This window comes from Musca autumnalis, unplaced genomic scaffold (assembly GCF_047663935.1).
Source record: "Musca autumnalis isolate F117 unplaced genomic scaffold, ASM4766393v1 scaffold_2, whole genome shotgun sequence".
Taxonomy (NCBI): Eukaryota; Metazoa; Arthropoda; class Insecta; order Diptera; family Muscidae; genus Musca; species Musca autumnalis.
In genome coordinates, this window is record NW_027411755.1 from 116,985,495 (window position 1) to 117,129,673 (window position 144,179).

General features: G+C 35.0%; 2 protein-coding genes across 4 annotated transcripts; both read right to left on the bottom strand.

Annotated features, from left to right (window-relative positions):
- Positions 1-29,819: 29,819 nt before the first annotated feature.
- On the bottom strand, positions 29,820-99,588 carry LOC141393047 (insulin gene enhancer protein isl-1-like). Of its 3 annotated transcripts, XM_073965991.1 has the most exons (9): positions 99,134-99,162; positions 98,751-98,884; positions 45,685-45,874; positions 44,599-44,729; positions 44,052-44,231; positions 32,981-33,101; positions 31,283-31,445; positions 30,948-31,163; positions 30,315-30,762 (listed from the first exon to the last, which is right to left on the bottom strand). In XM_073965991.1, exons 2-9 carry the CDS (start codon positions 98,842-98,844, stop codon positions 30,562-30,564), a joined length of 1,296 nt encoding a protein of 431 aa, XP_073822092.1. In that variant the 5' UTR covers positions 98,845-98,884; positions 99,134-99,162; the 3' UTR covers positions 30,315-30,561. The 3 variants fall into 3 exon arrangements, with proteins under 3 accessions (XP_073822093.1, XP_073822092.1, XP_073822091.1); XM_073965992.1 differs by having other exon boundaries at positions 29,820-30,762; positions 45,690-45,874; positions 98,751-99,588; XM_073965990.1 differs by having other exon boundaries at positions 98,751-99,586.
- A 16,189-nt stretch (positions 99,589-115,777) lies between these two features.
- On the bottom strand, positions 115,778-119,107 carry LOC141392369 (uncharacterized). The gene has a single exon (XM_073965318.1). The coding sequence runs from the start codon at positions 119,105-119,107 to the stop codon at positions 115,778-115,780; it is 3,330 nt and encodes a 1,109-aa protein (XP_073821419.1).
- Positions 119,108-144,179: the final 25,072 nt, after the last annotated feature.

The following is a 144,179-nucleotide window of genomic DNA, read 5'->3' on the forward strand; positions in this document are numbered from 1 at the left end:
ATTATTTATTTTATTAAATCAACAACTCAGTAAGATATTTCAAAAAACGTTGGCCTTAATTATTCAATGAATTGAATAACTGCATTTTTAAAATCACAAAAATATTCCATTCTCAAATATTTACTCTACTACTTACACTTAAACAAGCATAGCGTCACCAATCTAGCTCTTTCTCTCAAAGTACTTTCCAGTGTTATTCTCAGAACCTACGAACCAACCAACATCCTCTTACTATTTATAAATCTCAATCAGTGGTTCAGAATCATTTTCCCCTGGTCAAAATTCTTTAACTTTATGAATTTTCGATTGTTTGAGTGGAGTATTATGAATTTTCGACAGATAACACGGTGCTCTTGTACCAACTTTAAATGGAAGGTCCTTATACCTGGGAAGTTTTTGCGGACTCTAAAACTACAATGTTCATAGATGAGAAAAATTAAAAAACCAAAAAAACCCGCCGGAGCGCTTTTTATATAAATCAAGATTCAAGTTAACATTTTTTAGGTTATCACAATTTTGCTTGGAAACCGCGAATCCTATCGAAATAAAGAAAATGTCGTAGGTGGTCTGTACTATCAAATTCAGTAGTCATTTCTTGCCACTTTTTGCTCCTTTTTTAGAAAAGTCTTTTTTGTATATTTTTGTATAGAATAGATAGAAATAGAAATTGATCGGTCTAGCTACATTTTCAATCGTTTTTCTTTAAAATTCATATTTAGAGGTTTGGGAGTGCAGAAAACAAGTCAGTATTGTTTTTTTTTTTTCAAAATATATCCAACTTTTGTCATAGACCCCATATAACGTTTTGATTGCTAAAGTCTGGATTATTCCCCCATTGGCTTAACTTCATCATTTCTTTCTTTGCAGAGAGTAATGTTTACAAAACGCACTGACAGCTTGCAAAATTTACTGATAGCTACCAATAGCATGATTTCATCCCGGCGAAGGGAATTATCAAGTAGCTTTTCAGTTTTTGAAATGATGATTTTTATTTTTAGTGAAAACCTGAACTCTTTAAGCATTGAGTATTCTCATGTTAATGAGAATGATGCTCACATTTCGGCTTTCCCAAAAAAAAAAAGCTGACAGCACGATTCAACTAAGAAATCGTCGATTTCTGTTAAGTTGAAATAAGATCAGCACAGTTACCTGTGAGTATGTTGTTGGAATTTTATTTAAAAAATTCACTTTTGCGCGTGCCTTCGCTGTTTTTTTGTTTTGTTTTTAGTTGAATATTCAATCATATGATTGCTTAAGTCTGGAGTATTCCCCCATTGGCTTAATTTCATCATTACTTTCTTTGCAGAGAGTAATGATTTTTTTTTTTTTTGAAAAGTTAGCCATAATCTAACTTAGGTTTTTATGCAAAGAAAATTTGACCGCACCTACTTTTACGCCCACTTTTTTCAATTTAAATATTTTCTTCAAAAACTACTGAACTGATTTTCCTGAAATTGTCAGGGAATATACAGAAATGGTCCCCGGTGAAAATAGGCCACATATTTAGTTGAATTTCGGAAGGGGCGTGGTACTTCCCCTATTCCATATTTCTTTAAAAATTCTATATCTTTATAAATAAAAATCAAATATCGTTCGTTCGTAATTGCATCAGTTGAGAACGGCTGGACCGATTTGTATAATTCTTTTTTTTTAATGTTCATCATAACCCAACTTAGGGTTTTAGAAAGAAAAAGAAAAACTATATATTTACAAATTTCCTTAAATTGTGAGGTTCAACGGCCCATCAGCCATGGACAACTAAAAACATATAAGTCTCAATCAGGGTTTCGGAGTCGGAGTCTACGAGTCGGAGTCGAGCAATTTTGCTGGAGTCGGAGTCGGAGTCTGAGTCGGAAAAAATAACTCGACTCCGACTCCGGGCAAAATTTTTTCCACGTTATAGAAACATACGATTAAATTTGGAACAAGAACATTTTTTTAATCATTATTTATTTTAAAAGAAAATTATAAGAAAACATATATGCAAACGGTATTTTATACTAATTTAAAGGACAATTCACAGGATATTTACTATCCTGTGAAGTGTAGTCTATTCATCCCTATTTTGTTGATCCAAATGATTCTTTACATTTTTGCAAACAAAAGTAAAGTTCTATGACAATAAAATTAAGATTGGACCTTTAACCTCTTTCGTCAGAAGTCTTACTGGTCTTCTCACAAAGGTCTATTGGTATTCTCATCCTGTTTTTATGAAAAATCATCCTTGTCCTCTATTAAAGACATTGTGGTCTCTATGTATTTCGGTAAATTTCGCATAATCTATTAACTATATATGAAATTCGGATTAAATTCGTTGTTTTTCAACGACAGATTCATCCCGCCATAACTCAGAAGTCTGACAAACGGCGAATCTTTCTTCTAGGATTCTTTATGTACTCAATGAGGGCATTAGATGTATACATTCAAATAACCGGATCTGTCCGCCAGGAACAGACATAGTTCATGTGTATCCGATTTTTCTATAAATAAATAGCATATACGAAATTCAATGAAATACATAACCATAGAGTTTTTATCAGAAAGGATCGGGTAAAAGTGATAAAAGACAATGGAAACATGACAATATCGATTTCTTGTCTTAGTGGACCGACCGTACATAAAATTTTCCTGGCAACATTTTTGTAGAATATTTTCATGCTAATTTTTTCGTGTGCTAACTTTTCAGTTCCAGAAAACATATGTCTGCCTACGTAATGGGTTGTTTACACAATATATCTCAAATATTTCAATAAAATTATCCACTCCACACCAAAGTTCAAAATGTAAGCGCTGAATTTTAGTATAAATAGCATAGAATATGTGATCAAATTTTTAAGTCGATCGGAACAATATTGCATTGGTATAAGCGTTGGATGGGAACAATTTATTTTATTTTGTATGCAGCGAATAAACTCTGTTTTTCTCGAAATCGGCCACCAAAATATATGACAATTGGCTTATCGGTTTTCGAGGTAGAGTTGGTAGGCACCGTAAAATGCTTTAATAAAAACAGGGTTTTATAGACGGTCTCAAAACTTCGTAATATTTTGCGCTTTCAGATGAAGAAAAAAATCACGCAAAAAGTTTTCTCGGAAAAAAATCATGAAAAATGGCTTTTATTGAGCTTTACAACTGGGGGCCTCCTTTTAACGCTAAGCGCACTAAAATGTTTGGTTACATCCAGTTTGAATTGCTTATAATTTTTATTGCATGTAGTCCTTCTGATTTGTATTGCCCCTTCATTTTCACATATTTTGAAAGCTTACAGATTTTCTCATGCGGAAGAATTCCGTCCAGAATATACTCGTGCAAAAAAGGAAAACCCGCAAAAACTTTCGAGTCGTCGGCTTTCCTTTTGCAGATGCATTATTGATCATTAAGCTCGATAATTAAAAAATAATGCTTAAAAATCATCTTCGCCTAAAAAGGCAAAATTTTCAAAAAAAAAAACTTTCTAAATTTCCTATTTTCAATGTAAGATTCGGCAGAAACAATATTCATATGTTCGAATGTATTCGAACGAATGCCCTTTCTAATGAATATGTAAGGAAAAACTAACACGTTAGCCTATATAGGCCAAAATATAGGAAAAAGTTAAAAATTTGTGCACATTTTATTAATTTTTAGTGGTATAGGAATTCACTCTCGGAGTCGACCCGGAGTCGGAGTCGGAGCCGGAGTCGTGAAAAAAACTCGTCTGGAGTCGGAGTCGGAGTCGAGCCAAAAATACCTCGACTCCGAAACCCTGGTCTCAATAAGCGGAATTATAATTATAATTAGATCGCTTTAGGATAAAGATAGCGGACATGGACGATAATAAATCCTAAACAGCATCAATGGGGGAAAAATCCGACAAAGTCCGTAAGAGAAAGGAAAGGTTGCAGACAAAATCTGCTGATAAATTTATAATTCTGAATGAATAAATTGGCTTGACAATGGACCCATACCTATTTCTGAATTGTAAAGCATAAAGTCCATACAAATTGTCACGAAAAACTCAATACGACCAGCTACGCGGACCCAGGTCTGATAGTGTATAAATATATTTTCATTATACTTTTTTTATTCGACAGATAACACAATCAGCTTTCCGGTGAAAAATGGTCAAACAAGGTCAAGCAGTTGCGGAGGAATCAAGGTCAAAGTTAAACTTTTAAGTCTTTTTCTATTTTTCATCAAATATGAGTGACTTCAATAATAACAAGTAAAAAAGTATAAGTCGGCTTTGCCGACAGAGATATACCCTCAGCCTGTGTATATTGAAACAATTTTTCCCAAAATACGTATGTATTTAGGGGGTTTTAAAAATTTTGGGCGTTTGAACCGATTAAAGATCAAAAGTTTTGCGGAGGAGATACTAAAAGGAATGAATCGACATTGACCGTTATGGAAGTGGATCTCCAGCCACAACATATGGTGCCATTGGGGGTTTTTACACCCTTCGGGGTGTTTGCTCAAGAAGTATGGACTTGCCCCTAAAAAAGACTTTTACCATCGTAATTGAGGCAGCGAATGCAAGTTGTTTCAACAAAAATCAAGGTGATTCGATATCAGGTCTTAAAGTGAACTTATCCGAAATTTTGTGTGGAGGTACCGGATGAAGTGGACAAAAAAAGTCTATATTTGAGCCTGATCTATATCTGGTAGATATATTAGGATGTGTAAAGTATAGACCAATTCGGCCACTCCCTTCAAAAGTTACTGTACGAACAATTTTTCCGAACATTTTTTAACTTTTGTGGGGGAGGTAGCTGAAGGAGTGGACCAATATGGCTTATCTTCAAACTTAAACTATGTTGGACAAAATATTACTAAGGACAAACTTTGGACCAAATCGGCAGATCCGTTCGAAAGTTGTCTTGCGCTCCAACCACCTCGCACGGCGTCATAGGGTTTTTTTTTTGCAAAAATCAGGCTATTTTCTCGGGAAGTATGGACTTGCCCCTGATGAAACTTGTACCGTCGTATGGAGGGCAGTGAATACAAGTTGCTAAAACAAAAATCAAAGCGTTTCGAGAGATGGCCCTAAACTGAACTTTTCCGAAATTTTGTGTAGGAGGTAACCGAAGGAGTGGACCAATTGAGACCATATTGAAACCTTATGTAAGTCTGGTACACGTTTAACGATGGGCAAAGTATGAACCAAATCGGTTACTCCCTTCAAAAGTTATCGTGTGCACAAATTTTCCGAACATTTTCGAACTTTTGCGGAGGAGGTACCGGAAGGAGTGGACCGATATAGCCCATCTTCGAACTTAAACTAGGCTTGGGTAAAATATTACGAAAGCCAAAATTTGAACCGAATTGGTTTATCCGTTCGAGAGTTATCGTGCGCTCCAGCCAGCCAGCCAGACAGACGGACGGACATTGCTCAATCGACTCCAAATTGTCTGAAACACATTTCGTCCAAACAAACTTGGGGTCTAAAACCATTATTTCATTTTGCCTGTATGAAAGTGTATATACCCTCGTTAGCATAAATGCTGAGGGTATAAAAATGGTAAACCATTGGTATGTTCCAGAACTGCAAGAGTCTACTAATTTTTACTATTTTTTTCGATAACATAAAGGAAAAAATTTTATCGTAGTAAAAAATAGTAGCTTCTTGCAGGTTCTGGAACAAAGCACATAATAAATAACACTGCTCAACACGATTTTTGTTTCAACCGAAGTTGCGGTTGTTTCTAGATGAAATCGGCGAGATATTTTCAAATCCGGTCCCGGTTTTTGTCCATCAGCTCTTGTTTTTGAGATATAGCTCAAAATCGGTTTTTACGAGTTTAACCCAGACTTTCGTTATTTTAGAGTACAAACAAATATTTTTTGTGGGTTTTTCGACATTAATCTATTAAGGAGATGTTGTACGCTCGATACAAATCATTTTTGAAATAGTTATGGTGAGTATATATCAAAAAATGTAGAAAATATACGACGGACCTTGTAAAAATTGAATATTTTGAGTACTTTAAGCTGTAATTACGTCATCGGGGGAAGTCATAGGATCTTCATATGGCAATGCGGATATGTTTAGGGTGTCTACTATATAGTCCAGTATTCAAATATATAATATAAAGTTCATAGCGCCCATGATTCGGCCATAACCTAAAAATCGTCATGAAGACTGCTAAAGGGAAATCATTTACCAGTGATATCATTACCAGATACGCCATTTACTTTTCAATGGCAGTCTTCATGATGGTTTTTAGGTTATGGCGGAATCATGGGCGCTATGAACTTTATATTATACATTTGAATACTGGACTATATAGTAGACACCCTAAGCATTTCCGGAGTACTATATGAAGATCCTATGACTTCCAATGATGACGTAATTACAGCTTAAAGTACTCAAAATATTCAATTTTTACAAGGTCCGTCGTATATTTTCTATATTTTTTGATATATACTCACCATAACTATTTCAAAAATGATTAGTATCGTGCGTACAACATCTCCTTAATAGATTAATGTCGAAAAACCCACAAAAAATATTTGTTTGTATCCGAAAATAACGAAAGTGTGGGTAAAACTCGTAAAAACCGATTTTGAGCTATATCTCAAAAACAAGAGCTGATGGAGAAAACCCGGGACCGGATTTGAAAAAAACTCGCCTATTTCATCTAGAAACAACTGCAACTTCGTCTGAAACATTCAACTTTTTCAATTTTGTTGAGCAGTGTAATCTATGAAAATAAAAAAAATTTTTAATTGTTTAAAAAAATTAAAATTTTATTCAGAAAATTTAAAACTTTTTTAACAAATTTAATAAAATACTTTCTAAGCTTTCATAACTTTCATATTAAAGCTCATATATTAAAAAAAATTCCATTTGTATAAAAAGCTATAATTAATATGGAAAACGGTCATGTTGCGCCTTCATTAAATTTAAATGAAAGATGCTTACACTTGGGAAGTTTTTGCGGTTTCTGAAACTACAATGAGAAAAATAAAAAAAAAAAAAAAACAAAAAAATCGTAGGAGGGATTTTCAAATAAATCGCGGTCAATGTTCACATTTTTGGACTTTTTTTGGGGTTTTCACGATTTTGCTTGGAAACCGCAGCCCTATTGAAATTAAAGAAAGTGTTGTAGCAGTCAAAATTCTCTAGAAGTTTGTCCTTTGTGATGTTTTCGTAGGTATTACCATTTTTGAGATATAGAAGTTCAAATTTTGACAATTTTCTGATTGTATCGTCTCCTTATAAAACAAGGTCATGACTGAAATTTCCCAACTTAAACTTGTATATCTCAAAAATGGTACAACCTGGGAACAAATTACGAAATCCAATCTTATAGAGAATTTGTACAGCTATAAGATTGTTTCTAGTTCCATTTCAATAAGACTTACCCTTTTAAAGCAAATCGTGAAAACTTAACAAAAAATCAAAAAATGTGACCTGCACTTCTATATTTCAAAAATGGTAAAACCTTTGAACAAATCATAACGGCCAATCCTCTGGACAATTTTCATAGCTACAACATTTTCTTTAATCCCATTTCGAGAGGGCTTGCTGTTTCCAAGCGAAATCATGAAAACCTAAAAAAACGTGAACTTTGACCGCGATTTATTTGAAAATTCCTCCAGCGATTTTTTTTGTTTTTTTATTTTCTTCATCTCTGAACATTGTAGTTTCAGAAACCGCAAAAACTTCCCAGGTGTAAACACCTTTCATTTAAATTTAGTTAAGGCGCACCGTGCGGTATGGAAAACCCCCCATTTTCCCCATGTCATTTCAATAAATTTAAGAAAGTGTATATATGAACTGAAAAAGGATACCCTCGGGCATATTTCTAAGAATACCAAACGTCCACTTAGTTCGAAATTTCACCAAAATTTGGTACCTGAAGAAAAATAAAATATATAATAACGTGTATCGCTACAGTAATTTACTAATACGTTTCTTAAATGCAACAACCTTACCTACCTAACAAAAAAGAATGAATACAATATCTATTAATAATTGTTCCACAAACATCCCAGAAGGGACAAGAGGGACTTCTTTCATATCAATGAGTGCACCCCAAATTCATATTAGCTCAATGATATGGGACCTACAGTTTATTACCGAGTCCGAACGGCGTGTCTTAAGACACCACTTGTAGAGAAGTTTGACATGGTTGAAATACTATGGAAATGTCGCCAACTTTACTGCGGGGTATATTGACACCGTTGACAAGTTTTTTGATGTTACCTGGCCGGGGAATTGAACCCACGACCTTCAGCGTGCAAGGCAGATGTGCATACCATTGCACCATGGTGGAACCCAAATATCTATTACAGTTTCCGAGAAATAGCTATTTCTCCAGAAATTTGCAAAAATTACGTATTTTCCAAAATTTGGGAAAATTGCCGTCTTTAGGAGCACACCACGCCCAAACCTTCCAATATTTTGACATATTGTTTTGAAATTTCTTATTTAGTCTTTATTGGGGGTATTAAACGTTCCACCTGAAAATTGGCTGTATACGTTCACGCCTTCCTATAGCCCCACAGAACGATGTCCGGTATGTCGAAGGTTTCGGCGTCATTGTAATTGTTCCACAAACACCACAAATGGGACAAGGGAGACTTCTCTCATATCAATGTGTGCACCCCGATTCATATTAGCTCAATGATATGGGACCTACAGTTTATTGCCGAGTCCGAACGGCGTGTCCTAAGACACCACTTTTAGAGAAGTTTTACATGGCTGAAATACTCAGGAAAATGTCGCCAACATCACTGAGGGCTATTTTGCCACCGTTGATTTTATTATGTTGCCTGGCCTGGGGTCGTGGGTTCGACCTTTAGCGTGCAAGGTGGGTGTGCATTAGGGTTATGACTTTTTTACAACCTCATATCCCTGTATCATAGCGTGATGAGTTTTGCCATAAGATTACATAAAATCTTAATTATAAGGTGATTCGGTGAAAAAACCTCACGCACAAAATGATTTTAAAATTTGAATTTATCAAAATTATGGACAATTTTTTGAAGTCACTGAAAACAGATATATAATTGAAAATAAACTTTAGAGCCACATGAGATAATTAAAACAAGTTAAAAAGTATCAGTCGGCTTTGCCGACAGAGATATACCCTCAGCCTGTGCAAACTGAAACACTTTTTTCACAAAAAAAAAACTTATGTATTTAGGGGGTTTCAAAATTTTGGTCGTATAAACCGACAGAAATGTTGATTAGGATTAAAGTTCAAAAATTTTGTGGAAAAGGTACTTAAAGGAATGGACCGACATAGACCATGGGGGTGCCATAGGGGGTTTTTACACCCTTCGGACTGTTTTCTCAAGAAGTATGGACTTGCCCCTGAAACAACTTTTACCATCGTAATTCAGGCAGCGAATGTAAGTTGCTTCAACAAAAATCAAAATGATTTAATAGCAGGTCTTAAAGTGAACTTATCCAAAATTTTGTGTGGGAGGTACGGGATGAAGTGGATATTTGTCCACTCCATATTCCATATTCGAACCTGATCTATATCTGATAGATATTATGAGAATGTGTAAAGTATGGACCAAATCGGTCACTCCCATCAAGAATTATCGTGCGCACAATTTTTCCGAATATTTTTGAACTTTTGTGGGGTAGGTACCTGAAGGAGTGGACCGATATGGCTTATCTACGAACTTAAACTAAGTTTGGAAACAATATTACGAAGGCCAAATTTTGGCCGGAATCGGCATTTCCGTTCGAGAATTATCTTGCGCTTCCACCCATAAACATGGTGTCATAGGGTTTGTTTTTCAACTTTCAGGCTATTTTTTCAGGAAGTATGGACTTGCCTTTTATGAAACTTGTACCTTCGTATAGGGGACAGTGAATACAAAATTTTACAACAAAAACCAAGGCGATTCGAGAGCAGGTCCTAAACTAAACATTTCCGAAATTATGTGTGGGAGGTACTCGAAGGAGTTTACCGATTGAGTCCATATTGGAACCTCATCTAAGTCTGGTAGAAATTTCATAATGTGCAATGTATGGACCAAATCGGTTACTTCCTTCCAGAGTTATCTCACGCACAAATTTTCCGAACATTTTCGAACTTTTGTGGGGAGGTACCGGAAGGAGTGTACCGATATAATCCATCTTTGAACTTGAACTAAGTTTGGACAAAATATTACGAAAGCCAAGTTTTGCACCGAATCGGCAGGTCCGTTCGAGAGTTATCATGCGCTCCAACCACTACACACGGTGTCATAGGGGTTTTTGTAACTTTTAGGCTATTTTCTGAGGAAGTATGGACTTGCCCCTAATGAAACTTACAGCGTCGTATAGAGGACAGCGAATACAACTTGCGTAAATAAAAATCAAAGCGATTCGAGACCAGGTCCTAAACTGAACTTTTCCGAAATTTTGTGTGGGAGGTACCTGAAGGAGTGAACCGATTGAGTCCATATTGGAACCTCATCTAAGTTTGGTAAAAATTACACGATGTGCAAAGTATGGACCAAATCGGTTATTCCCTACAAGAGTTATCGTGCGCACAAGTTTTGCGACAATTTTTGAACATTTGTGGGGGAGGTACCTGAAGGAGTGGACCTATATGGCCCATCTTCGAACTTAAATCGAATCTGGACAAAATATTTCGATACACAAAATTTGAACCGAATCGATTGATCCGTTCGAGAGTTATCGTGCGCACCAGCCAGCCAGACAGACAGACAGACGGACAGACAGACAGACAGACGGACGGACATTGCTAGATCTACTCAAAATTGTCTGAAACGGATATCGTACAAACATACTTGGGGTCTAAAACCATTATTTCGATGAGGCACATTTTTGGTCGTATCAAAGTGTAAATACCCTCTTTAGCCTAAAGGCTGAGGGTATAATGACATAAAATTTATTTCTCACTATTTTTCTTCAATTCTGAGAATCGTAAAAATGTCGTAAACGCTTTTATTTAAAAATATAATTTTTTAACAAAAAACAAAAAATTTTAAATTTTTTCAAAGTGATTTTTTCACGACTTTTTTAATATTTGAATGAAATAAACGTTATTATAGTTAATAGTAGGCTTATATTTATTCATTCGTGCAACAAAAAATAATTTTTTGAAAAAAAAAAATTTTCGTTTCATATATTTTTTCAACAAATTATTTTTTTAAAATCGATTTGTGCGTGAACCTTTTTTATATTTCAATGGAATAAACGATAGCATAGTGATTAATAGGCAAAAGTTATTTTATCCCTGCTACAGGAAATCATTTTTGAGGAAAAATTTCAAAAAGTCATAACCCTAGTGTGCATACCATTGCACCACGGTGGCACCCGGTGTCGGCGTCATTATCAAACCGAAATTGATGAAATGTGTCTTGTAGTCTTCCATGGGGGTATTTGTCAAAAAGCATGGAATCACCAGAACTACTTTCGATAAAGATTTCAATTGGTCTATTCCAGAACTGCAAGAATCACCTAATTTTTACTATTTTTTTTTTTGATAAAGTAAACTAGTAAAAATTTGTAGACAGACAGACATAGTATTACGATGTGTAAAGTGTCCACCAGACAATTATGTAGGAATTTTTAAAGCTTTCGAAATTGTTCTAGGGAATATTTCGCAATGTCACATGACATCTCAGGCATACAAATGCCTGCAAGTTTGTCGACCATTCTTGTATTATGTTTTATGGTTGACAATAGTTCCAAGCCCTTTCTTGGTTGTTTGCCCAGTGATATTTCTTTGCAACACTCCAAACATTTCCGTTTCAATGATTCGTAATTTTCTTTTGTTTTAACAGAGCATGAAAGGGTGTGTGTATGTGTCAATATGTTCGTCTTTAGTTTTTGGCTTTTAACTCTGGCACTCTTCACCGGATTTTATACGATTTACAGCTCGATGAAGTTTGAATACTTTTGCCATTGTCAGAGTCTCTCGCTGTGTGTTTGTGTGAAGAATTTTGCGTAAGTATATTGGCGCCATCGGTGACATTTTTATTGTGCGTTAATTTGTACAGCAGCAAAACAATTATTTCTAAATTAAATTCAGCATTTCGGTACGTAATAAGAGCTAAACTCGAACTCCTTGTTGAGCGTCTCGGTTTACACGCCATCTCGAGAATAGTTTACGACAAAGATGTCCAATAAATAACAAACGCCACAACGACAATTACAAGTCAATAATTTACAATACTTGGAGTGGATTTTGAACATTTGTTTTGTTGTTTTGAATTCTACAATTAATGGTCAGACAGCGACAATGAGCTTGAATATGTGGAATACGAAAATGACACTTGAATTATGTTTACAGATTTTTTAAACATTTGGGTTGACTTGAGAAGTTTAGCTTATAAATATAACAAATGTGTTTTAAGTGTTGGAAAAAAATTCTCGAAGTTTTGGGGAATATTTTACTGAGCTATGGGAATTTGGGGAAAAAAATCACAGAACATATAATGGATAGGACATTCCAGGTATAATAAATGTGTCGCGCAAGAAATTCCAAGTAAACCCCATTTGCCGCAAACAAACGCTTTGATTTTATATTTCACTAGTAGACCCAAGTCAGCGTTGCTGAAATAGTTCAGTAGGCCTATTCTGTAACTTTTATCGATTGAAAAGTTGTTAAAATTTCTTTTGTTTTTGTAACAACTACAAAACAAACATATGAAATTGTTGTAAAATAAACAATGAATAAAGTTGTTAAAAAGTTACTGAATAGGGGGTCTGAAATAGTTATTTTGTACCCCATTTCTTCGGGTCATTGAGGATTTTAAATTTATTACCAAATTTTGTTTGTAATATTTTCCAACAACTGTTACTCATAGGCAACTGCAATGATGTTATTTTCAACTTACAGAACTCGATGAGTTCTTAGTTGATACGTTCTGATGTTTTTTGGGAAAGCCGAAAAGTGAGTGTGATTCTCATTTATTTGAGAATACTAGACACTTAAAGAGTTCGGGTTTTCGCTAAAAAAAGGCATCATTTCAAAAAGCTGAAAAGCCAATTGAAAATTCCCTTCGCCGGGATGAAATCATGATATTGGTAGCGATCAGTAAAATTTTGCAACACTGTCAGTTGGTTTTGAAAAACATGGGTTGAAGCCAACTTGTCTTTTTTTGTTTTCTGTCGATTTGTGAGTAAACCACACTTCTCACGATTTTCCTGTTAAAGTAAAAGTAGAAGCCAACTAAATTAGGAATGTAGAACTCGCGATTCTGAGTTATTTGATATATGTGTCGTGAATGTAGTCTACACATCTTCATAGAAATCTGTATCCAAATGCGGAAATTTTGCGCAAACATTTTGCTAAAAATCATATTTTTTTCGGGTCTAATATTTGCAATTGTCATTGGAATACCTCTAGAGTTGGGTAATCTAGTTCCTAGTTCATTGTACTAGTTCAAAAACGTATGAGTAACATCAAGAAATGTAACGTGACATATTAAGTATACCCAGTTTCTTCAAAGAAAAAATGTGGGCCATTGGAACTGCGAAGTGATCGAGATTGTTTCATATACATAGTTCCTTTGGAACAACTCTAAATACCTCATACTCCATTGCACATTTTGTTTTTTACGTTCCGGATCCAATAAATCATTCCCCGTTAGAATCCATCTACTAAAACGCGAGTTACGAGAAATTCCAAAGTAGAAATATCATCTAAATTTGTTTTTGAAAATATCGCGTATTTTATTGCGTTTTCCGCGGGTTGTTCCCACTGCAATAAAAAAAAAATGGTGCAACGTCTTCATTTTAGCGGAAACAGAGATTTGAAAACTTCACTGACAAGCTACATTCATTTTATCCCAAAAAACAGTGTGTGATGCTAAATTAACTATATTTTTTAGGGTTTTTAATACTAAGATGCAGCCGATGCTACATATTAGCCTCCAAATGAAATTTCGAAAACTATATACAACATAAAAGATATGGTCTTGCTGTACATGAAAATCACATACAGACAAAATGATTTTGATAATTACGTGATTTACAAGTTATTTAAAATGCATGTAAATTAAAATTTGTTATTTGACCTATATTTCCATTTCAGAAGATATATCCTCCGCAACCACGTTATCTTCCTCAATGGGAAAGCTTTAAAATGAATGTCTATAAAGCAAAATCCGTCTATATTATTGGGAGATTTAAGCAAAATGAAGGGAGTTTTCCTGCAGATTTATCCAATATTTTCTATTACATAATGCATGTTGGGGTGCCACCGTGGTGCAATGGTATGCACAACCACCTTACACACTGAAGGTAGTGGGTTCGATTCCCCGGTCAAGCAACATCAAACAATTTTCAACGGTGGCAAAATACCCCTCAGTAATGTTGGCGACATTTCCTGAGTATTTCAGCCATGTAAAACTTCTCTACAAGTGGTGTCTCAAGACACGCCGTTCGGACTCGGCGATAAACAGTAGGTCCAATATCATTGAGCCAATATGAATCGGGGTGCACTCATTGATATGAGAGAAGTCTCCCTTGTCCCATCTGAGATGTTTGTGGAACGATTATATTATGCATATTAAAAAAATATTTTTTTCAAACAAAAAATTATTTTTTTGACCAAAATATGTGCTTTTATTTGGCTATAACATCGAAACTATAATACCAATCTGTATGATTTTAGTCTCGTTTGATTAGCCGTGAATTTTTGATCCACCACAAATTTTTATGTAATTTTATGAACGGTAAATGCACCTTTATTTTGAAAAAAGTTGACTTATATTCAATAATTTATTAATTTTGTGTACATTCCGCGAATTCTGAAAAAAATTTTACATGTATTATGCAATCTAGTCGATGAAGTCACTTCGAGAGAACATTTTAGTAACAATTGTGTTCATTGAAATAATTACCGTTTTATTATATTTTCTTTATTAAAAGCCGAAATAAAACCGCCATAACTTTTGTCCGCAACAACCAAAAATTGGCTCGCGACCTGATTCGTACTGGGAAATTATTTCTTAACCTATATACCAAAAATCTTTGATGTTGCGCGAAAAAATTTATCCGTTTTTCTAAAATGGAATATGAAATAATTGACAAAATTCGTGATATACACTTTCATAGGATCGGAGTCACAACCACCATGTTTGCAAATAAAGTGTTTTCAAAAAATAGAGCATAGGAGATGTACCCCGCCCCTCCTAAAATCAACAACATATGTAGCCTATTTTAACTGGCGGCCTACCCTGTACATTTTCTGAAAATTTCAAGAAAATCGGTTCAGTAGTTTTGTAGATGTAACATATTCAAAGAAGTGGACGTTGCCACAGATTCTCTGAAATTTTCAGGAAAATCGGTTTAGCCGTTTTTGAGTCTATACATTTTTTATACCCTCCACCACAATATGGAGGGTATAATTAAATTTGTCATTCTGTTTGTAACACATGGAAATATTCGACGGAGACCCTATAAAGTATTTATATTCTTGATCAGCATAAAATTTCAAGTCGATACAACCATGTCCGTTCGTCCGTCTGTTTGTTGAAATCAAGATACAGTTCGCAATTTTTAAGATAGAGTAATTTGGTATAGACGTTTCTATTGCTTCTAGGATGTTTGGTATTGAAAATTATCTATATCGGTCCACATTTTGAGGTAGCCCCCCATAGAACGGTACCTCCCGAAATGGCTGGTATTTTGTCTTCGTTGGGGATATGGAACTTTCCACCTGAAATTTATCGGTATAGCTCCATAAACCCCGTAGATTGGCAGTATTTTTGAGGTTGTGACAACTATGTCCCACCGAAACGACTGAAATTTGGTATTAAGTCTTTGTTTGGGGATAAATTTTTCCACCTGATTTTTTCGATATTGCTCCACGTCTTCATATAGCCCCCATAGAACAGAACTCTCCGATTTTCGGAATTTGGAAAGTTTTTGCCACATTATTTACCCGGAGCAACTGGTCCACCATTTGGTGTAGTCCTCATATAATGGTGCCCCATTTAAGATTTTTGGAGGATCTTAGTCACATTTTTCTACCGAATTGGTTGTTAATTGGAAATTTGTATTCGCAGAAAAGAGAAAACTTATTCGCAAAATACTATCCATGTATATCCGGGTTTTACCGCCTGTTCATGTATGTCGCACGGAAACCTGTACGAAAGGAAAGCAGTCGCTCGCTTCCGTCTAAAAATGCGTTCATGTATTTCCTATCCAAAAAAACTACTAATTTGAATGTACATTTGTACAACTATGTTCCATAAATGAGAGCCAAATGAGAAATGAAAACAAAATCCACATATACATACAAATATTGGAATATGTGTGATTTGTTTTGTTTGAAAAATAAAATGTGTCGGTATTTTGAATTATTTTATTTAATTGATTTCTTCAAAATAATAAATGAAGCCGCCATTGAAACGTGTCTGTAAAATTTTTATTTTGTTTCAAGAATGTGTTGCATAAATTTGTTTTAAGATTTTCGGTGTTATTCGCGAGTTTACGTTCTACTCGGCAGCTACAAAGCAAGTGAGTGATTTTGACATTCTCTTTCTATAAGAGACAGCCCTTTCGAAATACATAAACCCAAATTTAATGGAAAAGTGTACGTTTACGTGTTATTTCGTATGGCTTGTCGGTCGCATAGATTTTCGATTCGCAGGCGTTTACATGAACAGAAAATGATTTTTTCCACTTCCGAAGCGCAAGAAACCTTTTGGTCGATATACATGAACAGGCTGTTACCGCCTGTTCATGTATGTCGCACGGAAACCTGTACGAAAGGAAAGCAGTCACTCGCTTCCGTCTAAAAATGCGTTCATGTATTTCGCAAACTATCGTGCGACTGCCGTTACGTATCCTATGCGAAATACTACTAATTTGAATGTACATTTGTACAACTATGTTCCATAAATGAGAGCCAAATGAGAAATGAAAACAAAATCCACATATACACACAAATATTGGAATATGTGTGATTTGTTTTGTTTGAAAAATAAAATGTGTCGGTATTTTGGATTATTTTATTTAATTGATGTCTTCAAAATAGTGAATGAAAGCGCCATTGAAACGTATCTGTAATATTTTTATTTTGTTTCAAGAATGTGTTGCATAAATTTGTTTTAAGATTTTCGGTGTTATTCGCGAGTTTACGTTCTACTCGGCAGCTACAAAGCAAGTGAGTGATTTTGACATTCTCTTTCTATAAGAGACAGTCCTTTCGAAATACATAAACCCAAATTTAATGGAAAAGTGTACGTTTACGTGTTATTTCGTAGCAGGGACGTACGCAGGGGGGGGGGGGGCACAGGGGGCCCGGCCCCCCCCCCCCCCGAAATGGTTTGGTCGAACAAAATTTGTTAAGCTACTGTAACTAGTTATTATATTTTTTGCTCATAAAATTGTTTGTATGTTTGCAGATTTCAAATTAAAACTTATATTTTCTTAAGTTTCTGAACAGAAAATGTACATCATTAACAAGTTTTGTAAGAAAATATTTTAAACATTTTTAGTTGTATGCTATTTTTGAGAGAAACTTCCAATGAAATCTGAATTACTTCTTCATGTCATATCATTCCACTATCAAATGCGAATTTCTTAATGAATATACTCCAAGTTTATGTCATATTCGAACTATATAGAGCTCTCGAGTCTTAAAACTCATCCTGTAAAAACAAAAATAAAGATTTCAGTATTGTGGGAATGGAAGTATATGAAAAAATGTCTATTGGATAAAATGTATGAAGGATCGGTCCTTCGTGGACTACATCTTGAAAGCCAATTAGATATTTGTTTTACTGCCATCGCCAAAACTTTGTTATTCTATTTTAGACAAAATTGCTGCTAAACAGTATGAGAAAATAATGAAGACAAATGCATTTTTGTGTGTCACTTGATTTTTCCCTTATCATCACCGAAGTATAATTGTAGCCTCAGACTTTAAGGTTACGAGATTATATACACTAGGATATGGTACAAATAGGTCTCATCAAAATAATGATTTTAGACTCCACATACATTTGTTGGGACGATATTCGTTTCAGACAAGATGGAAGTACTTACCACCGTCCGTCCGTCTGTATCTCTGTTTGTCTGGCAGGTTGGAACTCATGATAATTCTCGAACGGATCAATCGGTTGGTCCAAGTTACGGATCTCGTAATGTTTGTCATATCGGTACCTCCGCCATAAAAGTTCAAAAATTTTTACTAAAATAGTCTAAGGGACTAACCGATTCGGTCTAAAATCGAACCTAATATGGACTATCTCGGACAACATCTTCAGGTCCCTCATACAAGTCTGACATAGCTACAGTTTAAAGACTGTACGAGGATCCTTTGGACATGTTGTAGTCTTGTTTACAGCGATATCCTATTTTTCGTGGAAAAGTTCATGCTTCCTGACAAAGCTCTAAATACTACGGTGACCAACTAAAATAACTTATGGGTGCGGTAACTATCGAGAGAAGTGTATCTCAAAATAAGACCCATTTCTAAAATTAATTAGCTTATTATTAGCGAATAATTAACTGGGGTTCAATAAGTATCGATTGTTATTTGTCAAAACTATATAGAACTATGTGTTTGTCATCGAGTCCAAAAACTTCTAATCGTACAATCAAAAAACAAAAAAAATATAACGCTTCTTTTTTAACATTATATTAAAAGTAAAAATAATCCTGGAATCAGACTCTATCTCTCCCGGTAAATAACACTGTGCAACATTTTTGAGGTAATCTTGTGCACACAATTTGAAGTGAGGATTTTTTGAAAGTACAGACCCAAAGTACAAAAGCCCTAGTTGCGTTTTGTTGAGTCAGATCCGGCTTCGATTTTATGGCCCCATCTAAACATTGTTAAATATCGACGTTTTAAAGCAACTCGGGGCTATATATCTGAAACCAATGCAAATCTTCTTCTGACCTCTGAAGCAAATTTGTAGATAAGGGTCAGAATAAAATATTTGGACAAATAATGAACTGGAAAAACTACATTTATTGCCTTAAATGTTATAATATTTCCAAAACTGTTAAATTTCACTGTGTGTAATTTTTTGGTGTCATGGAAAATAAACCATATTCTGACACCGCAGCGTAATGGAAGACGAAAAATAAGAAGACACGTGTCTCGGCGTTTTTCCCTGTTACTTCGAATTTCGCGGTTATGGGCCCCCAAAAACCTGAGGCCTTGATGTCAAAAAGGACTATTTTGTCAGGCTCATATTTTCTAAACCGCTAAGAATTTTGGTTTACTCGTGGAGGCAAAGTTGTAGCTCTCATCTTAAAGAATAATAATTGTTAAGAAATAAAATCCATTCAACCTTATCTTCAAGGTCAAAATCGTTAAGTTCAAGTTTCCGTTATAATTTTTCCTCAGATTTTGGCCTACAGATATCAAACCGATCAAAATTGAATCAAACAACCAACTACAAAAATGTACCCTAGATCTCAACAAACAACTTTCTAGAACATACGAATCCTGTAGAAATAGTTCTTAAAGGTCAAAATAGCAAAACAAATGCAATTTTTATTTTTTCGGTTTCTGCTCCATAGAAATTAAACCATTCAAAATTCAAGAAAACATTCAACCACAATAATGTAGCGAATATATCAGTATACTACTTTGTGGAACATCAGAGCTCTCTATGAACTGGTTTTAAAGGTCAAAATAGCAAAAAACTTTAGTAAATATTCGATTTTTATACTTTTTTCTCCGATTCTGGTCTATAGATACCGAACCGTTCAAAATTCAAGAATAAAATGAACTACAAAAATTTACCTAAGATCTCAGTTAACAACTTTCTAGAACATATGAACATTCTAGGAGCGACCCTTTAAGCTCAGAATTCCATTAGTTTTACCCATTCTTTCCTGGTCAGGTCCGTAAATAACAAACCTTTCAAATTTTCTAGAGTGTTGAACAGTTTGTTATTTCCAGACCTGAGCATTAACCATAATATAATTGTTAGTGAATTTTGAACATGAAGGACCGTTCCTAGAATGTTCATATGTTCTAGGAAGTTGTTAACTGAGATCTTAGGTAAATTTTTGTAGTTCATTTTACATTTTTGTAGTTGGTTGTTTGATTCAATTTTGATCGGTTTGATATCTGTAGGCCAACATCTGAGGAAAAATTATAACGGAAACTTGAACTTAACGATTTTGACCTTGAAGATAAGGTTGAATGGATTTTATTTCTTAACAATTATTATTCTTTAAGATGAGAGCTACAACTTTGCCTCCACGAGTAAACCAAAATTCTTAGCGGTTTAGAAAATATGAGCCTGACAAAATAGACCTTTTTGACATCAAGGCCTCAGGTCTTTGCGGGCCCATAACCGCGAAATTCGAAGTAACAAGGAAAAACGCCGAGACACGTGTCTTCTTATTTTTCGTCTTCTATCACGCTGCGGTGTCAGAATGTGGTTAATTTTTTTCGTGTCGCACAGTGTTTTTCTTAATGTTTTCATTTGGAAACATATCAATGACAACGGCAGCCGATATTCCTAAAAATTAGGCTAAGATCATCGAAATAGTAAAAATCTTACTATAGCAAGGACAACGGCAATTCTTTGTGGTTTTAAAATTCTGCGATAAACTATAACGTGGGCATGTATGATTAAAAACTTCAATATACTGAAAAAGGGACGTAAATTTTACATGACGACTTTATCGAACGTGGCCCGATATTGTCTATTTTCAATTCTAAATATCCTACTCTGTATCTTAAATATTATGAATTCTTTCTATTGAATTTATATACTTTGTATCAATATTTCATATAAAATTCGAAAAATCGAAATTTTTTGGCTCATTTTAAAGTACATGTAGAATAGAATATGTACCAAATTACCGAGATATTAGCTTTCGAAGGGAAACATTTATTGTGTTTTGTAGGTAGCATAGAAACTAAAAACGTATTTTCCTCGAAGTGGCACTTTTGAAAGCGGTGTCCACTGTAGCTCGAAAACGGATGCTCCGGTCTTTATACGTTTTTGTGGGACTATTATACACATAAATCATTTGCTTAACCGAGAGAGCCTTTAAAAAAAATGCTGACAGAGTCCGAAAATATATCAATTTTTACAGTGTTTTTTTTTGTTGTTACAATCGAAATTTTGATTTTAACTGTTCAAAATGTATAAAAATTGATTTTTTTAATTCCATTTCGATAATGAAGAAGATTATTAGGTTCGTAATGATCTCACAAAAATATATGCTGATCGTATATTATTTTTCAAACTATAGTGGCTCCGCAAACTGCTTTAGTAAAAACAGTGCTTTATAGGCGGGCATTAGTCAGAAAGATTTTTCAAAAAAAAAAAAATTAAAAGGTAACTCAATGTTTAATAGATTTCTTATAAAAAAATGCATGAAAATGGCTTTTCTGATGCCAATAAGTGGCCATAACCCCTTATAATAGCTTTACGTAACGCTGCACAATATTTGAATTTTTTTATGATTTTTGGTCAAGTTGGGCCCCCCCCGAAATGAAATCCTGCGTACGTCCCTGTTTCGTAGGGCTTGTCGGTCGCATAGATTTTCGTTTCGAAGTGTTTACATGAACAGAAAATGATTTTTTTTCCACTTCCGAAGCGCAAGAAACCTTTCGGTCGACATACATGAACAGGCTGTTAGTCTAGGCGTATTTTCAATTTTATTGTATTTGAAGGTTTTTTGGAACCGAGATTGCTATAATTTAATATTGTGTGCTGCCAAAGGATTCAAAAGCTCCGTTCGGAAACTTGTAAATATTGGTCCATATTTGGGAGTAAGGATGACGCCCCGTATGAGCTCTTTTAAACGGAGTGTTATCTGTTAATATATTCTGCTTCTGTAAGGAATAAGAGAAAGAGCTTAGTACTTTCATAAACGAAAGGATACTAATTGTAGGGTATAAAAAGTTCGGCCCGTCCGAACTAAACGCCGTTCTTGTTATTTATTAGAAGAAGACGAATTTCTTCTAAAAAGATAGTTGTGTTAAAAAAAATACAGTATGTCAAAACCTTCTTTGGATAAACATAAACATTTTGAAAAAAAAAACAGTAAGGAAAGGAGCAACGTCGGGCGGGATCGACTATATGATACCCTACACCATGACTTCGATATATTTTGCAAAATGTTTTCAAGACCCAATTCACATTTTCCAAATTTCTTCATATTATCTGTTCAATTTTGTGTTTGGTGAGTCAATACATGAAATCGGGCAAATATGAAGCTATATCGAAATATAAACCAATTTCGATATAATTTGGCACATTTATTTCCAGACCAAATTCCGTCACAAATCACAAATTTCATCTAAATTGGGCACATATGAATCGAAAAATAAATGCGACCTGTACTTTGATTACACTATGCAACACGAAAATTATTAGCCATATTCTGACACGGCAGCTGATTGAAGACCAAACAAGAGAAGACAAGTGTCTCGCCGCTTTTTCCTCAACTCACTGACAGTTCGTATTTTCCAGAAAGTTGTTTATTAATATGTTTGCTAATTATTGTAGTTGATTGTTGTCTTGAATATTGAACGGTTAGTATCTGTGGGCCAGAACCAGAGCAAACTATATAAAATTCAAATTTGTTTTGTTATTTTGACCCTTCAAGAACAGTTTCTACAAAGTTCGTATTTTCTAGAAAGTTGTTTATTGAAATCTAAAGTACATTTGTGAAGTTGGTCGTTTGCTTCAATTTTGATCGGTTTGATATCTGTAGACCACAACCCTAGAAAACATTTTAGAAGAAATTTGACATTGTCGATTTTGATCTTGCAGATGATGTTTGCTCTTTAAGATAAGCGGTACAACTTTGCCTTTGAGAGTAAATCAAATTTCTTAACGTTTGGAAGATATGATCCTGACAAAATAATGCGTTTTGACATCAAAGCCTCAAACCTTGGGAGGTCTATAACCCCGAAAGTTTATTAGATAGGGAAAAACGACGAGACACGTGTCTTCTGTTTTTTGGTCTTCTATCGCACTGCGGTATCAGAGTATGGTTAATAAAACATGACTCAAAAAATTACACACAGTGTTATAAATATACATTGACTGAAATTCATAAATCTCGCTTCCTTTTGCATGTTACATACAAATGCACAAAGACATAGTACCCCTTACCACAGAGTGGTGTAGGATATAAACACGAAACAAATCGGTGTGAATTGATCAAATTTTATATATAGTTTATATATATCAAATACATTTGGAATATGTTACTAATCCAGAAAAACAACAAATGAAATTGAAAAAAATCCAAGGAGACAGTGCAATTACTCCACTGTGTGAAAAATGCTAAGATTTTTTTGTCAACTGCCTTCAGTCATAGACTAATGAATAGACATCGGATTTTGCATATTTGCATATTTTTTAATAATAGACATACGAAGATTCTGATTGGACCAAAAATTCGTTTCAAAGAAATCTAAATTCTATGGCAGGGTCATATGTTGTATTTATTTTGCATATTTGCATATTTTGCATATGCACAAAATATGCAAAAATATGCAAAATATGCAAAAAATATGCAAAATATGCAAAAAATATGCAAAATATGCAAAAAATATGCAGAATATGCAAAAAATATGCAAAATATGCAAACAGTTTTTGGCCGAAAATCGTCATAAAAGTCGTAAAATTGACAATTAAAGTTGGGAAAAATCATCAAAGTGTCCTAAATTAAAATTGTTGGCCGTTTAACGTCGCTTTTTTAGCAGATTATTATGCTATTGAGACCCCTCACCACAGTGTGGATATAAAAATATGGTTATATATATATATATATATATATTGTAACACCATTTTTATACCCTATACCACAATGTGGAAAAGGGTATAATAAGTTTGTTTTCCCAAAAATTCATGTAACGCCGCGAAATATTCGTCGTAGACCCCTCATGTGGTATACCAAACTTCATATCTCGACGAGATAAAGCGATTTAGCGATGTGTGTCCGTCCGTCCGTCCGTCCGTCTGTCCGTCCATTAAAAATTGTAATCAAGCTAGAGGCCGCAATTATGGACCGATTGTCACGAAATTTAGTATGGAGGTCGGGTTTGGACCAGAATAGAACTGATTAGTTTTTGGCGATGATCGTGAAATGTTAAAGGGATGAAATGGACCAAAAACAAAATTTTTGCTCGATTTTGTAGCCGCTCTGTAGGTCGCAATAATAGTCCGATCGGCGCGAAATTTTAAACGTAGTTTTGGTTTGAGATGAAGAAGTAGCGTGCAAGTCAACGGTATGATCGGATAATATTTAGCGGGTTAAATTGATCAAAACTTTTGTGTGAAAATTGGTAAAATTTCTAATGCACATCTTATAACAGCTAGCCCGGAAAGCTAGTGCACAGGGATAGTGGTATAGGGTATCACATGGTCGGCCCCGTCCGACTATAGTCTGTTCTTACTTGTTTATTATTAACCTATTAAACAATATAAAATTTGATAAATTGTCAAATATTTTATTTAAAATTCAATATTTTCTTTGTCTTAATTTGTTGCATTAGTCTGGTTTTAACTCAAAGGGAAAACATCGATGTCGGATTTTTTATGCGGCACTCCCCTAAAGTATTTAGTTTGGTTAGATTTTAAGATTGTTTAAGTTTGAGCACAATTGGAATATGTTAATACATGCCACTGGGTCCTCGTAGTTATGAAAATCTCGACTTTTTGGCTATTTGACGACTTCAGCTACCCATATCTATGAAACGGTTAAAACTATTTGCCCGTGTTATGCATTAAATTAAATGCCATACTATTCTTAATATTTCTTGCCGAACAACAAAATACGTAAGTAATACTGAATTCAAGATAATAAAGCCAATGTCGCGAAAACGCCTTAGGGTGAAAATGGAGTCTATTGTGAAAAACCCTTTTTACAGTGTTTAATTTAACTTGCTTTTGTGTCTGTTTAGTTAAAATCTAGTAACTTATTTTCCACACAGTTTTAGTTGACCAATCGAACTAAAACTTTGCACACTTTTCAGACTTGGATAACAATACTTGAATATGAAACCAAAACCAATATGGGTCCATTGTTTTCTTAGAGCCCCCATATAGCGGTACCAACCGATTTAAAGTATTTTAAGGATTCTGGTTAAATTTTTAGGCCGAATTGGCTATAACTTTGCATTTGGGGTTCCCAATGGTACAGAAACTTCCTCACTAAAATGTTGGACTCAGCTCTAGGTTTTGGTATAGCCCCTATATAACGGTACAACACGATTTCAGGTATTTTAAAGTTTTTATCTACATTTTCGGCCTAAATTGGCTATAATTTTGTTATGAGGTTCGCAGTGGTCAAAAAAATTAAATGCTGAAAAGTTAAAAATAAAAAATAGTTAAAAAAATAAGTTACAGTGTTTTATTTACAAATGCACTTAAAACTAGAAAATATTTTTTAATGATTAAATCTCTCAAATAAAACGCTTGCATTTGAATTAAAAATTGTGGCAATATTTCTTCCCATATTATCAATTTTTGGGAATGAAAACAAATGTCTTTTACATTTTGTTCATATTTAAATTTATTTAAGGGGCTGATATAATGTGATTTTGGAGACATCTGGGTAAAGATGACTACTTGGTGATGAACTCGACTCCTTGCACTGCTATGTCGTTCACAACTTTCAAGTTGTTTAACATCCTTTACCCTTCCTGATAATTGATGTTCTGCGGTCAAGTTACAGGATCTTTTTCAAGAAATTCGGAGTTAATGCTTAATCTCTTGAACAACAAGTAAGTATACCCTGTAATTACCCCTGGTAGAGTTTTTCTGGAAATTTCGGCAGTTGTTCTTTTGTTATACCCCGCTTACACTTAGCCGGATTAACCCAGTGGATTTGGATTTCAAATGTCAATTCCATAGCGCAAACGTAAAATAAATCCTCTCGAAGTGAGTTAACCCGGCATAAGAACGCTAATGTAACCGTACTATTAGTATGGTTTTTTTCATCTTCTTCTGCTTGCTTTGTTAAGATTTTTGTAGCATTTGGCTCTTTACGGTGGTTTGAACTATCAGATCAGGCCAACAAGTTCAGGACTAAGATACCACAGATGATATATCATTTTGTTATTTCCTTTATCTGATATTTGTTTCATATTTCAATAAATCTTCAATGCGGTTTAGGTCTTTTTTTGGACCTAAAAAATATTTCTGAATTTCGCTTTCACTATTGTTGTATTAAACTCAATCTATTGTCTCTAATCCTCCAACCTATTGATTATGTTTACCCAATCCATCCAATATTATATCTACATAACCATTATCTTGTTCATTATAGGTTTTGTAAAATCAATAACCCACACTCTCATTTATAACACTCAGTTGTTGTGCTTTGATACAAAATAAGAAACGTTCTGGGCGCGTTAAAACCGGGCTCGAAAGATGAAAACACAAAGTGCTTCTACGACCTCTTGTTCTCGGAAGTCAGCTGGGAAGTAGTTTCAAAACATTCTCGCGTACATCGAACTTGGATTTGTCAATCGCAGACTATTCTTATAGAAATCGCGTGAATATGTTTGTTTGATGTCCGGATGTGCTGCCAAACTTGCAGTCAAAAATCCCTCTCAACAATACTCCTTATAAATCTGTACGCAGGTACAGAAGCTCTCGACTTAACATCTGCTCAAGCTGGTAAGACCCCATTATTCTAGGCATTCGTACACTGCTAAGTCTTGTTTCTCCCCTGAGCTACTGTCAGTTTCAGGAACGCCCAGGAGTTTGTTCTTTACCCCCATACCAGATGATACCAGAACAGCAACCCGTTATTTCTGCACTGTTTTGGGAATACCTGGTAATAGTTTTCCATGCCAGTGCACGCAAATAGCCTTGTTTTGGGGTATCTTTCTTGAAGTTGTTGCTAGTATTTTTCACTGTTTATTCTCCGGAATAAACGGATAAAGCTTCTAAAGATCATATATTTGTTGGGGTCCTCTCCGAGAGCTTCTACTGTAGAAAAAATGATACGACTAACGTTCCTATAAGACACTTTACAGGGATCCAACAGCAATGACAATTTCATGGTTAGGAGTTTTCGTTGAAGCTGCGCTTGATTATTTTCGGGACAGATGGTTCTTCAGATTCTACGAAGCGTTTTAGCATCAAAAGAAGACCTAGACCTCATTGAAAATCTATTGAAATACGAAAACATAGACAGAAAAAGGAAATAAAAAATGATAAATCACCTGTGGTATCTTAGTCCTGAACTTGTTGGCTTGGCATTGTTTGATTGGACAATTGCAAAACACCATAAAGAGTCAAATGGCGACAAAAATCTTAACAAAGCGAAGATGGAAACTTCTCCGGAAATATTCGACCCAAACTTACAAAAGAACAACTGCTCGAAATTCATAAAAAAGTCACATTAACTCCGAGTCGAGCTCACCACAGATTACAACCAATTAATTACAAAGGACGAACAACTAAAACAATGCGTTCTCCAAGTAGTCGGCTATGCCCAGATAGGCTCCATTTTCACCCTAAGGCGTACGTAGTCATGTTAATCGGGACACTGGCTTTCTATCTCGAATTCAGTAATACTTACGCATTTTGTTTTTGAATATAAAATAAACAGAATGACCTTTAATTTAATGCATAATACGGGCAAATAGCTTTAAGTGTTCCACATATGTATATGGGTCGCCGAGAGAGACGAGATTTTCATAACTTCGAGGCTCCAGTAGGACGTGTTAACTTATTCCAATGATGCTCAATTGGCAATCTTAATCTTAAATCTATATAAAATCCAATCTAAATAAACAGTTTAGGCGGCACCCCCGCCTAAAAAATCCGACATCGATTTCTTCCCTTTGAGTTAAAACCAGCCTAAACCTACAAACTAAGACAAAGAAAATATTAAATTTATAAAAAAATGATTGATATTGTATCAAATTTTATATTTTTCCATAGTTTAACAATAAAAATAGTATTACAATAGCATATACCCTACACCACACCGTCGTAAGAGGTATCAATAACACAATAATCTGCTAAAAAATCGACGTTAAATGGCCAACAGTCTTAATTTAGGACACTTTAAAGTTTTTTTGATGATTTTTTCCAACTTTAATTGTAAATTTTACGACTTTTTTGACGATTTTCGACCAAAAACTGTTTGCATATTTTGCATATTTTTTGCATATTCTGCATATTTTTTGCATATTTTGCATATTTTTTGCATATTTTGCATATTTTTTGCATATTTTGCATATTTTTTGCATATTTTGCATATTTTTGCATATTTTGCATATTTTTTGGCATATTTTTTGCATATATTTTGCATATTTTTTGCATATTTTTTGCATATTTTTTGCATATTTTTGATATGACCCCAAATATCGAAAAATTGACCCTCAAAACGCCTAGATCCAAAATTTGAGTCCAATCGGATGAGAAATAAAAAACATGCAAAAATCCGATGTCTACTAATGAAGATATATACTAAGGATTACTCAATTTTTCCGCAGTCAAATCACTCAAACCCGAAAATTCAAAAAAGTTCGAAGACGACTTTTGGGAAAAATGAAAACGTTTTCTTGGATATTTTTATCTGGGAATATAGTTCCAATCAAAAACTAACTTGTATTTTTTTGGCATTTTATATTGAGCTTCTTGGTCACCACACACAATTCGAACATACTCGTTGAGAGCATTCCGTCGTCTATACATTGTTATACCCTACACCACTATGTGGTAAGGGGTATTATGTGTTAGTGCATTTGTATGTAACATACAAAAGGAAGCGAGATAGACCCATAGTTCCTTCTAGGGATATACATAGAATCACTTTCTGAGTCGATTTATGCATGTCCGTCCGTCCGTCCGTCCGTTCGCAACATACAGTTCGCATTTGTTGACCGATTTCGCTGAAAATTGGGGAATACCATTTTTTTAGCCGTCTGAAGATCAAGTTCGAAGATGGGCTATATCGGTCCAAGTTCTGGTATAGCCCCCATATAACGGTACCTCCCGATTTAAGGTATTTTAAGGATCTTAGCCGCATTTGTTGCCCAAACCAGCTGCAATTTTACATTTGAGGTTCCCAATGGCCGCGAAATTGCTCCACTAAAAATTGTCAAGATAGGTCCACGGTTCGGTATAGTCCCCATAAAACGATACCTCCCGATTTAAGGTATTTTATGGATCTTAGCCACATTTTTTGCCCAAACTAGCTGAAATTTTACATTTGAGGTTCTCAATGGCCGCGAAATTGCTCCACTAAAAATTGTCAAGATAGGTCCACGGTTCGGTATAGTCCCCATATAACGATACCTCCCGATTTAAGGTATTTTAGGGATCTAGCCACATTTTTTGCTTGAACTAGCTGAAATTTTACATATGTGGTTCCCAGTGGCCACAAAATTTCGCCACTTAAAATTGTTAAGATAGGTCCATGTTTTTTTGTAGCCCCCATATAACGGTACCTCCCGATTTTAGGTATTTTAACGATTTTCCCCAAATATGGCTCCAATATATACATACATATGTCCACGTTTTGATATAGCCCCGAATTTTGGTATAGCTTCCATATTCAAGTACCGCTAGATTTTAGGCACTCTGCAGTTTTTATATACTTTTTATACCCTACACCACTAAGTACTTTCATCATTAAGCTAAGCATTTGCGTATTGGGATGTATAATAATTATTCCATTTTTACATATTTCGACTGATGTACGGTATTACATAGTCGGCCCCGCCCGACTTTGGTCTTTTCCTACTGGTTTTTTCTATGCTTCAGTGAAAAGAGAGGGTTCTTGACACCTGCTTTTTCTCCCTCGGAATGTTTTCCGTTTGAATTTTTTGTTCTTGATAGCAGAAATAGAAAAAGAGAGAAATTCCCCACAGAATTTTCATTCGTGATTATTCTGTTCCTTACCTTCGGTGCATAGGAAAAGATAAAAATACGATTTTGATATAATATTATAATTTCTAGTTTATTTCTGCTTTAAATATCAAACAATTATCTAATTATTCTTTTGTTGTGATTTGTTTTTACATAATTCTATAACATATACATTTTGCGATTTTTTATAAATAATAGGTGTGTCTTTTTACCTGATAATATGTAATAATTATTACGAAATGTTACTAAATGCTGTCTTTTTACACAAAAATTTAGTAAAAGAGAGGGAAGTGAGAGAACAATTTTGACAGTTGTTTGCTGAGAATTTGCTAAGAGTTACTTAAAGAATTTTTCCCAGTAACATTTAGCAAGTTCGATCAGTTGTCTTTTAATCATCTGCTAATGGTCAGCTGCTCAATGTTTATCTTATTTTTGTGGAAAAATACTGTAAATATTACAATTCAGCTATATTTATTGATTATTTTATAAATATATTAATTTTTTTATTTATTTTGCTTAAAATTGAAGAACTTTGGAGTTAGTTTTTCTTTCCTGCATTGGCGCCAATGTTTTTGTTTTGATTATCAGCTGCTATTTTGCTAAAGTTTACCAAATGCTGTCTTTTTACTTTTTTCTCTATTTTCGTATCAAAGAGTAAAATATCTGTTACTCTCTGAAAATAAGTTACTGAATAATTATTACTGAAAAAGTAAAAAGACACAACTAATGTATATATGTCGGTATGAATGGTGTCTAAAAAAGTAAAAGTAAACAATAGATAGCCCTGCTGCACTGTTGTTTATTGCCTTCGTTTATCTAGGGACTTCCAGGCACGCTGTCATCGTTCTCCAAATAGCTGACATAGGATTCTGTACTGTCCGTATGATGATGTGAGGTAATTTCTGAATCCATACTGACTCCGTGTGGACCGTTCATTTGTTGACCCGGTATTTGGGGACGTGGTCCCTGTGGAAGAGGTAGCAATGGTGGCACACCATTTAGGTCGTAACCTTGCATCTGTAAAATAAACAACAAAAAAACAGCCGTTAGAAACTGAGACTTTAGTAATAATGGAAAAAAGTTTTTCTTTTTACTAATATAGGCATGCAATGTAATCGATTACAATCAGCTGTTTGAAATGTTAGCTTAATTTTAATCAGGTGATTTTATTAGGACATTAAAATATATTCATGCAATCTTACCTGATTCACTAGTTGTTGAAATGCTGGTGTGTGGGTATTTATGGCACCATTACTATCCAAATCGGCATTTAGTGCAAAATCAGACAAGACTTTCCATGGTGGTTGATATGTCTGGACATCGATACCCGTCATGTTAAGTGGTGAATCGTTTTGGACAGGTGAACTTGCAATCATATGTATACCCTGCATAGCACCATAGCTCAGTTTAAGACCCTCCTAAAAGAACAATAAAGTAAAATTTTCTTAATTATTAAAATGAATAAGTAATGTTGTTGTTGCAGAAATCAAGAAGGTAAATGCTAATACCATGCGTTAATTAAATTAACAATTCTTACATTTTCTTGTTGCTTTTGTAATTTCATTTGTATCGTTTTCTTATTATCCTTACAGCGTTTATTTTGAAACCACACACGTATAACGCGTGATGATAATCTAGTCATTTCTACCAATTGTTCTTTCATGAGCGCATCAGGTCGTGGATTAGCATTATAGAAGGTACTATATAGAGAAAAAAAGTAAATAAAAATTTGTTAATAGATACAGATAAAGTAGAGCTGGCAAACTATCGATAGTCGGACTATCGTTTTCATCACTGTCGTAAGGTTTTGTTTATATCGGACTCAAAACAAAACAAAATTGGTTTTGAGTCCGATATAAACAAAACCTTACGACAGTGATGAAAACGATAGTCCGACTATCGATAGTTTGCCAGCTCTACTTTCTACTACAATTTGAGACAGATAATCCAAATAAATTGTTTTGGTTGCCGACGTATCCTTTGTTTTACGACAGCAATCGAAACGATAGTTGGACTATCGATAGTTTGCCAGCTTTAAGATAAAGGCTATGTAGCGATACAATAAATAACAATAAAAAACTAGTCCAAAGTAGCACCTGTTGGCCAACACTATTCTTTTTCTTATTTCACAACTTATGTTGTTTGTTGTAGACGAAGTCTTTTACTACCTCAAAATTTCACAGTTGGTGCGAGATCTGTGGTATTACACGTCCAATTTTTGGTTTTATCGACGTTTACTGCCAGACTGACTTTAGCAGATTCTCTTTCTGCTATATCGATGTTCTACTTCTGTGCTGTGTCTGTTCATACTTTATTTGGCGCGTTAAATCAGGTACGTAATTTTGCTGCAATAAGGTGGTGATCTGAGCCTATGTTTGTTTTTCAGAACGAACGTACGTACAGCAGGCTCGATAAATCTCTTCCATCTACTACAACGTGATCATAATTTTCATGTCATGGGCAGGACAACGGTCAAATGTTTTTCCAAGCGCTCGTAAAATATATCCTTGGTCTGCTCGTCCTTGGTTTCGGTGGGGACATGGACGCAAATAAGACTGATATTGAAAAATTTAAAATTTTTAACTTCCGATTAACTATAAATCGGCAACCAAATTCGTGTTTTATATCATGAGAGCTAAAATGCAGAGCTTCACCGTTAGGTGTTGTTGTAACGCCTTTCCTAATCCATCGTATTTCCTGTATGGCAGTAATATCGGTTTTGTACTTTGCAAGTACATCCGCCAGTGCGTAAACTGCACCTTCTCTATAAAGATTCCGAACAGTGCAGATTCGAAGATCATATTCCATAAAATGTTTGCGGGGGTCGTCAATTTTAGAGGGGTTTGTTTTTCTTTACCTTCCTTTTTTCATAGTAGGATACTTTTTTAGGGGAGGGTTACTAACCCGACGTCCAAACCCAAGGGTTTGTCGTTCTTGTGAGTGAACGCGCGCTACATGTTAGGCAGTTCCCCAGGTGAAACCACGGAGAGGTCAGTGTCCACTTGAGATGAGAGAGAGACCAAGATAAATCTTGGGCTTGTCACGTTAAAGCCGGTCAGGACCCTTGCTTGGTATCTTTCATCCCCTACGCCATTTAAGTTATATGTATCTTCCGTTAAAATATCTTTCTTTTATACGGAATTTTCTTATATCCATTGCTTGCTTTGCACCGGTCATAGAAGAGCCACTCAATTTGTAAAAACTCTTGTGTGGATAAAATATACTGCCAACTTACCTTAATGTATGTAACTGCTTTTCATTGAGCACGGTTCTTCCTCTCGTTGGTTTTTCATCCGATGGTCCAGAAGGCCTTTTATCCCTAATAGTTTTTTGTGAGCCAGATTCCCTCACAGAGTCTACAAAAAAATAAAAAAATCTAAATTTTAATGGCTTTTTAATGAATACAATTTATTGCAATTCCAACAGAACAACAAAAACATAATATTCAAGGGTAAATCAATCAAAATCTAAAATTAAAATTTTTTTTGTACATTGTATTTGCCAAAAAATGTGATAGCTTTAAAAATAGTCTAACAATACGAAATTCTCTACTTATATCTACACATGTTGATAAATTGATTGTTTTTCCTCCAATACTAAGGCGTCAACAAGGAACGAATTCGCAATAAATGTCTGGCAACAACCGAAGAAGAGAAGAACACCAAAGTAAATTCCATTTTGTGAATATGATCGTAAAAGATCAATTGTTTTGGTACAAGTTTAAATGCTAGGGATTTTTGTTCTCTTCAAATTGGGATATTAAATCAAGTTTACATTTACTTGATTATGATTATGAATAGGAGGTGAATCTGATTTATCTGGGAAAATAAATGGGGATAACAGGTTTTAACATGACAAAGCCCAGGACACTGACCTCCCCGTGGTGTCACCTGGGGAGTTGCCTTTAACATCTCTTAAAAGTAGTTAGGTAAAATGTTCCGCGCGTTCGCACACAAAAAAGGTTAAAAACTTCGGTTGGCCGTTGGGCAGTAACCCATCCCTCCAAAAAGGAATATACTACGAAAAAACAATCGCCTCTAAAGTTGACCCCCTCAAACGTTTAAGGACCATGATCAGCAAATCTGCACCTGGAATGTTTAAGCTCTTAATAGAGGACTCTTTACATGCACTAGTCGATGTACTTGCGAATTACAAAGCCGATATTACTGTCATACAGGAAATACAATGCATTGGGAAAGGCGTCACAACAACACAGAAAAGATTACTGTATTTCAGGAATAGTGTTCATATAGTCTAGCCAAGAATCAAATTTCTGCATTCCAAGAACGCCTTTCATAAAGCAAAAAAATACTGGTTTTTCTGAGAGAATAAATACAACAATTTCGGCGAGTTTTTGTTTTGTTTTTATTGACTAAAAACCACCACACACCACCACCAACCAAAATCGGAGACAAATTTTGTTGCTTTTTATTTATTAATGCTTTTATGTATAATTTACTGTTTCTACTTATGGTTTTTCTCTGTAGTTGTTATCGTGTTGTGATCATAGCAGAACGATATGAACCATATATACATACAGTCAGGGACAAAAGTTTACAAACACCCCATAAATCTCAGGTTTTAGGACAAGTGATGATTTTTACGAAATTCCAAGTATGCAGTTTTATTTCTTCTCACTAATAAACAATATTTGAAACAACAAAAGTATAATCCATAATACAAGTAACGGTAAATTTTACAAAAACCAAAAAATGGTGGGGACAAAAGTTTACATACACCCCAAGGAAATTGTGTATTGCCGTAGAATTTATGGAATTAGCGGCAAAATTTCTACATTTTATTGTTTCAGCGAACGACTCTGAGTGTCCAAGATATATTTTAGAGAAACAAAAATAATTTTTGGGGGTTAAATGTCGTTATTTAAGGTCAGAATTGTTGTATTCCTCATCAAAGCTGACCCTTGCTTAATTCCTTGCGTTTTAAGGTATTGTACTTTATAAAAAGTATAAAATTAGTGTCAGATGGCAAATCTTGAGACCCTAGAAAGCTTTGAAATTGTTTCTGTTCAAAATATACCTTCCTGGAAGTCGATAATGCACGTTTTTTCTCAGATTTAGCTTGAAGTTAATAGATTCTGAAGAATTCTTTGCGCAAATTACATCCAGAAGGCTTTGAAGTGCCTTGTAATATGGTCTGATACAATCCTTAGACATCAATTGACTCTGAAATGTACAATTATCCGAAACTTTTCGCCCCTATAGTGACGGTAATTATCATAATACATAAACGACATTGTTCAAGGTACAAATTTCATGCTTTTTTGGTAGTGTTTATATTTTGATGCTATGGAAGCTTTGGGAGCAGGTTTGTAACAGAATATTTCACATTTCTGGTTCAACTGATGTCCAAGGATTGCATCAGACCATATTACAAGGCAATTCAAGGCATTCGGTATGCGATTTGCGCAATGAATTCGGCGGAATCTATTAACTTCCAGCGAAATCTCAGGGAAAACGTGCCTTATCGACGTCCAGGAAGGTATATTATGAGCAAGAACAACTTCAAATCTTTCTAGAGTCTCAAAATTTGCCATCTGACACTAATTTTATGCTTTTTATAAAGTACAATACCTTAAAACGCAAAGAATTAAGCAAGGGTCAGCATTGATGAGGAATACAAGAATTCTGACCTTAAATAACGGCATTTAAGCCCCAAAAATTATTTTTGTTTCTCTAAAATATATCTTGAACACCCCGAGACGTTCCCTGAAACAATAAAATGTATAAAATTTGTCGCTAATTCCATAAATTCTACAGTAATACACAATTTCCTTGGGGTGTATGTAAACTTTTGTCCCCACCATTTTTTGGTTTTTGTAAAATTTAAATTTACCGTTATTTGTATTATGGATTATACTTTTGTTGTTTCAAATATTGTTTATTAGTGAGAAGAAATAAAACTGCATACTTGGAATTTCGTAAAAGTCATTACTTGTCCTAAAACCCGAGATTTATGGGGTGTATGTAAACTTTTGTCCCTGACTGTACATGTTTGCCTTTATATTAAAGAAATTACAAAATTGTAGATGCGAACTACTTGACTATACGAACTTTGTTTTTTTTTTCGACACCAAACGAACAGTAGTTGTTTGGTCTGTTGGTTTGTCAGTTAACTAACAACAATTGTTGCGACAGCGGTAGTTGTTGTGTGTGTGTGGTTTGTTGATAAAGTCTCAATGGGATAGTGAGACGATGCACACTGGTTTGAAATCCAATTTTTCTGGCCAAAACTATATGTACGTCCCTTTTTATTGATATTTAGTTTTACTTTAAATTACTGTCACCCTGAATTTCCAAAAACCCGTTAAAATATAGTGATTCCATTGTATGGGGTCTAAACTAAAACTTCGACCTATGTTTATAATTTTTGGTGCAAAGGGTTCATATCTTCTAAGAAATCAAAATGCAAAATTACAGCTAAATCGATGTATATCTAAGGTCTAACAGCTCAACTCGAAAGAGAATTAATTAAATAAAAATACTGGGTTTTCAGGGAAATCGGTTCAAAATTGTGTTTCTTGGAATTAAATTTGTACCAGCCGAATATGAAATATTTTCATTTATCGCAACGAATCGCACCGTGAAATGATTTTTTTATTAAAATATACACATCAAAGTAATTTTGATTTTTTTCTAACATCGACCACTAGTGATCAAAATTATTTCGGCCCAGAACAATTTTACCATTGAAACAAAATGTAAGAATTTAACAGTGTTCCAGAAATATGTTGATAACTTTGTTCTTAGACCGAATTTTTCTTCTGTTCTTTTTGGAAAATCAATCTAGTTACATTCGTCTTTCTTCTCCATATTTGAGTTCCAACAATACAAAATACTGCTCACTCAACTCTATTAATAACACAGTAAACAAACCTCTACTTTGGCTCCTTCTCGTCTAACGGTAAATGCAAATTTGGAATAAACAATCTTTATTTTTGTTGTTTTGGAGTGTTTACTTCAATATTGCGAAGAAAAAAAACTCAAAAGAAGAATGTTAAAAAATTTACTTTTGGGCAAAGAATTCACATTTACGACCAATGTGCGATGGTGGGGGTTGCGTTGTGGTTTCTTGTTACAGTGTCAATGTGATAGTGAGACAATAAGACCATTCAAAAGAAAACGAGAACTAAACAAAACTAATAAGAGAGGAAATATAGGGAAAAATAGGAAAGTGATGAAAATCTTACATAGTTTTGAAAAAATAGTGGCTTTAAGGTGGATATAAGAAACTGCACATGTATCTACTACATCACGAACGAAAATATGTAAAAATTCCTGAAATATTGTTTTCTGTGAACAAATAGCGTTATCGTACTGTATAATAGCTGCATGAGTTTGGTTGCGGATCTGTAGTTGGTCGGAGGTTAAAATATCTAGTCTCCAGCTAAATCCCAGTGAATGAATGACTTGCTACAATTTGGATAAGAGCTACATTTTTCAACAACAGCTTTATTTACGCTCCTGCTCCCACTGAAGACAAGGACGAACAGACCAAAGATGTATTTTGCGAGCGCTTAGAAAAAACATATGGCCGTTGCCCTATCCATGACATTAAAATCATTCTAGGCGATTTTAATGCCAAAATTGGGAAGGAAACAGTCGGGAAATTCAGTCTATACAGTGAAACATTTGACAATGGTATGAGGCTGATAGACTTCGCAGCGCCAAAAAACATTGTAGTTAACAGTACCAGATTTAACCATCTCGACATTCATAATGGCATCTGGCTGTCTCCGGACCAGAAAATAAGAAATCAAATTGATCACGTTGTGATATATGGAAAACATTCATCGAGCGAGTTGGATGCTAATCTGCACTAGCCCAATTGCTTAATCAAAGCACTTCTCGTCACGAAAACGTATCAGCACAATGGCAAAGTATTGCCCAATCCATGCAAACAGCCCCAAAATCCATATTGAATACCAGATATCTCCACCAAAAAACCCACCAAGAACCCGAAGAGAAAAATGCGGCATTCAGGGCTACTCTACAATTACTAGCAACGCATAGTGCACGCGAAGGGTTTCGATAGAAAAGGAGAGAACAGAAACGTCTTTTCCAAAGGAAAAAGAGAGGAATGGGGAGTGTGAAAAATCGAAATGTACAGGAGCCATAGTGAAGTCCGAAAATACTACCACTGAGTAAAACATCAAACTGATGGCTTTGGTTCAGGCGCATCCTTCTGTACGAGGGTGGTTCGGAAACTTCTTAGCCTATCAATGAAAAAGAATAGTTAGTTTTCCAAAAATATTTTTATTTTTCAATATAATCTCCTGAAACTTCAATACACTTAGTCCAACGCTTTTCTAGCAATTCTATCCCTTGATTACAATAGTTTTCCTCAAGGTCTTCAAAATAGTGGTTTACAACTGTAATTGCATCTTCATTTGAGGTAAAACGCTTGCCAGCAAGGATTTTTTTAGATTTGGGAACAAGTAAAGGTCACTGGGAGCTAAATCAGGAGAATAAGGTGGGTGGTCAAGCAACTCGTACTTTAATTCATTGATTTTAGCCATTGTTAAAACACTCTTGTGCGCTGGTGCGTTGTCTTGATGAAAAATTATTTTTTTGTGTTGTAAGCCAGGACGTTTTTCTCGAATTTGTACCTTTACTTGATCCAAAAGGTTGCAATAGTACTCTGAATTTATTGTTTTACCCTTTTGCAGATAGTCAATCAATAAAATACCTTTGAAGTCCCAAAAAGCCGTTGCCATAACCTTACCAGCCGATTTAATTGTTTTTGCCTTCTTTGGGGCACTTCCTCCAGCTTCAGTCCATTGTTTGGATTGTTCTTTTGTTTCTGGAGTATAGTGGTGGATCTATGTCTCATCAGCAGTTATGTAACGACGCTTAAAATCCATTTTATTTCGCTTAAAACGATCCAAACAAGCTTGAGAAATGTTCATTCTTATGCGTTTTTGATCGACTGTTAACAAATGCGGCACCCATCTTGCAGAAAGCTTTTTCATCTGTAGTTCTCCATGCAAAATTAAATGGACTCGATCATTTGAGATGCCCATGATATTAGCAATTTCACGCACTTTTATTCGTCGATCATTTAATACCATATCATGCACTTGGGCTACAATTTCTGTTGTTGTTGCTGTTTTTGGACGTCCACTACGTTCATCTTCAATGCTTGTACGACCACGTTTAAATTCAGCAACCCAATTTTTTACTGTTGCATATGAAGGAGCACTTTCACCTAACACATTCACCATATCATTATGAATTTCTTGTCCCGATAAACCTTTTTTATGTAAATATTTAATGACAGCACGCATTTCAAATTTTTCCATTGTAAAAAAATTGCGGATGCGTCTTTTTGAACACCTGTTTCTATATGAAGGAGTTGCCAGATCGAAACAAAATTTAACATGTGTTCATAACAGAGATGGAAGTTTCCAAAACACTTAACTTTTTTCTGTTTATACCGCGCTTTTTGTGCTAGGCTAAGAGGTTTCCGAACTGCCCTCGTAGAGACCAACAAAGGTAATTGGAAAGAATATACAGATAGTGTGCTTAGGATATGGAAAAAACATTTTTTTAAAACTGTTGGTATCCAATAGTAACGAAGACGATGAAGATACCATAGATCCAATTGCTGAAGATGGTATTGAAAGCATACCGCCCGGCCAAGATGAGGTAAAGACAGCAAAAAACCGACTGAAGAATAACAGGGCAGCGGGAGCCGCCGGTTACCACCATCTGGCAGGAAGAACCCGTACCCGACGGTTGGAACCTGAGCATCCTGTGGCCCGTCCACAAGAAAGGAGATAAGACTGTATGCTCTAACTATAGGACCATATGTCTTTTCCCTATTGCTTACAAGATAGTGTCAGGGATGTTGTGCGAAGGACTAAATGCTATGCTCAACGGAATAATTTAGCCATACCAATGCGGCTTTAGACCTGGCAACGAGATGAAGATTGACACCTACCACCTTTTTGTCGATTAGAGATCAGACTTCGACAGCCCACTACGTTCAAAAAAACCATGTTTGAAATTGTGTATCCCTGCAATGCTCATTCGGCCTTGTAAGATGATTTGAACTACTACTCGGTATTCTGTTAAAAGAGGAAAGAACCTCTCCGAACCAAAAGAGGTTTCAGATAAGGAGACAGCCTTTCGTGTGATCTCTTCAACATCCTGCTGGAAAAAGTTATATGAGATGCAAACGTCAAAAGAAATGGCACAATTTATACCAATTGCAATATGTTACTTGCTTATGCTGACGATATAGACATCATGGGTCGATCAGTAAAAGAAGCAACTGATACATTAGCACGTTCGCGGACGTGAATGCTATAGCATTCATTTGCAAAGTCAATTTTTTGTCATTTACTTCTATAGAATCGTACGTTTTTGCGATTAAAGTACATAGTACTATTAATTTCATCAATATCCATAATATAATAAATAAAAAATTGTAATAGGACTAATAATTATTTAATAAATACAAAAAAACTAACTTCTGAAAAAATTGGGTGTCCGCGAACGTGTCAAAGAAGGTCGAAGGAACCTCTTACCTATTCAACGCATTTTAAATCCAAATTAAACTTTCAGTGTCTGACATATAACTTGATGATTGTAATCTTGTATCTTCTTTTTCTCGATACCAATCATCAGAACACACTTTTTTAACTTTAACTTTTTTCAACCTGCAAGTATTCACTGAATCACAGAATATAAGTGTGTTTATTAATGGTAAAATAAAAAAATTGTTGACTTGATCCAATTGAACGATTATGATCAATGTACGCATTAAATCGTCGCCGCTGTATCGTTTATATGTTTTCGCAAGTGTGATGTGGATCACGCTTTGTATTTCTCTTTTTTTATAAGAATAGTTTCTAAGAAGTTGTTGTGCCATTGTTTTATGGTGTTTAACAACAACAAAACGCTAAACGCATGGAATCACAATCAAACATTTGCTTTGTACTCTTTTGTCTTTTATTTTGAAGATCTTTTACGGCTGCGCACATTATCACGTGAGGAGTTTTAAACGAACATTGATTCTTCTACACAGAGATAAATTTCAACAAATAACCCCCCTCCTCCCCCCCATTCTCATGTTCTTTTTTTAAATTAACAAAATAGATAGTAGGAGGTTGCCTAATATGGAAAAAACTCGGTAAACATTTGTGAAAAATTCGCATATGTCAATATAAAACAAATGACATCGGTTGTTTATGGTTCAAAAATTTTAAACGAAAAATTCCTACATTGTTGTTGACTTTTTTGCCATTTAGTCTAGGGCATGTTTTTTGGACAAACACCTTCCCGTCGTTGTCATTTTGTGGGGTATTGTGTTTGATGTGGTATTTCATTTGCTGACATATGCAGCAATATGTCACTTCATGGCAACAAGTCTATTATCGAATGTTTGTTGTTTGGTTATCAATTTTACCTATAGACTATACAAAACTGTGGCTTGTTTTCTCTGTAATTTTACACAAATATTTCTAAGATTTTTCGCATTTACTTTTTGAAAAATAGTCGAAATCCGACAGCCATGACATGGACCTTTTTATTAGTTTTTGTTTCATTCGAACGCTCTCTTCTTAAGAAAAGCTAAAAAAGTCTGAACATTTGACTAATATTTTTGTAGTGACTACAACTTACAATTTACGTGCAAGTAAATATATTTAGGTTAGGTTGAAAAGAGGAGCTAGTAATCGCCACATGGACTCTACTGTATTTTATTTAAGGAACTGTGTGCCCTTAACAAAATCCCGTAATTATTTCAGGTCGTCTACCATTACCTGATTAAGATCCGATATTGTGTCGTTCCCCAAAAACTGGGATCTGATGTTTCGTTATCTTCTCCGCATTCCCTGCATATGCTGTTGTCTGCACAATTAATCTTGTGCAGATGAGCTCGTAAGCACAGGACACCTGCAAATCCACTCAACTCTGCCTTACCTAGCAATAATAGGTTTTTAGTTTTTCTTCATTTGGGTCTCCCCATAGCATTTTTGTGTTTTCCCTATTTCCTCTCTATTCCATAGGAATAAGTGGAAATTTTTAGCCCAAGTTTTTAACTCTAGACGAGACGCGTTTAGTGGCTTTGCGTTCTCTAAGTTTACTGTTGCTAATTCCATTCCAATTTTTTTGTTTTGCCAGAGAACTTGCTTTTCATTTCCTCTATTCCCCGCATGTCCCGGTACACATGTTATATGCACCGAGCCATGTTGAGAACAGCCGTTGATCGAATTTTTATAATCTAAGACTGTGATTTTACAGTCTTGGATGTTATTGCTTTGATTGCAGTTTTACTGTCCGTGAGGACGTTTAAAGTAGTTGGTCTCGTGTTGGCATTAATCCAGTTCAGACACTCTGTAATCGCTCGGATCTCCGCTTGATGGACAAAGAGATATTTCGGTACCTGGTTCTTCAATCAAAAGACCCAGTCTCGTTCCCCCCACTAGCATGGAGCCGTCTGTATAACAACAGTTTCCAGTCGGCATTTGTGCTAGAGTTCCGCCGATCCACGAGTCTGTGTCTGGAATTAATGCCTCGCATGAGATAGCTACAATTGTTTCAGGTATACCGTCCGATACAATGTTATCCATTGACTCTCCCGTTGTTACCCGTATGTGTCATCTTAGGATTAAGACCCCACTTGGAGACTACAGTCCTTCTACAGGTTGACCAACATCAATAAGCTTTGTTAGCTCTCTCTTGATTATGGTCTTTCCATTTAAGTTTCCTATCCAGGATTGTCTGATTGTCTTGTTTAGAAAAACCGGTTCTTCAAAGTGTCCAAGTTGTTTTCCTAGTGAAAAGACATATTTCCGTTTTTTTTTTCCGGGTTTACGTTAAGACCTCTTGGTCTAGCCCAGTTGTACGCAAGTTTTAGGGCTGATTCAGCTCTTCTGCATAGCAATTTTTGATTCTTACCTCTCAGAAGTATTGTAACGTCGTCTGCATAGTAGACTGGGTCAAATCCCTCATCGGTTAAAGTCCTTAATAGACTATTTATGGTAGAGACAAATGGAGTTCGGCGTACCCTGGCCAACGTTGTCCCTTATTTTTACGTCAAGTAGCCCGCAGCTTAGCACATCGTTTGGAATCTTGCTCTTAATCATGGTATCGACTATGCGTTTCATGGTTTTAAGGAGGAAGGATGTTAGGCTTATCGGACTATAAGACTTAGGAATTGCGTAACTTGTCTTCCCAGGTTTGGGGAAAAATACTACCCTCACCTCCTGCCAGGCTTAAGGATTATACGCAAATTTTAAGCATGCGTTGAAAATTCCAGATAGTTTGGACGCAATTTAGCCCATCTCTTTCTGGAGTAAGGCCGGAAATATCTCATCCGGTCCCGCTGTAAATATATTTAAAATATCGCGAAACTAATACGTATTGCAAAAAAGTTATAGTGAATTTTAAAAGAGTAGGTAAAAGCTTACTTTACTTAAAAATAGTGTTTTAATGTGTTGTGAATTCCCAGTTAGATTTATCTTTTCTTAGTGTATTTTGTAATGCCAATTCGATCATATTGTTAAATTTGACCTAAGGTTTTAGTCATGGTGCCCACCTCGGGACTAATTTTCCTATGTAGATCATGGGTTTAACATTATCCAGTATTAATATGAACTGCTATCTAGCCCCCTCCAAAGGGGGAAGAATGCTACGCTCACGGTTTCTTAAAATCAGAGCTCCAATTTACTCGCGAGTGAAAATTTGGGTGGAGGTCGTAATTTTTTGGGGCGCAATTTTTTGGTGGGTAGGGTTAAGTTTGTTTGGGGGTGGGGTAAGTTTTTGTTTGATGGTGAAGAGGAGGCAAATTGCCCCCATCAACTTGCTCGAATTCAAGAAGAGTTTCAGTTGCTAATGGAAGTCGAGCGAATTTGAGCTAGCATTCGGAGCTCTGCTTAAAATAATCTCCGCAGCAGCACAAAGCCGTAACCAGCGTAATAGCTGGCTATTTGCACTGGAAATATTTTTGGCCACTTTCTCCATACAAGTGGATCCACTGTGCAACAGTTAGGCAAGAAATGTATTGTAGAAGAAGACTATACGGTTTATTGTGCAAATCTCTTGCTATTAGTCCTCAAAACAATATTCCGTCAAAATACACAAAGTTATTGTCATTCATTTGATTAATTCTAATTTGTCTTTTATTAAAATTATGAGAATTCCCTAAAAACTAAAGATATAAGAATGTTTAACATTTTCCACAGTTGATTTAAACTTTTGAAAGTTGGATGCTGTCAAAGCTGTATTTATAAAAATTGTAAATGGTAGTGTTCATGACATTATTTGCTATAAAACACTCACCTGATATTGAACCCAATCCGCTGGAATTATTTTTATTATTGCTAAGACTTAAATGATTGTTATTATTATTGTTGCTTTCCAATGATGATGAGGTCAAAATACTTTGGGAGGATTTTTCAATAGCATCATGGTCGTCTTTACAATATAAAATACAACCATCTCTTAACGCAAATTCATCACCTACAAAGAGAGCAACAATTGAAATAATTAGGCCTGTGCTATAACACAAAAATTTGTACAAACGTTTACAAAATGCTGTTCGATAACAAACTTGTTCAGTACAAGAGAGCGTGTTGAGAGAAAAAGTTTTTGCAAGTACTTTCTATTTGCGAAGTTATCGAACAGACATATTATAACAAAACTAATTGTATTACAAAACACAACAATAAATTTGCAAAAATGTGTACAAACTTTTACAAAATGCTGTTCAATAACACACTTGTCAATTCGCTAATTGAGAGAAAAGTTTTTTCAAGTACATTTTCTTTGCGAAGTTATTGAACAGATCTAATTATAATGAATGGTATGTAGATAAAAAGCAAGTTACCTGGCAGTAATTGTCTGGCACAGGCTGAACAACGAAAACATTCTATGTGGAAGATTTTCGTTTTGGCCCGCATCACAAAATCGCTTTTCCTAAAGGAATTGTCACATTTATCACATTTGGTGCCGAATAATCTGCAAAAGAAGAATAAAATCAATAATCAAAATATTGAAAGGAATCTAGTGGTCTGTTCCAGTACTGGCTTCTTGCAGGTTCTGGAACAGACCAAATGTAAAAACATACACTTGTACCTCAAACAGGTGCTTTGGGAGTTTACGCCATTTATTTGGCAGGTTTTGTATGGAATTGACAACTTTAATGATGCATGTTTTATAAAACATGTGAAATGTAAAATGCCTTTTAGTTTTATAAATTAAATATTTACTTTAAACTTTTTCAAGTTCAATTTCGTATTCAATAAAAATTAGCATGTAAAATATAGTCTATGTTTGTTTATTTGTCTGTTTTTGTGTTTTTGCATAAATTAATCTCTTTTGTCGTTCTTTTCACATAAAAAACTTTTTAGTTTTTGTGATATACTTTTTCTTTATTATTTTCGATACTTGTGTTGTTTGTGTTTTGTTGTTTTTACATAAATACCTAGTATTCTGTTTGATCTAGTTTATGGGTTGAAGAGGAAAAATGTGACAACTCACAGTGGACACATTGTGTAGATGTCAATTAAAACTTCTTCTGAAATTATGTGGATTTCATTTGACAAATACGCAACGGAATTGACCGTTGAAATCCACTAGATTTCATAAATGTAAACGTACGCTGAGAAGACAACTTTCAGTAATGATTCATGCGGGAAGATTCAAATTTTATACTCAATAACGAAATGTTTACATTAGAACTTTTCGCCGAATTAAACTCCTTTATGAGGTGTTACTTGACCCATACGCACTGGATTTGACTATTTAAATTCACTGGATTCACTAAATCCAGTTATATGTAAGCGTACTATTAGTCAAATATTCGCCAACCAGCTGATCAAACACTTAAGGCCTCGGCACAATCGGTCCGTTGAGTAAGCCTTCATAAAGAAGGTTAACCGGGCAAAAAGCTCTAATGCAAACGGCCTTTTACCGTACATAATCGTGTTTGCAATAGGTTTTTCCATCACGTACAAAACACGTACATCTATCGTCAAGGTATTGCCGACATTCTTGGCATTTTAGGCACGCTGCATGCCATTCTAAATCGGGAGCTACTCGCAGGATATATTGATCATGAATTTGGCCACCACAACCCACACATAATGATAGCCGTTGTTTTTCTGGAAAGAAAAAGAAATAAAAGAGTGGTTAGTAACGAACTACTTGTTTAATTTGATGTAAATGTAGACTAATTTGCCAACCAAGTATGTACAAAAATAATTTTTGCAGGGAACAAATTAAGTAATTTCTACATACGAAATTTTAAAGTTGAATTTTACAGTTATATTTTTATGGTAGGAGAAAATGAAAAACAGCTGCTTACACTGGTAGTTTTTCGCAAGTTTAGTTTCTTTCGTTTAGCTGCGACCATTAAGTTTCAAGTGTACTCAAAGTGCAATGAAGCAGTCGTTGGTGGAAAAGATAACATTTAGTAAGTTTTTGTTTTTGTTATTCATTGAACAAATTGTTAGTAACAACAATTGACGATGGCAAAGAAAGAGATACTTGTTCTTGTTCAAGAACAATTTTTGTTTTGTGTGAGTACAAAGTTTTCCCCATTTTTTTCTCCTGTTATGATTCAAGTATGTACATGCTGGAAATCTTTAATCAAGCAGGTCGGGCAGGGAAGGTATATTAAAGAAGGCCAATGTGAAAAGGAAGGCAATGGGAACAATGTATATCAAAAAGGAACTTTTCTACAACCCCACACTTGGGAGTCGCAATTCCCAAAATAACTAAAGAGCCACCATCTTGGTACCTATCTCTTAGAAATAGGAGAACAGTTTTTTTGTTTACTTATTTAGTGATGTGTAAAAAACGTTTTGCTGACTTTTCTTTTTCACTTGGGATTTTTTTGTTTTTTTTTTTTTTTGTTTTTCTTTCGCAATGAAAAATTTGATTTTTTTATTGTTTTACTTTATAGCATTGAAAGTGAAGAGTTGGTTTAATGTAAAACGCCAGAAACCCAGAAAAAAAACTTGGGGAAACGTAAAATTCGTAACCATATTCATTTATACCCTTAGCCGCACATTGTGTTTCATTTTGGTGGTATATCTTTGGTATCAAAAGTTTTTTTCAGGGTCAGATATCATGAATTATTTATAAAGGCAGAGCAGACGAGATAATACGTTTCTCCTTCTCTTCCTCTTCTACTGGTTCTCAAGCAAAAATAAAGAAACCAAGTTACACCTAAGCAAATAAGTTTGAATACATTTGATTAATTTTGAGAAATAAGTAAATTATAGATTAAATTCCATCAAATATTGTAATAGTAACGTTTTCGAAAGATGCAGTATGAACCAATATGTCAAAATGTGTGTTTAGCATTTTCTTACGATCAATTCCCAATAAAAACGAATTTGACAGATTAGGTGAAACCTGATGATGTTATACTATTAAACCTTATGTTCTAAACTATGGCCACATAATAATTGCATCTTGATATTGAGTCTAAAGTCAGAGTCAATATTTATTTTTCAACGTTGTGTTTCTTGATGTCAAAACGAAAACAACTACATACATGAATACAGTTCATGGCCCAATAATCAGGTCCAAAAACAGCTGATCATAACTTTCTAGTTTTTGTGTATTTTGACAGCATAAATCATAATCAACTGTTTTTGTTCGGGACCTTTTAATTTGACCATGATGCAGCGGAAGCAATACCAATGATGTCAAAATGTTTTGTAAATTAGATGTAATAAAAACATAAACAAACATTTTGGCAGATTACAATCGCAATAGTGGCATTTTTATTTGACTTGATTTCTTATTTGTTCAATGGACATTGGTCTTATGCATAGTACAATTCATAAGGTGGAACAGTAATTACAACAACTGGACAATTTTGATTGAAAATAGTTTAAGCTGTTTACGTCTTTATACGATTAATTCCCAATAACAATGAACTTGACAGATTGGGGGAAACCTACTGGACTTTCTATTTCGCCCACGGCACAATAATACAGGTACCACACCAAAAACAGCTGATTATCATTCTAGTTGTCAAAATTCATTATCGTGAATAAAATCACATACAAAAAGTAAATAAGCAATTCACAGTAATGCGTTATAGTGAACAAATTTTGCCGTTTAGACTGGTTTTATATTTTGTGGTTGCTGGACGGTTGGACAGTTATCGATAATTGCGAAAAATCGACATTCAAAACTGACAATGTGTACTACACTTAACGCCTTATTCCGCTTATCGATTATAAACTTATCGAAACCCTTGTTAGAAAGGGTGCCGATGTTCCCACATCTTTGAGCTTAAAACTAAAAGGCTAGCACTAGGAAGCATTAGAGCTGGCAAAAAATCGATGATACTATCGATAATATCGATTTTTTTTAAATTCAATATCGATATATAGTTTTGCGTATCGATATTATCGGATTAAAAACCACTAACCTAAAATTCATTGAAATAAAAAGAAAATTCGCAGCTTTTCGGTTTCGTAGATTTTTCGCAAAAGTAAAATGTATTTTTATTAAATAATAGCAATTGTTTTTTATCCTTTATATTTCTGCGACTACTTCAGCAAAATGTCAACAAATCATCGACATTTCCGCCATTTTCATTTCCAAATTTTCGAAAGTCTTTAGCAATACGACCATCAAACGACAATCCCTTTGTTATTGGCGACGAACACATAGAGTTCGTAAATAAATTTTGCTATCTGATCTCAACTGAAAACAGCGCACAGACTGACATTGAATTCCGAATTGGTAAAGCAAACAGTGCTTTCTTCCAATTAGGAAACATCTGGAACTCGATGCGAACCATTTTATAAATCTGGTGATCAAACGTAATAAGTAACGAAAACTTGTATACAAAATGCGATATGGAACCAATTCCCATAACCATAAAAAGAAGGAAGTGGCAATGGATTGCACATACATTGCGAAAAGAACAGGATGAGATATGCCGCCAAGCCCTAGACTGGAATCCCCAGGGGAACAGAAGGAAGGATCAGCCAAAAACCACTTGAAAAAAGTCTGATGAAAGAAGTAGACAGCAGCGGTACAAGCTGGATCGAAATAAAACATAATGCGAATGATAGATTAGCATGGAAAAACTTTGTAAAGGCCCTATGCTCCCCAAGGAGTTATTTGGAAATAAAGAAGAAGATCTAATGTTGGAAATATCGATAGATTGCAATATAATATCAAATACTGAAGATTTATGGCAAATACATACACAAATGTTCATACTTCTATCCCAGCCAGTATTTGGAAGATTGTTTTTTAAAAATCAAATTGCGGAGTAGGATTATGACTTTTTGACATTTTTTTTCTCAAAAATGATTTCCTGTAGTGAGAATGAATGAACTTTAATTTTTATGATATATGAAATAATGTTATATAATATAAAATTATATATATGTAATAATACGACGATAAAATAGTGAGAAACCAACAGTCATTTCGGTTATGTCGTGTGCCCCTATACCTTGTTTTCAGTTAAATATCTGCTTATAGTGACTTCAAAAAATGGTCAAAAGTTCTGAAAAATGAAAACTTTAAAAGCTTTTTGTGCGGAAGCTTTTTTTATAGAATCACTTTATAATTAAAATTTTATGTAATCTTATGTAGAAACTCCTCACGCTATGATACAGGGATATGAGGTTGTAAAAAAGTCATAACCCTATTGCGGAGTCATTTTAGAGTCCTTTTGGTAATCAAAAACTCATTAACTCACATGTATGATCAAAAAGAGACTCGAAAGTGACTCCATCTAATGATTTAAAAGAGAACGGAGAAAATATGAATGTATTAAAAATATTGGCAACTTATAACAGTGTGTTAGTAAGTTTGTATTCACGCAAGCTGTAAAACAATAACAAATCAAAACATTTGTTCTCTTTTGTACGCTCTTTCTGTGCATTCGGGTCGTGTGCGTGTAAATTGCCGAAAATCATCGGCACCGCCGTGCCAAATGTGACCATGCTTGGTCTAAACTAATGCGGAAGAAGACTCATATGTGATTTGTTTAGAAGAGTCACCCAAGGTTACGTTTTTCTCCAGACAAATGAGTCTTTCTTGATCAGAAAATGATGTTGTTGCTGCAGTTATTGATAGTCGTGGCTTAGAGCAGGGCAGTGGGTAAATACCCAAACGGGTAAATACCCGGTAAATTGGGTAAATACCCAGTTGTGGGTATTTATTTGGGTATTTACTATATTGAATCGCCAACACAACTTCTTACACCCAATTCCTAGGTTAAGGTATTTTAATAGTTTTTACCCAATGCTTGTGTAAATACTCGAAATCGAGGTACTCTTATATTGGGGCTACAAGAAAACGTAGATCTACGTTTACAAATTTTTGCAAGGATATTTTATATATATTGAGAACTCACTGTGTCAAATTACAGCCAATATAATTGTAAAATGTGGCTAATAGATAAAAAACACCTTAAATCTGGAGGTACAGTTATATGGGTACTATATCAAAACATGGACCCAGAGACCCCATTTGGATGTACTCACTTGTTTAAAGTATTCTTAAACTATCCAGGATTTGTTTGTAAGATGTTGTATTGGCGATTCAACATAGTAAATACCCAAATAAATACCCGGTAAATACCATCTCTATCGTGGCTATTAAATATGTTGCTGGTTTTTTTGCTTTTCATTCTTCTTCTTGCTCTATGGTATTTATATGGTAATGGTGGTTGTGGTTCTGTTGATGGGGCCACCATTGCTTGCTAAACCCAAGAACATGATGGCTACGTTTAATAAGACAGGAAAGTCTAAACAATATGTGTGTGGAAACTGTGTCTTGTGCAAGAGGAAAAGGAATACAAAGCAACAATGGGGATGGGATGGTTGTTCGGCTGTTGAAAGATATTGTATGCATCCAGCCAGCCATTCATTCAGCCATCTACAGATGCAGAAGTTAAGTAACTTTTTTGTTTACATTTTGCTTTTCTTTGTCCATAATGAAGATCTTTCACGTTTAATTTTCTTTTTGTTTGGTCGCCGATGATGATTTTTTTGTTTGTCAGTTGGTTGCTAGGTCGGTCGTCGTATTCCTTTGTTATTTACCCGAGTACGCAATCTTAAATACTTCGGGGAGGCTCTACTTTACGTATGTACTTGTGTGTGTCAGTATGCCTTTTTTGGTCCTTAGTAAGCGAAGACACGCACACACAAACGGAACACAACGCCACAATCTCCATTTTGTATCATTTATGCCTTTTCTTATGCGGGGACACACAGAGAGACCTTTTTTATTTCTATCTTTTTGCTTGAACATTTTTGATAAAAGTTTTCTATCCCTTCATCCCTGATTTAATATCAGGCATTTTGTAGATGGTTGATCCTGAATTGAAGTCATGTTTTAGCCAACTTTGGTCGGTCATAATGTTTATAGTATCCGTCAATGCAAAAAAACCAGATCCTGCGCAATGTAAACTTTTGCTTTGGACTATATCACAGTCATGCACTTGTTTTGTTGTTATATCAACTGGGTTTTCATATTCTGCCATTTTTCTTCCTTTGATATCCTCCACCTCACCATAACCCACCACGCAAGCATGTTTCATCATAATAACCATAATGGAGATTTAAAGAGTGTGTTAAGCGTGTTGGCAATTTAATGCAGAAGAAATTAAATTTGGGTTTTCGAATTTAAGGTTTTTTGTGAAATGTGTGCATAGAGGATAGAAATAGACATATTTAACTTTCAGTCCGATTAAACAACGTCTTGCAGAAATGAATGTCCTGTGAGAATTAATTATTTGAAGTTTTCTCTTTTCTCTGATGCCAATTCAACCCACAGTACGAAAATTAGGCTAAGTTTGCATCAAATTAAAACTTGAATTCAGGGCCAAAGGCTCGTTTATATATAAAGATAAAGTGGTTTATCTCGAATGATTTGATGTAAAATGTATGAAAACACCCGTCAAACAAATGGCGATAATCATGACAATAAACGTACCCAAATAACTATCCAAACGCCATTTATTTTAAAATGCTTGAGAGTACATTTACATCCTGGCACAATCAATAATACAGGTCGTACAGCTGATCGTTTTAGTTTTCAAAACACATTATTGTGAATAAAATCACATACAAAACGCAAACAAGCAATTTAGAGTAATGCAGTATTGTGAAGAAATTTTGTCGTTTGAATGCTTTTGAGCAACTGATGTAACACCTTTTTCCCCCGCCATGATTTTCATCAAACGGGTTTTAATAAAACTTCTATTTATAGCCTAGAAATCATAAACATACATACATAGTAGATAAATGCTCTATGTGTGGTTTGGCTTGCATTCGTTTTTTATCAGCTGTAAGGCATGCTGCCAAGTACTGAATTGGGGAAAAACCTGATCCTATCTTACCGAACTTAAATGTTTTTATCTAATTACATGCGTTTCTTGTCGTTTTTCGCATTTATTTTTCTGGTCCTTCTGTGTTTGTTGTAGTTTTGTCTTCTTGTCTAAAGTTTAGTTGTATCTGTCCATACATACCTGTTGTTGCATTTCGTTGCAGCGTCCGTCGTACGTACATTTGTAACGTTTTGTTGATATCAATACTGGATTGTTGGCAATGCGCTTTAGTCTCAATGTAATTGTTAACTCTTAGGTCAAGGAGTGTCTGTTCACTTGACAAAACAAGTAGAGTTTCATTTGGTACATGAACATCACGGTGTGCTGTCGTGCAGCTAGTCAGTCACACAGCCACTTACAATGATGAATGTTTTGACATACTTTAAATAGCCAAAAACAAACAAATGAACATGACTCGGGAAATAATGGCTCATATCGAGAAATGTATGTAAATTGTTGTGCCTCGCTTAACATGTGTGTAACATTTTTTTGATCTTTTTTAGTGGAATTTGTTCTGGGAAAAATTTTTAACTTAAAGATAAGCTACAACAAAGGAATATGAATAACGACTTTTTGAAATAACATTATTTAAGTCAGTAAAAAAAACTCTAAAACACCATACACATTAGAGACTTTTGCTGATTAGCCATTTGGAATCTAGTGTATTTATTAAATTCGGTAATATGTAAACCTAAAAGGTTTAAATCTGTGCTTAAGCTACATTTACATCACAATGGTTTTAATAAAATGCGTTTTTTAAGTTATCAATTCCGTTGATTGTTTGTCAATTTTTTAGGTATTTCATCAAGGCACTTTATGTTAAGGTTTTAGCAGTTTGTTTTTAGGTCCTAAAATATATTTATTTAATAGAATAAACTTTTTAATTTACTTTTACTAAAACATTATTTTGAGGTTTAATTAAGTATATGGACATATCCATATTATGTAGTTTTCTCCACAACATTCAATAATACTGTGTTTGACCTTAAAATACTATTCAAACCTCTACAATAGGGTTATGACTTTTGTACAACCTCATCTCCCTGTATCATAGCGTGATGAGTTTCAACATAAGATTACATAAAATCTTAATTATAAAGTGATTCGATAAAAAAAGCTTCCGCGCAAAAACTTTTAAAGTTTTTATTTTTCCGAATTTTGGCCATTTTTTGAAGTCACTATAAGCAGATATTTAACTGAAAACAAGGTATAGGGGCATTCGACATAACCGAAATGACATAACTGTTGGTTTCTCACTATTTTTTCGTCGTATTATTACATATATATCACTTTATATTATATAACATTATTTCATATATCATAAAAATTAAAAGTGGTTTGTGTGGGACCTTTTTCAATATTTATGTGAAATAAAAGTTATTTAAAGAAAAATAAAAAAAAAATCATTTCATAGTATTTTTCAAAAAAAAAAAAGGTGGAAAGGGTATTATAAGTTTGTTTTGGTAAAAATTCATGTAACACCGCGAAATATTCGTCGGAGACCCCCAATGTGGTATACCAATCTTCATATCTCGACGAGATAAAGCGATTTTGAGATGTGTGTCCGTCCGTCCGTCCCTCCGTCTGTCCATTATAAATTGTAATCAAACTCCAGGCCGCAATGATGGACCGATCGTCACGAAATTTTGTATGGAGGTCGGGATCAGACCAGAATAGATCCCTATTTTTATTGGTGATGATCGTGAAATATTTAGAGGGTGGAATGGGCCAAAAACGCAATTTTTATCCGATTTTGTAGCTGCTCTGTAGGTCGCAATAATAGCCCGATCGCCTCAAAATTTTAAATAAGGTAAGAGTATATGACAAAGAAGAAGCTTGCAATTTGAGATGGCGATCAGATAATATTTAAACTTTTGTGTGAAAGTTGTGAAATTTTTAATATTCAGCAAGTAAACTATACAACTTCTTCTTCTTTATTTGCAAATCCGTATTCGGATATTAGCGATCATACAATGTTAATTAAAACTATACAAACTATACAACGAAGAGGAACTATTGACCTTTCTATTGCTGTCAATTGTGTTGGTGTACATGATAAGATAACAGAGTTACAGCTTAATATACCCAGTTATTTGTTTGTAGTGTAATCATAAACACGCTAGAGGTCACAATTATAACTCAATAATCACGAAATTTTGCACTATGTAAGAGTTTAGGTAGAAGAAGATGCCTACAATTTTGGATGATGATCTGATATTATTTAGCGGGTGAAATGGAGCATTACTTTTGTATGAAAAATAAAAAAAGAAAAATATTTTGGTCTATATTTTTATTTTCCTGAAGGGCATATACCGGCATAGTAGCCTACATATGGATAAAGAAACTACTGACCTTCCCCCTGATGCAAATTGAAATAACATGTCTACTAGATAACGGACCTACTGCCAAATATATAAAGGGTTTGTGTAGAGAGTCACATTTGCCCATCCTCAGTTTTTGCAACATTCCAAATTACATGGTGCCATAGCGTACTAATTGTCCAATTAGGTTTTTATACATACATTGCAGCTTTACCACCTTTTTTGAAAACGATTCCACAGCCAGGCAACATAAAATTTTCAACGGTGACAAAATACCCTTCAGTAATGTTGGCGATATTTTCTTAGTATATCACGACACGCCGTTCGGACTCGGAGATAAGCTGTGGGTCCCATAACATTGAGCGAATATGAATCGGGGAACACTTACCCATTGATATGAGAGAAGTCTCCCTTGTCGCTTCGGGGATGTTTGTGAAACATTTATTATATTATTATTTACGCTTGGTATGATACGGTGCCAGAATCCACAAAGTTATTTCTTAAAATAAGTTTATTTGTTTCATAAAGAAATTTGATTTGTGGAAAGCTAATTCCCGGGGGTAGTGGTGTAGGGTATGACATGGTCGGCACCGTTCGACTATAGCCTTGGCTTACTTGTTTTATAATAAAATGGAATGATTGTTATTTTAGGCATTAGTAGGCAAAAGTTCATTCATTCTTACTACAGCAAATCATTTTTGAAAAAAAATGCCAAAATGTCATAACCCTACTCTTCAAATCTAAACATGAGTCATTTCGACGGCAAATCAATCCTCTTTATTTTAACATACATTTCATGAAGGGATTCCTTGGACTTCGACAATCATATTTTTTTAAAGTTTCCAAGAAAATCATACGATTTTCCCAGAATATGTTGGAAACCCAACACCAAGTCAAGCAAGTTAACTATAAGAGATCAGATGCGATACATAACAATGATGACGACACCATTAATATCTTTTGTTTTTGATTTTTATACCTGCACTTCTTCCTTCAATGAACTAAAACAAGGTAGTGACGTTCCTTCAAAAGTATTCCAAATCAACAACGTTAACAATCATTTGGGTCGCCAAATGGCATGGACAAAATAAAAGGAATAAAAACCAACAGTATCCCAAAATGCATATAAAACCCAAAGTAATGATGTTCCAACACGTGCCTACATTTCATCCACAACAAAACAGCAACACACGCTCACTTGGTTGGGTTGTATGTTTGGCGCAGAGGCTCATTAATTTTGTAGATAAAACTGGAGACACTTTTGTCTGTCAATCGAGAAGTTTATTTGCGTCACGTTAAGCTCAGTTGAGGTAATCAAGCGACAGTCAGTCAGACGGCCTGGGATTTGTGATATAGTTTCACACATATGTATGTATAAATAATATAGAAAAGGTTGGTAGATTAAAAGCCAGAAAAAATGTTGTTTTGGGAGTTTATTTGTCAGGGAATAGAATTGATTTCACACAAATCTCTTCTAACGGAAATACTTGGCATTCCTCTCCCTTCCTCTTTATGGGAAGGTCCTTACTTAATTAACCTTTTTGTGAATGTGGAAATAGGCCGACCGATCATCAAGCGGCCGGCCCACAGCACAACGTCTAAAATCAATAGATTGCCCCTCAGAACTCCAATGTCAATAGTCGGCGTTGTCACATTAGCCGTTGCAATGAAACCGTAAAGAAGCCGCTCTCAAGTGTTTATTGAGCACATTTGAATAAAACAAGCATCCAATGTTGGTCGTCGGCCACTTGGTCATGGCCAGAAGACGACACTGGATCTCTTCAGAAGATGAAGCAGCAGAAGATGTGTGGCGGCAAAGCAAAATAAAAATCAAAACGAAAACAAACAACACGACAAGCTGCGAACGCTAAACGTAACTCTCAGTGATAGCAGACTGTCAAAACGTAATTTTGATGGTCGCCTTAATTTGTTGATGCTACTGCACTCCGTTGAACAGCAACCAACCCAAACACCATGAAACTGGCGTTGGTGCAGCAATTTATGTTGGCGGTTAAATCTAAACAACCAAAACGCCGCATAACAAATGACGTCCTTTTTTCGCAAAGATCTGATGTTTGTTTTATTTGGGACAAACCCCATGTGGTATTTCGTTTTTGGCATTTATGTAAGTCTGGCAATACTTTTTGAAAAGAACAGACCATCATCAACAAACTGCAACAAAGTAAGTCGGTCCTTTTTTTCCTTGAGCGTTTTTACCCATCACCTGTGTCCAGTCCTCCTTGACTCCCTTGGAGTAGTTTTGAACAGACAAATCGTTTGAAAGAAAACTTCTTGCTACCTAAACCAAGAAGTTGTCACCGTACAACCGAGATGACATTGCGGATAATGTTTTCTTCTCTTCGCATTTGTGGTGGTATCCGCTTCCTTCTAAATATTTCATTATTAGCCATGAGTCAAATTTGGTGTGTTCAGATGTTTTGATAGGAACGGCCGAACAGTGATCACCAATCTACACAGTCAGTCACATAACCAGTGATTGTCCATGAATGAATGAATGGATTTTGTAAGCTCTCAAGAAACTGCAATAAAACTTCACTTTTCCCTTAAGGTGTGGTCAGTTTTTTTGTTCTTGCCAAGTTATTTATGGTCTAGATAAAAAATTTTAGAAATGTTTTGAAATGTGGAATTCTGATATTCAGAACTTTCATAGATATATTGGCGCCAGGGACAATGACAAATATAAATGGTGATGACTTTCATTTGAGGATTGATCAATGAAATTGACAATATTAAAATTGGTTTGTACTAAATGATGTGTTTGAAGTAAATGCGCAGACTTTTAACAGTTTTTTAACGTCAAATTTAAACCTAATTTACACTTGTCCTCATGGCACAATAATACAGGTACTACGCCATAAACAGCTAATTACCACACTACACCTTTTTCATATGTAATTCTAATTATTTTAATTGTAATTCGAGAATTCTATTTGTAATTCGAAATATTCCATTTGTAATTTGAATTATTCCATTTGAAATTTTAATTATTCCATATGTTATTCGAATTATTTCATTTGTAATTCGAATTATTCCATTTGTAATTCGAATTATTCCACTTGAATTTCGAATTATTCCATTTGTATTTCGAATTATTCCATTTGTAATTTCAAATAAAATAATTCGAATTACAAATTGAATGATTCGAATTGCAAATAGAATAATTAGAATTACAAATAGAATAATTCGAATTACAAATAGAATAATTTGAATTACAAATAGAATAATTCGAATTACAAATGGAATAATTCGAATAACAAATGGAGTGTTACGAATAACAAAGAGAATTCTCAAATTACAAATGAAATGTTACGAATTACAACTAAAATAATTCGAATTACATCTGAAAAAGGTGTAGTTATCAAAATGCATTATTGTAAATAAAATCACATATAAACAGCAATTTAGAATAAAGCGTTATTGTGAACAAATTTTGACGATTGGTATGGTTCATGGCATCATGAAATAATAAGGTGGAGGTAAAACGCCAGCGTCGTTGTTTCAATCTGTCAAATTTTTTGCTATTGCGAATAATTTGTATAAAACGTAAACAATCATTTTTATATCTTAAAGAATTTTCGGCCAAACTACATAGAGTTGTTGTTGTGTTAATTACGTGACCGGGTAAATACATCTTGGTTCATGGCACCAGTTATTGTTATTGATGTAACAGCTTCTTATTCCGCCATGACTTGCATATAAAAGTACTTATTTTTCAGTAAAAAAAACGTAATTTGCCTACGAGCTTGATTTGTTTGGCGAAAGTGACAATCAGCACTAATGTAAATGCACTATTAAAAAACTGTTAGTTTCCAATATCAATTCGCCTGACTAATCCATCCATCTATCCACCAACCAACCATGCAGAATACCAGAAAAAAACGAACAACAAAACATAAACGGCATCCGTCATACTTTTCGCAGACAAAGATAACAAGTATCTGTGTAAAGATTAAAATTGAGCTTGTACCTTTTTTGTTGTACGTTCACAAATCTTTTTAGTTTGGTTGTTTTTGGCTATCTCTTAATAACCGGTAGTGATTCTAACTTAAATGACGTGCACAATTTGGAAGCTACCATGAGTTTGGCAATACGATGCAGCTGTTGTTCGCGTTTTTTTATGTTCTCATTTCTGTTTGTATTGGAGTGCAGTTGGAGTGGTTGTATACAACACATCACAAGCAAGCCAAGGAATGAAAAGTATGGCAAAATACCTAACAAAATATGATGGAGATGGAGCAGCAGCATTGACTGACTTTGGGAGGTAAAATCTTATCTTTGATATTTTTGTGAATTTGTGTTGTTTTGCCCAGTAAAGTTGGTTAAACTGCATCATCGTGTTGTAAGCTGCTGATGATGTTTAGTAATAGCAAAGGCTGGCTGGCTGATATTCTGTTCTTCGTTCTGTTTCATATTTGTAGTGGGTCCACATCTGTCCGTCGGTCTGCCGTATGATTGTTGCATTCATTCCACTTGTGTTGTTGTTGTTTTGTTTCATTGAAATTTATTCACTTTTTCAACGTTTCGATTTTTATACATTTTTATTTTTTCCTTTGATAGATTTCCGAACTGATAAAGAGAACCACAAACATATTCACTCACATACATATAAACATACGCGCATACACACAAACACATATGATGATTGTAACATTGTCGACTTAGGCCTGTCGACCAGGGCTATGAAAACAGTCGCGGCGATAGTCGCGGAAGTCATCCTGAAGTGACTTCCGTTGTGAAGAAATGAACCACGCGCCGTCTGGAAGTCACTCCAGGGACACTTCTTGGAGATCATTTCCGCGATAGTTCTTGGAATTAAAAAAAAATATTTTTTTTTTTATTTTTTCTATTTATTTTTTATTTTCTATATTTTTGTTTTAATTTTTTATTTTTATTTTTTTTAAGTGCGCTCTTTTATAGAATTTATTCTTTGGAATTTCCGCATACATTAATTCTGTGATTTGTGATGTTGTTTTGTTGCCTGACTTGGGAACTCCAAAGCGAGTATGCTTACCACTGCACCACCGTCTCTCAGATAGGAAATGTTCCATATTTGTTCAGATGTGTTGAATTAATAAATAAATGTAAACAATCGCCTTGGAAGTCACTCCGAAGTGTCGGCATAAGCGATGAAAGGTAATCACAATAAGGCTATAGAAATTGTTTGTGTAATTCACCAACGATCTTCCTTGGCGTGTCTCCGGAGTGACTTCCTAGGCGAGGGAGTGAGAAACGCACTTCCAAATGCTGGCAGGGCATATAGACCAAAATGCCTACAGATGCTGGTGATGAGATTCATCTAGGTTAGAGTTGTGTATGTAAATCTTCTTGCATTGCATCTGAACGTTAACAACCCGTATTTTGGGGATAAATGAACGAACAACCAATGAAGAACTCTACGATAAAAATGTATCACAAAACATGAAAGCACAATGGAAGGTTTGTTGGACATGGATCAAAATTGAGGGAAAAACAAGGATATATACATATAATGATATTCTTCTTCCAATTAGATTGAACAACTTGTCTAAATCTAGATTGCCGATTTTGTTTGTTAAAATTAAGGCATGATATTTTTTATAAAATCGATAATAATTGTTATTAGATCAAACATCATGGACATGGAAGCTTTGTGATTTAGCTAACTACTATTAACTGGTTTATGCCGTTGTGATTAAAATCATGCTATTTTTATATAAATATTTTACATTTTATCCAAGAAGATCCAGAAAAACAACAGCTAATCAACGTTATTAGGTCTTAGTTAGGGTAACTCTATTTGTTAGCAAAAGGTGTTCACTAACAAATGTTGAGCTTAGTTATCAAAAGATCTTACATTTTGAGTTGCTGCTTTAAAGATGTAAACTTATTTATTGTAAAAAATAGACTTGGTTTACATTTATATTAAAATTTTGAACCAAATTTAACACTTTCTTATCTGCTAACAAGATCGGAAGAGGTATCATTAGTTAGCAAAGAAAAACTTTAAACTTTCAAGAAAGTTGCTGCCGATTAGGGGGTCGATCAAAGTCGATCGACATTCGATTATTTTTTTCAACGATTTGCTCTGTTCGATAACCCAAAAGTTTTTACAAATTTGTACAAACTTTTACAAAATGCTGTTCGATAACAAACTTGTTTAGTAAATGAGAAATGGGAAGTAGTTGCAAGTACTTACAAGTTATCGAACAGACCTATTGTCATCGGAAACTTTCTGGAATATCCCTATTAACAATTGTCATTCCAGAGAGAATAGGAATCGATAAACATTAAAATCAATCATATAACAGATTTTTATCGACTTTGATGTAGCGCATAAAACGATAATTATGAAAGTAAAAATTATTTGCAAGTTCTTGCAAGTACTTTTCATTTCTCTTTTACTGAACAAGATTGTTATCGAACAGCATTTTTAAAAGCTTGTACACATTTTTGGGTTATCGAACAGACTTATTATTAACTGATGTGCACAATCGAATGGTCGAAAAGTCGAGTTTTTTTGTAAAGGTCTGCCACTATACATATGTCTGTTAATCATATTAAATCAATTATTGTAGCATACTTTATGGATCTGTTATTGTGCTGATTAGTGTGAACTTCACATTGCTGCCACTACAGCAGTTTCATAAAATTACTTACTCGATTTAAGAACGCATAATTTCGTCAAAGTTTTTCAGTGAAACCAATCTAGTGTAGAAAATCGATATGGCTCATCTTCAAACTTAAACTAAGGTTAGACAAAATATTACGAAAGTCAAATTTTGGACTGAACTCACTGATCCATTTGACAACCCATAGGGGTTGTTTACAACTTTCGGGCTATTTTCTCAGGATGTATGGACTTGCCCCTTAAAACCCTAGTATCATCGTAATAGGGGCAGCGAATACAAGTGCCTGGGTGCCACCGTGGTGCAATGGTATGCACACCCGCCTTGCACGCTGAAGGTTGTGGGTTCGATTCCCCGGCCAGGCAACATCAAACACTTTTCAACGGTGGCAAAATACCCCTCAGTAATGTTGGCGACATTTCCTGAGTATTTCAGCGATGTAAAACTTCTCTGCAAGTGGTGTCTTAGGACACGCCGTTCGGACTCAGCGATAAACTGTAGGTCCCATGTTATTGAGCTAATATGAATCGGGGTGCACTCATTGATATGAGAGAAGTCTCCCTTGTCCCTTCCGGGATGTTTGTGGAACCATTATGAATACAAGTGGCTGCAACAAAAATCAAAGTGATTCGCGAGCAGGTCTTGAACTGAACTTATGCGAAATTTTGTGTGGCACATTTTGCCCGTATGAAAGTGTTTATACCCTCGTGAGCATAAATGCTGAGAATGCTGAGGCTATAAAAACCGATTAAATCCTCACAAATTATAAACAAAACTCAACTGCTGATATTTGGCAGCTTTCTTAGATAATTATTTAAAGAACTTGTTGTGGTTGTTGTTGTATCACTTTAATGTTTACCTACACTTGACCATAAAATAAGCACAAGATCCGATTATTGTTTGTGCAAATATTTAAACGTTTTGTTAAACTGTAGGTGGTAGGTAAATAAACATTTGATAAAAAAAAACAATTTTTATTGATGTTTAGGTTATGCGGTTCATTTCACATGTTTGTGAAAAAACTTTTGGAATTTGAGGGCCCCCTATGGGTGCGTACACAAAAACTTTTACAACTTTTAAAATTTATGAATGAGCATCTGTAGTGCGATTCTCTAACTCGTTTCTTGAGTTACCGACAAAAATTGGTAAAAGTAAAATGCTTATAAATTCGGTAATTACCAATATTTTTCGATAAGTTAGCTACCAAAAAAAAAGTCACGGTGTGCCTTAACAAATTTAAATGGAAGGTGCTTACACCTCGGAAGTTTTTACTGATTCTGAAACTATAATGCTCATAGATGAGAAATATCAAGAAACAAAAAAAAATCGCCGGAGGGATGTTAAAATAAATCGCGATTTAAGTTCACATTTTTAGGGGTTCTTTAGGTTTTCACGATTTAGCTTGGAAACCGCTAGTTCTATGTAAATGGGTTTAAAGAAAATGTTGTAGAAGAGCAAATTCTCCACAAGATTGGCCTTCATGATATTTTCGTAGGTTTAACCGTTTTTGAGATATGGAAGTTCAAATTGGGACAATGCACTGACTGTATCGTCCCCTTATAAAACAATATTATGCACAGTACCCCTTAACTAACTTTTAATGGAAACCGCTTACACGTGGGATGTTTTTGCGGATTCTGAAACAGTAATGCTCGTAGATAAGAAAAATAAAAAAAAAATTGAAAAAATCGCCGGAGGGATTTTTAAATAAATCGCGATCAAAATTCACAATTTTAGGGATTTTTTAGGTTTTCACGATTTTGCTGGGAAACCGCAAGTCGTATCGAAATGAGTCGAAAGAAAATGTTGTAGCTGTGAGAATTCTCTACAATACTGATCTTTAGGTTTTTTCGTGGGTTTTACCATTTTTGAGATATAGAGGTTCAGTTCAAATTTTTAGGTTTTTATCTTAAGTCTTCAAAATTTTGCTTGGAAACCGCAAGTCATATCAAAATGGGACTAAAGAAAATAGTGAAGCTGTGAACATTCTCTACAAGATTGGATGATTTATTTTTTTCTAGGTTGTACCATTTTCAAGATATATAAGTTTAATTTGGGAAATTGCAGTAATGACATTGTTTTATAAGGAGGCGATACAGTCAGTGCATTGTCTCAATTTGAAATTCTATATCTCAAAAACGGTAAAACCTACGAAAATATCATTAAGGCCAATCTTGTGGAGAATTTTCTCTGCTACAACATTTTCTTTAGACCCATTTACATAGAACTAGCGGTTTCCAAGCTAAATCGTGAAAACCTAAAGAACCCCTAAAAATGTGAACTTAAATCGCGATTTATTTGAAAATCCCTCCGGCGATTTTTTTTTTTTGTTTCTTGATATTTCTCATCTATGAGCATTGTAGTTTCAGAATCAGTAAAAACTTCCGAGGTGTAAGCACCTTCCATTTAAATTTGTTAAGTAACACCGTGAAGTTGGTGTAAAGTTCTACCGACAGCAAAAGTGTTGCCAACTTTTATTTGAACTTTTCATTCAAATTTTACGTTTTAATATTGCCGACTCAAAAAAGAGTTAGAGAGTAGCACTACTGGTAGAAGTTGTAAAATTTGTATAGTACGTTTACATTGTGCTGAATTTAGTAAGTCGAATGGATTTAAATTTTCAATTTCATTTCACATATCTACGACAAAAATCATTATTAAGGGGAGTTAAACCGTTAAATAGTTTTTATGTAAATATACTATTAATGTTTGTGAAACATATCTTAAGCCGCATTTACATCATTCCAATGATGAAATTACGTTTTTATATTTTGTTTAATTAATTTCTATACAATCTCATTGAAATATTTAATTTTTTTTTCAGTGCATTTTTAGAGCTATGTATTTCTTTGTCATATTCGTCTAAAGTTCAATAAACACCGCTTCATGTTAGAATATCTGTTATGTATGAAAAAGCTACGGCAAAAATAACAAAAAATTCTTACAAAAATTCCGACATAAAATGTTTGGTTTGGATTTGTGTGTCATCTTCCTCATCATGCCACCAACAATATTTTGGCTAGTGTTATGCAAAAGGTGATGTTGTCCGCCACATCAACCAACTCCAGATATGAAGACCCTCCTGTAAGCTAAGCTGGGCCATAATGTACGACGTATTTAGATAAAACTTTTGCTGTGTTCCAGAACCTGCAAGAAGCTACTATTTTTTACTACGATAACATTTTTCCCTTTATGTTATCGGAAAAAATAGTAAAAATTAGTAGATTCTTGCAGTACTGGAACAGACCATATGTTATTTTTTTTTTTTTCAAATAACTACAATTCCGAAAATGGTATGCCTTACATGGTAGACTATGTTTCGCAAAACTTTTGCATAATTTTTTTGAAGGCTTTAAGCTTTCTTACAAACTGCCTAACTGGCTGGTAAGCAAGCGAGTCTTGATGTCTGCCGTTGCTTGTCGTCATGTCTGTGGGATGCTAAGCTGCAGTCACCGCCGCCGCTGTTGTATGCCCCAAAAACCCAAAACCTTTGAAAATAAGGTGCGATATTTGCTGTTGCAAGAAAAGAAAAAAATACAAGAAGAAATGTTTTTTTTTGTTGAGGCATGTTTAAATGTTACGTCATTGAATGTTTCGTTTTTTTCTTTTTAAGGTTCTATGTAGTTGGACTTGTCCTTAGTGGAAAGTAGATCTGAACTTTAGAAATATAGCAAACACATTTGTTCACAATTAGTTGATTGGTGTTGTTGTAGTAGTTGTTACAGAAGAAGGGAGATGTGTGTATTAATATCTCATAAGCTTTCTAGTTTGTTTCCAAACAAAACGAATAAGCTATTCAACTATTTCGAATAATCTGGATAATTAATCCATAACTTTGAACAATTATAAGTTTCATTCTAAATTTAACCTTAAAAGAAAGTATCTCTGTTAAAAAGTTATAAACAATTATTGAGTGCGTGTGTGTGTCCTTGTTTTTCAATTAAAAACGCATAAAATTTTATTATGAATTGCGAGAATTCCATCATAAAATAACAAAACGAATATCTTTAGACATGACACCTTCAGCTACCCCACGCCAAATAAGAAACGGTATGGCATGTACATTGACTTATTATTCAAAACTTTAAAGATTTCTCCTCTTAAACTTAAAGAAGAGTTCTCTCCTCGGACGTTTGTGAAGACGACGACGATTGCTTACACGCACGAAAGCAATGAAAATGTTTATGATACTAATGAATTCTTCGTCTTTTTCATCTTTGTTGACCAGTGCCGCTGTTAACTAAAGGCCAATAGTCGGCTGATCAGTATTATACGCTTTTATTTGGGTTGGTGGTGGAGGCCGATCTCTCATGGCTATATTTAGCACTTGACACGCAAAGCCGTATTATAAAAATGAAATGCAAATTTTTTACGATTGCACACCTCATCTTTGTGCACTTGGTTGCGCACCCTACCTCTTCTTCAAAGGCTAGAGTGCATCGAGTTTAAAAATTTGCCGGTTTGGGTTAATTAATTTATATTATTTTATTGGAGCGTCAATGTTTAGCCCAAAACAATGCGAACAAAGCCCTCAACAAACACCCAGCAGAAAAGATACACACAATGAATGAAAACTGTGTTGTCGCTTAAGCTGAGAATACAAAGATAAAGGTGATGATGCACTTGCCGTAGCATATACCCACACACTTTGTAAATGCAACCTAGCTGGGTCAAGTCAACCAACCTAACAACATACGCTTATAATAAACGACAAATTTATATTTAATGAGCTTTCATACAATTTGAATTTCAAGAGGAAAATACCGCCACCGTATGGCGAAAAAATAATGAAAAAAATCCTGCCCGAAAAACAGTTGGCGTAGAATACAAGCAACATAAACATTTAGCAATTTTTCTACCATCATCATCATTGCAGCTTCTCTTAAGTGCAGTACACATTGTCAGTTTTGAATGTCGATTTTTCGCAAAATATTTTGTGGTTGCATGATGAATGGCAAAAATGAACGGCCACGCTAGCAAACAACCGATTATTTGAGCAAAATTGACAGTCAAAACTGATCGTGTGTACCCCGCTTTAGAACTAAATACCGCCAACTCAAAGTGCGGTTAAAGCTATGTAGCAGAGTTCTTATATAGTTTTTGTTTTTCTTTTTGCTGGTTGCAGTTTTTGTGGTTCGAATGACACAAAAAAAGGACGGCGATCAAATAAAATCTTTGTTTTACGGCATCTTAAGTATGTTGAAGTTTATAACATTGATAACTCTTTAGAAATGGTGGGCTAAGAAGACTTTTATAGTTCTAGAAAAAGTTCTAAAAGGGTTTATTTATCACTGTGTTTATTGCAGATTTTGCGCCATTATTTTGTGGGCTATACCGGAGGGAAGTAGTTACTGCATATTTTATTTGGCAATTGGAAACCACACAAGTTGTTGGTTTGCTTAAACAAAAGTTGAGTTTTTAATTGGAAATTTAGAAGGTGCAGAGAGGGAGCAAAATTTAAGGATTGTTACAATTCATTACCTCTCAGTGCCGACTTTCACCGATAAATCTAATTTAAACTGGCACCCCGAAGTTGATTTCTGACTTCTATTACGTATACATACAAAGGAGTTTTCTTTTAAGCGGGGTACATACGATCAGTTTTGACTGTCGATTTTTCGGAAATATCGATAAATGTCAAACTGTCCAGCAACCACAAAATATTTTGTGGTTTTGGTTGACATTTTGCACAAGTACTTCACAGAAATAAAAAGGAGAAACAACAATCGCTTTTATTTAATAAAAATACACAAAAATACAATTTACTCTACCGAAACATTTGTACTTGTGACTACTGACTTACTTTCTCATATCTATAACACCGAAAAGCCGCGTAATTTCTACGCATTTCAATAGATTTTAGGTTAAGGGTTTTTTGCCAGCTCAAGTGTGTACCCCACCATCAGTTTTGACTGTCGATTTTTCGGAAATATCGACTAATATCAAACTGTCCAGCAACCACAAAACATTTTGTTTTTGCATGATGACTGACAAAAATTATTATTTGAGCAAAACTTGCAGTCAAAACTGATCGCTTAAAAATAAAATTTCAATTTTTCGTTGACAACCAAAAATCGGGTATAATCGACCGTTGTCTCTGGTGTGACTACGATTAAATGTCGACTACGACCAATGGTCGGCTATGACTAAAGGGGAGTACACACCATCATTCAAAACTGACAGTCAACGTACTTTTACCACAATTTTCTGGCAAATAAAAGCTTCTGTTTAGCTAAAAATGTTTGAAATACAATATGTAAAGTATTATTTAGAGATAAGGAAAGTAATTATTCAGCTAGACTTTAATATTAACGAAATATAACTCGAAGACTGTCAGTTTTGTTGGTCAGTGTGTACTATGCCTAATAGTGGACTCCATCTTTCGAAAGTTGATTAAGAATAATCGATTATCCGGTTTTCGCACAGTCAATAGTCGACTACGCCTTTTAGTAATTTTACGACTAATAAACGATTAACCGTAATCGACTTTACGTATCCCTATTTTCTTTTCAGCTTGCGGATTATAGCGGTAGCAATTTATAGGGATGGTGCCATGGTGGAATAAGAAGGTGTTACATCAAATCATACAAAACGTCAAATTTGATCACAATAATGCGTTGCTGTGAATTGCTTGTTTACATTTTGTATGAGATTTTATTCACAATAATGCATTTTGACAACTAGTGTGAAAATCAGCTGTTTTTGGCGCTGTACCTTATTATTGTGCCATGGGTGGTGCCAAACGATGGCATGTAATGGTTCCCGGGAACTCCACTAGTAGAAGCAGATGGTGGGATGACTCAATCAGTCGTTAACTATAAACCACAAAACTACTGATTAAATAATTTTTCTTCCAAGTCTAAACAATAAATATTAAACCAATGATAAATAACTTAAATCAAGATCCTAACCCTCTGAAGATGAACGCAGCACGTGTACAAGAGATAGAATTAACTACAATTTCAAATTACTACAAAACGTTTCAATTTACTGACTTCGCTAACTGGACTTGATCTTTTTTATTTTTTCTTTATTTTATTTTGTTTACCACTCGCCACAAACATCGCCGTTTGCCGTTGACGTTCTTTAGGGTGTTGCTGTCTTTTCTTTGTGGCATGTGACATAATGAGTTACATTCCACGCTGCAATCTACACATACGGCGGGGTGTCTTTCTACGCCACATAAGCTTGGTGAAGGACTTGGTAATCTTTAGAAGTCTTCCTTCGCTTGGCATTGTATTAATTACCTTTGCATGAAAATGAAATGAATGAAAATCAACAAATAAATAAAAAGAAGGACAAACAAAACCTTATAGTCAAAGTTAAGATGAGCATTTTTCCTTTGCATCTATGTTCTGGTTTTTCAGTTATACGTTTTTGTCTGAGTGGAATTATAGCAACTTGTCCGGTAATAGCTGCAGCAACTCTAGTCAATGAAAACGGCAAAGGAATGGCGGCTTAATTTTTGTTTGTTTTTGTTGCTTTGCTAAACTGACCAAATTTGCTTTGCTTAGCCTATTCATGGCAAACTTGTTTTGTATTTATTTTATGAGGTTTCCAAGTGCACGGTATGCAAAATATTATCTGTATCTGCATGTTTTGTTGTTGTGTGTGTGTTTTTTTTTGAATTTTGTAACTTGGCATAGGGTCAAATTATTGGGGCGGCATGATTATAAATTACATTGCCAATCTGGTGAGATGAGCAGTGGTAACTGTGGTGGGTCCGTGTATTTTTAGAACATTATATTTTTATATAGTGTCATATTTATTAAAGGTGGACATTATTTTGTTTTCTAAATAAGGAAGTTGAATAAAAAACAATTGTGAAACGAACGGTTGAAGTAGATAGTAAGAGGTAGTTTACACTATCTATCAATGTCATATGACACGAAATAAAATCATTCCATATCTACCCACGATGGCAATGTGGAGACGTAATTTTATTATATTTTTGTTGGGGTGGACGCACAGCATAAATGGCGCAAGGGAAATCTCCACTATTCTACATATTAGTGAATATTTAACGATGGAAAATTTCATGTCATATGACATTTACATATAGTGTAAACTACCCCTAAACTGTGCACTAGAATAACGAACTTGTTCACTTAAAAGAGCTGAACTAAATGGATCGCAAAAAAACTCGGTTTGAATTAGAGCTTTTTGTCAGGTTAGCCTTTTTTAGAATATTTATTTATTATCGCAATAGAATGTACATTTGAAACATTTTAACTCTACTAACTGGAACGTTTGAAAAGTATTTGTTTTCTTCACTAAAAAACAATTTAGATTTTGGGAGTTTTAGTCAAAAGATTTATCGAAAGTCACTTGGGTATCACAGACTATATAATATTTTGTTAATTTCTGAAGAATTTAACATTTGTCTGTTGTGTGCACATGTTGAGCCCCCGCAATGTCAGATGATGTGCTTAGGAAAATACTGTTTAATTTTACACAATTTGTGTTGTTTCAAATTTAACGAACATTTTGTCCACATGACCTACAAGGCGGAATTGTCTGACAATCATTCCGTCTCTTTTGTGTTTTTGACATTTAAACAACAAAAAGCTATTGACGTTTCTTTAAATATGCATCTAGACGTTTTTTCACTTTCAAAAAAGAAATACAACAGCAAAAGAACATTTTATATGACAGACAAATGATTGGTCTAAGCATGACGTAAATTTAACACATTGAATAGTGAAAAGCATTATTACCCAAGGCCTTTTTGTTGTTGTTGGATTATGACTATTGTCGATGGATGGATGGATGGTTGGATTGATAGGAAATGTAAGTTTAATAATGCATACAAACGACAACAACAATATTAAATTTAGTAAAAAGTATAGTGAAGATGTCAAAGGTGACAAAGATCTGGAAAAAATAGTTGGAGAAATGTTTAAAAGATAAGGGCAAAAATGTGGAATAAAAAACAAATGATAATAAAAAATTATAATAAAAATAATAATGGTGATAACATAATAATAATTATAATAATAATAATAATAATAATAATAATAATAATAATAATAATAATAATAATAATAATAATAATAATAATAATAATAATAATAATAATAATAATAATAATAATAATAATTATAATAATTATAATAATAATAATAATAATAATAATAATAATAATAATAATAATAATAATAATAATAATAATAATAATAATAATAATAATAATAATAATAATCTTTATATATAAAACTCAATTGTCGTTTGTTGGTAATTGAATCAGTTGAAAACGGCTGGAGAGATTTGGATAATTTTTTGTGGAAATGTTAGTCATAGTCCAGTTTAGGTTTTTATGCAAAGAAAAATTGGCCACGCCCACTTTTCCGCCCACTTTTATAAATATGTTATATCTACGAAAATACTCAACAGATTTTGCTGAAATTTTCAGGGAACGTAGAGTGAGGGCCCCCTGTTGAAATAGACTACATTGGTTGAATTTCGGATCGGGCGGGGTACCTCCACTATGCCCTATTTTTGTAAAAATGCAATATTTGCAACAATTACAAATGTATCGCTTTGAAAATTAATTTCCGAGTCAATGGCGATTGTGTCTCCGACCTTACGTGCTTATTTGGGGCATTAAGACTGGACAACGCCCACTTTTTTAAATATGTTATATCTACGAAACTACTGAATCGATTTTCCTGAAACTTTCAGCGAATGTACAGGGTTGGTCCCCGATAAAAATAGGCTACATATTTTTTGACTTTCGGGTCGGGCGGGTACTTCCCCTATGCCCTATTTTTGTAAAAATGCAATATTTGCAACAAATACGAATTAGGTTATATCTACAAAACTACTGAAGAGATTTTCAAGGAAATCGCGATTTGTCTAAACTTTTAAATCTTTAAAAATAAAAATCAAATGTCGTTCGTTGGTCATGGCATCAGTTGAGAACGGTTGGACCGATTTCGATATTTTTTATGCAAAGAAAATATACGACCACTTTTTTCAATTTTTAATTTTTATCATTTCTACAAAAACTACTGAACCGATTTTACTGAAATTGCCAGGGAATGTACAAGGATGGCCCCCGCTTAAAATAGGCTACAAACTCAGTTGAATTTCGGAAGGGGCGGGGTACTTCCCCTATACCCTACTTTTTTAAAAATGTTATATTTACAATAATTACGAAGGTATCTATTTCGGAAGACCTTACCCACTTTTTTAGGATCCAATGACTTGACCACACCCACTTTTTAAAATATGTTACATCTGCAAAACTACTGAACCGATTTTCCTGAAAATGTCAGGGAATGTACGGGCATATTTTCTTGAATTTTGAAAGGGGCATATTTGAAAAAACGCCTTACCTTTATGAATAAAAATCAAATGCTGTCATAACCCAACTTAGGTTTTTTGGAAAGAAAAGTTTACCACGCCCCTCGAAAACAGGTTACATATTTTATTGAATTCCAGAGGGAGCGGGGTACCTCCCTATGCGATATTTTTAAAAAACGTTATATTTGCAAAAATTAGGCATGTATCGGATTAAAAATTTACGGATTAATCTACAATCTAGGTACTTCTTTAGGGCCTATAGGTCCGACCACGCCTGTTTTTATTAATATGTCATAACTCCAATACTACTGAAGGGATTTCCATAAAATTTGCGACACAAGCTCAATGTTTGCCGTTGTTATGTATATATTATGAATTTCGGAAGAGGTGGGGTACCTTCCCCATGCCTTTCTGTTAAACGCTATATATAAGCCAAATAAATGTATGATTATATCGGTTTCAGCATACATTTTGGTAGGCAATGAAGTTGTGTGCACCCTAGGTACATATTTGGAGCCAAAATTTCCATAAAATTTGCGACACAAGCTCAATGTTTGCCGTTGTTATGTATATATTATGAATTTCGGAAGAGGTGGGGTACCTTCCCCATGCCTTTCTGTTAAACGCTATATATAAGCCAAATAAATGTATGATTATATCGGTTTCAGCATACATTTTGGGAGGCAATGAAGTTGTGTGCACCCTAGGTACATATTTGGAGCCAAAATACCGGACCAGGCCTACTTTTTTAATATGTTATATCTTGAAAACTGATGACCACGCCCACTCTTTTCAAAACATTATTTTTCCAAAGCTACTGAACCTAATATTCAGAAAATTTTCAGGAATGTCCCGTGGTCCAAAATGCTATATATTTGTAGACGAATTTCGGGGCCTATTATTTTATAATTGCTATATTTGCTAAACTTATGAGTGCATCGGGTTGCAAATTAGTTTTCGAGACCCCGATCAAGAAAAACTATATATTTACAAATTTACTTGAATGGTGAGGTTCAACGGTCCATCAGCCATGAAAAGTCTCAATAAGCGGAAGAATTCGATTTAACCACTTTTTAACCTTTAAAATTAGATCGATTTAGGATAAAGACAGGGACATGGACGATAATAAATCCTAAAAAGCATAAATTGGCGAAAAAATCCGACAAAGTCCGTAAGGGAAAAGAAAGGTTACAGACAAAAAATCCTTCTCGGTTTGACAATAGACCGAAGAAGTGAGGCAGAAAATACCTATTTTTGAATTTTCAAGCATAAAGTCGATAAAAAGTTGTCATTAAAACTTATTACGACGGGCCAGCAACGCGGACCGGGGTCTGCTAGTAATAATAATAATAATAATAATAATAATAATAATAATAATAATAATAATAATAATAATAATAATAATAATAATAATACTAATAATACTAATAATACTAATAATAATAATAATAATAATAATAATAATAATAATAATAATAATAATAATTATAATTATAATAATAATAATAATAATAATAATAATAATAATAATAATAATAATAATAATAATAATAATAATAATAATAATAATAATAATATTTTTTTAGGGTTAGGGATGGGAAAACGCTTTATGCATCTGGCGATGTCGTCACAATCGTCGACTCAGCTCTATACCGGCTAAAAATCCACCACCTTCCTCCCTCTTGATATATTGTATAATACCTAATATATAATATATATTAACATCAATAAAAAACTATTACATTCCACTTAATGGCTCAACACTAATAAACATAACAACTCCAACAACTTGTTGGGCTTGGAAATTTCTCTCCTCTTTTTAAAGAAGCAAATCAGCTGTTAAAAAAGACATTTCAATTTTAATACACATTTTTCTGTAGGTAAGAACTTTAAGATCCCCCTTTTTAATGGACATTTAAGACAATAAACCACCACCATCAAAATCAAGCGATTTATTATGGATAATTAGGTGGTCATCTTTTAGGCTTTAGTCTGAAATGACAGTTAAAAAATTTAAGGATTTTTTTGTGGTTTTTATGGCACCAGAACACATCACGCAGTCGCAATCTCCACCGTAATAACAATATTCTTTTATGGCAGTTTGTTGTTTTCACGACAGCCACTACTGCATTTATATCTTTTTTGTTTTATTTTTTTTACAAATACTGCAACCGCCGCATGTTTTGTTGACAACAATCAACAAACAATAAGTGCTGAGTGAATGGCTGGCTGTTGGGATTTATTTTCCAAAGAAAATAAGTTGAGGTGTTCCGACGCCAATAGCAGCTTAAATAAATCCAGAAAACTGATGATTCCGTCTTTGTAGACATGATGATGCTACCAAACACACATAGCTAAGGTGGTCTTTCTATGACGGTTTACCAACTAATTAGAGAGATCTAGATAATCAAGATTGACTTAAGACAGAGCTGAGCAAAATCGAGAGAGAGGGAAATTTATAGGAAAATTAATATTTAATTTTTCTTGATATTTCATTACTTATTTCAAAATTTTCAAACACTAATATTGTCTAAAATAGTCCACAATGCAAATTATTAAAAAATATAAATAAAAAATAGCATAGACGTTTAATTGTTTATGGTTCACAAAAACTAAGAGTACGTTTTCACAATTTGCCTATGTGCTAGCACACATACGAGCTCAGATATGCTTTAAGATGTCATGTGATTTTGTAAAGTAGTGCATCAAATGAAAACCACAAGGTATATTAAAACTCATTAACAAGCCGGGATCATAAAAAACTCAACACTTAAATTAAATGCCTCATGCAAAGCCAGCAACCAGGCACACACAAAGCGATGACACAACGGTCGCAATGAAATCCCTCTTCATCTTGAAAAAGACATACAGAAAAAAGTGGAAACCAAGACTCTATGAAGTTCTTTATGCCCCATAAGTATGTAGACAAACAAAAAGAGAATAGAAGAAGAAAAATTGTCTGTAAAGCCGCTTAAAAGCATCGGACACAATACAAACTCGTATTTTCAAGTACACGCTCATCAATGAGTTTCGTCATCAAGTTCAATGGCTGGCTCTTTTAGAGGATTGAGTATCCTTAAGACCACGAGGACTACAACAATTGCAGAAGAAACATTAAAGAAGGAAGTGAAATATGGCTGTCTGTAAATATGTATTTAAAAAGCATATAAACACTCTGACACACAGACGCACACATTGCGCTGTCTGATGTCATTTGAATTGTTTTGTTATGACGTTAAGCCGTAATTGTACGGCTCGAGCTAAACTAAATTATTTCAAAGTCATTCATTTTTGGTCCGTCCGTCCATCCATTGTCTGATTCTCTTCAAGGTGTTTGTTTACATTTTAAGGTTTAGTAGGTAGCTGCCTAAATGAGTGTTCATGAATGGAACATCCCGCTGTGTGTATCTCTAGGGGGCAGGTTTTGTTTCTTTGCAAAAACGGGATATCTACCATAGCCACAAACAACGTTTACAGAAGCTATCCTCTGATCATGCTGTGAAAAGAAGATCAATTGAGGAATGAAAAAAGATTACTTGAAGTGCATCAAAGAGAGGCAATTGTGTAAAGAATTAAAGTAAATGATAACACTGGTCAACACGACTTTTGTTTCAACCGAAGTTGTTGTTGTTTCTAAATGAAATTGGCGAGCTATTTTCAAATCTGGTCATCAGCCATCAGCTCTCGTTCGTGAGATATAGCTCAAAATCGGTTTTTACGAGTTTCACCCAGAATTTCGTTATTTTCGGATACAAACAAATATTTTTTACGGGGTTTTCGACACTAATATATTAAGAAGATGTTATACGCTCGATACAAAACGTTTTTTGAAATAATTATGGCGAATATATATCAAAAAATAAAGAAAACATACGATGAATCTTGTGAAAATTGAATATTTTGAGTACTTTAAGCTGTAATTACGTCATCAGGGGAAGTCATACGAGCTTCATATGGCATTCCGGATATGCTCAGGGTGTCTACTATCTAATCCTGTATTCAAATATATAATATTAAATTCATAGCGCCCACGATTCGCCAATAACCTAGAAATCGTCATGAAGACTGCTAAAGGAAAATCATTTACCTGTGATATCATTACTAAATATGCCATTTACTTTTCAATGGCAGTCTTCATGACAATTTTTAGGTTATGGGCGAATCGTGGGTGCTATGAACTTTATATTATATATTTGAATACAGGACTATATAGTAGACACCCTGAGCATATCCGGAATGTCATATGAAGCTACTATGACTTCCCCCGATGACGTAATTACAGCTTAAAGTACTCAAAATATGCAATTTTTACAAGATTCATCGTATGTTTTCTTTATTTTTTGATATATATTCGCCATAATTATTTCAAAAAACGTTTTCTATCGAGCGTATAACATCTTCTTAATATATTAGGGTCGAAAAACCCGCAAAAAAATATTTGTTTGTATCCGAAAATAACGAAATTCTGGGTAAAACTCGTAAAAATCGATTTTGAGCTAAAGCTCAAGAACAAGAGCTGATGGAGAAAAACCGTGACCAGATTTGAAAATAGCTCGCCGATTTCGTTTAGAAACAATAACAACTTGGGTTGAAACATTCAACTTCTTCAATTTTGTTGAGCAGTGTAGAATTTTTTTGTAAGGCAACTGTCACTTTCAAATTGCATCTCTCAATTCAAAAGAGAGTTTTTGAGGTTTGAGTAATCATTAATTTGAATATTGGCGACAGTCACAAGGACTTTTGTCTTAGGTGGTGCCGTCTAATCTGAGTGGCATTTGGATTTTGTCTATAAACTAAAGTGGTCTTCATCTTCCTGGTTTGTTTTACGACACCTCCATTAGAGAATTTATTAACCTGTCTACAAAATATTTTATTTGCCACATCCGGTGTTTGGTGGGTTTGCCATAAAAAACTATCGTATCCCAAACACAAAATATTGTCATACCTTGTTAATTTAATGTATAGACATAGCTCAGCGAATTTTCGAATAAAGATATTCAAGCGCACCTCATAAATTCTTGGGCTGATGATGTTTATCTGATTTTGCACCTTTTTGAGAAGGTATTTTTTGGGAAAAGGGGAGGGGGGCAAAGCTCTAAAACCACAAAATCCCAAATTCCCAAAGCTCACAAATAGAAGTTGGCAATAAGAACAACAACAACATCTACTGAGCCAAGAACCCGTATAAATTTCATTTGACCTATGTTAAACATTTCATGGGAAATTATCTTGCAGAGGGTTAATTTGTTGTTTGGGTTTTGAGTTGATTTTGGGATAATGAGGTCATTTAATATTTGTTTTTGAATTTAGAGGATTGATTTTTATTTTATTTGCATAAAAACAAAAATAAAAATTTAACCCGGGAATAATTTTAAAAATATTTAGCTTTGTAATGGAATTTTGTAATTCATTTTTGGTTATCGATAAAAATCGGTAAAAATTTGAACTCAAAATTATGAATGAAAAAATTCAAATTAAAGTTGACAACACTTTTGATATCTGCAGGAATTAGCGACAACCAAGGTATACTAAGCCAGACTATGAAAATTTTCATGAACCTATGGGTATGAAGGGAGAAAGGAAGCTCCGGCGCTCTCTCCTGAAAGCTAACTTTTTTGTAAATTAAGTTTTGAAAATTTAATAGGTTCTTGGTTTCATCCTAAACGTGTAATAAAAAGGACCTACGACTGTTATTAATTTAATTTTACATTTTGATTCAAATCTGTTCTGTTTTACAGGATTTTAAAAATGTATGTATGTTTTTCCTAAGAACATTTTAAGAACAACCCTACTCTTAAATATTTTCTTTGACATTTTATTTTCAATACCCACCATACCATTGGTATCGAACACGATATCGTTTTCGAATGTTTCTCAATAGCTTTTGCGGATGTTTTGTTCGAGAACGACACACGAGAATGAATTGAAAACGATTTGTGACAGAAAAACCTTCGGTTTCGAATATCGGTAATAATATTATTAGCGATTGAATTGACGATAATTTTTACGATATTGACGAAAAACATTTTTGGTAGAGTTTCTTGACGTTTCTGTTATGTACCTTTTTCGTCTTTATTCCCACTATACCAGTTGCTGATATTTTTCGAATGTATGCCACAAGTTTCGAAAACGATATCATTTTCGAACATTTGGCAAATGTTTTTTCTTGTGTTTTTCTTTTGTTCGCCAAAAGTTCGAAAGCGATATCATTTTTTGAACATTAAGTGAAGGTTTTTCTTCACAAGAAAAATTTACTTTGCAATTTTTTTGTTTCAAGAAATAATCTAATTTTAAATAATATAATTTTAATAATTTTAATTTTAAATAATAATAATAAATAATTTAATTTGTTTGTATAAAATTCCCATTTGCACTTTTCAAATAATGTCGATATTAATGCTACGTATAATATAAACAACTAGCTGAACCCGGTGCGCTTTGCTGCCCCGACTACGATAAAATATAATGGAATGCCATAATTATAATAACGTTTTTAATATTTTAACAAATAAATATCCAGGGTTGTTATGGAACTACTTGGTATTTTTGTATGTTTCAGGAGGTAACACTGCTCCGAAAGCCTTTCCGCCTATAAGTATTCATAAGAAGTCTCTCAAAGATATGATACTTAATAGCTGTAGCCTTGGTCAATTCCTTCCCAACTATAAGTACTTGTGTAAATAATGATGACTTCTTCTTCAAAATTTCATTGAAATTGAACATACGTAACAAAAACATGAAATCGACCGAAAATATATAAGGGAGCTATATTCCTATATAAAAAGAACTCGATATAATTTTCAAGTTTATTTTTAGACCAAATCCCGTCTCACATTCCAAATTTCATTGAAATTGAACATACATAGCGTGTTTTGTGCATAAAGTACAGCAAGTCGGCCGAAAATATATACAGGAGCTATATCCAAATCTAAACCGATTTCGATATAATTTGGCACATTTATTTCTAGACCAAGTCCTGTAACACATTCCAAATTTCAGCGAAATTGCACATATATAGCGTACTTGGTGCATAAAATACAGGAAATCGGTCGAAAATATATATGGGAACTATATTCAAATCTGAACCGATCTCGATATAATTTAGCACATTTATTTCTAGAACAAATTCCGTCAGACCCTCCAAATTTCAGCGAAATAGGACATATATAGAATGTTTGGTGCATCAAATGTGGAAAATCGGCCGAAAACATATATTGGAGCTATATCCAAATCTGAACCGATTTCTATATAATTCGGCACAAATTTCAACGAATTTAGACATATATAGCGTGTTTGGTGCATCAAATGCGGAAAAGCGGCCGAAAATATATATGGGAGCTACATCCAAATCTGAACCGATTTCGATATAATTTGGCACATGTATTTCTGGACTAAGTTCAGTCACACGTTCCAAATTTGATTAAAATTGTATATAAATAGCGTGTTTGGTGCATCAAATGCGGAAAATCGACAGAAAATATATATTGGAGCTATATCCAAATCTGAACCGATTTCGAAATAATTCGGCACATATATTTCTAGGCCAATATCCATCACACATTCTAAATTTCAGCGAATTTGGACGTATATTGCGTGTTTGGTGCATAAAATAGGGAAATCGGCCGAAAATACATGTATATGGGAGCTATATCCAAATCTGAACCAATATCGATATAGTTTGGCACATTTATTTCTGAAACAAATTCCGTAAGACATTCAAAATTTCAGCGAAATTGGACAAATATAGAGTGTTTGGTGCATAAAATAAGGAAGTCGGCAGAAAATATATGTGTATGGGAGCTATATCCAAATCTGAACCGATTTTGATATAATTTGGCACGTTTATTTCCAGACCAAGTTCCGTCACACATTCCAAATTTCATTGAAATTGGACATAAATAGCATGTTTGGTACATAAAATATGGAAATCTGCCGAAAATATTTGTATGTGGGAGCTATATCCAAATCCGAACCGATTTGAATATAATTTGGTAAATTTATTTCTATATCAAATTCCGTCACACATACAAAATTTGGAGATTGTATCTGTACGAGTAATAGTTCTAAAGATATTTGCATACAAAATCTAAATTTTTTGGAGGTACCTCCGGTTTTCTTTCCTTTGAACTAGTTCATTTATGTTTGACACAATTCTAGCTGGCATCTTATACATTACATATCCTTACATTGGATAAGGATCTTACGCTATTTCCGTTCGAAGAGATAAGGCGAACTATATATTCGCTCGTTTGAATCTTTCTTTTCTAACTTTTCTATTCTTAAATCTGTATATAAATTTGTATGTATGTATTTATATATACAGTTAGTCAACTAAATTATTGCAAACGATGCATTTAAAAAAAATTAAACTTTCAATTACAAATTACAATAAGAAATTCTTTTAATAATGTTGGGGTTTTTGTTCGTATGAATTTATTTACTTGTTTATGACAACATCAAGGCAATAAATGCAGAAATCGCTGGGAAATAACGAAAACAATAGGTTAAATGTACAGATACCTGATTTTTTGGTGTCAACTAAATAATTGCAAAATTAATGAACGTACAATAAAATTGCGCAATTCCCCTCGATTTTTTTTCCAATTAAGAATTGAACATTGGTGGCGTCGTTTTTTATTGGGATAGCTAATACAATTTTGTTTTTCAAAATAGTCTGGCTTAATCCAATTGTTGTTGTTTTATTATTTTAAAACAACTAATTTATTAGTGGAAAAAGGTTGGCATTGTTCGCCAAGGGGTAAGGCAAGGAAGAATAGTTTCAATCCACGCCACTGGATCTCATCAGTTCCCTTGTTTCTTGTTTGTGGATATTCTCCACCGAAGTTATTTTTCAATAACTTCTTCAACAAGAAACTTTTTATACCCAAACATCAATCGTCAGCTCGAAGTATAAAGGTGAACAAAGAAAAAACTTCAATGAGAAGTTTTTCTTTGGCAGCCTAACACAACTCCGGCGAAAGTGTTTGCGAAACACACCAAACCTTTTCCCACTGCAATGTGTCGTCAAGTTTCGATTAATAAATTAGTTGTTTTAAAATAATAAAACAACAACAATGGGATTAAGCCAGACTATTTTGAAAAACAAAATCGCAATTAAGAATTTTTATTACTTTTACGGTATATAGTGATGTAATTTCTTGACGCGTCATAATGTGTTGTCATTAGTAACGTGCAGCAAATACAGTATATTCGGAAAGCTCCAATGACCGGTAAACGCTCTTTGGAAAATTTGATACATTTGGCTTTCAAATTATAAAAAAAGTTAAGAAAGGTGTACCGCATCATATGCCGCGCCGAGGGACAAGGAAGGCTCAAACTGAAGGCGTCATTTGCCACTAGAAAAATTCAAACGATTGCTACATAACAGAAAGAATTCATCACGAGTAGCTAGGAAAAAGTCATTGCTCTCCCAAAAAATATAGAGAAGCGGATCAGATTTGCTACAGAGAATATTTCACGTCCTCTGGGATGACGTTATATGTTCTGGTGAGAGGAAAATTATGTTATACTGTCACGATGGGTCCCAAAAAATATTGCGAAAATCTTCAAAGCCCTTGAACACACAAAAATTATACATACCGTAAAGTTCGGAAAACTGTCAGTTGCGGTAACATCCTGATTTTTGAGGAAACAATGACAAAGGGAGTTTATTTGTATGTCTTAAAAAATGAATTAACCGAAAGTGTCAAGAAATTTGGGTTTGTTGACTCTGAAAATTCAAACAAATTACAATATAAATGATACCGAGACAACGACCTTACCTTGCTCTTGAAGCAACTTTAAATGGAAGGTGCTTACACCTGGGAAGTTTTTGCGGATTCTGAAACTGCAATGTTCATAGACGAGAAAAATCAAGAAACAAAAAAAATCGCCGGAGCGCTTTTTAAATAAACCGCGATTCAAGTTGGCATTTTTAAGGGTTTTTGAGGTTTTCACGATTTTGCTTGGAAACCGCAAGTGCTATTAAAATGGGTCGAGTTTTAGCCATGAAAATTCTCTACATGATTGACCCTTATGGTATTTTCGAAGGCTTTACCGTTTTTGAGATATAGAAGTTCAAATTAGGACAATTCACTGACTGTATTGTCTCCTAATAAAACAATGTTAAGACTGCAATTTCCCAACTTAAACTGATATATCTCAAAAAGGGTACAACCTGGAAAAAGATGCGAAAGCCAATCTTGTAGAGAATTTTTACAGCTATAAGATTTTCTCTAGTCCCACTTCGATAAGACTTACCGTTTTCAAGCAAATCGTGAAACTTAACCTAAAAAACCCTAAAAATTTGACCAGAACTTCTAGATCTCAAAAACGCTAAGACCTACGAAAATATCATAATGGTCAATCTTGTAGAGAATTTTCACAGCTACAACATTTTTCATAGCCCCATTTCGATAGGGTTTGCGGTTTCCAAGCAAAAATATTAATTCGTCAAAACTTTATGGGTCCATCTTACGAAAAAAGTCGGGAAAAAGTCGCCCACTAATAAAATACATTAAGGAAGAATGGAATAAATGCCAAAGAAATATGACAATCCGAAATCCCAGAATTTTACAGGCTGTAATTGATGCCCGAGGTGGGCACACGAAACATTAGGATCAAGTTTTCCAGAAATATCGTGTAAGGTAGAAAATGTTGTGAATTTTCAAAAAAAAAGTTGACAGTACAAGAAATGAGTTGTTTTCCTTTTTGTTAATTTTATGAAAATTGTTAGTGGAATTTGTCTAATTTTTTATTTTATTAATGAACATGTGTAAACTGTTAACAAATAAATTAATAATGTTATTTATTAATACCAATAAAACATGGTTTTATTTCAAATTTTGTGATAATTTTGGTTTTGCAATAATATAGTTGACTAACTGTATGTATTTCTATGCAATTTCGTTTTGTGGCTTTCGATGATTACGATGAGATAACAAAATTAGTTTGTAAGTTTTCTGACATTACCATATTACATGATGAATATTACATAATGTCGAATAAATTAAATTTTGACACTCAATTACCTGACATAACCACAATACATTCGAATAGTTACACACAAACACAAGCAACGGCATATGGCAGACAATAAAAACTTACAGAATCTTCTTCAACATTTTTCTAGCAAGGTATAAATATTCTCAAAGGACATACTTAGCTATAAAATGTCTGTATGTCTGATATATAGTTCACAACAAAACAAAATTCGAAAAAAAGGAAGAAAAATTCCAAAGAAATCACATACAATATATTACAAAGGTAGAAACAAGAAGTTCATATCATTCTTGTAGCTTGTAAAAGTATTGGCAATGCAGTAATAATAATGTATCACCAGAGAATATCTCTTAAAACATGTAACAATTGGTTGGCCTTGCTGCTTCCATGATGACGACAACAACACTTGCAATATTTTGTTGCAGCATGTAATGATACCGCCATAGAATGAAATATCCAACAGTTTGAGAATATGTGTGGTCGTTGTTTGGGACTTGATAAGGATGGTGGGTGGATGGATGGTAGATCACACAAATGAGAGTACGAGTGAGTACCCAGTTTCTACCTTTGCGTTGCCTGCAGAGTACTCACTCAGCGTTTGTTGCAATCAGACCGCATGTTTTATGCAAACAACAGCCAGCTAGCCAGTAAGCAAGCATATCATGTACTCGTTTGTTATGTATGAGTACATACATTTGTACATAGATTTCTCTCTATCTGTCGGTGTTTTACATCGAGAACTGGAAAAAGTCGCATGTTGTATTCACATTGAATACATGAGTGCTGACATAAATATTTTGAGGCATGATTTACGATTGCCATAAACCAGACCAGAAAATTCCAAATGTTCCTACTTCTCCTTGCCCTTGTGTAAAATTTGTGGATATCCATGGAAAACTGGGCTGCAGTGTTGCTGGTTACTTTACACTATTTTTGAACAGCTCAGATTGCATGCGACATGCATTTCTCCACCACAAAAATAATACGAAAAGGTAAAGTATAAAAAAGGATCTCTCTATGTGGCATACACTTTTTTAATGTCTACCATTCTGTTCGCTCATGTTCAACAAGGGTCACAGGAAAAAACAGCAAATAATACTAACTTTCAGGTTGTTTTACCGGTATTACACCGAGGATCGTTTGCAACCAAACAAAAGTGGGCGTATTTGCATGTAAATGGCCTACAATTTAATGGTAAAGTGCGTCGTGAAGTGGTGACTGACGACTCGTCCGTCATATCGGCATACGTGGTCTGTAAAATGGCCATAATTGTAAATAGCAATGGGAATTGCTTTTAGATTTTTCCAAAGCAATCTAATATTGTCAAAGCTTTATGGAGCCTACTTTATGGCATCCCGCCGGGAGCATGCTTTTAATAAGCGCCTTGTGTTCTCTCATATGAAAACAACAATGAGCTTATTTCAATGTTATTATTTCTTGCGGTTAGTTGTGAATATTGGCGGTTTTGGTGAGAAATGGATGGTTGGTTACACGCAATATGCGGGCGTGACATACCAGGACAATTTAACAACGGCTCCTAACTAACTAACAAACATATTCTCCCCAATCCCCAACATAAAGAAGAGAAAAATGCATACATAATATAAAAAAGTCTGTGAATTGTTTTATGGATATACATTTTATATTACCTTGTAAATGCAATAACTACACTCAAAAAAATCGTGGATGTAACACAACTTATCAGGCATGTCACAGAAATAAATTCAGATCGAAAGTGGAATTGATTCCGTATTTAGCTTCTTCAGAAAACAATTTTTTTTTAGAAATGAAATTGTATTTTATTGCTAACATGTCACTTTAAAATCCTCCAAAACACTTAAAAATAATAAAAATATTTTTTTATCATTTTATTTGAAAAATTCGCAAATTCCCATTATTTCTCCGTTAACGAAACCAATTGTTAACAATGGGTTTCGCCACATAATTTTTTCGTGTAAACCACTTTTTTTTCAAACAAAAAACTAAACAGTCTGACATTACAAATGACAAAATATTGCTGTGAAACGCCTGAAAGTATGCAACGCACATTGGAGATATCGTAAAGGCATGTAAAACAAGACTGGAACACTAAAAAATTTTCGCTGAGAAATTTAACAATCTGGAAAATTATCTTGTCAGGACAATAACCTTGTCCATCTAGTGGACGTGGTTATTTTTACTTTAAATCTTCGAATCCATCGAAAATATCTTCAAACATAAATATGTTCCTTTAATAGACTAGACTTCAAACCAAACCGCAATTCCAATAACTGATCATGATTTTTCACTTTAAATGTCAAAATTGTGTACTTATTTGTTTACACAGTAAATAACAATAGCGTATATTGACAGCTTAAATCAAGATCTGATGTTTTTAGTTGGGACTTATTAATTGAGACATGGTTGCAATCAAATACTGTAGGTTCTCTAAAAAGTATGCAGCAAACTGTTTTTAGTTGGGACTTATTAATTGAGACATGGTTGCAATCAAATACTGTAGGTTCTCTTAAAAGTATGCAGCAAACTTTTAACCACAAATATACATTCAACCATCAATTTTAATCTTGAGGACGAATTGCAAATTTATTTAAAAAATACAAATTTTATCACAATAAATTTTCCAAACTGTATGCATGGCTTTTTGCATTTTTATAGTTGTAAAAAATACACTGAACACAGTTGGATCCTTTTTTGGTAAACGTGGTATATAAATGTGTGTGTGTAAATGTGGCCAGTTTTTTTGCCCTGTTTTAATTACTTGTGTATGGATGTGTTTGTGTTTCAAGTACTCCCTGTTTGGTGGTTTTTATTATTTTTTTTTTGGTTGCGGCCAAAACGCCAACGTTGATTTATTCATGTCTGTGTGTTCACTTTTTTGTTTTATTTATGTTTTCCCCTTTTTCCTTAATATAAATTAAATATTTTTTCCACATGGCTTTTGTGGCTGGCTGGGCCCAGACTTGTCTGTTTGGTTGCTGATGATGATAGTTAATATCACATGGTTAATATATCATTATGCATGCATATGTATGTATATGTATTTATGTATATTTGTGTGAGCACGATTATAGTATTTGAAATTAATGTGAACGAATGAAGACCGCAAAAAACGGTAGCCTAACATGTGACAACTGCTTACACTTTAATTTGCCACTCCAAAATTTAGCGCCAATTTAAACAGCAGCCATGCGTATAACAAGAGCAACAACTTGATTTTGGCCAACTGATAACAGTAATTTTGTGGAAATGACACTTACAAATAAATATACGTATGTATGTATGTATACCCTGTAAAACTGGAGCTATCGAAAAACTCCAAATCTTCTAATCATTTATTTCTAAAAGCGGCTTCTGTTCTTTGTTCTTTGCAACGAGGCGTTGTAAAATACAGTAGCCATACAGTTAGTTGCTTTTTGCGGTTCCATGGTAGTGGAAGTGTGATTTTGTAGAGCAAGAGATGAAAGATTGTTGCTTGAAAATAATAAAAGGAAAATTGCTTGGCCAAGTAAGGCTATAAGTTACCTATTGCTGCTGGTAATAATCACATATAGTTTAGCAAGAATATCTTAAGTTATTAGGTATTCGAACCAGCCTAATACACAGATGCTGTTTGAGTACTTCTGAGAGAAATGAGGAAATTACATGTGGGCTAGATCAACAGGTCACGGAATTTGTCCTTTTTTAAGAAAACAAATGAGTTTCAATATCTAAGACTAGTATTGTTCAGTTTGGCGACGTCTCTCTCTCTCTCTCTCTCTCTTCAAGCTAAATTATTTATTTATGAGTATTAAATATTCATCATAAAATTTATTATATCGCCTAAAAGTATACCACAATATATTGATAAAAGTATAAAATAGCCTAATAAATTAGAATTATTATAGCCTAGTTAATAAACCCATAGAAGTAGAACCCCTTTCATTTAATCACACATATAAAAATTACTCCCTAAAAGTATGCCACAATATATTAATAAAAATGCAAAATGGTCTAAAAATTTGTATATTGACTATTTACGGTAGATTAGTTTTTAATTTGTTAAACAAATAAAATAGGCAAAATAAACAAAAATCTAATGATAGCCTCAAATTCCCCCTAGAAAAGCTGTGACAAAAATATTTTAAATAAAATAGTTTAATTTAAAATTGTTTGATTTTCTTTTTTTTTCCAGTTTCTATTATTGTTTATTATTATTTTTTGATTTTTGCATTTTGTTTTATTTCCAAATTTCTTATCCCTTTCCGCTATGAAGACGGCAATGAGACACAAAGAGAATGCCAATGAAAAGAAAACAAAAACAGCTTTAAGTTTTGTATGTCAGCAAACATTTTTTAATGTATTTTTCATGTAAATTGTTTTCGCAACAAACGTTGATTATACCAGGCGCACACATACATGACTACTACTTACAAACAGGGTAACAGTTGTGGACAATTCATCCATGAAAAACTAAAGTTAACATTTAGTTGGTCCACTAATTACACTGTGCTACAGTGAAAATTTGCAGGGGTTCTAATGCATAAATTCGGTTTTGTGGGAGTCCACAGAAGACGAAAATACCTTTGGTTTCTTTGGGTCACTTCGGTTTTTCATTTTATAACGGTAAATGTAGTGAAAAATGGGGTTTCTTGGATTTTCAACTTTCAACGGACATTACTTCTTTTTTCCACAACCGATTTGCACACACTGTTTTTCATTATAAAGGGGAGAGTAATGCCTTTCGAACAATCCATAGATTTTTAAAATCGGTTAACAAATGGCTAAGTAATAGTGGTTTAAGTGTGACAAAAACGCATTAAAAAACAGTAAAATGTTTTTCCTTGTGCTCTAGGCTGCGTAAATGACACCTAACAGTACAATTATTTACAGTTAGCAAATATGAAATTTAGTTGGCTTTCCAAAATGGGAAAAACCAACGAAATCGGTTGAAAAATGAATGCGTTATGGCATTTTTTGTGTTTCAACTTTTTGGTTTTTTTCATATTTTCCTTTAAAAACATTGATACCTTGTGCGTAATTGTTAAGCAGGATAATCACAATTAGAATCATACATACTAAGATACCCATCTTTTATAAAGGAAAATGTGAAAAAAACCAAAAAGTTGAAACACAAAAAATGCCATAACGCATTAATTTTTCAACCGATTTCGTTGGATTTTCCCATTTTGGAAAGCCAACTAAATTTCCTACTTGTTAACAGTAAATAATTGTACTGTTAGGTGTCGTTTACGCAGCCTAGAGCACAAAGAAAAACATTTTACTGTTTTTTAATGCGTTTTTGTCACACTTAAACCACTATTACTTAGCCATGTGTTAACCGATTTTAAAAATCTATGGCTTGTTCGAAAGGCTTTACTCTCCCCTTTATAATGAAAAACAGTGTGTGCAAATCGGTTGTGGAAAAAAGAAGTAATGTCCGTTGAAAGTTGAAAATCCAAGAAACCCCATTTTTCACTACATTTACCGTTATAAAATGAAAAACCGAAGTGACCCAAAGAAACCAAAGGTATTTTCGTCTTCTATGGACTCCCACAAAACCGAATTTGTGCATCAGAAATCCTGCAAAAAAAATTTTGTCCACTTTTGTATCACAGTGTTATCTATCCTCCCTTTCTCTTGTCGTGATTTTCAAATGTGAACTTTAACGAAATTACTAAAAGGGCACAGAAACGATGAGTATGTGCGGTAAATAATTCAGGCATAGAATTTGTTTTTTTGTTGACATGAGCAAATTTGTTAGTTTATGTGAGATGAGAGCTGTGTTTAGAATTTTGTTTGCTTACTTTTTTGGCATTACAAGATTCTAATTAAGCTTTCAAGTAGTTTGTTTTTTATAATTATTTATTATGAACTAATTATTAATTAATTATTAATTATTTTTTTTAAAGAAATCATAACGATTACATGTTGTTATTATTACAAGACCGTAACCCTTTCAATCCATCGAAAATATGGAATTTTATAAGCTTGTTGAAATAAATAAAAAAGAAGACCAAGAAGAATGGTAGAAAAATGAACGTGGGAGCGAGAGGAACTAGCTGAACCATTTAATCGAACATCGTACTGATCGTTCCTTTTGTGGAATAGTTCCTTTGAACTAGTTCGTTTCGGAAAGACACAACTCTAATTTAAATATTAAATAATAAAAAAATTCTGGAATATTCCTGCTTAATATTCCTTTCGCATGAAAATTAACTACCCGTAAACATTACCATTTTTTTCTGCTCAACAAAGTTGAATTGATATAATGCACTGTTTAGACAAATAAAATGCACATCAGTAAAGCATTATATCATACACCATTATGTCATTATTCCAGCTACATAAAAACTGTAGCTGTAGCTTAAAAATTTTCTTATCATATCCTGTGATTATTCGATGGCATCTTACATACAAACACCTAAATACTTAAATGTCAACCAAAACAATATCTATTATATATATTTATATTATATAAATATATATTGGAACATTAATGTATGCACATTAAGGTTATCACTTTTTGACATTTTTTCTCAAAAATTATTTCCTGTAGTGAGAATGAATGAATCTTTGCCTATTAATGCCTAAAATAACGTTAAATCCATGCTATTATAAAAAAGGTTCCGCAAAAACCACTTAAAAAATGTAAAAAAATACTATGAAATGAATAAAAAAATTATTTCCTGTTGCACGAATGAATGTTTTTTGTCTATTAATAATAATATTTTAATAATAACTGTTTTGTTAAGCCTTTACCTAATTAACTGCGTGTTGCGTGTGCGTTCAAAAATACAAAAACAAAATACATGTATTTCAAATTGAAAACAAAAACAAATACATGTATTTTGTTTTTGTTTTTTTGAACGCACACGCAACACGCAGTTAATTAGGTAAAGGCTTAACAAACCTTGTTAGTTAGTGTTTTAGGGTTGCCAAATGATAGATTTTAGTTTCTTTTTAATTTGTAGTATTTCAATTGTGGTGTTATATTTGTAGTTCAATGTTGGTATGTATGTGTGAGTGTTTCTGTACAATTCAATATGGTTTTAGGTAAGTTTAAGGGTTTTTAATTAGCACAATTTTTAGAATAACTAGTCTTTAATTTAGAATATATTTATACACAAGCTTTTAGGTGCAATATTAGGGTAATTCAATATTTAGTTTTAAGTAGTTAAATGAGGCAACAAAAATGGGTGCAATATAGATAAGTATTCTAGGTTTTAACTTATTTATATTATTTATTATTTTAGATTTAAGTAGGCTTTTTCAATTCTTGTTATGTTGTATAGTGTGATTCTGTGAGTGTATGTACAAATATGTAGGAACTTTTAATTTTTTAAACAAAAGTGTTGCTTTGTTCACTATGGAGCTTTAACCAATTTGTATGTTTGTGTTTTTAACAATTTTAGTTTTAACAATGTATGTGTTTTGTTCACTTTGTGTCGTTTTATAATTTTATGTTTTTTACTTAATGTTTCTTAATGTTTCTTCAACGTTTCGTTTTTATTTGTCACTGCGGGGGAAGCGACCGCTTAAAATGACGATAATAGACTGGACTTCACTTTGCTGCCTGATCGCTTTTAAAGCATAATTATGTTTTCCAATATTTTTGGAAGGCAGCAAAGGGAATAAACAAATAATTGCAGGTACATGCATGTACATATGTATGCTTGCAAACCGCTAGCCTGCAGTAAATAAAAAATGAAACAAAGAACAGTGACTCGCCGAATAATCATGACGCGTATGGTCGTGACCACACAATAACTTTTACTCCATTTAAATATTCAAAAAGGTCCCGCACAAACCACTTTTAATTTTTATGATATATGAAATAATGATTTATGATTAGTTATTTGTGTGATTTGAAGAGTAAATTTTTGACAGTTTGTAAATAAATTTTGATTAAGTTTTATACATTTACAAATAATGTACTAATGCACTTTTCAATAAATAATAATTAAATCGTTATAAATTATTATGTACACATTGTGTGGCATGTTGCAACAATTTGCACTACACCCAAATGAAATACAATGTCTGTTTATGCATTTATTTTTATGTATGTGTTTATGAATGAGCAAATATTAAATTATGTAAATATTTCATTTTATACCATAAATATACTTAGTTGAAGGAAATATAATGCAACATTTTCTATTGAATTCGAAATACAGTCAAGATGCTTTTATGTTTTTGTTGTACTATTTTAAGGTAGAAGCAATTGAATTTATCTGATTATATTTGGATTAAAAATGTATGTGCTTGGTAAAATAAGTATTATCATAAAAATACTTTAATTTTTAGCAATCTGTCAAAATTTGAGCACAATAAGGCTTCTAGAGAAACAAAATCATTTAAGTAGTGTTTATATAAAGCGATTTTCTATGAATATGTAACAAAACTGAAATTTTCAAATTCCTTAAAAGATGAAAAACCTTCGAAAGTATGTGTTGAGCCAGGCTATGAGCTGTTCAAACACCAGCATAATGAAAAAAGATTTTGCATAAGCGGGCCTGAAATAATGGTGATATGCCTTAATATATAATCTTATTTGGTAAGCTAATGCATGCGCAGCTTAGGGGTCTCCAAAATCAATAACATGGTAATATCAAGCCATTGGGCCATTTAAAGAAGGCCATATTCTTCCGTAAAGTACCGTAAGAATGGTTTTTGCCAATATCCAGTCCTCTAGTTCTTATCACCAAATTAAAGAACTTCATTGACCTTTTGCGATTTAACTTTTATATAAAAGATACATATGCTATTAATAAACCTAAATTAACATTGGCATTAGACCATTAAAAACACATATTTGAAAAGAAAGAACAATTTAATTCCCATTATTTGATAACACACAAATGATTAAAAAATTTATCGACCGATAAAACAAAAACAACATTCATTAGTAATGAATGAATGAATAACGAATCATTACAATTTGTGATTGCTGCAATTTTATTTGGAAATTTGCAATTATTAAAAACAAATTGCATCGAATTTAAACTGCTAATAAAATGTCAATTTTATTTTTAATGTTGCACTAAACAAAAACATATCATTATTCCCCAAATGGTGTTTTTGGGTGATATGTCTTTATAATAATAATTTTTATATGTAGTACAGCATTAATAACAACTGATTTTATTTTCTAACTCAACCGCATAATCATTAAAAATCATTCAACAAAACAGGTAAATGGACGGACAGACAAAAATAGATTACCAGTCAAATTGAACTAATTAAACGAAATATTTGTAATATTTTGCTTGTACATTACATATGTACATAAAAAGAAAATAAAGTGGCAGTTGGCATAACGTTACTAAAATGTAATTTGATTTATAAATGATTAGGAAAAGGATTTTTAGTTTTGTTGTATGCAAGAAAAAGTTGAATGAAGTATTTATAAATATAACACTGTCATTAAATACCTATATATGTTTACGTTACCTAATTTGAGTGGCAAATTAACCTAAAACTGAGATATAGTTTAAAATCATGATCGAGTGTAAATATTGTACAGAGTTGATTTACTTGTTGCTTTCTCTTCTGTGTTTAATATATTTAACAACTGACGCCTTGTCGTTTACTCTCTCTATAAAGAGAAGAAAAGCCAATTTTTATATTTTCTTCGTGTTCCTTTTTATACCAGCACAATATGAATAATATGTAAGAATATGTTCAGTCCATCAACACTAGCTTCTGTTATTGGACGCTGCATTTATATTTAAGTTATTAAGAAAATGCAAATGTGAATTATTTTTACAACTCGTCGTTTAAGTTAAATAATGGTGGATTTAATTTAAGACTAAATATACATATGCGACTATAGTTGCAACTGTCGCCTCATCGTTTACTAGGGGATAAAAAGGTGTCAATTGGTTTCCTTTGCATTACTTAGGGGCACTTGTGTACTAGTACCACTTGGAACTAGTTCTGGACTAATTAAATTGCGACAATTTGGATTTTCAGCGCTAGCGGGATGACTGACTTTTGAAATTTATTCTTTTCGTTGTTGGTATGTTATTTATGGGAAGCATTTCGATTTGAAGAATTTTAAATTAGTCAAACAGAACAGGCTCAAAAAAACTTGTCGTTTGCTAGTTAGTCCCAATTTACATTAGGCGAGTTTACTTGCGGCAATTCCTCTCGTTCCTTTTTAAACTTGCCTTTTGCGTTTACAAAAGGCAATTCCTTTCCGACAAGTTTTGTTTTCAAAACAATGAAAATAATGTCAAATACGAAAAATATAAAATGAATTGCCTGAGAATTGCCGGTACGAGCATTTTTCCCATTTCCATTCCCCTTACGTGTCTCTTCTACAAACTGGGACTTGCCGCAATTTAACTTGCCTAATGTAAATTGGGACTTATATTCATATACTCTTCTAATGTAATCTATGTTTCCAGGTGTGTAAACACGCTTCTGAAAGAAAAACTGTTTTGTTTTATTCTTGACTGTTGTAAATTTCCATGCTTCTCAGCCTACAAAAAAGAACTTTATATATTTTTAAAAGTTATAAATGCGACATATTCGTTTAATTTAAGACAAATATAAGGGTCCATGGCACTAGTTTTGTTTAACTAATATTTTTTAATAATAGGTCTGTTTGATTAATTTCCCAGAAAGAATTGTCCAGCAAGAACTATCTCAGAGAGTAAGGAGTTTTTATACTCTTTTGCAAGAAAAATATAAAAAGTAAACAGACACCTTCCCTGCAAAAACCAGCAAGCAATCAGCTGACTGGCCAAAACAGAACAATTTATTCGCCAATAAGGGAATCCAAGGAATCAAAAATGTTGTATTTTATTAAAAATAAAAAAGAAAATGGCCCAAAATAGGAATTTTTGCCACTTTGCAACTTTGTTCTCCGAAAAGACAATACTATTAGGCTTGAAATTTCCACAATAAAATTGTTTTTAATGTTCATAAACATAAATCACCGAATAATTAGAAACAGATGATTGATTGTTTTCAGGAAGAAGAAGAGTTGCAAATGGTTGCAAGAAAAAAATTTGCCCAGCAAGAATTTGCAAACTCTCAGTGAAAGAACTGTCAAAATGTCTCTCTCCAATCGCTATTTTTTGCTGACTTGTTGTGTTAACAGGCGACTTCCAGCAAAAATTGGTATAAATTGTTAAAAATTTTAGGGTAACCAGACATACCTTATAACAATCCTTAAAACTACTGCTGTTAATCAGCTGATCTAGTTAACCTGCAATAACTTTGGGGTAGTTCACATTCAATGATGTATTGTTAACAAATGCCACAGCAGAATTATGAGCACAATAAAATGAAACTAACTTCTTAACCCTCCACTTTTACTTCACAATTAATTTATGTCATTCTCGTAATGTTAAAACTAGTTCCACTACCAATTAGCGTTGGTTACCATAACTTTTGTTACCAAAAAAGTTAGACAAACAATTTATTAATTAGATTTTTTAGATGAAAAACGATTGTGTAAATGCTATTACACCAACAAAAATAAATGCAACACTCATTAAATTTCGATTTAGCATTTAATTTGTATTACAACAAATATACAATTCTGTTTGTTTTTCAAGTCACTTGGTTTTGGGTTGTTGTTTTTTTTCGCATAGAGATGAAGAGGAGGTGTAGAGGATAGACAAGTTGTTGTTATTTTTGCATTTTTTTAAATTATACAAAAACAATTCAACTTTTTATAAAATATTTAGAATATTTTGGAATGCTGTAATAATAATTATTAAGGTTAGAGTTTTTACGATTTTTGCAATGAATTTTACTATTTTTTGTAAATTATAAAAATGAATTTGTTTTAGTTCTTGAATTATTTAATTTTTTTTAAGAGATTCTCAACTGGTTTTTACCAACAAAAACACAAGTATGTAATTACAATGTATGAATCAAACAACACACAACAATCTAAATTTATTCATGTTGTGAAATGACTGGTTTTATTTATTCACTAAACTAAACAACAAAGCTGCTGATCTTTAACATTTCATATTCTTTTTATACCCTCCACCATAATATGGAGGGTATATACAGTTTTGTCATTCAGTTTGTAACACATATATAAATATATATATTCTTGATCAGCATAAAATTCTAAGTCGAAATAGCCACGCCGGTCCGTCTGTCTGTTGAAATCAAGATACAGCTGGCAATTTTTAAGATAGGGCTTTGTAATTATACCCTACACCACTATGTGGGGAAGGTATTATAAGTTGGTTTTGGCCAAAAAGTTTGTAACGCATCCAAATAATGGTCGTAGACCCATACTTATATATATCAAAATGAATGTCTCGACGAGCTGAGTCGATCTGGCTATGTGCGTCCGTCCGTCCGTCCGTCTGTCCGTCTGTCCATCTAAACCTTGTAATCACGCTACAGGCCGCAATTTTGATCTGATCGTCACGAAATGGGGATGATGATGGGGCTCCCGGAGGGGAAGAAGCCTATTGATTTTGGTGATGGTCGGATAATATTTAGGGGTCGCAAAGGGCAAAAAACTTAGGTGGATAAAAAGACAACGTTTTTTTCCAAAGCCAATATCTCAGCTTCTGTATGGGGTGTACCAAAAGCAAAACCTGACAATGAAAGTAGAAAATATCACCTTTACAACGGTGTAAAGTAGGTTGTCGTAGCTGCTCAAACAACAGAGATATCGCAATAGTCGGTAATGCATCCCATTTTCCGATTTGTTTGTAATCACGCTACAGGTTGCAATTTTAATCGGATCGTCACGAATTTTTTTGGAGTTGATGCGGGTCCCACATAGGAAGAAGCCTATTGAGTTTGGTGATAGCCGGATAATATTTAGGGGTCGGAATGGGGAAAAACTCATTTGGAGACAAATTCAAAGTTTTATTCTTTGTGAATATATTGGCTTCTAGTAGGGGTATTCCAACGACAAAGCCTGTCAATGGAAGAAGAAAATATTACCTTTACATTGGTGTAAAGCAGGTTGGCGAAGGTGGTCAAACAAGGGAGATACCACAATAGTCGGTAATGCATCCAATTCTTCCATTTTTTGCAATCAAGCTACAGATCGTAATTTTGATCGGAGGATCACGAAGTGGTAGTCGGTTTATATTCCCTAAAAGAAATGTTTACCAGTGAAAAGCTTATGCACAGGGGCAGTGGTGTAGGGTATCACATGGTCGGCCCCGTCCCGACTACAGCCTTTGCTCACTTGTTTTTTATAGAAATTTGGTACTTACAGTGGGCTATATATGTCCACGTTTTGATATAGCCTACATAGAATGGTACCCGATTTTTGCTATTTTGAAGGTTTTGGCTTCATTATAACACCGAAATGGCCGAAACTTAGTATTTAGTCTTCCTTGGGGGTACAAAACTTTCCACCTGACATTTTTGGGTATAGGTCCACGTGTTCATATAGCACCCATTCTCCCGAATTTCGGTATTTTGAAGGCTGTGCCCTCAAGATCTCACCGCAACCATTGGAATTGGGTAGCTAGTCTTCGTTGGGGGTATAAAACTTTCCACCTGAAATTGGTCGGTATAGGTCCACGTCTTCATGCTTTCTGATTTGCGGTATTTTGAAGGTTGTGTCCTCAACATCCCACCGAAATCACTGAAATTTGGTAGTTAGTCTTTGGTGGGGGTATAAAACGTTCCACCTGAAAGTTCTCGGCACATGTCCACGCCTTCATATAACCTCCGTAGAACAGTACCTCCCGATTTTCTGTATTTTAAAGGTTGCGGAAATGGCTGAAATGAGGTATTTATTCTTGGTTGAATGTGCAACACTTTCCACATAGCGCCCGTACCTCCTGGTTTTCGGTATTTTGAGGTTTTCAGCCTCATTAACACATCGAAACCACTGAAATTTGGTAGTTAGTCTTCGTTGTGAGTGCAAACTTTTTGCCTGAAATTTGGTATAGGTCCACGTCTTCATATAGCCCCCAAAGAAGGGTACCTTCTGATTTTCGATGTTTTGAAAGTTATAGCCACATTATTCATCCGGAATAATTGAAAGTTGGTATTTATTTAGGTACAATATATTTATACAGGTAAAAAACATCCCTTATGGGTACTTTACACGATATGTATTTTACATATGGGTTGTCAATTTGCGTATACATTTTGTATATAAAAAGTGACAACCCATATGTAAAATACATATCGTGTAAAGTACCCATTACGAAACATCATAGAGTGTACGTTAATGTTTTGGTATAGCCCCCTTATAAGCGTAGCCACCATTTAAGGGTTTTTAAAGATTTTAATCACATTTTTCTACCGAATTGGTCGTTAATTGGACTTTTGTGTTCCCAGAAGATAGAAAACTTACTCGCAACAAACTGTCCATATACATCCAGGCTTAAGTCTAGCTAAGGTAAGGTATTACCCAATTTTATGTAAATGTGCCAAATTATATCGAAATCGGTTCAGATTTGAATATAGCTCCCATATATATTTTTGACCGATGTGAGGTATTTGATGCCCCAAACACGCTATATATGACTAATTTCGCTGAAATTTGGAATGTATTAGGTATTTGTTCCAGAAATAAATGTGCCAAATTAAATAGTAATCGGTTAAGATTTGAATATAGCTCTCATATATATTTTCGGACGATTTCATCTATTTTATGCACCAAACACGCTATGTATGTATGTTAAATTTCAATTAAATTTGGAATGTAAGACGGGATTTGGTCTAAAAGGAAATGTGCCAAATTATATCGAGATCGGTTCATATCGGAATATGGCGCTAATATATATTTTTTCGGTCGATTTCATGTTTTTGATACGTATGTCCAATTTCAATGAAATTTTGAAGAAACTCAGAAGTCAGTAGAATTCATCATTATATACAGAAGTACATATGTATAGTTGGGAAGGAATGTACCAAGTGCACAGCTATTAAATATCATATATTTTAGACACTTCTTAAAAAAGATGTTTTTTATGATAGATATATCATCATTATTTGAGTAAAAATTATAAATAAAAGTGGGAGTTATCCTAAGAGTATTTTAAGATATCAGAATATGTTAATATGTATATGACCTGGAAAAAATAAGTCTCCTCTACATATAAAAGAAATTAAAACTATCCTCAAACTTAAGGTTTTCAAACCGGTTTCTATTCTTAAATTAATTTAGTCAGGTAAATCTAAATCCAATCTGTAGAAGTAAAGAGAAATTAATAGTGTAAGATTAATAGGCTTTAGGACAAGTGTTACCCCCTGAAACATACAAAAATACCATAGTAGCTCCATGACAGCTATATTTATACGTTAAAATATGAAAAAGTGAATATAATTATAGCATTCCACTACATTTTGTCTTAGTCGGGGTAGCGAAGCGCACCGGGTTTAGCTAGTATATATACATATATATATATATATATATATATATATATACATCAAATTGTAAATATTGGTCCATGTTTTGGAAAGAACTACGATGACCCCCATATTAGCTCTTTGAAGGGAGTATTATCAGTTGGTATATACTACTGTTGGAATGGGAGGAAGTGCTTCGTACTTTTATAAACGAAAAGAAACTAATTGTTCTTATTCAATTGAGTAAAGCTCGTGGTTGAGGATATTAAAAGTTCTGCCCGCTTGCACTTAACGCTTGTTTACTTGTTTTTTTTAATGCTTTTAAACAAAAGGTCCGTGTAAGATTTATAGTTCATTTCTAATGTAAAACGTCGCTTGTTAAAATGTTTTTACAATGTACTGCTCCGTTTCTTGATCCGACTTATGTTCGGAAGTCTAGTTTTTAAGTTTGTTGTGCCAGCATAAACCTTCCGACATACATTTTTCATTTCATCCGATAAACTACATTGTACTTGTCTTCTTTTTAAGCTTTGCTTTGGTTTTAATAATGTACTATTGACGGTATTGTTAAGACTTTTGCTAATTGGTACGTATTCGTTCTTGTAATAAAAAATAGAGTTACAATATTTTTTATATAGTCCACCAATATTCTTTTGGGGATAAGCATTTTTTAAATACATTTTATTTTAACGTATTTTTAAAAACAATGCTAATCACCAAAAGGACTAGAAAATATTTTAAATGGTATTCAAATTCGCAACAACTGCTGGAATAGACTCTGATATGGCTGATGAGGCGTTTGTACAAACTTTTACAAAATTATCTTCGATAACAAACTAGTTCAGTAAAATACTTTATATTTGCGAAGTTATCGAACAGACCTAATGCTACGGATGCGTAGAAAGATTATGTTGGCATCTTGAAAACTACGAAATTATGTGGAATATGCCGCTGTTCTTCAAATCATTTTTATTGAGAGTGGTATATCTTTTACTAAATTTGGTTATCTCACTTTTCTTATAAGAAAAGGAAATACCATAAGTAGCTATGAAAATTTGCCGACGGCAAATTGTTGGCTGACTCTCATTGCAATATTAAAAAGAAAAATGTTTTTGGTACTTACTTATCACATCATGTCCATGACAATCCAAACCCAGGTGATGGTTCATCACCAATGATGGTTGTAATCCAGTTTGATTGTGAGTGTGCATTACCATAACTTATGTTTAAGATAAGCGTTTGTTTGCAAATAAAAAACTAATCCAAAAAGAATGATTTTATTTTCTTTTTTCTTTGAAAATTTGTATTTTTATTGTGTTTGGTTTTAATTCATTCGGTTTGAGTTTAAACTTTATTTGCTTTTTACTGCTGTTGTTATTTGGTTGGTTATCCTTTTAAAGACTCGTTTGTTTGTTTGTTTTAGGGCACTGTGCAATGTTTTGTGGGGGAAGATGAAGGAGGCGTTTATGTGTGTGTGTATTTTTTGCGGTTGTTGATTCTACATACTTTTGTCGTTTCTTATTCATTTTTATTTGACTTTCATTGTCAAGCTGACGTTTTTTGTTGTTCTTTGCATAAAATTTTCACCAATTTATTCCTCACTTGACGTCTGTCACTTTTGTTTGCCAAATTTTTCACACCTGGCTAAGAATTTTTTTATTGTTAAAAAAACTGAACATCATAATAATAAATCGGAATCGTTGGGTTTTCGAATTTTTCTTTTCATTTGGGTTTTGTTTTGTTTTAAAAATCCATTTGAGAACGTAGGTGGCGATGTTTATGAAACGCGCGTTTTACGGAATTCACAATAGCAACAGGATCGACATATTGAGACTTAATAGAGAGAGTGTGTGTGTGAAGTTATAAGACGAATTTTATTTAGCGGCCTGCAGCCCAGCACAGAGTTAACGCGCAGTAAAGTATCACGTACAACTAACCCGGACAAGCAAGTTACGTTTTGTAAGCATTGTGTATCCACACATTGCTGTTGTTTCTTTCAATTCTTCTTCCCCTTACTAAAATGTAGTATACTAGAGGGAAAGAGACCGATACAACAACAACACTATTCATTGCTTATTGGTGGTGTGTTGAAAACATTTTTCGAAATTGCCTATGACTTGCCTTAATGACAAGAATTCGAACAGGGGAATTCAAGGCAGGAATCTTTTCGAAAACATTGATTTACTGTCATCTCTTTTGCTCTATATAATGTGCTCTTTCTATTTCATGAAAATATGCACTTGTCAGAGAATATAAGCAACAAGAATTCTCCCGACATTCTTCTGCTCAACAAAACACAAAGAGTAGAGAAAACTTTGGAGAGGTTTCGGTATGTTTTTATTTGTTGTTTTTCTTCCTTTTTATTTCTTGTAAATGGCGGTTTTGGGGACCAATAGCATATTCAAATGAGCATGCGCTCGTTATTCCAGTTTCTCCGGCAAATTGCCCCACCTCCCAATTAACCAAGAAAACTCATTGTTGTTGCTGTTACATGCGGGTTTTGTTGGTTGGTCTTAGGAAATGTTGAAAATTTTGGCATTCATCTTTTGCGTGTGTTCGTATAAGGCTCTGTTCAGTTTTCTTTTGGAATCGTTTTCCGTTTTGCCAGTTTGTGCCTTATTAACGGCATGCTCATTTAAGTGGAATTTAAATACTCTTGGCTGGTTGAAGCCAGTTGAATACGATTTTAAACGTTTATGGATTTGCGAAGCACAAAAGTACACGCAATCGGCTAAGGAGAACAACATGAAGAACCTGACTTGTGGTCGGTCTCTTAGCGGAAGACAAAGAAAAGAAGAAAAACTTGCGGCAGTAATTGTTGTTCGCATGCTTTGTTGAGAGATACCATGGCGGTTACTGGAGCGCCCCACCTTTCTTCCTCACATCAGTGCAATTTATACTCTTCTTTTATTTGTCTCAACTTGGTAGCAGCCAGAGAACAAAAACAATACACAAACGTTTTCCATTTCCATTTTCTGCCAAATATTGTAGCACCCCAATGAATAGTTTCTGTGGGACTTGCAAAAATTGTCGCTGTCAACGTTTTACCAATCCTTTGACAAATTCATCTCAAGCCATCGGCATCCCGTGTGATTCAAATCCTAAGAGATCGTACTATAGCATAAAGAGTTTAAGGACACTTTTGAAAAATATTGAAAATTTAAAATTTCGGACATAAACGAATGGTGAAGGGGCAATGTGTGCACGATTCCCTGCAAAAACTGCAAATCTAAAAATGCAGCTCAATCGCTAGTGCAAGTGCCTCATGATTTAATGATTTTAACATAGACGTGCGTTGCTTGCTTTGCTGACTTGAGTGTATTGAACTGAACTAAAAGGTCAACAAAATTACACTAGAATGGCACCCAAAGCCGACAGCTTTCGGACGATTAATAAATTTTTATTCAAAACAGACGAAGTATACTAACCACGTCTTTAAACTTTATAAATAGGGTCTTCAGTATAAGCGACCAAAGATATCATCAAAAGAACGAAAAAAATCGAGATATTAACGAAAACAGTAGCTGATTTAATTCAACATGCTAAATATAAGCAGGACTCAACAAGAGAACAAGGAAATCAAAAATTATGCAAACCGATACCTAATATTGCTGGAATTTTAGAAAGATTTTTTATATTCGATTCTTATAATAAAGACAAATACCTACCAATTAGCTCAAAAAACCAACAATACCGTCAAATTAATAAGGCAAAAATAAAAAATAATCTCAGCATCAGCCAGGCTGGGATTCGAACCTTGGTCTCCGACAACTGAGTGTCAAGGTTGCCGGCGTCTTAGCTTTCTGAGCCACCATCAACTTGTAAAAAAACGTTAGTAGACAATAATTGATGATCAAAAACAAATCTTCTGATAGAGAGGAGCAATTACTAATGACGTAGGAATAAAACTTACCCTAGTATTTGTGAACATTGAAAAATGGGATTACCAAGCAGGACTATAGGAAAAGTTTGGAGTTTCAATTAACTGACATAATTTCGCATATACATTTATCTAATGAAGTGCGATATATATGCTAGTTACCAAGCTTTGCCTTCGTCTGCCACAAAAACATCCTAATACGCCTGAAGATCGGCTTAACCACCCGTGAAACGTAGCGTAATGATTGGCTGCGTGGGACTTCGGTAGACTCCTTTTTCAATGATATCTAAGGTTTAAAAGCTCAACTCGAAAGAGAATTAATTAAATATCACTATAAATGACCTTCGCCTTAATAAGGCAAAAATAAAAAAATACCGTCAAAAGTTTATATAATAAAACCAAAAAAGAAGAAGAAAGTGCAATTTAGTTTATTAGATAAACTGTAATGGAGACGAAATAAAAATTTTCAGTACATTTGTTTTTTCAAAATAGTCTGGCTTAATCCCATTGTTGTTGTTTTAATATTTTAAAACAACTATTTTATTAGTGGAAAAGATTTGGCATTGTTCGCCAAGGGGTAAGGCAGGGAATACTATAGTTTCGACCCACGCCACTGGATCTCATCAGTTCCCTTGTTTCTTGTTTGTGGATATTCTCCACCGAAGTTATTTTTCAATAACTTCTTCAACAAGAAACTTTTTATACCCAAACATCAATCGTCAGCTCGAAGTATAAAGGTAAGCAAAGAAAAAAGTTCAATGAGAAGTTTTTCCTTGGCAACCTCATACAACTCCGACGAAAGTGTCTGCGAAACAATTCAAACCTCTTCCACTTGTATGTGTCGTCGAATTTCGACGAGTGCACACACCAAAATTTGGTTGGTCTGCTTTACAGCAAAAACAACACACGTCGTGCCAGTGTCTTCAATTTGAAGCATTGTGGCGTTTTTTTTTATTGGGATAGCGTTTAAAATATTAAAACAACAACAATGGGATTAAGCCAGACTATTTTGAAAAAACAAAAGTGCAAACGCTATCCCAATAAAAAAAAAAACGCCACAATGCTTCAAATTGAAGACACTGGCACGACGTGTGTTGTTTTTGCTGTAAAGCAGACCAACCAAATTTTGGTGTGTGCATTCGTCGAAATTCGACGACACATACAAGTGGAAGAGGTTTGAATTGTTTTCGCAGACACTTTCGTCGGAGTTGTATGAGGTTGCCAAGGAAAAACTTCTCATTGAACTTTTTTCTTTGCTTACCTTTATACTTCGAGCTGACGATTGATGTTTGGGTATAAAAAGTTTCTTGTTGAAGAAGTTAGTCCCAATCTACATTGGGCGAGTTTACTTGCGGCAATTGTCATTTTGTAGGAGAGAGAGGTGAGGCATATGGTAACCCTTTGCCTCTCAGCACCCTCTCTCACCTACAAACTGACAATTGCCGCAAGTAAACTCGCCTAATGTAAATTGGGACTTATTGAAAAATAACTTCGGTGGAGAATATCCACAAACAAGAAACAAGGGAACTGATGAGATCCAGTGGCGTGGGTCGAAACTATAGTATTCCCTGCCTTACCCCTTGGCGAACAATGCCAAATCTTTTCCACTAATAAAATAGTTGTTTTAAAATATTAAAACAACAACAATGGGATTAAGCCAGACTATTTTGAAAAAACAAAAGTGCAAACGCTATCCCAATAAAAAAAAAACGCCACAATGCTTCAATTTTCAGTACAGATAAGAAGCCATTATTTTTTGACTCATCTGTGGTTGGGAAAAAGTTTAAATGCAATTATAAAAAAATTGAGGCATTTAATTCCCTAATAATTGCAGTTAAACATTTACCCAAACCTCAATGTATCAAAAAATTATCGTATTTTATCTCTCTTCTATTTTTTTTAGATACGAGGTTGAGAAAGTAAGGCATCGATTTCAATGAAGGTATAAGTTGGCACGTCAGAAACAAATCGAATGAAACAAGTAAAATAGTGTCAGTCATCTGCAATTCATTGCAAACTACGTTATGTATGTCTGTACAGACTATCAATGTTTATTAAAAGTACGAATGCTGAGCTTTGGGGAAGCACTATCATCCACAGTTCAAATATTTCACAATCAGCTGTTGTTCATGCGCTTCAAAATGTAATTATTTTCTCTTTTGCTTAAGCTGCATCATCCTTTGCTGTCGTCGTTCATTTCCTCTGTGCTGTGATTACTATCTTGGCATGGAAATAGTAGCACCAGCCAGCCATCAGTATGCCAATGACATTTACTGTTTTTCTTTTACAAAACGTTTCATTCAAAGCCATTCATTAATTAGGTTAATTGAGTCCTGGCGGTTTTTGTGTTTGGTTAAGTCGGTCGGTTGGTCGGTATGGTGCTCTTTCATTCGTTTGGTAAAGGAATTCTAATTTTTGTTCCTAAATTATATGTGTGTATTGCGTTTAAAAATAGACACAATAGGGTGGTCTTAAAAAAGTATTTAGTTTTGTTAGATTTTAAGATTACTAAGTTTGAGTACAATCGGAATATGTTAACCTGGCCACTGGGGCCTCAAATTTTCCATAGTAATTTGTATGGGACCAAAGGTGAATTTGTACGAAATTGCTCTAAAGGCTCTATGGAAACTTTAAGGCCCCAGTGACAAGTGTTAACATATTCCGTTTGTGCTCAAACTTTGGCAATCTTAAAATCTAACAAAACTAAAGACGTTAAAAGGGTGCCGTATAATCCGACATTGATTTTTTTCCCCTTTGAGTTAAAACCAGTCTAAGGCACAATGTACATTAGGGTGAACTAAACAATTACAAAAATTTTTACATTTGATCCAAAAACCTCATATGTATATGAAATTGTATGGCGATCGGTTAACCTTAACCCGTGTCACCAGAGCAATGCTTCTTTCCATAGTAAATTGTTTGTATGGTCAATTTTCGCGGTAATTCTCTAAAGGCCGTATTTATGGATGAAAAACCAGACAGCAATAAGAAAAAAACAATTTCTACAAAAAATTATCAAACAACTGGCCACATTTTGATATTGCTCCAATATGCATATATGACCAATTAATTATAGACAATTTGGGCCCCATAATATAGCTAATATTAAAATCAGAGCCGATTTTCAGATTTTTTTTAGGATTCGTCTTTTGGTCCCACTACAAGGAACTGGTAAAGTTTTTTAATCAATTGGAAAATAATTGTGGCCTGAAAATTCGACTTTGGTGCCCGTACAAAGTACTATGGAAATGAAGATCGGTTTATCGTTAACCGATCATCATAGATTTTTGTAGAAATTGTTTTAGCAACAACAATGAACTGGTTAAGTTTTTTCATCGATTGGACCATAAAATTTCATATATAAAGTTTTTGGATCAAATGGAAAAAAAATTAGGGGGTAGGCGTTTCAACAAAACAATTTTGTCATTTTTAGGGCGCGCCCTAATGTGCATACACTGGCTTCAATTAAATTATTTTAATATAAGAAGAGGAGAAGAGTGTGAGGTAAAATTTGTTTGTAAACAATAACTTTAAGTTTCCACCTCTTTAGAGGAATTTACCGGCAATTTAAATAACATCTAAACAAGAAAGTCGACTTGGGGTAGCATTGGACAAAGGAGCGTATAATGCCTACTACATTTTTTTCATGTATACGAAATCAATCATACGCCAAATCGTCGGAGTTATGCTTAAGTGTTCCATACGCCATTTGCCTGATTCGAGAAAAACTCAAGTTAATGTTTAAGGCCATACAGGATAAAAATGGTGCAGTAATCCAATACTTTAAGAGCTCAGTTCTACTTAACTAAACTCATAGAATATATCAGTAGTTTATTTTAGTCAGATATCTGTGATAGTCTAGAAGTTATGGCAAATTTTTATAATTGCAAAAAGTTGCTGAATTGTTCCATGGAATCTTTTTTTCATGTTTTTGGCAGTTTGTGTCACATGGAACACGTTTTGTCACATTTCAACCAAAACACTTTTTATCAATCGTGTTCCACCTCCCTTATATGAAGTGCTACTGTGGAGTTTAAAAATCAGGACTTTAAGTGAAACATTTATTTTTCTCATTAAATACAATAAGGACCATTATTATAGGTTTCCTTAACACTTATTTAAGGGATTTTCTCCTATTTTTTTGTGGCAAAAATTTCGATCGGACAAAACGGATTGATATTTTGCATTTCTAAGGTAACATAAACCAGAAAATCGCGTTTTCTTATAATACCATTTTTGTAGTCGGTAAGCTTCAAGTCGAATGGATGTTTTTGCGTATATTTTTGTGGACTTACATCAAAATTTTGTCTTTAAACTAGTGATTTTTTGTTTAGACGATTGATAAATTTTCGTTTTCATATAACAATACAATATTCAAAAATATTTGAATTTAGAAACTATTATTCTTCAGTTTTTAAACCAAGTCCTTTAAAAAAATTTGTTCCATACGTCACACTTTTCCGTAACTTGGCAAAAATGGGCAATTTTTTGTTCCAAACGCCATCAGTTTTGGTGCGGAACAATTCGTTTTTGCCTCTTTTTGTTCCATACGCCAAACGACATGGATATGGAACTAAAAAGTTCAAAGATGTTTTGTTCCATACGCCAGGCTTTATGGATATGGAACAAAACGACAAGATTTTTTGGGTCACAAAGCGGATATGGAACATACTGGCATCTGAATATCTCAGAAACTATAAGAGGTAGAGAAAAACCGACCAAAAATCTGAAAGAGCATGGTTCAAAACCTTGTAAGGTACCTTTAACTCAAAATGTCAAAAATGGCATGACACCGACGAAATGTATCATCTTAAGGCGAAGACTGCTATTTCAAGATCGAATGAAGCGTGTTAGCATATTTTTAACCATAAGTAAAACTAAAAAAAACCCTTATCTTAAAATTCTTTATTATCAAGCTTTAATTTAAATTGAGCAGACATTGAAGTATATTTTATTAAGTTAGTAGTTGACCCGGGTCCGCATTGCTGGCCCAATGTTCGGATTTTCCGTGTAAATGTTAGTAATCTATCTACATATCTATTTATATAGCATTGATATTTACCTCTAGATTTTCGAACTGAATTGGCGATAATTATGCATTTTTTTCAAACTTCATGAATAGATCGATGTTTTGGCATTTCCCTTATGTAAGGATATCTCCAGATTTAATGTAGAAAATTCCTTTTTTATATATTACACTATAAAATGGAGGGTTCGGAACATTCGTCGGAGACCCTATAATGTGTATATTCATGATCACCATAAAAAAATAAGTCGATATCACGATGTCCGTTTGACTGTTGATATTTAACATAGAGCTTTATAATTTGGCATATAAGTTTATATTACGCGTAGAATTTTTGTTATTTAAATGGGTTATATCGGTCCACATTTTTATATAGCCCTCATAGAACTATACGGGCCCATTTTCAAGGTTCTACCCGCTTTTTCCTACCGAAATGTTTTAAATTTGGTCATATTCATATAGAACAATTCGTATTGTATGGTTTATTTTGGTATTTAGTCTTCATGGAAATGAGAGAATTGGTGGTATATGTAGCTAGCATAAAAAAGGTACCTCCCGATTTTCGATATTTTTTCGTTTTAGTATCATTTTCCGACCAAAATTGCTACAACTTATTATTTAGTCTTTGTTGGGTGTATAAAACATTCCCGCATAGAATATACGGAATAGGTCCAGTTTTTTTATATAGCCTCCATAGAGAGGTACCTCACGATTTTCGGTATTTTTCAATATTTGATATTTAGTCTCTCTTGTTGATATAGCCCCCGTAAACAATACCTCCTAATTTTTTTTGGAGATTTTGAATGTTTTAACTACATTATCCAACCGAAATGGCTTAAATCTGGTTCTCATTCTTCTTTGGGGTTTGATAGGAGAGAGAAGTGCTTTGGGAAGAAAAAAAATTCTTGGCAATTCAAAAGCTTTTTGGAGCTTTGCTCTTCTGACCTAATACAATCACCTCCATTTGGAATTTACCACACATCATACCAAATTGGTTCGGAACATGGACTTGGAAGGTATAGTTATATGGGGGCTATACTAAAATATATACATATGTACCTATTTTCAATCTTCTGAAGGAAGGTTTTCTACTCTACTATGGTTACCAAATGTACTCTCTGTTGCATCAATATTATGCTTTTCGTGGGCAAGAGAATTGGTGAAGATCTTTTGGGAATCACGCTCGTGTTGGAAGAATGGGTGATAAAACTGAATATCCAATGCACCCATGCTGTGTTGGACTGCTATATTTAGGAAAATTGGTATTGCTATACATTTTGCAAATCTCTGTTACCCTTTTTCACATTTAAAGTGTCGAATTTGTTTGTTTGTCGAATTTTCGCCAAGGGTGCCCCTACTGTCGGCTTGTTCGACTTTTGTCCCTTCCTGACTAGATATTAAATTTATTTATTTTTGGTTAAGGTTCTGCCATCCACGTCATATTTCACTTGTCCGAAAAGGTAAACATTGTCTGTATATATCACGCACATATGCATGTACATATGTATGTATGTGCATATGAATGTACGAGCATATTAGGTCTGTACGATAACTTTCCCAGCAATAATTACTCAGCAAGTCCCAGCACCTTTTTTTACTCTCTCAAGCGAGAAAAATTGCAGAAAGTTATCGAACAATGAAACAAAAACAAAAATTTTAAAATTGCATTTTACTTATTTATCCACAATTAATTCCTGGTCAAAAGTGTTAACATTTAAATTTGTTTACACTGAACAGCTGATTAAAAGTCAGCTGGTCAAACTTACACCTTTTTACGGGACACATTTTCCCAGCAAAAATTTGCAAGACAATTTTTTTTACTGGACAATTTTGTTATCGAAGAGTATTCAGTACAAATTTGTACAAAATGTTGTGTTATCATATAGACTTATTATGGATGCGCTTGCTATGAATGCACGTTTATGGTTTGTATACCATTCAATATTGCGTCATCGTCGTTTCCTTTTTGTAGTTCTTTCGGGTGAATTGTTTTGTTGCCGTGTTACCACTTGCTATTCATTCGTTTATTGACGAGTCGTCGGCATTTGTTATTGTTGCTCACATCTATTAGCGAGTGTAGTAGAAAGAATGGGGTGTACTACGTATATGTGGACTGACCAATACAATGGCGGACGTTTCCGTTTTACGTTCATTGCCTCTGCCACAATTTTAATTTTCCTAATGGATCTCGATCCTTCCGACCAAAAATAAAAAAAGGAATGAAACGAATGAAACGAATGAGGACAAACACACGGCACAACAAAAACACGTGAGCAGTAATAGCAGCAGACAAAAAAGCGGCATTGGTACCTTCGTATGAGGCAACAAAAGGCAATGGCATATACTCCTTTTTATTGAGACTGCGACTCTATAAAAGTCAACTTATACCCGAGTAGGGATACGTTAAACCGATTTCGGTTAATCGATTAATCGGTTATTAGCCTTAAAATCTCTAAAAATCGTAGTCGACTATTGACTGTGCGAAACCCGTATAACCGATTATTCTTAATCGACTTTCGGAAGTCGGAGTCAACTATTATTCGTAGTCGACCATTGTCGTAGTCTATTATTATTCGTAGTCGACTATTAATCGTGGACGACTATTAGTCGTAGTTGACTATTGGGTGTGCTTAAACCGCGTAATGGACGGTACTTTGCATCAACGAATATGATCGATTATATTCGATAATGATCGGTTTTCCGCGGTTAACGAATAATCGGAACTCGACTTTAGTACACTCTCAAATAATCGACTAACCGAAAATCGAGTTTTATGTTTTTCACGAAAACCGTATAATCGAAAACCCGATTATTGCATTTCACTGCGTATCCCTATACCCGACTGAATTGGTATGATGATAAATGCACATGTGTATTCCTCCGTGTGTGCGAGTGCGTGTGTACGTGTGGGTGAGCAAGTGTCTGAATGGCCGCTTGTCTATGGGTCTGTTTTGGCAACTTTGTGCTGGAAGAATGATTATAGTCCGCATTTTGGTTCTTATTGTTGTACTTGGCTTACCTTTCTTCTCAAACCAAAATACGGGGGACGAGAGGTACACGGGGCATACCAATGTTGAACGACTGACACACTTTAATACAATGAAAATTTTCCCAAAACGCACACAAAAACATAGTTCACATCATGCAATGTCAGACATGGTAGAGATGTACCAATATCGCAAACACCACAATATTGATTTGTATATGCCACAGTTATAGTTGTTGTGGATCAGTGTTCATTCCATCCACCCGACGTCAATATTTGTCGCCATGGTCCTTACAATGACGATGGTATTTAATGATGACGTTCCTGTCGTTGGGTTACAAACAGAAAATGAGGATACCGACCGAGTCACAGCGACAGCACACCAACAGCAAAGTGTAGTTTTATATAAACAACAACCAATCGTACATGTAGACTCGTGTCTCTCACCCAGCAATAGTGAGTGGAGCACTCCTTTTCTATGGGTTTTATTTTTTTGCCTGCAGCAATTTCAGCTTTTTGTTGGCTCGACATTGTTTTAATCCATTTTTAAGCACCTTTGTTCACAGGTGCTGTCTCCATGCCAATAATACGAGTCGGTCCTTCCATATCGATGTACCCCTTTGTTTTTAATCACAAACTCATTTCGCAGCATATGTGTACGTCCACCAAGCTGGTGACAATTTTGACAAGCTGTGTTCAAAAAGAACATGGATGGCATATTCCTTGAAGCGTTATGTTGCATGGACAACAAGAACTAAGAAAGAGCTTAATATGCTATCTGAGAGGGGTAGGACTCAATGGCGATTATATGAAGATTTGAATAGGTATAGTGCTATTGGGAGCTGTGTTCCTTTACTTACCTGAGGTTACCATTTCTACCACTTGTTACCATTTTTAACCTGCAAAGCGTTCCTTAACCCCGAAAAGTGGCAAAACTGGAGCAATTTTTAAGAGAGTGAGAGTGGAGAGAGAGCGAAAATGGCTTTCTCTTCTACCACAGGCAACCAGCAAAATTTCTGCAGGTAAAAAATGGCAGAACTGATTTTTCGACTTTTGTTTGACGATTAACGACGAAACTGGATGAAAAACAGAAGAAAAAGTCGAACGCTGACAAAACTAAATTAAAAACTATGAAATAAAAGACGAAAATTGATTTTTTATGTTTCTTTTTGACATTGCTGCCAGATCTACAATTTTTCCGTTCCTTTACTTTTCTGGTAAAAATGTTCATGAGAGAGCAATTTTGAGCAATTTTGACACTTTTTTCTGGGGTCATATACAGCCAGGAGTGAAATTACTTATGTACAGTTTCGGACACAACATTTACAACTGATGCATAAAATTCAGTTTTAGCGCTGTAATATTTGTAAAAACCAATATTTTGTTCAGTATTTCAGCTTCAAAATTTCCTTCATTCTCCGAACAAAACACCCACAATTAGTTTGTGTACCTTTTAACGGTGTTCCACTTTAAATAGCGTTCTTAAATAAAACTCCCATATTATAATACCCTTTCCACATGGTGGTGTTGGGTATAATAAGTTACAGTGTTTTATTTATAAATGTACTAAAAACTAGAAAATAATAAAATAATGAAACTCGTTTAGCCTCAATAAGTATATTCTTTTTCGTAATGAAATCACTGAAATTAAACGCTTGCATTTAAATTAAAAACGGTGGCAAAATTAAACGGCAAGCGTTTTATTTGAGAAATCCCATCATGAGGAAGAATATACCTATTGAGGCTAAGCGAAAAATTATTTTCTAACTATTTTTTATCTTTTTTTCTATTTTTTAATTATTTTTTATATTATTTTTATATTTTTTGACATATCCAGGTTTTTATAAGTTAATCTTATCCTCATAGACTGAATACATCAATTAATAAAGCTTAAAAGTGACATAATGAATAAAATCAGAACATTTTAAGTGCTAAAAATGAATTTAATGAGTTAGTTGCAAATGTTTTGTCAAATACGTGTTTAAATCCTTGCTAAATTACAGCTATTGCAAACGATCATCGTACGGCGCTTAAACTGCTCTTAAGCAAATATATTGAACTTTTGTGAACTTAGAAGATAAAAGCAGTAGTCTTAACTGCATTGAAGTACTTTTCCGTTGCTGACATGTTTATGTTTAGTTCTGCTGGCACCTCCTCCATAAGAGTCAAAAATACAATTTATGAATCGCTTTTATTGCTTAGGGTCCCGAAAGCAACGGTGTAATTTTTGGGAGGGGGAGTACACATTTCCCTAGATGAGGAGATCGAAAGTACCGAAAGCAATAAACCAGAAATCAAAACTTTTATTTTTTATAAATTTTTAAAGAAAATAACTTTGTTTTTATTTGTTTTCTCTAAATTTCAAGTATGAATGACTTACATACATATACGAGTATATCGTGTGTATATAATCGAGGAGCCTACTTACCTATTGTCATTCTTCAACGGTGTATGTGGTTACGTTGTGTAATGCAGTTGTCACATTGTGTGCATGGATCAAAGTTTTTGATTCGCAAGTCAGATATACTCCCTGATATTGCATAGAAATAATTTCAAACTTTTTACTATTATCGGTAAAATATACTGAAAACACCAAGAATGAACGCGTTGGATGCTTTCCTGTAGAAGATGAAAGCTTAGCACCCGAACCAAAGAAATATTGTTTGAAATACAATATTTCTCCCAGATGGATTGCGTGAAAAGAATAAAAAGAAAAGAAAAACACAGGCGGAATCAATTTGTGATTTTGAACAGAATCTTGCTCTTTTTATTGAGAACAGTAGAAAATAAGTTTGTTGTAAATCGATGCTTACCGAATGGATGGTTGAATAGCAAGTAAGTTATGATTGAACAAAAGGAAAGTATGAAAGTCCGAGAAAGCACAGACGACACGCATACATATAAAAACAGGTGAGAGTTATGTGCGAAGGAAAATTAATAGATAGAGTACGAAAAAAGCCTGTGTTGCCAGAAGTCAACAAGGACCTCCATAACCCAGGACTTTGACGTTAACATCACCGCCCGCCTTGCAGTAAGGCTGCAATGAAATGAAAGAATAGAATTCCGTGTCGTGTGTACCTTTCCGGATTACAATGTAGTGTAATTGAAGGAAAAGTTATTGGAAGAAAAATTCGAATATGTATATTATGGATGATGTAGATGTAGCTGGAAAGGAAAGTTTGTGTTTCGTTCATGAAAATAGAAATAAATAGAAATCAAATTTTTCAAGGAAATTCAGGTTTTATTTCAGGATAGAATGGTATAATGTTTCAGAATAGAAACAGGTATGTGGAATTCCGGGACTACGAAGAATACGGTCCGAAAATAGCCCAACCGAAAATAGTATTTATGGCGGTGGGTAACCCTGGTCTCGAAATGGATCCATCACAAACAACCTTGGTATATACATCAGCGCCAAGGATGATGTCAATAGTTGACCGCTCATGGAACTTGGAATCTGCGAGATGCAGGTTCGGGAAATTATCTTTGAACTTCTCCGGAAGGGTTTTGGAAGGAGTTTTGAGATTGATCCGGTTGTCCACTCTCAGCATAACATCCACTTCACGCTCGGATCGACGCTGGATTTTAGCGTTAGGGGGCAAAGTGTCTCGCTGTCCATCGTAAGAGTGGTCAAGTTAAGGGACTCAGCCAATTTTTTGGATTATTCTGCTCACCGACGCACCAGAATCTAGCAGACACCGTGCAGACGATTTCACATTGCCATCTATAATCCGAACGACAGCAGTAGGCACCAAGACGACAGAGTTTTGTCGCAGCAGGGAGGACAATGTTTGGGTACTGTTCGCTTTGGAAGTCGATGGCGATTGCTTGGCAGGCGAATTAGAGCCTCCTTCGGGATTTGGTCGAACAGGAACCTTATCTGACCTTCCTTCTTTTTGGATGTGGAGTAAGGTGTGGTGGCGTCGATGACACTTTCGGCAACCTTGGGAGGAGAAACAGTCGCCGTGTGAGTGCTCATGAGCCAAACAATTCTGCAGTATTTATATTTTTCGACCGCGCCAATGCGGTCTGATGTGCTCATGGCCAGAAACTTGTGGCAAAGTCGCAACGGGTGACGGCTTTTGCAGATGCGGCAGGAGTAGGATGGACGCTGTCTCTCCACGCTGGAACGGATGACGGACCTCGCACGGGAAGGTGATCTCGGCATATTGTTCTACTAGACGTAGAAAGAACGAATATAACGGATTGTTATAGGTTAGACATCGGAACGAATATAACGGATCGTTATAGTTTGGACATCGGAACGAATATAACGGAATGTTATATATTGGACATCAGAACGAATAATGGTATCGGCAGAAAGTATTAGTTTTGGGCGGATATTACGACGAGTTTCGTGATGGGCTGGGTTATAGTTCCCCGTTGGGTAACTACATCCGCGACTCGAACACGAACGTCTGAACCCATATATACTTTCGAAATGCGGCCGAGACGCCACGCGTTCGGTGGAAGAGTGTTATCGATGACGGCTACTAATGAATCGACGGTGACGTTGGGCTCGGAAGTTTGCCACTTATTGCGCTTCTGAAGTTCACGCAAGTATTCGTTCTTCCATCGAGAACAGAAAGTTTGGTGAATTGCCTTAAGCTTTTCCCAGCGATTTAGAATTGAAATGGAAGAAACATCGGCATGTGGATCAACGGGAACCAGAATAGGAGACCCAATAAGGAAATGACCTGGAGTCAAGGCAACCAAGTCGGAAGGATCTTGGGACATCGGAGAGAGAGGGCGCGAATTTAAGCATGCCTCTATGCGACAAAGCAATGTGGAAAATTCCTCGAACGTGAATTTCATAGTACCTGCGAATTTTCGGAAATGACCTTTGAAGCTCTTAACCCCTGCTTCCCACAAACCACCCATATGTGGAGCCCCTGGAGGGATAAAGTGCCATGACAGCCGCTGAAGAGAATAATGGGCTGCAACACTATCCCGATTGGCTTGAAGGAAGTTCCGAGCTAAGAGCTTCGAAGCACCTACGAATGTTGTGCCATTATCCGAATATAACTCCAAAGGACAACCTCTTCGTGAAACGAAACGGTGAAACGCGGAAAGAAAAGTGGATGTCGAAAGATCCGATGTGGCTTCCAGATGAATAGCCTTCGTGGAGAAACACACGAAAACGCATACGTATCCCTTGGTGATACGGCAAGAACGACCGTTATAGGTTTTTATATCGAAAGGCCCTGCGAAATCAAGACCAGTTCGGGTGAACGGACGAGAGAACTCAGTTCTTTCTGGAGGAAGTGCAGCCATTAATTGTCGCTGACAACGATGCTTGTACAGAATGCAAGCTTTACATTTATTTATGGTAACCTTGATGAGATTCTTGACCTTCGGAATCCAGTATTGAGATCGAATAATTCTCAGAACTAGCTGGTTTCCACCATGAAGAGTTACCGAATGAACGAATGAAACAAGCTACTTTGAATAATGACAATTGGAAGGAAGAATTATGGATGTTTCTCATTAAAAGATAAGCCAGGTGAGGAAGAAAGTCGGCCACTTGAACGAATTATTCCTTCCGAATCTAGGAAAGGATTAAGGTTTCGAATACAGCTGGAAGCAGGAATGGAGCGTTTAGCAGATAATGCATTATACTCGTTCGGGTAGAATGCTTTCTGACACACTTGAATCCAGCGATTCCGTGCCAGGTTTAACTCGTCACTAGTCAAGGGACCAGATTGAGGGACAGAATTTGAACGATGCCTTGGATGCGTACGGGAGATGAATCGATAGACTATAGCGAGAGAACGAAGGGCTTTGCCAAAGCAAGAGAACCTTTCTAGAACATCTTCAAATTCGGAAAAGTAGGCGAAATTTACGTGAACGGATTTCCTCTCCAGAGTGGTTTCCGAAACTGGAACGTTATCTGCGCACCACGTTGTCGGTGAATCTCGCAACCAATGCGGGCCCTGCCACCATAAGTCATTACCGACTAGGTCGGACGGAAGAACGCCTCTGCTTGCCAGATCGGCAGGATTCGTCTCGGAAGAGACATGACGCCACTTGGAAGAATCAACAACCTGAATTATGTTGGAAACTCTATTCGCCACGAACGTTTTCCAGAAACAAGGTGGCTTAGCTAACCACGAAAGAACAATTGTGGAGTCCGTCCAACAGAATATGGAATAAGACGGAACGTCCAACAGCGGAAGAAGGCTATCGATCATCTCTGAAAGAAGTGCTGCTCCACATAACTCAAGTCTCGGAATGGACAGGGTTTTCAAGGGAGCTACTTTAGTCTTCGAATAGACTAGGTGCGTTGAAACAAAAGCACCGGAAGAAATGCGAACGGTACAACGCAGCTGCATACGCGTTTTCTGACGCGTCACAGAAGCCGTGGAATTGAACAGTGCTGGCTGGAGTGAAATTTACCCAGCGTGGAATTCTGATTTTTTCGATGGACGGAAAATCCGCCTGGAAACGCAGCCATTCTGAAACTATGTCGTGGGATAAAGTCTCATCCCACTCGATACCAGACGCCCAGATTCTCTGCATCAGAATTTTTGCCGAAACCACACAAGGAGATAGCCAACCGGCTGGATCGAATAATTTCGCTATTTGCGAAAGAAGTAATCGCTTGGTATAGGTGACTGAGTCGGAGAATGGTTTGGGCATGAAGAAGAAGGAATCGGAATGAGCATCCCATCGTATGCCTAGCATTTTGGCAGTACTACTTTCTTCGAACTCAAGAAAGTCCTTTCGAAGTAGATGTTCGGAAGGAATATCAGTCAGAATATCTTTGACATTTGCGGTCCATTTCCGCAAGGAGAAGCCTGCGGATTTCAAAGCAGATTGCAACTCCTGAATAGAACTTAGTGCCAACGAAATGGAATGAGCACCACCTAAAACATCATCGACGTACATAAAGTTGCGAAGAATGTCACTCGCTCTAGGAATCTCAGAAAGAACGTCATCAGCTAACTGATGTAGAACACGAATTGCAAGGTAAGGTGCCGAATTCACACCGAATGTTACTGTTTGTAACTGAAAATCTTGAACTTCTTCATTTGGAGTAGAACGAAATAAGATCCTCTGGAATTTAGCATCTTCTGGATGAACTAGAATTTGCCTATACATCTTCTCGATGTCGGCATTGAATACGTAACGAAAGAATCTCCATCTTAGAATTAGCATGGTTAAGTCTGATTGTAGAATTGGACCAGTATGAAGAATATCATTGAGACTCAAACCACTTGAAGAAGGAGAGGACGCATTGAAAACCACTCGAACCTTTGTGGATGCGCGATCAGGCTTGACCACCGCGTGGTGAGGTAAATAATAATTAGTACGGGAGGAAGAACTGGAAGAAGGAACCAAGTGCATATGACCCAACTCACTGTATTCCCGAACAACTCGATCATACTCTTCCTTTAACTCGGGAGTTCGCATGAGTCGAGCTTCGTTCCTAAGGAACTGAGCCATAGCACTGGACCTGGAATGTCCCAAACCTACACCATCAGCATTTGCCTCCTTGAAGGGCAACCGAACAACATATCTGGTAGTAGTGGACTTGAAAAGATCTTCACACAGTTGATCGGAAGGGGATAAGAAGTTCTTCCTTGGAAGATTCTCCACCTTCCAAAAGCGTGAAATCTCTTTATGCAAAGAGATTTCACAGAAATTTGAAGTAATATTGACTGACCTGGATGAACTCTTGCCAATGGGACCTGTTAAGATCCATCCGAAGATGGTCTCTTGAGCAAGAAGAGAGCCACAAATCCCAGCCTTTGAATTGGAAAGCATTAGAGAAGGTAGAACGTCGCTACCGAAAAGCAAGTCGATTTGCGAACTCTTAAAGAAATGTGGGTCAGCCAACGAAATATTTGGAAGATTCTTGAAGAACGATGTCGGAAGAGAATGGCTTGGAAGATTACCCGAAAGCTTTGGAATAACAAACGCAGACACAGTCAGCTCAAACTTGCGGTAAATTTTCGAGGAAAGAATGAAAGTGCACTGTTTGCGTACACTGGCAGAATTGGAATTGTTTAAACCGGAAATTTGTGCATTTGCACGCTTGAAGGGTAACTTGATTTGATTGAACAAACGCTCCGTAATAAATGTGCCCTCTGAACCTGAATCGAATAGAGCACGAGCTGAATAAGTTACACCATTGTGCACAATTTGTACCATAGCTGTACCTAACAAAACTCCCTGGGTATTAGTCGAAAAATAACTTTGCACATTCCCAACTCCGTTGCTAGTGGACTGTATTTCTGAACGAGAGAATGAAGCAGAGTTGGGATTGAGATTTGAATTGGAGGCTGTGTTAGATACAGAAGACGGTACGGAGGAAGCGGAATTGGCGGGAATCTTGTGAAGAAGCGTGTTATGTCGCTTATTACAAGTATAGCAGTTATGTTTGCTGGGACAATTCTTGACCGAATGTGTTTTTGAGAAGCAATTGAGACATAACCCCTGTCGCTTTATCTCTGAACTGCGAACATCAGGATTCATCCTTAGGAATTTTGGGCACTTTCGAATAATGTGAGCCTCATTCGGACATAAGGGACACTTTGGATCAGAGACCTTACTCTGGAACGAACTTAACTTCTTGGAAGGCTTCGACTTCCCTTCGGACGAATTTTCCTTATGACTGGACCCAGGAACACCTCTACGCATCTCGGAAACAGACTCTAACGTTAGGTACCTGTTGGTCAGAAATTTGTCCAATTCCGCCCACCGTGGAATACTGGACTTGTCAGATAGAGTTTGTTCCCAAAGCGTGAGTGTTGAATCAGGCAGTCTGTTGGAACATAAGAAGACGAAGATCGGATCCCAGCTCTTCACATCAATATCATAGGTCTTCAGGACAGAAATGCAGGAATTTATATCGCGCTGAAGGCGTTTTAGACCCTGAGAGGACTCGGAATGAACAGTCGGTAAATTGAAGAGGACCTTAAGCTGGCCATTGACGAGAGCTCGCTTGTTTTCATAGCGATCGCTAAGATTGGACCAAGCTTGGGAGAAACCACTATTGGTAAGAGGACTCTTTTGAACGATCTCTTTCGCTTCACCTTTGGTCTTCTGGACTAAGTGAAACAGTTTTTCCACAGAACTGAGACGGGAGTTATCTATGTACATAGCAGTGAACATGTCACGGAATGTGGGCCATGCCATAGAATCCCCTGAAAAAACTTCAAGATCGCAAGGTGGCAAATTGAAAGAATATCCTGAAGGAATGTTGGAGGAATGGGATTGAGGAACTGGACTAGACTGGGCTGGAGATTGCTTAGGAGCAGCATCTGCCCGCAGTTCGTCTGAAATTTCGGACAATTTGGCAATACACTTACAATAAGTAAGGTAAATGGTTTTGAACTTAGCGCGAATTGTGTCCAGTCCAGAAGCTTGATCTTCGTCACCTGATTCTTCTTCCTCGTGGGCTTCTGAAACATAGTCTTTGACGAAAGTGTCATACTCTGATTTAATTTTAGTCCATAAGGACTTTATTTCCTCGGTATGAAGCCGAATTAAGTGAACAGAGTTGACTGGAAGAATATTATTAGCCAGATCAGCGTCAAATCCCACGAGGGTGTCGGCTAGACGAATGAACGAATCTAGAGACATTTTGAGAATAACTTCGAATCGAAAGAAAAATGAACAAAAACGTAACAAATGTACGTCGAATAGACGGAAATTGGAACTTTCGAGAAAAAAGTTGAGATAAAAACAACTTTAGTACAGAAATTTGCTGTATAAATGGCAAGAAATAACTTTTTTGTTAGGCAGAATTCAAGGAAAAGTATTCAAAAGTGATAATGAAACCAAAGAACACTGGAAAATACGGTCAGTTTTAGAGAAAGCGGACAACTAAAACGGCAGAAATGTATGAAAAAATCCTTGAAATTGTGAAAAAGTCTAAATTCAAGAATTTGATAATAAATTAGACCTTTTACAAAGGTATTTTTATGATAAATAAGTACACTTGTACTCAAAATCACACTTATAATTATATGAAAAAATAATTATACGTTGAAAAATAAAATATTTTCAAAAAAACAAGAATAATGTTTCAAAAAATATTTTATCGTATCAATGCGAATGAAAATTAAATAATTTTAATTGTTTTTGAATAGAAAATATCAAAAAAATATGAAAAAATGCAAATAATTAATATTATTTGGAAAGAAAAAATCGAATTCGAGACCCCTGTGTGAAAGTCGAATTTCAAAATATCAAAGTCGAATTGTGTCGATTTTGACAACCCTGTATTTTGATTGTGTTCTAAGAGTCGAAAATCGATGTGTAGAACCCTATTAGCATATGATCGTATGAGAGGGAATAGAAAACAAGTAACCAACAAAAATACTGAAATATCACCAGCGGGAAGGAATGCAATGAGAGAATAATGAAAATATAATAATTGTTGTTGTCACTTGTTGGTAAATAACACACACGAATTAATGCAGCGCGAAACTTCGAATTCATGCGGGAATAAAGCACAAAAGAAGGAGAAATAATGCAATTATGTTTTTATGGAATGAAAAAAAAGAGTAAAAAACTTCTCTTATTATTTTTTTGTTTGTAAATGCCACAACAAATGCAATGGAATTTAACGAATTAAAGAGAATTTATTGTCTTTTTATTAAAATAACCACACAATTGCACTTTTCTCTTAGAAAATAGAAGAAAAAACCGACACTCTTCCACCGAAATCGCGTATTGAACGGAATGAAAAGACGTTTTGCCGACGGCAAATGCACTTTTGTTTGGTTTGTAGAAAAATTTGCACTTTTGTAAAAGAACGAAATCACAAACTTACCTTAGACTTGATGGATGAAATGATGAAATAAAATTTGTATATAGTAGTAGGTAAATCCAAACTGGAACAGAAAACTTCGAGTAGGCTTTATATCCGGATCGTCAGGACCAAATGAAAAACACCAAGAATGAACGCGTTGGATGCTTTCTTGTAGAAGATGAAAGCTTAGCACCCGAACCAAAGAAATATTGTTTGAAATACAATATTTCTCCCAGATGGATTGCGTGAAAAGAATAAAAAGAAAAGAAAAACACAGGCGGAATCAATTTGTGATTTTGAACAGAATCTTGCTCTTTTTATTGAGAACAGTAGAAAATAAGTTTGTTGTAAATCGATGCTTACCGAATGGATGGTTGAATAGCAAGTAAGTTATGATTGAACAAAAGGAAAGTATGAAAGTCCGAGAAAGCACAGACGACACGCATACATATAAAAACAGGTGAGAGTTATGTGCGAAGGAAAATTAATAGATAGAGTACGAAAAAAGCCTGTGTTGCCAGAAGTCAACAAGGACCTCCATAACCCAGGACTTTGACGTTAACATATACATATTAAGCTGAGAAATTATTCTTTATTCTTTTGAATCGCAACTGAGAGATTCACTAAATATTTCCATCTCTTGAATGTAAACGACTAACTAGAAATAAATACCTAAACCTTCAAATTTCCGCAGTAAAGATAAACTTATTTGAAATATTTTTAATTTGCTTTTACTTTTTTGGAGATTTAAGGAAAAATAAGTTTATAATAAGTTTGATGTATCATCAATCTTTTGAAAACAATCATTACTCTATTTTTAAAAATTTTGAATAAAATAAAACAACTGTCTTATGTCCATTTACATATTAAAGCTTACATTGTGTTTATGAGGAAGTCAAAAATATATTTTTTACCCCCTGTTTTTGTAAAAAATTTATTGTTCTCACACGAATTGTCAAATTTAGTAAATCAATTTACTCGCCTTAGCCCAAATGTGAAACGCTGATTTTTGAATGAGGAATTCTTAACTATATATAGAACGTGTCTACGAAGAATTAGGTCTGTATGTCATCTAGGGGCAGAGCTATGGATGCCTAAATTATTACGAATATAGACGAAGGAACAAAAATTGTTACAAAAACAGGGGGTTAGTCAAATAGAATCAAATTGACAAAATTAAAATTGGGCTCTTTGTGGGTGGGTGTTGTGAGGCTTTGTGTGTGAGTGATACTTGGACTAGTAAAACCAACCACATGAAATCTTTTTTCGAATTGAATCCTTTTTAGTCCGCCATGTTTTACATGGCAACTCTTTGGTGTCGTCATAAAACTCTCTCTTAACGCTGTTTTTGTGGCGGCGGAATGTTTTTAGACTCTTCGCAGGGATAATCAGGCCACAACTTTCAAAATAACGAATATCGAGAGATACCGTTCTATGGGGGCTATATGAAGGCAGTGGAACTTTCGACGAAAGGGGAAAGCTTTATGCCCCCATCGAAGACTTAATACCAACCGAAGACTAAGTACCAAATTTCAGTCATTTCGGTGTGATAATGAGGCTAAAACTTTGAAAATACCGAAAATCGGGTGGTACCACCGTCCTATTGGAGCTATGTATCTTGATTTAAACAGATGGACGGACATGAATATATCGACTTAGAATTTTACCCTGAATTTTATCCGATGAATATTTCGATGTGTTACAAACGGAATGACAACTTTAAGTATACGCTCCATAATATGGTGAAGGGTATAAAAACTTCTACGAATTTTTTGCAATTATTATTTTTCTTGTTGTCCTTTTTTTGGTACTCCTTGCTTATTTTTATTTATTTTATTTTTTTTTTATATATTTTTTATTTATGGTCGTTGTTGCATCCATGCAAGTATAATCCTGAGTGGTATGTAAATTGGAGTTCGGATCTAACAGAACTTTTTATATGTTCTCATATAAACACTGTAGTGTAGAATGTAGAAATGACAACAAATTACACCGGTGCCTATAACAGAAGAATAGTTTTTGCCAGGATTTGCCTAAATGAATAGTAAGGACTATTATGTGACCGTTTTGAAACTTTTACCAGGTGTAGTACTTGTAATCTTATTTACAACGATATATTTTGTTTGTTGGGAAGTCCATAATCCATAATGCGCTCGGATCCATAATGTGGTCGGAGAGCACAATAACTCTCAAAAGATGAACTTCATTTGATCTAAAGTTTGCACTTCGTAATATTTTATCAAACTTACACCAAGTTCTAGAAGAAAGAACGAGATGAAATCTACACTCCATGATAGGATATTTTATTGGAAAGAAGCACCTACGAAGGAACCCATGAAACGATCAGAATTGTCCTGCTGCTGCCGAATATCTACCCAACAATCTGATGCATACGAGAGAGGTGAGAAAGAAAGTGTCAGGAGAAAAGGAGACGGTATTCAAAATGACATTTCACAATATTTTTTTTTTTCAAAAATTGTGCTTGATTCCATTTCTTAAAGTATAGTACACATTGGCAAGCAAAACTGACAGTCATCGAGGTCTATTTCGTGAATATCAAAGCCTAACTGAAAATTTGCTTTTGTAATCTGTAAATAATGCCGTATATATAGTTTTTCAAACATTTTTAGCTAAATAAAAGCTGTCATTTGCCGGAAAATTGTCCTAAAAGTACGTTGACTGTCAGTTTTGAATGATAGTGTGTACTCCCCTTTACATAATCCCAAAATGACATTTCACAATATTTTTTTCAAAAATGCTGAAAATTCTGCTTGATTCCTATTCTTTACATAACCCCTTCTTGTAAAAAGTTGTTGACTGCATAGTCCTTTGTATTTTTAACCTGAACTTTTGTATTGCGAATTCGTTGTGAATGAGGTTCGGTTGTTGTACCTAAAATTTTCTGAGCGACATTTTGCAGAACATGTCGAAGCTGAAAATGTTATCTAGTGGTACTTTTATTTCGGTTCTTGAAATAAAGGACAAAAGGACTTGGAAGGAAGAGAGTTAGAAGGTCGAAATGTTCTACCAAAAAGATCCTCATTAAATTTGACTGAAGACATGTCATATCAAAAATAAGCCAAAACAACATCGAACAAAGATATAACGCTAGTTTCTGATGGGTTAAAGGGTCTCCAGTGAAAAATTCATCACGCCATAACTCAAAAGTTCAATTCACGGCGGATTTGCTCTTTGGGTTTCTGTCATCAAGGGCTTTCACCCCCAAAAGGAATTTCTCACCCCCAGACCTCGAGCTCCATTTTGTTGCACAGTGTAACCAATACATACTTTTATACCTACGAAAGCATAAACACAACTACATACACTTGGTTGATATTCATTTACATTTTTTACTGTTATAAAAACACACTTTGCCAGTGACAAATGGCTTTGGCTTTTGCAATAATATAACCAAGGCATAAACGAACACATAAGTATATACACGCACACACATTTGCATGATATAAGAGCAAATAAAAGTGGAAAATGCACATACGTACTTTACTTGGGCCGTTCAGATAGGATAAGAATATTTACGTATATGCAAATATATCACCCACTTTCTTTCCAGCTCTGTGCGCTGCTAGTTCTTTTCAGCTCTGTGCGCTCTACCTATCCTTTCCCATCCCTGGTTCCATGTACCGACAATTGAGTGTTTATGTGTAAGTGTGTGAGTGTAAGCCACACATAACTTTTCAATTGATATGCAAACTTAAAAAGGGACCGCAAAAATTATGCTCAAGTGAATTCGAAATGTTATAGAAAAACTGAAAACAGCTCCGAGAGGTCTCGATGGTGGGTTGGTTGGTGTTTTGGTATCTGGTTTGGCAGCAAGTTCGTCCTTTTAACGCACATTTGTATTTATTTCAGTTTCAACTGCTGTTGCGGTTTATAGAGGAGAAGCCGCCATAACAGTGGTTGTAACCAAGACGCTAGGTGGTAATGATGATGATATTGTCAGCGGCTTGTGGCGATGTTCTGGCGAAGGTATTAAGCTCATATATATTCTTAGTTCCATTCGTGTATTTACTTCTCCATATTTTATGTGTGACTGGAAATGTTGGTTCTCCATATTTTTTCCTACGTCTTTATGCATTTATTCATTTCGTTGTCTATGTGGCTGGGGGTGTATATGTGGGAGAGTGTGCGTACCTGCTCCTTTGAAAAATCCACAAATATTAAATTTTGAAGTGTTGAAGATAAATGTCTGCATAGAAAATCAACTTAAATACAGAATTTATTTTAAAGGGTAGAACAAATTTCTTGAGCAAGAAATATCGAGGTGATAGTAAAGAGAGGTTCATCAGTGTTAGCGTACAACAGGAACTCAGTGGATTTGAGGTAATGTCCAAGACTATACTATTTTCTGTTACTTGTGTTCAAGACGTGGCTTAAATTAATATAGAATGCACTAGATAGTGACGGTGCTGCCGAAGCGGAACTTTAGGACAGTGAATATTAACTACAAACATCATGGGAACTACAAACATCCATGCAGACAGATTCTAGCCGTTCTGGAACAGATGGTGGCCCTGAGCCTTAGCAAGAGTAGTGTTTCTGCTAGGGCGAGGACAGTTTATCCCACGACGAACTCGATACTACAGTCGTTTCAGTGACTGTAGTTGTCGATAAACTGACCACGGCCTCAGTGAAAAAAGCTAATCTCTTGAAACCAGGTCCAATGAAGAAAATAGATAGAACTTGTCCCCCGAGGCAGGACCGAGAACGGAATCCCGACCAAAATTTTGGCCGATAAACTTGCCGCCGTCTCCACCAGATTTTCAAACAGGCTGGTTAAGAAGAGGGCGTACCGCAGGCGTGAATCGACCTACTTCAGGAAGTACATCGGCACGCAACCCTCCCCTTTTTCGATGAGAAAGTGGTGACCTAACCTTAATAAGTTCTCTCTCATCTCGATGACAGAAGAGGCTAAGTTGAGTTTAATGTCAACTTCGACTCCCATAGCCCCTAAAGGCCAAACGCGGGTTGATGTTAACTTGACCCAACGTCACCTAAATTATTTACCTCTTTCGACCACCATAGAGGCAGGGCACTACTCGATATCAAAAGAAGCTAATTAAAAGGTGATGAATCAAGTTTTGCAGGGAAACGGCCTCTGTTACTGGGCGTGTGGTTTTTACCAAAACCAACTTTTCGGTCAACGAAGGAACCACACCACAAGGCTAAGGAACTCAAACCGAACCAGGACTTCATACCTTTCACCCCTTCTGACTATTACCAAAATAATGAGAGCAGGAAGGATACCCCTGTCAAGCTAGCATCGCAAGATAACCTGAACCACAATGTAATTTCCCAGTCTCTTCTCACGGGAGCAGCGCTGAAAAGAAAACCAGAAGACCAGTGGTACCTCGGGTGCATTTATCATTTTACCAAATATTTTGCAACTTTTGTGGGGGAGGTGCCGGAAGGAGTGAACCGATAAGCACCATCTTCGAACTTTATTTAAGATTCTCAGAAATATTACGATATGTAAAGTTTGCACCACCGGAGTGTCCGCTTCGAAAGTAGTCGGTCACTTCAGTCACTACACATGGCGACCCTAGGAGTTTTTACAACTATCAACTCATTTCCTCAAATAGTATGGACTTTCCCCCGCAAAATTTTACTTTCGTAATAGAGGCCCCGAACACAACCTAATGCAAAATTATAAAGAATTCGAGAATAGGTCTTAAACTGCACTGAAATGAAATTCTGTGTGGGAGGTACCTTAAGTAATGGACAGTAATAGTCCATATTCGAACCTGCCAATGTCTGGTTTGAATATTATGATGTGCAAAGTACCGATCAAATCGATTACATCCTTCGAGTGTACCACTTTAACCAAAATTTTTGAACTTTTGTGGGGGTGGTACCCAAAGGAGTGGACCGATATGGCCCATTTTCGAACTTAAACTATGTTTGGCAAAATATTACGAATGCCAAATGTTGGACCCAATCGGTTTGTTTCATTCGAGAACTATCGTGCGCTCCAGCCATCCAGACAAACGGACATGGCTAAATCGACTCCAAATTGTCTGAAACCGATTTCGTCCAAACATACTTGGTTCCAAAACCATTATTTCGATGAGATATATTTTGGCCGTAAAGTAGCCCAAAGGCTGAGGGTATAATGATGGAGTTTGCAGGTAGAGGAGTAACGGTTTGTGTAGATAGCCAGGGTGTAGTTAAATCCGCCTCTTGGCTTCCCGCGAAACATATTGGTTGATGGTGCCTGATAACAAATAAACCTTGTAGACCTCTTATAAAGCAATAGCCATGTATGTTGTAAACTATGCGGCACCAGTGTGGTATGCAAATGTTAGCGCTACACAGGGCAGTAACATTCGAATCTACCAGAATGCCGGCCTAAGGAATGCAGTGTGCATCCTTATGACACCAGAGCATAATCTTCATGAGGAGGCACAGATGTTACCGTTGCATCAGCCCAAAAGTATGTTGTCGATGCTGAGTCTGCTTGGGTGTTATTGGCGTGAGCATCCATGTTACAATATTGCAGAAAAGGAAAAGGAAAATAGGACTTCAGTCACGATTGGCTTACTTACGTTACGCTTACTGTTCCAATGTGGTGTGCAAGTTAGTTCAATCGACAGTTTGACGAGCACTCTCGGAGTGACTGGACGAAGAGAAGAGTACAATGTCGCATAAGATCTCCTCCCGCCGAGGGTGGAAAACACATGTCACAATTGATGATGTTGCGAATGTCATCAAGAACGCTAAATCATCCAAAGAGTTGGGCCCTGATGAAGTCTCCATGGTAATGCTGAACAGCTGGTTGTGTCAAGAATCGAATATTTCAATAAAGTTCTCAACCTGTCTCTACGGAAGCCAGTGGCGAGACCAGTTGCCGATCATCATCATGGGTTCCGTAAGCAGCACAGCACGACAAAAGGCTGCACGCCATCTCCACACATATTAGTCGAGGACGCAACCAGATCAAGCCGTGTGGTAGAACACTGATAATGGCGCTTGTCTTATCAAAAATTATCAAGTTTAAGGACATCGAGCAGACTATCCTCCGTCCAAATTGAAACGCTGGATATGAATGATATGTGTGGACACAACTCCTATTTGACTGATCTTACCACATATTTCTATGCAAGGAATATGCAAATATCCGCCACTAAATCTACGGCAACTATGTTCACAATATGGACGACAGAGGTGACAACAATTCCTATGGGGCAAGGATCAATGACACCGTGCAAAACATCTGCCCAGCATTCGGCACAGGTCAGCACCTACTCACCTAACTTCAGTAGATTTTGTGGTTACATTCCTAGAACTGGAGGTAGACCCAGAGCCACATGAAGCAGAAAAACGAACATGCAAGCGTATGAAATACTGTTACAACAACAGTGATCTAGAAAGCGAGAGGTCCATGGGTAAAAACGAGAACCTATATATTAAGGATGGACTGGATAGCACTCACACTGATGCAGTGGCACAGACAGTTCAAAGGTATAGCTTGAATGCTGTACTCGGGGACCACACGATCGCAGCAGAAGAATCCTATTTGCCGAGTGGTTTTAACCCAATTATGATCCCGACGATGTCCGATTTGATAGCACGATACCCAACAAACGTCCTGTGTGTGGGTTGGGATCGCAGCAGCGTGTCGTCTGCATTTGTTTAGCCACCCAACTAACCCAACTCACCTGCCTTTTGTTCCTTATGGACGCAGCCAGCCCAGGTTGGAGAATTTTTAATATTGACACAGAGGATCCAGAACCAGATAACCGAAGAAGATACACGAACAAACATATTTTCATTTCTACAACAACAGCCCATGGTATGTTATTGGTACGAGTGCTTTTATAACTTGTGTACGTTGAGTGCAATAAGAGTTGTTCGTTGGTCCAACCGCCTTGACTTCCTTCATGTGAAGGTTTTTAGACCCGTTTTTCCTCCGCTCTGCACTTGTCTTCGTCTTGGGGTAGACTCTTTAGCCTTCTGCATTCCCTTCTGGGTTGAGCTCAGCTTCAAAGTAGAGTTCGACTTTAATTTTTTGCTTTCCGCCGTGGTCTCTTTCAGGGCCTTGGTTTGGGCAACTGCAAGGGCTGGAAGGAATATCCTGTTTATCTGAAATTCGCGTCAGAGTACATGAGGGTAGGTTCTCTCGAACTTCCTGATGTACCTTAGCTTTCTTCTGATGAAGACGATTTCCTTCTCAGTATGCAAATTCGCGTCTCGTCATACGAATTTGTGTAGATACGTCACAGCACGTTTATATTGCTCCGTATCATTTACTTCTCTGGCAGTTCTGTCATTGCGGTGGAATTCCCCATCAGCGGCCAATGATCCTGTTGCATCCTGCCTTTGAAGTTCTTTATCGGCATTTGCCGATATAGGAACAGCTGGAACTGTGCTCGCTGCCAGTTGAGCATCAGAGTCCATACTCCCTTTGTCCAGTTTACTCTGGTATTCTCTGTAGTAGACTTATCATCAGTTAAGGTAAATTGAGAAACATATCCTTCGGGGGTTTTGATTCTGTTCTTCTGGAACAAGTCTGTCCAGTTGGTCAAGGAGTATCCTACTTTGTCTCTCTAAGCTATCCTCAATAGTCTTCAAAGTTTTGTTTAGGTAGCCCCGACCAATGAATCCGTCCAGTCAGTCGTAGACTGGTTTGCATCCAGCTTGGCTCTATCGTTGTCCTTAAAACTTGCTGGTTTGTCAAAATGCCTACCGTTAGCATTTTGTGCACTTGTAGCAAGCACAGCTGTAGGTGCCAACGCATCCACACTAGGGTTATGACTTTTTGACATTTTTCCTTAAAAATGATTTCCTGTACCAGGGATGAATGAACTTTTGCCTATTAATCACTATGCTATCGTTTATTCCATTGAAATATAAAAAAAGTTCACGCACAAATCGATTTAAAAAAAAAAAATTTTGAAAAAATATATGAAATGAAAAAAAAAAATTTTTTCAAAAAATTATTTTTTGTTGCACGAATGAATAAATATAAGCCTACTAATAACTATAATAACGTTTATTTCATTCAAATATTAAAAAAGTCGCGAAAAAAGTAACTTTGAAAAAATTTTAATTTTTTGTTTTTTGTTAAAAAATTATATTTTTGAATAAAAGCGTTTACGACATTTTTACGATTCTCAGAATTGAAGAAAAATAGTGAGAAATAAATTTTATGTCATTTTAATTATCTCATGTGGCTCTAAAGTTTATTTTCAATTATATATCTGTTTTCAGTGACTTCAAAAAATTGTCCATAATTTTGATAAATTCAAATTTTAAAATCATTTTGTGCGTGAGGTTTTTTCACCGAATCACCTTATAATTAAGATTTTATGTAATCTTATGGCAAAACTCATCACGCTATGATACAGGGATATGAGGTTGTAAAAAAGTCATAACCCTAATCCACACCTAAAACAGCCGAATCACAATCACTTGATATCGACCACACGTGGCTTGTGGTCTCACCAACGCTTGCCGTCGGTACTGGGTTATTTAGGTCCTGCCCCGTATTTTTATTCCGTTTCATCCATCGTAGTTGTTTATTTTAGTGGAACTACCCCGATAGGATAGGTCCACGAGGGACCCTAGGGGTCCGCAGAGTACAGAGGAGAGATGATCAGACATCTATTAGAGGATACCTCTGTTAGAAGTCACTTCTTTAACCCCATCATACCGAAGATCAAGAGGATTCCCATGGTTGAAGAGTCATGTTGGATAAGCGCTGTCGAAAGGATACCTTCAGACAGTTTTGAGCCAACATGACGCAACAATCCGCTTCCCATCCGCCACCCGGCAAGACGCGCCCAGTAGAAGAATGATATCTCCCTTGGAACAAACTACATAGCAGCTATATTACAGTGCGTCCGTCACTTTAATATACACGCATATCGCACCTGTTCAAAAAACTCAAAAATTGGACATTTTCACGTTTAATTAAGAAACGATACATAATGATCAACTCCGACCTCTGTAAAAATCTCCAATTATTTTGTCTACACATTAGTTAAAAATGCCGTATATCACTCTTCATGTCTTCAGAGTTACTACTTATGTATCAACAGTGTTTTGTCTGTACTGAAACAAAGAAAATGTTGAGTTACTACCCTTTTGGTGAACAGGTGCGATATGTTCCCACAAGCATCCTTGGACAGACAAAGGAGACTTCTCTCATATCAATGAGTGCACCCCAATTCTTACATTGTATAGCCAGCCCCGAACGGCATATCTTAAGACACCACTTGTAGAGAAGTTGAACGTGACTGAAATATTCAGGAAATGTCGCATACATTATACTAAGGGGTATATTCGCCACCGATGAAAATATGATGTTTTCTGGACTCGGAATTAAACCCGGGAATTCTGAGTGCAAGGCGGTGTGCACAACATTACACTCGCGCTTCCAATTAATCTGTCATCAGCATTCTACTTTTTAAGAACATTCCCCAGTGTGTAAACTGCATCTTCTCGGTCAGGAGGGCGGATGTCCACTGTTCAAACACACAGATCATAGGGTCTTAAGACGTTTGCGGGGGTTGTCAACGCCATGGGGATTTTTTCATAGCAGTCCTTTTTTGTTGCATGGGTTACTTGCCCAGGACTTTCAGGGTTCTCGTAAGTGAAAAAATGAACTAAATATTTGTGCAGTTGTTTTCAATATTTTAAACGTAAATCAAGATGATAAGATCGATATGATATGAATTTACACAATCACCACCTATAACAAAAAAAGGCGGGTATAAATCAAGAAGTATATTATTAATGTTGTTGCAACAATAAATGCCTTGGGTAAATAAAACTCTTATAAATCTATTAACGTTTATTATAGGTTTCAGGCAGAACAAAGAACTTTCCTCTATTACACTTGATTTTGTGCCTTACAAGCATCCATTGTCCAAAGTTACATTCTAATAATGACAGCGTATATTTTTCACTTAACTCTGATTTTACCATAAGAAAAACACAATATTTTGTGACATGTGTTACGGTCACGATAACATCACCCAAACAATACATTCACTAATACCTCATGTATATCAAAAGGAGAAATCTTCAAAGTAAATTTTAGCTTGGACAAAATGGATTATTGAACCTGTAATAAACATAATGACACGATGCTCAATGCTCAGCGGCACAAAACATCCCTGTCCTTCCACATAATTGCCAAATGTTCGAAAGTCAGATTTAAAATAATTTCACCCACACATTTTGCGTCTCCCACTCTGCCTGCTTTAATAGATTTTGGCAATGAATGCATTTAGCCATAAAACCAACAAAAGAGCAACGCCCAAAGTATCGGAACGGAGGAACAGTAAATGCACAAAATATTACGCGTTAAATTCAATTTCAGGGCCATAACATAGATTACACCCAAAAATAACATTGTTCATTCATATTATGAGTTAGGAAATTTCCAACTTCCCCGCTCAGAGGAAACATACCAAAATTGGAAAAATATGTGCAAATCTTCTACAGCGATTTAGCGACAAGAGAAACACAGAGTAAATAAATTTTTATAAAATAAGGGATGCTGGTTGTAGAGGGGTGCGCGTCAGAAGTGACAAACCTTGTTATTTGGAAAAACAAAACAACAACAACAACATGAGCCTTATTAGTTGATTACAGGACACATTATCATGATTATCGGCTATGTGACAGAGACCATAAAAATCTGAATACACAAAGCCAACAATATCCGACCGTAGAGAAAAAACGTCATTGAAAAGTGGTTGGTTGTGAAAATGGCAACAGTGGCAAGTGGTTGATGTGCACAGTGGATATCAATAATGTAAAATAATATTTGGAGAATATAGAATACTGGTAGAAGAATAAAAGAATCCAGGATCGCATTTGTATTAGGTAGTACCTATCATTTATTCGTTTACATGAAATTGAACGTGAAGCAAGCGATAAAAGTCATTGTGTTTCTACCACTACAGTATAAGTCCACAGGTACTTGGTGGTCCTATTTCAGATGGATATAATAGAGAAGAATATTTGTATATTATTCCAGTAATTTTTTTAAGGTATGTAGATAGGATAGTGATTATTCGGAGGAATAAACGTGACTTGTTGCTTGATTCAAGTGCAAAAGAAAATATTCAAAAATGCAAATTAATTCATGGAATTTTCGCCGACAAATTAATTGAATTCAGGAAAATTTATATTTATTGTATCCTTTGAGAATTTAATTTGAATTGCGGTTTATCAGCTTGGCATTAGAAGTCCAATTATAATGTTCGTTAAATGTTTAGAAATTCACCAACGCTAGTTCAATTGTAATTTCCGGTATGACAAAATGTGAAGATTTGATAAAATATTCGTAAAGTCAATTCGCTCTCCTGAACAACATTTAATTTTAATTTTCTTCCGATATAAAAATGTTTGAATATTTATGTATTTACTAGCAGACCCCGGTCCGCGTTGCTGGTCCGTTTTAATGATTTAAAATTCAATTCAAAAATAGGTATGTTCTATCTCACTTCTTCGGTCCATTGCCAAACCGAGGAGGATTTTAGATTTATCAACAGATTTTGTCTGTAACCTTTCATTGTCGGATTTTTTCGCCCATTGATGCTGTTTAGTATTTATTATCGTCCATGTCTCCTGTCTTTATCCTAAAGCGATATAATTATAAAAGTTAAGAAAAGTGCCGGCCAAAACTAAAGCACCGCTCAGTACATTTTCTTAAAATGATAATTTTTTTAGAAAACAAAGTTATAAATTTATTTTTTAGTTTTCATTTTATTTATTTAAATCTTTATTATTGGAAAATACAAACATAAGGAATTCAGAATATAATAAACAAAAGTTAAAATTCAAAAAACATTTTAGGTCGCAAATATAAGCGGACAAAACTAAAGCACCCCCAATATGAGGTACAACAAAAAATCAATATTTCGTTTCGTATCCTCTATTCTGGATAACACAAGAACATCTTTTAGGCAAAGAGGATACTAAATTATTAATTATTGCAGGTGATATTGCTTTTCAGTCTTTTTTTGCGGCTTAAATAAATCTTCTTTGGTTTTTGCAATTTTTTCGGTTAATATTTTGAGTTAACGATCTCCACCAAGTCCCGATTGGGATCAGGGTATTGGCCAGACCAATGGAGAACTTCTGTCGAATTGTTTTGGAATCCCTCCTTAACCACTTTCGATACATGTCTTGGCTCGTTGTCTTTCTGGAATGCCCATTTAAGTGGCATCTCCTCTTCAGCTTAAGGCAACATCACGCCTTTTAATACGTTACGATACTTGAAACGATCCATAATTCCATTAATTTTATGAATAGGCCCAATCTCTTGCCCCCAGAAAAATTCCAGATCGTGTTCCGCCTGTGCAATATTGCCCATTTGGTCCACGCCTTATGCCATCGAAATCCTTTAAATTAAACTTAGATTTATCAGAAAAGAGCATAGTCCTTAATTTTTGGATATTATAGTTCAGATGGGTCTCGGCGAAATCCAATCTGGCTTTTTCATTTTTTGTCGATATGAAAGTTTTTTTGCGAGTCGTCGACTGAATAAGCCGGCCTCTACCGCTCTTCTGTGAATCGCTCTTTTGCTAATTTTTAAATCTAAGCGATTTTGCATTTGGCCAGAAAATGCAGTAGCATCATTTTAGAATGAAGATGAACAATATCAGATAATGTTTTGGTATAGCCCCCTTATAGCTGTACCTCCCTGTTTCCAGTATTTTGAGGATTTATGCCACATTTTCTACTAACTTAGATGTAATTTGGTACTTAGGGTTCCTAGTGTTCACAAAACTTTTCCACCAAAAATTTTAGACCTGGGCCCCCATATAACGGTACCTCCTGATTTTCAGTATTTTAAGGGTTTTAACTAAATTTTCCGAAAATTAATTTTTTCGCCTGCAATAATTAATAATTTAGTCAGGGTTTAAAATGCTAACGCCATATAAACAAAAGCACTGAATATTTGCATCTTGGCCTGCTAAAATTTCTTCGAAATATGTTTAGCAACAATGAACAACGACAACATATAGCAACGAAATCCACAAAAATAATTCTAGCGATGCTGATGCTATTTGATATTGTCCTATAATATAATAGCATCGGACACGCGTAAGAAAAGAGAATAAGCAACAAAGTTTAAACGGCTTAGCCAGGTTTTCAGCAAACAATTGTTTTTGAGATCAGGGTTACCTGTGTAATGCATTAAAAATCGCGATATAATTAATTCGTTAAATATATATATATATATATATATATATATATATATATATATATATATATATATATATATATATATATATATATATTATTTTTAAACAATAATAATTAGTATTCTTTAGGTTCTACCATATGATGGAGGCATTTTGACATTAAATGACACCTTTTTTATTACTGTGTTGGCAACTCTAATCACAAAACCACCCTCAGTTGCTAATTCGTTGCGACGAATGGTCAGAGGACTGCAAAATATGTAGCGTGGTTGTCGATTATGCCTAACGAAAAAACATTAGGCGTAAAAAACGAAATAAGGAAAAATTTACAAAACTAAATATGTGTAGCAGTTGAAGTGTACAGCAAATGCTAATATTTTTAGATGCTGGATTTTAAACCCTGAATTTTGTATCGTCTTTGCCTAAAAGAAGTGCTTGTATCATCCAGAATAGAGGATACGCAACGAAATATCGATTTCCGCTTAGGTTCTGAGGTTTTGGAATAATAATATATGTATGTAAAAGAGTGAGCGTGGTCATCCGTTTGCAAGTTTAAATATATTTGAAAAGGTGGGCGGTGGTCCGGTATTTTGATTCCAAACATGTACCTAGGGTACACACAACCCCATTTCCTTCCAAAATTTCTGCTGAAACCGATATAATCATACGTTTGGCTTATACATACATATAGCCTTTAAAAGAAAGGATTGGGGAAGATACGCCGCCGTTTGGCTTTTACATATAGCCTTTAAAAGAAAGGTTTGGGGAAGAAACGAAGCCACCCCCCCCCTCCCCCAAATTCATTAAATATACATAACAACGGCAAACCTTGAGCTTTTGCTGCACATTTTATGGAAATTGGTCTAGTAGTATTGCGGATATATTATATTTAAAAAAGCAGGCGTGGTCGGGTCTTTCGGCCCCAAAGAAGTATCAATATTGTAGATTAATTCATAAATTTTTAAACCGATACACTCGTAGTTTTTGCAAATACAGCGTTTTTTTAAATATCGCTTAGTGGGGGTATACCACCCCCTCTGAAATTCAATAAAATATGTAGCCTATTTTCGGGGGCCATTTCCTGGCAATTACAATCGGTTTAGTTGTTTTTGTAGAAAAAAAATAATTGAAAAGTGAATAAAGTTTTGTTATGATGGGATTTTTATTCATAAAGATATAATGTTTTTTTCATTATGGCGTTTTTTTAAATATGCATCCTATTTCCTCCGGAGGCCATCCCTGTACATTCCCTGAAAATTTCAGGAAAATCGGTTTAGTAATTTTGTGGATGTAACATATTTTAAAAAGTGGTCGTGGTCAAGTCTTTGGGTCCTAGAAAAGTAGGTAAGGTCGGAGACACAAACACAATTGTCTCGCAAATTAATTTCTATACCGATACATTGAAAATACAGAATTTTTAAAGAAATAAGGTACTCGTATAGGAGAAGTACCCACACCCTTCCGTGGTCAAATTTTCTTTGAATAAAATCCTAAGTTGGGTTACGACGAACATTTAAAAAAAAGAATTACCCAAATCGGTCCTGCCGTTCTCAACAGTTGTCATTACCAACGAACAACATTTGGTTTTTATTTATATAGATTTCTGGTCTGTTTCATTTAAATGCCAATCTGGGCAATGACACTAATAATCAAATGGGTTTCAAAATTATTCCTTTGCAATCGAAAGCTTTTCTAGATTGTTTAAGTCCCAATCTACATTAGGCAAGTTTACTAGCGGTAAGTCTCTGTTGTTTGTATAGGCGTAGGATGCAATTTTAAAAGGGAACGAGAAAAAATTGTGCAAGGAAAATTGCCTACTGCATTTATGCGAGATTATTCTGAAATCGTACAGAAATCTTTACGAAAAATTCCGAAGCAACATCCGATCGCACACTTTCGTTAGGATATCTCCGATTTACGTGCTGGTGAAAAAACAACAAATATGTTGAAGATCACAGAAGTCAATCTGTGCCAACAAAGCATATGATAGTGTGGCTGTTTGTGTGCTTTCCCAGCAAACCGGCACGGCTGAACCATTTTTTAAGCAAAATCGTTTAGATTTCATTCGGGTTTCGGTGGTAATCGTTTAAATTTTGTACCGATTTCGTTCCTATTTAGTAGCGAATGTCGGAAATAAATTTCACAGTATGGAAGAAAACACATATTTTTATACATGACATTTCAACACGCAGAAAAATATATGTTAGAAATAAGTTTGGGTCCAAACAAATATATGTTTGAAACATTTTGTAACAAATCTCAATTTCATTGTTTGGGTACCAACATATTTTTTATGTTAGGTCATATTTTTATGGATGGAAAGAGGATTTTTGTGGAATAATGCTTTATAATACCTGGCTGGGTATATGGTATAATAGAAGACGCAGTAGCGAAGACGGGAGGGTAAAAAAGTTGTTTTTTGCTTTGCTTTATAAATTATTCTATTCAGATTTTCTTTCATTAAAATCTGTTATGTATTTCTTGTGCGATGTGGAAGTTTATGCATGTACCTACGCGTCTGTTGTTGCTTTTGAATTTCAATGCATTTCCATAAAAGAAAAAGCACCACCATATATAAATGTGTATGTATGTATCTGTTTTTGTGGCTTTTGGGTTTGTATTTATATTACATCCAAACAAATATTTGTTTGCACCCAAACATACATATATTTGTTTGCACCCAAACATACATGTATTTGCTTGCAGGACCCAAACATATGTTATGTTTGGGACTGGTTGCAAACAAATATATGTTTGTTGCAAAATATATTTGGGACATAAGTTAGAGAGGTGTTTTGCCCCCGTTAATGAATTAAAGAAAGTGTTAAACAGAAGGAACGGGACCGGTATAAAAGTACATATGAAGTGAATGAGGAGACTTTCTTATCATTGCCGAAAACGGAACTTTGTTCCATGCTGTTCCCTAAAAGTTCTAGTCCCCTAAAGTTGGAATTTCACTAAAATTTAGTACCCGAGGAAAAATAAAAAAGCTCACTTCGTGTAAACGCTACTGTAATTCATTGAAATGATACATACAACAATCCGACCTATATAACAATGAACACAATATATTCTATAGTTTCCGAGAAATATCTATTTCTTTCTCCAGAAATTTTAACCAATTTTTTGGTTCTATTAGTCTTAATATGTTTACTATCGAATCCCATATGGAAATTCACAATCTTTGACGGAAAAAGTAGGATTTTGGTCAGAAAATCGACTTCTAAACCACCGTGTGACGTTACGCCGACTGATCTGAAGAGGTGAGCAAGTTCTTTTAATTGGCAATTTGTCGAGCAACCTGGGAGTGACAGGGTGAAGTGATGAGTACTACATCGCATTAGATCTCGTCCTCTTAAGGAAGAACCAGAATTGGACCCTGACGGATTCTCCATGATAATGCTGAAACATCTGGATCAACTGTTCTCTAGCCACCCACATCGTGGCCGAAGCATAGGAAATGGGCATTGTGGTCCCGCTACTGAAGCTAGATCCAGATAGATCTCCGACTTTATACGAGAGAACCCCTATGTCAGCAAACCTATCAAGCAGATTTGAATATAATTGATATACTGTCGCAGATTCCATAAATAGCTAACTAAATAGCTGAAGAACGTCAGCTGTCGCGACAAACCAAATAAGTTATACTTTCAGCATTTAGGCTAACGAAGCTAACTTTGATACGACCAAAAATGTGCCTCGTCGAAATAATGGTTTTAGATCCTAAATATGTTTAAGCTTATGAGCTCCTGTCCGATCGTTTTGAATTCTTTTCGGCAGATTGTCTTTGTAGCCCCTTTACGACGATACAAGTCCATACTTCCTGAGATAATGGCCTAAATGCTTCATGAAATGGCAAATCTGCAATATAACTCCCACCGGGAGTTTCTGAATGGTATAAACTTTGCACATCGTATTATTTCATGAAGTAATGTATCGGGATTGAATATAGATTATATCGGTCCCATCCTTCGAGTACATCCCACACAAAATATGGGAAAATACTAGTTGAGGGCTCACCTCGGATCTATTTGAAATTTTTTGCAAAAAGTTGTTCTCACGGTCCCTATTTCAACGGTACAATTTTTTCCGGCGTAAGTCCATACTTCCTGAGATAATGGCCCAAAAACTCCAAAAAGCCCTGCCGGAACATACTAAAATTGGCTTGTGTGGAAAATAAATCTCAAACTTTTTCAAAAAGTCCATTTTTGTCCCACTGTGCATAATGTACTTTAGGTTGTTTGTTAACTCATAAATATGTTCATGAATTCAATTTTAGCGGTCTTTTGGACAAGTACATTATGGATGAGCTGTGCCAGAGTGAGGGGTTTTGGGCCCATAAAACCATACACAAGATGCAGCGACAAACATTATGTTTATATGTATTCCATAGGGGCCGTAAAGTTCAATAAATGCGTAGACAAAAAAAATAACAACAACAATCATAAAATAACCCTCCACAACAACACAACCATATAATCAGAGACACAACATTGGCCATGTAGGAAAAACAAAAAGGCAAAAAAAAAAAAATAAAGTAGTAATAATTACACTGTTTGAATGCATTTCATTGCGACCCTTAGGCTGGGGAAGTTGAAGATGACATTGGTAACAGTAGCACACAGAAAGGAACAAAAGGAGGATGTGGTTGTTCCTCTGGGGGTGTGCCAAGCTGACAAATATTAATTGTAAGAAATACAGTCCTGCCATCTTTTTTCTTTGCCAAGCGCTAATAGTTTGATTAATGGCTTATGTTTCGTTGTTGTGTTAGCTGGGAATCCATTCGTCGTAGTCCCGTACGTCCTGTTGCTATTAAATGAGCAGCCACTAGCAAAGGTTACAATGCTAAAAGTTACAAGTGTGTGTACGTGCCCATAGTATATCGGTTAAGAAGCTTTAGGATGTGATTGAATTTAAGTCATAATTCGTCACAGAGGATATAGAAGAGATAAAAAGTGAAAGTGGTTTTAGGAAGTGGTTTTACGAATTTGATTTGTGGGTTCCTTTATAGAATATTAAAAGAAATTATACAAGGATACGAAATTGTGATAAATAAGTTTAATGTGGACAGGACAAAAAGCTTTTCTTAGTTTCGGAATCACATAATTTAGAGAATTTGTGCTCAATTGCGACTTCCAACTTTCCGTATTGCCAAACCAACTTTCGTTTTGCCAAACTTTATGAGCTACTCACTTACTTAGAATAGCTTCTCTACTTCGGTATTGCATCAGTGTTTTATGTCCACTTATGAATGTCGCAGTTACTACGCATGTTATCATGTAATCAGTACTGACCTCCTTCACTTTCGAATTCAATAACATGTGCAGTAGTCAATCTGAGGGTTAGTTGTCCTAGCGACAAACTTCAACTGTGTGACCGCATTGACCGCTTTAGTTCGTATTCAACCGATGATGTGGCATTTACACTATCATAATGACTATTTATTGCCGTTACTAGTCGCATTTAGACCAAACCCGTTCGTGGGTATTGATTTGGTTACGAAGTTTTTCGGCAAATCACACACACGCGACCCGAACGCAAAGTAAGAGAGCAAATGTTTTGATTTTTTTACTTCAGTCTTGTACTGAATTTCATGCAAGCAGGTTGATGCCGCTTTATTTGTTTATTTTTGGGTACACAGAAAAGATTTTGCAGTTGTACAGCAAATACCTATGTGGAGGGAAGAATTTGAAAATGATTTTTTGTTTTGTATTAATATTTTTAATGACGCAGAATGCCTCGTCTGCAATGCAACAATAAAAAATGTATGTATGCTTAGAAAGTCTTAAAAAATCATTTTTATATACAACTAGCGGACCCGGCGAACTTCGTCTCGCTATTAAAGAATAAAATTTCATACAAAAACTCAATTTTCGATTTTTCCAATTTTCCGACTTTTCCAGAGGGATTTTCCAAAATTTTCTTCCGTAAAGACCTTCTCCTCGAAAATGCGAATAACTGACAAAAAATTTTACAGAAATCGGCCTAGCCGTTCTCATTTTATGAATTACTATACATTTTTTACACCATTTTTATATATATAGATTTGTTTTTTCTCTCAAAAAAATTAACATTTGAAGAAAAATACTTTTCAAATTATGAAGTTATTTATATTATTTTTAATTTAAGTCATACAAAGCGAACGCGCCAACAATATATTTTTTATTTCACACTCAATATGAAAATCATCACCCTGTTCTGTCAGTGTAATTTTACCCACACATAAACAATTTAAGCGCTCGCTCTTCTTGGTCGGCTATGATTTAGACCCTTCTCGTGACCGCCTTTGGTGGGTTGTAACTAATGTGGTGGCCTACTATAAGCATATTACATTCATAATCTTGATGCTGATGACGATGATTGATAAAACCATGGCATGAAATTAATTTGAGGGTGTCATATTTGGCAACATACAGCATCTATGATAATATCTGTCGTGAGTGGGTGTTTGGATTTATGCTTTGCTAAATACTGCAGCAAGTGACATTAGCGCTCAATGACAACATATTGGACAATAGATTAGATTGCGTAAAATTTTAATCGTACACATGTTGAATTATGATAACATCCAAATAACAGTGTATTAGGCCATCCGTATTACTGTAAAAGGTGGATTATCATTTACAAATGCGGAATAGTAAATTTTTGTTAAAATTATAAATGCCTGTTCCTGTATATGTGTATTTTTTGGTGGAAAAATAGAAAATAACTGCGTGATATCTGGATGAGCATTGGAGTTAAGTTAGGTTGCAAAGAGGTGTGTTAAAAACTACCACATGTCGTACATACACCAGAATGCTCTAGAAGAATTTTGTGCTTGAGGTGGGATGCTGACTTTATGTATTTCTTTGTTTTGAAAAAAATGGAAACCAAAATCTCTCTCCGATCACCGAATCATAAAACGATCCTTCAGGCGCGAATACGGAGTCTGATCTGGTTTAATGCTAACTCGAATGCTTTGGGACACCAAACAAATAATATTTTTTATCCCTTTTCCCGAGTTTTGGCCAATCCATAGATACTAAACCGTTCAAAATTCTAGAAAACAGTCTACTACAAAAATATTCCTAAGGTCTCAGTAAATAACTTTATAGAATATCTTAACTTTTTAGGGGTGGTCTTCTATAACGCTGCGGTGTCAGAATATGGTTTTTGCCGTTGAAAAATGGACTTTAAAATCAGCAGACATACAAAGATTTGAGGCAATCGAAATCTGGATATATAGACTCAGAATATCATGGACTGGTATCATACCCAATGCCGAAAAAAGGGAGTTGATCAATTTGCGGACAACTACTTATGGCAGACCTGAAAGAGGAAGAAAAGAAATTACATGGTTAGATGGACGGGAATATGAGATTCTGGAAGACTTCTAAGTGAGGTGAGAGACAGAGAGGCTTAATTTATGTAATATTGTTGCGGTCGCCTATAATTCGAAAAACGAATTGGCAAATAAAGAAGAAGACAAAGGGAATGATAATGTTAGCATCATCTGGTAAAAAATGTCCTTTGTCTACCACCTCAAAAATAGTACAAGTGAAACCAACGTTAAGTTAGGCTAGGCAGAACAGACAATCGAAAATGATGAAATATACATAGAAATTGATACACCAGCATCCTATAGAGGTACTGCCAATTATTTAACGTCGATTTGTTAAATATTTTTGCTTTCGGTCATTTGAATTATAACTCTATTCTAAAACGAACATTTTACCCCTTCATCAGTATAAATCTATTGACAAATTTACCCCACACGCCTGATATGAGCATTCCATTTAATCGACGCTTGCTTCTTCAAAATACCATAATTTCCTCAAAGCATACGAGTAGGGAGCCTTTTAAAAATGGCAGGAAGAAAATCTTAAAGAAGGCTCTAACTTTTCTCATACAATTTCAGTACGACTTTTCTTAAAGGTCTTTCTTAGAAGTCCAACAGGTTCTTTCACAGAAGATATTAATGGCTTCTAATAGAAAACAAGAGGAGAAGACCTTCTTCTAGAAGATCTTCCTCAAGAATGTGTGGCATATGAAACCAATATTCCAAACTGTATTATAAACAATCAAATGAGCAAAAAATGTTCCGATATGCATTTTGAAATTAACATAGAGATTAATAGGGTTGTGGTTAAATGATCTTCCTTTAACTGATTTAAAGAAATTTTGATTTAACAAATTGGTGTATAGCAAGCCCCCAACACAAGCAAGCTGACTTCAACGGCGAATCCTGAAATACTAAAGGCTCAGCTGGTATGGAGAGAATGCGAAGTATTCTACTTTGATTGCCGAAAGCGAATGACTTCAATGCATAACTGGGATAGATGGAGGTGCCGCTGAGCGCATGCTCATTCACTGCTACTGCAATGGTAGGGCAAGACCGTAGGTGTAGTTGTTTGTATGTGACACTTGTCTGTCCAAGAATGCAAAGAAGATTACTCTCTACTGTACTATGGAGGGTATATTAAGTTTGTCATTCCATTTGTAACTCCTAATACATAATTAGATCCCACAAACTATATATTTTCCTGATCAGCGTGTAACTCTACATCGGTATAGCCATGTCCGTCCGTCTGTGGAAATCACTCTAGCGTACGAACGGATGAAGTAGAATAAAATGTTGGCGAAATCTATTGTAGGTCCGTAAAACTTTTGGTATTGTAACATAGGTCCACGATTTGGTATAGTATGGGGGCTATACCCTCACAAAGTGACGCGTCGACGTTTTAAGCAATTTTGAAGGTTGAATTGGTTTAAATTCGATTTTTTTATTAATAGAGGCTATAAAACATTTGTACCAAAATTTTTTCATTGATATATATTAGAAAATAAACAATATAGGTTCATAGTTTTGTACACACCCAACTTTATGGTATCTCCAGATTTTACGTATAATTAATGTTGTATATGCATCATCTAAATGGAATGGACTACCACCTGGCATTTCGGATTCTGAATGTTTAAACCTTGTTTACAAGAAAGTGATATTCTTCAGGTAGCATATTCCACATCTTCTAGGAATAATCCTTGACGTTGCGGAAGATATTTGTACATTCAACTCGTGGTCGAGGGTATAAAATGTTCCGTCCGGCCGAATTTATCGTCGCTCTTACTTGTTTTTATACAATCAGTCTTTAGACTAATGAGGGTATATAAACTTTTAGCCCCCAAGTATGTTTGGACTAAATCCGATCCAGACAATTTGGATTCGATTTAGCAATGTCGGTCCGCCTGTCGATCTTTCTGGGTCCAAAATTTGGCCTTCGTAATTTTTTGTCCAAAGTTATTTTAAGTTCCAAGATGTGCCATATAGGTCCATTCATTCGGGCACCTCCCTCACAAATGTTCACAACTTTTCGCTGTAATGGTGCACGATAACACTCATAGGTCAAGTAACCGATTTGGTTTATACTTTGCACATCGTAATATTTCTACGAGATCAAATTCAAATATGGACGATATAGGTCCATTCCTTCGAGTACCTCCCACACAAAATTTGGTAAAAGTGGTGTTTAACAGCTGCTCTAGAATCCGCTTTGATTCCACTTGTATTAGCTGCTCTCATTACGACGGTAAAGTCCACACTGGCTGAGAAAATAGCCTGAAAACACCCCATGTCACCGTGTGTAGTGGTTGGAGCACACGATGACTCTTGAACGGATCAACCGATCCAAAGATAAGCCATATCGGTCACTCTTTCAGGTACCTCCCCAACGAAAGT

Bases quoted from the DNA above. Each gene is read 5' to 3' on its own strand.
- LOC141392369 (XM_073965318.1), bottom strand. From the start codon at position 119,107: ATGTCTCTAGATTCGTTCATTCGTCTAGCCGACACCCTCGTGGGATTT.
- LOC141393047 (XM_073965990.1), bottom strand. From the start codon at position 98,844: ATGGTAATGCACACTCACAATCAAACTGGATTACAACCATCATTGGTG. The intron at 45,875-98,750 runs GTAAGTACCAAA...TTTTCTTTCCAG, and splicing joins TCATGGACATGATGTGATAA to AAAAACAACGGCTATCATTA. The intron at 44,232-44,598 runs GTAACTTGCTTT...CTCTCTTTGTAG, and splicing joins TGCCAGACAATTACTGCCAG to GTGATGAATTTGCGTTAAGA.